This window comes from Juglans regia, chromosome 5 (assembly GCF_001411555.2).
Source record: "Juglans regia cultivar Chandler chromosome 5, Walnut 2.0, whole genome shotgun sequence".
Classification (NCBI taxonomy): Eukaryota; Viridiplantae; Streptophyta; class Magnoliopsida; order Fagales; family Juglandaceae; genus Juglans; species Juglans regia.
Window position 1 is genome coordinate 9,022,080 of NC_049905.1, and position 144,179 is coordinate 9,166,258.

The following is a 144,179-nucleotide window of genomic DNA, read 5'->3' on the forward strand; positions in this document are numbered from 1 at the left end:
TAGCTACCTCCTAAACCACGAGTCCCACATTTTGCATCAGACCAACTCCCTCCTCTCACCCACTTCGTTATCTGCCAACAATACAACCCGTCAACCACCTTCCCTTTCTAACTGTGGTCGAGGTTAATATTTCAGTGGTCGCCGTGGTCGTGGTCATCCCAAGGGTGGTACCTCTTCCTTTTCCCGTCCACCAAACTCTCGCCCCTCATGCCAAGTCTGCAATAAACCTAGTCACTCTACCTTGACCTGTTACTATCGATTCGATCAATCCTACCAAGCCCCACCACCTTCTTCCTTTTCGGCCCACCTTACCTTGATGAACTCACCACCTTCCTCCAACGCTTGGTTCCCTGATACAACAACTACGAACCACTACATCTGATTTCTCTAATCTTCATTTGGATGTTGCAGGTTATTAGGGTCCTGACTAGGTCAGCGTTGGCGATGGTTCCTCTCTCCCCATCTATCATACTGGTTCTGCCCATCTCTGCGCACCTTCTCAAAATTTCTTTCTTCACAAAATTTTTCATGTTCTTTCTATCACTCGTAACCTTCTCTCTATACGTCAATTTTGTATTGAAAATCCTGTTTATTTTGAATTTCATGCTGATGTGTTTTTTGTGAAGGATTCGCAAACCCAGGCAGTGCTCCTCCAGGGTCAAGTTGAAGATGGCCTTTACACTCTTCCACCTTATGTCACGGCTCATCCGCCATCCAATGCCAACTCCAGCTCTCCTCAACTCTGCCTTATTGAAAGAACTACACCAGCTATTTGGCACACTAGCCTTGGTCACCCGTCATCCCGCACTACCTCACTAACTATCAATCGATTTCAGCTCCATGTCAAACCATCAACAACTATGCCTACTCCTTGCTTCGCCTGTCCTCAAGCTAAGGCTCACGCACTTCCGCATCCCATTTCCATGTCTCGGTCTACTTCACCTTTTTCAATTTTATATTTGGATGTGTGGGGACCGGCGCCTGTGCCGTCCTTAACTTGTTGTAGATTTTATCTTAGTATTATCGATGATTTCTCAAAATATCTTTGGTGTTTTCCGTTACAATCTAAGTTTGATGTGTCTCCCATCTTCATTGCATTTCTTCAGTATGTTTCCAATTATTTTTCAGAGTTGAAGATGGCCTTTACACTCTTCCACCTTATGTCACGGCTCATCCGCCATCCAATGCCAACTCCAGCTCTCCTCAACTCTGCCTTATTGAAAGAACTACACCAGCTATTTGGCACACTAGCCTTGGTCACCCGTCATCCCGCACTACCTCACTAACTATCAATCGATTTCAGCTCCATGTCAAACCATCAACAACTATGCCTACTCCTTGCTTCGCCTGTCCTCAAGCTAAGGCTCACGCACTTCCGCATCCCATTTCCATGTCTCGGTCTACTTCACCTTTTTCAATTTTATATTTGGATGTGTGGGGACCGGCGCCTGTGCCGTCCTTAACTTGTTGTAGATTTTATCTTAGTATTATCGATGATTTCTCAAAATATCTTTGGTGTTTTCCGTTACAATCTAAGTTTGATGTGTCTCCCATCTTCATTGCATTTCTTCAGTATGTTTCCAATTATTTTTCCTCCAAAATCCGTGAGATACAAACAGATGGGGTGGGGAATTTCAACCACTGAAAAAATTATTTCAAACTCATGGTATAATCCATAGAGTGTCCTGCCCATATTCCCACGCTCAAAACAACACTATTGAAAGGCGTCACCGCCACATTGTTGAGACTGGACTGAGTCATTTCTCACTGCAGTCTATATAATCAATAGACTTCTTACACCTATTCTCAAAAATAAATCTCCATTTCAAGTTCTTTTTAAAAAATTACATGATTATAATTTTTTAAAAACTTTTGGATGTCTTTGTTGGCCCAATCTCCGGCCCTTTAATCGGCACAAAATGGATCTACGATCCAAACCTTGCATATTTATGGGTTATAGTCTCAATCATAAGGGCTATCTATGTCTTCATGTGCCAACGGGCCGGGTCTATGTCTCTCGAGATGTTCAATTTCATGAGACTTGTTTCCCTTTGCATCCATCTCGTCTTGGTCTTCATTCACTTTGCCCAACTCGGGTCCAATTCTCCCTTCACCATCCACGACTCAACTGCCACCCATTCCTCCAATATCAACTAGGCCCGAAATACCTCAGTCCATCCTCAATAACTCAGCCCACCCGATTGACTCAACTAATTCCTTGCCTGACCCGAGCCCACAACACAACTCTATCTCCCCTAGGGCTTCTCCTTCAAGCTCCCGTACCTCAATACTGCCTCCGTCTTCTCCTTCGACTTCCAGAACACCAACATCGCCTCTCTCTTCATCAATCACTTCTCCTTCTCTTCCACCATAGCCACAACATCCCATGCTCACCCGCTCACGAAACAACATACACTGCCCTCTCCATCGTTCTGACGGCACAGTCACATGGCCCCTCCTAAGCCCTCTCTCCATCATACATAAACCACTCCCTCTCTTGTTCTCGAAGAGCCGTCCTCGTTCACTGAGGCGTCTAAGCACCCTGAATGGAGTGCGGCTATGGCTCTTGAATTCCAAGCCCTTCTCTCCAATCACACGTGGGATCTAGTCCCATACTCCTTTGATGTAAATGTCCTCGGGTCTAAATGGGTCTTGAAAACCAAATGGCATGCCGATGGGACCCTTGAACGCCGCAAGGCCCGCCTTGTGGCCAAAGGGTTCCACCAACAGGCCAGTGTTGATTTTTCTGAACCATTTAGTCCGTTTGTTAAACCCGTAACCATTCGTCTTATCATTTCCATTGCAGTCTCCTCTTGATGGCCGTTACATCGGTTGGACATCCAAAATGTCTTCCTTCACGATAACTTGGAGGAAGTTGTCTATATGCAGCAATCGTCGGGCTTTGCAAATCCAGATTTTCCACATCACCTATGTAAGTTACAGTCTTAAACAAGCCCCTAGGGCTTGGTTTTCCAAACTCAGTCATAAACTTATGTCTTTAGGATTTGTTACCTCTAGATCTGACAAGTCCCTATTTTGCTACACAAATAAAATTGACTCTGTTTTTGTTCTCATATACGTAGACGATATTATTGTGACGGGCTCTAGCTCTGCACTCATCTCACAATTTATCTCTACCCTACATAACTCATTTCCAGTAAAGGACTTAGATGACTTACACTATTTTTTAGGGATCGAGATCAATCGATCCTTTGATGGTTTGTGTATGAATCAATCTAAGTATATTCATGATCTCTTGAAGAAAACAAATATGCATAATTCTAAGCCAGTTTCCATCCCATGTCATCTTCCATTAAGCTCACGGCTACTGATGGTCCATCGTATGAGGATCCTCAGCTGTACTGTAGCACAGTTGGAAGTCTCTAGTACCTTTGATTCACTCGTCCTGACATCTCTTTTGCAGTCAATAGGGTATGTCAGTTCATGCACTGTCCTCGCCTCTCTCATTGGCAAGCAGTCAAACGCATTTTGCGTTATTTGCGTTTAACATCTGATTTTGATCTTTATTTCTCTCATTAATTATCATTTAATTTATCTGCTTTTTCTGACGCTGACGCTGACTGGGCTTGATGCTCCGATGACCGCAAATCCACTGGCGGTTATTGTGTGTATTTTGGCTCACATTTGATCTCTTGGGGTTTAAAGAAGCAATCCACCAATGCCCACTCCTCCACTGAAGCTGAGTACAAAGCCGTTGCTAACACCACCTGTGAAATACTGTGGCTTCAGTCACTGCTCAATGAACTTCATATATTTCTTCCTGAGCCACCAATTTTGTGGTGTGACAACCTTGGTGCCACATATATATCTGTAAACCCTGGTCTACACTCCCGCACCAAGCATGTGGCTCTAGATTATCACTTTGTTCGGGAATGTGTTGCTGCCAAGTCCTTTCGGGTATCCTTTGTTTCCATTCCAACAAAGATCAGCTAACTGACATCTTCACCAAGCCATTATCCACTGTTCGGTTTGCACTTATGTGATCAAGCCTCAATGTTTTCCCTATGAAGCTTGCATCGAGGGGGGCTATTAAGGCAAACAAATACTCTGAACATAAAAGGTCGTTAGGCGACAACACTACAAGGAAGGAAGGCTCGGCAACATCATGCAGCACCTCACCTGCAGATAATATTTTGGTTATAACAGAATGATGATGTGGCTGTCTATTATTGGTTCATTGTTGTATCATTTCTTTCTCTCTCATAAATCACGAGTGTATATATATATATACACCATTGTAAAGCACTGAAAGTGTGGAAATAGAAACATAGCACCTTTTCAGAATCTCTCTTGTCTTTTAGTATTTTTATCAAATATTTGTGATGCAATCTTTAGGAGTAATTTTCTAAAGGCTTTTACTGGGGGGGGGGGGGGGTTGGCGTCAACAAAGAACAAAATTAATTTGTGCGAGATACACGTATCGAGACCATAGAAAACTTACCAATGTTAGAAAGAATGGCGATGGTGTGGCATGACGGCAGAAGGGAACCTTACGGTGGTTTGTTTTGTGCATTGGGCCCGTGTGTAACATGATTGAGAGGAAACGTAAATATGGGAGAGCAACGGAGAAAGGGAAAGGTGAGAACCTAAGAGATAAAATCAAAGAGATAGAGAGATGGAGAGCGAACAGAAGCTTACCGGTGTCGTACCAGGCGATGGAATTCGTCGGCTGTAAAACCCTAGACACAGAGGTTGTGGCGAGCAGTATCGCACCCAACCAATGCATGGATGAGAGGGATGTAGGTTATAGAACCATACGAAGGGGCTAGTGCTGCAATTGGCAAAAAAAAAGAAAGACAGAGGAACGAGAGAGATAAATCGGGAGAGAAAGAGAGAGAAGGAGCTCGAGAAACGCTTACCAGCTACATCTTGGGGGTTGGTTGATGGTAGTGGCGTTTCCATAATGGTGCCTAGCGGTTTGATACATCGGAGGGACAGAGAGAGAGAGAGAGAGAGAGAGAGAGAGAGAGAGAGAGCCAAGAGCCAAGAGCCAAGAGCATGAGAGAAATGGGGAGGAAAGGGTTTGTTGAGAGAGAGATCTAGAGTGTGGGTTAATGGGAAGAGAAAATAGGGGGAAAAAGGAGTGACGGGGAGAAGTAAGATTCTAGAGAGAAAGTGATGGGGAGGATGGAAAGAGGGAAAATAGGAGGATGGAAAGACTGAAAGGAAGAGAACAAGAGAAGAAGAAAACTTACCTGAACAACATCGTTCTGCAAGAGGGCTACCTTTTCACGGACCTGGGCCTGGGCCTGGGCGTTACACGTGCGATGGGTCACTCAATTCTCGCTCAACAGGCCGCTTGAGCGAATGTCGGACAAAGAGTTTGTTCAAGGCATGCTCGACACTCAACTCGAGCGAATAATCCAAAAATTACCGCCTTAGAATTTTTTTGTGCCATACATACATACATATATATATATATATATATATATATTGGTTAAAGCACAGAACCGTGGCTTGGGGAATAGAGAACAATGAAAGAGAAAAAACAGAAAGATAGGGCGAGAAATTGTATTGCTCCATAGTGTTCATACTTTATTCTGAATAAAATCCTTTACAGTTCCATGGACGTATACATATTGCCGAACCACATAAATTTTGTGTCATGTATAATTGATTGTTTATTTTTCTCATGTCTGTTACTTGTCTGCAGCATCGTTGGTAAGAACCTGGGGTGTTATTTCACAACACATTCGTCATATTTTCATGACCTACTGATTAAATGTTAAACAACTGACAAAAATTAACTATTTGTCAGTCATTTAGGGTTGTTTGGGAATAAAGATGGTATTATCTCACCTCATCTCAAAATTTCTCATCTCATTTTTTTTCCAAACATCATTCAAACACAAGCATTTTTCTATTTCAAATTTTTAATTTGTTCATCTAATCATTACAACTTTTCCAAACTTTCAAACAAAATACAAAAATAATTCAACTTTTTCAAATCTTAAAATAGAATTAATATTAAGAATTTATATTCTAATAATATTTTAACTTTATAATATTCTTATTCAAGTTTTTCTCTCTCATTTCTCAAAACTCAATAAAATATCTTAATTCAAATCATTTCACTACTATTTAAATATTTCTCATCTCATCTCATTTCTTAAGCATCCTCTTTATTCATTAATGAATGTTTGATTGAGAATGAGTTATACATTAATAAGCTCATGGAAAGTTCAAAATAGAATGAGAATATATAATTAAGAAGTTTTTAAAAATATAATACAAATAATTAAAATCTACATATTCCCATTAGTTTAGCCTTTTGGGAGAAGTTGTGGTTTTACATGGTATCAAAGCAAAGTTCTGCATTCAAACCTTGACCCTATACCTTATCTCATTTAATTAAATATTCCACGTATTGGACTCACTCATTGATCATGGGGAATCTGACCCACACATGAGGGAAAATGTTATGAATATAATACAAATTATTAAAATCTACCTATTTCCATTTGTTTAAGTTTTTGGGACAAGTGATGGTTTTACATGGTATCAAAGCAGAGGTCATGCATTCCAACCCTGACTCTACACTCTACCATATTTAATTAAATATTCCACATGTTGGGTCCACTCATTGATGAGGAGTCTGGCCCACATGTGAATTAGAGTGTTAAAAATATAATACAAATAATTAAAGCCTAAGTACATCTTCCCATGAGCTTAAGTTTTTGAGATAAATAGTGGTTTTACATGGTATCAAAGCAGATATCCTGCATTCAAACTCTGACTTTAAGCTCTACCTCATTTAATTAAATATTCAGCGTGTTGAGTCCACTCATTGAAGGTGAGTTTGGCCCATATGTGAGGGGAGATTTAATAATATAATACAAATAATTAAAATCTATCTCTTCTCATTGGCTTAAACTTTTGAGATAATTAGTGATTTTACATGGTATCAAAGTAAAAGTCTGCGTTTGAAACATGACTCTACACTTCACTCTATTTAGTTAAATATTTCATATGTTGGGTCCACTCGTTAAGAGGAAGTCTAGTACATGTGAGGATGAGTATTAATAATATAATACAAATAATTAAAATTTATTTCTTCCCCATGACTAGTTCAAGCTTTTAAGACATGTAGTGATTTCACATAATGAATGAATAATGGCCAGTGCATGCAATTCAAATGGATATCCATTTCTAAAATTTAATTATAACTGGTAAGCCATGGTGTATATATATATGTATATATATAAGTCAATCTACTCAGCATCCCTACACCACACTTGATTTTTTATTTTTTGCTTTTTATTTTTTTTTGTTTTTATTTATTTATTATTTTCCTTCCAAGTCTTCCACTAGCTAGCATATTTGGATCGATTTTGTTAGTAACATATATGCTACCATCGAGTTAACAATTATGAGTGAAGGCAACAAATCTCACATGGTTATTCATATTTATATTAAAGAGGTTTTATAACATTCAATTTTAGATTCAACAAAGAAGTTTATTTTTGTTTACTTAATTTTTATCCTTTACTTATGCTCTTATAATATATTTGTAGAACAATATTGACTTTTTATTATTTGATAGATTTTGAACAAGTACAATATTAATTTTTAACTTCAAGTTTTTAAACATATCTTTGTTAATGCATGCATACTCATATCGAGGGAGACTTCAAGAACTTACCTATTTTTATATTTATGTTGGTTTGACCCCTCAACAAAAAATTTCCTGGTTCCACCCCTGCTTGTACTACATGAAGCTTCTAGTTATTGGTTTCTATCTAGTTTTAAGCCATCTTCTGGTTCTATATATATGACATCCCTAAACTTTAAATTGTTCAATGTTGTAATAGGTATCTGCTGTAGTGGGATGTCCTTTGAATGCTTGTTGATATGTTATTTGTTGATGAGGCCTGCAGATTCATTTGTTTTTTCGTAGAGCTGCAGATGTGTTTGGAAAGAGTTCTTCTATAGACAATCAGCGTGTGTAACTGTCGTGCAATTGGCTAACGTGGCACAATTTCACGTCAGTTGATTTAAAGAAAAAAAAAAAAAAACACGAAAAGAAAGAGGCAGACAGAGCTTCACAGAGCTTCTCATAGACAAAGCTTCTCTTCTTCTTCGTACTGATTCATTTTGAGTTTCTCTTCATTATCGAGTTGAGTTTTGCGTTTGAGTTGGTTTCAAATCATGGGTTTTTCCACAGATAGGCAAAAAGGGCTATATGAGTTTATTGAAAATTTTTTGAAGGATTTGCACATCAATCCGTGCAAATCAATCTATTCACCGTTTGAGTTTTGCATTTGTGTTTGAGCTTCCCTTCATGGGTTCGTCCACAAATTGGCGAAATGGGCTTCATCTCAGCTTATTGAAATTTTTTGAAGGATTTGCACAGATCTGCTTAAATCGATCTGTTCACTTCCTATGTAAAAATTCTTTTGAAGTTGTTATGATTTTTCTTTATTTCGCCCAAGCAAATCAATTTGTTCCTTAATGTTGGTGTGTTGCTTCATTACTATGAATTTGGCCACTCACTGTTTTCAACCTCATGTGCTTTATATAATCTGTTAATTTTTATGTTGGTAAGTTTTGGCTTATATAATCTACTATGTTTATAGGGGTTTTGCTGTGGATTCAGCCAATCATTATTTTTTTTAGGTTTTGGCTAGGATGTTAAGGTGGTGTTGTGAGGTGATTGTTGGAATTCTCCATTGTTTTTGTTAAGTTTTGAAAATCTAATCTACTGAGTTCATAGGGATTCTATCGTGGACTCAGCTAGTCATTGTTTTTGTTAGGTTTTGGCTATGATGTCAAGGTGGTGTTGTGAGGTGCTTGCTAGAATTCTCTATTGTTTTTGTTAAGTTTTGAAAATTTAATCTTTTGTGTCTATAAGGGTTTTGCTGTGGATTGGCCCGTCATTGTTTTTATTAGGTTTTGGCTAGGATGTTAAGGTGGTGCTATGAGGTATTTGTTGGAATTCTCCATTGTTTTTGTTAAGTTTTGAAAATTTAATCTACTGTGTTCATAGGGGTTTTGCCGTGGATTCGACTAGTCATTGTTTTTGTTAGGTTTTGTCTATGATGTTAAGGTGGTGTTGTGAGGTGTTTGCTGGAATTCTCCATTGTTTCTGTTAAGTTTTGAAAATTTAAGTTTTGAGTTTTGAGCATAAAGAAGAATCCCCATTGTATCCTTGTTAAGTTTGAGATAGGAAGGCTGTATTTGAATCTATTGGATAACTCATGTTGGTGGTTGTTGTTATGTTTGTATATATAGTTCTTATTGGGATTGTCACCATGGGGAAATGGAAGGAACACACATCTCCCCTAACATCATCTAGCTTAAATTCACCAACCCAGGTATATTATATTGTTTAAAAATTATTTTGGAATGTGCTGAATTGATGTTTATTACCAGAATGCTGGAACCTTGGATTAATTACCATGATTGTTTATATGTTAGAACATACCAAGAACTTGTCCAAACTTCACAAATTACATGCACAGTTATTATGGACCAGTGCTTGCATGGTCATTGCATTTTGTGCCATGTCTAGATGGCAACCCATATCCAAGTCACATCTAGGTGATGCAAATTAGTTGCTTTTTTTCTGTTTTAGGTTTTAGCAATAGAATTATTTGAAAATTTAATTGCAATTTTTTTGTGATTTAAGCAGAATGTTGTTTACCCATTTCAATATGGAATGGGACTTCCGACTCCTCTCACCACTACAAGCTCTGCTACAAGCGCAAGAGTTGTTGAGGAAAGTAAAGAGGCTACACCCGATTATAGGGACATTGAAACACCATATACCTCCTCTAGAGTTGTTAAAGAAAGTAAAGAGGCTATAATCATCGATTCTAGGGAAATCGATGATGCCAGTGTCGAGACACCTCAGATATTGCAGATTGATGGGGGTGATATGATTGAGGAGCCAAAGTTGAGATGCAGTTTAATTCTCTTAAAGAATTAATGACTTATTATAAGCGATATGCTAAGCAATGTTGTTTTAGGGTGATGACACAAATGAGTGAGATGGGAGAGGATGAAAGTGTCAATTATATCACCATTGGTTGTGCTCGTGGTGGAAAGGACCATAATAGGACGTCGAATGTTGCAAAACCATGTCCGACAGGAAAGACGGACTGTAAGTAAATGCCTTAAAAATCGAGGGAATGTTGCAGTTGAAAACAGTTCATAACACCCATAATCATGGCCTAAGTCCATAGAAATCTTGATTCTTTTAATGTAATAGAAAAGTGAGTGAGTCCATAAAAAGCGTCTTAGATACAAATGACCTGGCTGGCATCTAAATAAATAAGAATTTTGACTCTCTTGTCATTGGAACGGGTGGATTCGGGAAGCTCCATTCTTGGAGAAAGATTGTCACAATTATATCGAAAAGGCACGACAACCTATGGCTTGGAAAATGTGGTGCTGGAGCGATCCGAGAGTATTTTTGTAGGATGCAGTACAAGAATAACGAATTTTTTTCACTGATGGATTTAGATGATTGACTTATATCGCACAAACTAACTCCCATCTACGACTCAAATGGGTTCTAATGTTGGTTGTACGATAGTTGGCACAACTACAGTATGGAGTTCAAAGCAAGTACTTAGTCCCCTTGTCGTGAGAAAGAAAGACAGACCCCAATCTCTGAAGAGAGCATCCAGGATGGAGAAAAGCATGCTAAACGTTAAATCCACAAAGAAAAAAGCTACTGCAAAGGAGAAACATAGATAGGTTCACATTTTTAATAATTGTTACTCATAGTATTAAATGTTTATATTTTAATTGGGAATTGTGAAAATGGTTTTTGTTTCTTAATTCTTAGCAAGTTGGAGGATATACACTAGTCCTGGACACGTGCAAGAATTTATTTGGCCCACCAGAAAAAGATATGTCTAAAGATGGACACGTGCAGATATATTAGCACTTACTCCCACAAGTTGTGTTATTATCATACTCATAATTTATTGATTATCATCAGATTGTGCCGGACAACTCAGTTTTGGACACTAGTGGAACCCAACTGGGACAACTAGTGATTGAGACTCAAGAAAGTATATTAAAACTTCCCTAATTGGATTGGGCCATTGATTCTTTACATATTTTAACATTAATATTATATCACATATAATATTTTGTATTATTCATTACAGATGCTACTTGAGTTGGATGTAATACAACCAGAGAGTGTGAACGGGACACAACCACATCGGGAAAGAAGTTCTTGAATTTTAATCTATTGGGTGTTCTTTTGTATATTTTTAGTACTATTTATTAATTGGAAGTGTAATATGACAATGTAAGATATGATCATCCACATACCTTGCAGTATGTTCACACTTGACCTGCAAGTTTAAGTTTTGGACTCCCTTGCTATATCTAATTATTTATGCAGCACCGAAGGATTTATGCTTTGTTTTTTGTCTCTATAACTTCCCTCCACAACCTATTAGAGGTTGTTTATACAAACACAATTAGTTTGTTATGGGGATAATGATAGCAGCAACTGAGGGATGGAATTACATGATGCAATGAAATAAAATTGTCTACAAATAAAATTGCTTAGTGATCAAATAGCAAAACTTCATTACTATTTAATACAGACATAGCTAAAGTATATATTTCAAACTAACATAACCTATAACACATCACCAAAATATATTACAAACTAACTATCAATTGTAAAGTATATATTACAGACGTGAACATACAATTTGAAATCACTTGGATCCTATCAAATAACATGAAACAACAATTGCAAAAGCCCTATACACCCGGAGTAGTGTGCATGAACGCCACACTTCAGCTTGTTGCTCAACAATCACCAACTCCTTCAGAATCTCATCATTTCTATTGGATAGCACAACTCTCTCTTCTCGATCTCATCCGCTCTATTTCAGAACTCAATCTCTCTCTCTCTCTTCGATCTCATTGAGTATCGTGTGGAGCTCTTCCTCCTTCCTCAACACTTCATTTTTTCTTTTTATAAGTTTTTGCTCTATATCTTGATTACTATCTGCCCACTTGAAATATTTGTAATATAGTAATTCCTGATCATTTTACACATACAAGAAAAATGCTAGATGTACATATTACATAATTTTAAGAATGAGATTATGAACACGCATATTACACGTTTTACAAAGGTTGTAGTCACCTCTGTGTTGTACTTTGGACACTTAAGAAGGGTTGTCTTGGATTTCTTGCAGTATTTGAGTATCATAGTGTAGCTTTAAAATCACATAAGCACATTGGTTGACTCAAAGTATGTTTAACGAACGATGAAGAAGACATTGATGATAATGACATTCTAACCAAAACCAGATTCGCAATGTAGTTGATAATTAAACAATAGAAAAAAAAATTCTTATTGGAACAAACTCAGCATAGCAAACAGAGATAGCATATTAACACATTGCAATATTTTACTCACATTCCAAGAATCTAAACATAAAATAAATAAATAAATAAAAGAAGAAGAACCAAATAGATATTTTACAAACCATCAAATGCACCCAGAAATTTAAACAGAACGTGGCACAATGTGAGCTCACAATAGTCCAAGAATATAAACAGATCAACAATCTAAATATGACGTTTACTCAAAATCCAAGAATCTAAACAGAATAAATAAAAAAGAACAATACTAAAAAAATCCATAATAATCCTCACAATCCATAAATTTAAATAGAACATGGCATAATGTGAGTCCATAACAATCCAAGAATGTAAACAGAATAATCTAAATGTGACGTTTACTCACAATCCAGGAATCTAAACAGAACAATACTAACAAATCCATAACAATCCTCATTATCCATAAATTTAAACTAAACATGGCACAATGTGAGTCCACAGCAATCCAAGAATATAAATAGAACAATCTAACCTAGGGAAGTAGCTAACTTCAATCAGAACATGCAAAAAATGGATGCAATCAAACATTAAATTAAAACACAAAACTCAACACCGGATCCATATATAATTTCAACCAAATTAAATTAAATTACAAAGTTCTATGCCACCTAGGGCCAAAGAAATGACATTAAGGTGACAATCCAAACTAGAAAGAACTACATTACTTCAAAGATCCAGCACACTCAAACCTATAAATGAAACAATAAATCATCAAATGCGAGGTGTGCAACTTTTAAGAGTGGTCATATAAACCATAGAGCTTACCAAACTTTTAGCTTCTCGGCCAGTCATTTGCCTAGTGCCCATTCGCAACAAAGGAGAAAGGCAAGGTCGAGAACGAGAATGAGACGATGTCGTTCAATGATGGTTAGGATTTCAGGATGAAGGAAAATGAAGGAGAATGGGCTAAGTTAGGGTTAGGGTTTCTGGATGAAGGGGTTAGGTTAGGGTTTCGGGATGAAGGAGAAGGGGCTAGGTGGTTAGAGTTTTGGGATGAAGGAGAGGGGCTAGGTTAGGGTTAGGGTTAGGGTTTCAGGATGAAGAAGAATGGGCCTTGGCAAGATGTAAAAGATTCGAAGGGGGAAAACGAAGGCTCGAATGCTGGAGAAAACACAGAAGGTCGGGATGAAGGAGAAGGGATCCTGGAGAGAGTGGGAAAACGAAGGGGAGAAGGAGATAGGGGAGAACGAAGGAGAGAAGGAGAATATTCGGAGAACGAATGGGAGAAGGAGATGGGAGAAAACAAAGGGGAGAATGACTTTGAAAACGCACGAAGATTTTGAAATGGTGCGTTTTGTTTAATTCTGAATGAAACAAACAGTTTCATTTTTTCCACGTGGACACCGTTTGCATGGCAGTTCGACTGTAAGAAGAATTTTTGGTTTGGAAATAGTACCCTAAACTATTGTAATATCTTGTAAATTGACAACTTCTATCACTCATGAAACTATTATCCCTTACCCCCAAGAGACACTCACACAATATTTGAGCAATCACTCTAGCAAGTAATAAGATTGAAGAGTAATGTTGGACACAGAATCAATATTTATAAGTTTTGTTTATACCTTTTGGAAAAAAGGGGCAAAGAAAAAAAAATTGCGAGTGGATCTCATTTTTTAAACGTGCTTGTACAAATCATTTTTCATAAATGAATTCAAAAACTTAAGTTGATAAATCATTTTTTATATATCATTTTTAAAAAACTTAAACTGATAAAAAAAATGTAATTTATTTTTTTTTTCAATTATATTTTAACATTCCCTCGTGCTTGTTCTAAACTCTAGGCTTCCCTTTAAGAAGTGGGCCGGCCAAGATGTAAATATTTTAATTATATGATATGAAATGTGAAGTCGCATATAGCTCAAACTCATTCTTTCATTCTATATTAACTCACTACTTATACTAAAGATTTTTAATAATGAGAATGTGTATTTAATTATTTATATTATATATATTTTATGAAAAATAGACTGCATTCATTCATGAAAGCGAAGTTACAGTTGTGACTGATACATAAAGGAAAAAAACCCATATTACAAGCTCACTACTCACGGTTGGGGCTCCACCAGTGCACAAATTCATTTGTGATTGATATGGTTTTAAATTCTAGAACTCTCTACAGACAAATCGTCTAAGAGACCACACTTTACCTAAAGCAAAGATTTCAAACCCCATCCTCCAGAGGAGGAGAGGACTTTCACTCTATAGACAAAATGTCTAAGAGACTATTTCTTTTTTATTATTAACCTAAAACAAAGGAAATAACAGAAAACATAAATGATATATGAGAAAATAGCGAAAAACAGCTTGAAAAGTTGTAGATCTGCATTTTCAACCTTAGAGGAAATAAAAAAAAACAAACACAAGGACTGTGGTGGCGTGTGAGGGACACGCGCCACCCTGGAAGTACAGCGAACAGTCGAGTCTAAAGAAATCGATGGCCCTAGTCCCAGAAATGTCTCGCATGGCAGCGGTATAGCTCCCCTTGTAGTAGCGTGAATGTCACGCGCACACTTTAGACTACACGTGTGGCTCAAAAGTCGCTTTGTTCGACAAGATTCTTATCTTGTCTGAAGGATTGGCGCATTGAGAATCTTGCGGTGAAGCGTGTGGTGTTCACCAAGCTCCGGAGAACAATATATTGACATTTCGTCCTCCTTCAAAAGAAAAATACACAAAACTAGAAAAAATAATTGAAAAAACTAGGGAGAAGAGGGAGGAGGGATGTGGGAGGGAGGAGCCGAAGCTCCAACCCTCCTCCTCCAGTCTGAATTTCTTGAGAGGGTTGCTCTAGAGAGAAAAATGAGTGAGAGAGAGCAAAACCGTTGTATTATTTATATTATATTTAATATTGACCAATACCGAATTACATTTTTTTTAGTGTTACATAAATGTACTGTAAATGTGGTAGTTTATTATTATTATTTTATGTTTAAATGAAAAAAACGATCGTTAAGAAACTGAAATAGGAACTTGTATCGAAAAGTGGTGCCTCGTTCATTTTCCTTCATGCTGAAGACAAGAGTAAGGTGAGTTCAGAATTCCTTTTACCTTTTAGTACAAAGCCCATAGTAATTAATTGCTAAATAAATGCCTTGTTTTTTTTTCTCAGACCCTATTTAATGCTTTTTGCCTTTTTTCTTGGAGAGGTTGTTTTATGTTAGCTTTGATGGCAAACCAATGAAATTCAAGTTATGCCAGTGCCATATATATAGATATTCATGTGAATTTATTAAAAAAAATTATATTCTTAATTCGATATTTGCGAATATTTAATAAATTATTTATATGACATAATTAAAAATAAAACTTAAATTTTAAATCTTACAAATTAAATTTGACCATTTAAATGATGTGATAGTGTGATCTATATACCGACAGTTTGAGAATATAATAACTCATTTAATAATATATAAATAATTATATTTGAAGAAACTAAAGTTTAAAGCAAAGAGCTAGAGAACAGATGAGTGCACCCCTATAAAACAGCAAAGAGATTTGAAATTGGGAATAAGCAATTTATAACTAATTAGAATAAATGAGAATTTCAGTTTTTAAAAAGAAAAATTGAAACGCATACAACTTTTTTTACAATTTAATTAGTTTTAAATGGGGAGTATTTTTATAAAATAACTTATAAATTAATAAAGTCGCTTTGCATAAATATCATCAATTTAAAATATGGTTATATAATTGACTGTAAAAAAAGATTTTATGGGTATCATTAATTTTCTAAAGATGATTACTCTTTTAAAAATGGGTTCATATCGTAGTGTGATCAATCTTAAAATAATTTTTTAAGATCTTTTTACACATGTCACTCAACTATTGATGTTGATTTGGTGTGACGTTTAACTTAACAAAATGATCAAATTGGTTCAAGTTAGAAAGCAGCAGGAGTAAAAGGTTAAAATTAGTGTATAGATCAGATCAATTTATCCCATCTCTTCCTCTTAAAATGCCAATAAAACTATGTATGTATGTGTGTGTGTATATATATATATATATATATATGAGTGTGTGTGTGTATAAATATTATATATATATATATAGAGAGAGAGAGAGAGAGAGAGAGAAACTAGAAGTTCTGTTTTGTGAAATATAAGGAGCTTGGAAATGAAATCTTCTCATGCATGTAGAGGTTATAATCCACATTTATTCACTAAGTTTTTGGGTGCATGTGTCCTTCGTAAATAAGCTTTAGCAGTTAGTCCGTATACTTCAGAGGAAATTGCGTCAATTGAGGTTCTCCAAAATTTCACCTATGATCTGTCCTCATGAAATATCTTAAAACTACTGCATACGTTTGCTTCTAAATCGACTGATGTGCATACTTAAACCCTTCTGTTTTGCTTTCCTACAAAGAATAACGGTTGAGAAAGTTACATTGGAACAATGTCATAATCCCATATATATATATATATATATATGTATGCATGCCTCTATATATTATTATTATTATTATTGCCTACATCAAACCATAAGTGATCAATTAGAGGTTAAAAAAAACTAAATTTGGTCGATTTAGAATCTTTGACTATATTATTTGGATACAGAGATGATCATCTCATCTTATCTAATTTCAACTAATAATCTCACTACTATTTACAAACTATCTCAACTCATCTCATCTCATCTCACTATCCAAATAAATGTTTTAACCCGATGATCTAGGAGATTGGATGCCTTTGCAAATATATACGATGAGTATTTCTACTTGCAAGTCATTGTGAAGGACATACGCTCCACATGCACCGTTGGCATGTCAGTCCTTTTTTTTTTTCTCTCTCTAAGCAAGCATATTATAATTAATAAAAGATACAATGTTTAAGGAGGATCATTTCCACTATTAATATACAAAAAACAACTAGGAATTTATCTAAGGGTAGGCTTCTAAAAACACGATTGGTAGCTCTCCATTTCGTCACTGAGTGCGCACATTGATTTTGAGATTAATGTATTTTAACAAATTTTTAGCCGTGATGATGTTTGGATATATGCTGAATGTCCTTAATAATAGTTGATATGTTCCAGAATGGCATTTCAATCCTTGATTTACCGATAAGTTTCAATTTTAAATTTTGATTAGTTTTTCCAATCTGATGTGTCAACAGTACAGAGAGGATATGTCCTTCATACTGACTTGAAAATAAAACTTTTAATTCATCAAGTAATATTCATTCATGTTTTTCACTGTGCTTGATATATCAAAGAGGGTGGTGCTCTTTCTATCCTTTCGTTTTCTTTATTAGTGTTTTTTTTCCCCTCCCAACCGTTGCTGCCAAAACATGGAAGTAGGTCAAAATCACTTCTGTTAAAGCTTAAGAACCATAACATCATACAAAGAAAAAGTTTTGACTTGAACAGAAAGGAGGTCAAAATTGTCTTTCACACCACTCCAAAGTTGTTCTAACTGGTCCTACTCCTTGATATGCATTAAAATATAGTCATAGAAGCTCTTCTGGTCATTTTCTCTTCTGTTCATATGAACCTTTCTCCAAGGTAACTTTTGTCACCCACTCAACCAATCTTCATATCCCTATATAAACACCTTTTGAAAGTCTCTTTTGAGGCATGCAGAGTCAAGTGTAAGGGAAAAAGAACAGTATACACTTGGGGGAGTTTCAGGTTAAAGACAGAAACTAAAATGGGTGTTTCTCTTGATCTTTCCTCACCAGCATTTTCAGGAGTCTTTCTGTTCACATTGATGACTTTTTGTCTCATTCCTGAGCTCACAATTGCAGGCATTACCAGACACTACAAGTTTGATGTATGTTTTTCATAACTCAGCAACTAAATAATTATGAATAGTAGTGTTATTTATCATCCTGTACAACTATCATCCTCCCATCATTATCTAGCGTCGTATCAAATGATTGAAAAAAAAAAGTTATTTTTTGTCTATCTATCAATCATTTTATACGACGTCTGAAAGATGATGATCGAATGATGGTTTAGCCATAAAGAATAGTACTTGTTAATTATGAAAGCAAATCTAGAAGTTTGTACTTTTCTTTCTTTCTGAAAAAGAAACAAAAATAGAAAATCTTTTTTTTTTTTTTTTTGTTTTGTTCCTTCTTTTAACACTTGTGTTAATTTAAAGGTCAAACTACAAAATGTAACACGACTGTGCCACACAAAAAGCATGGTAACAATAAATGGGCAGTTTCCTGGGCCTCGCATTGTGGCTAGAGAGGGTGACCAGCTTCTTATCAAAGTGGTTAACCATGTCCAGAACAACATCACCATCCATTGGTAATGTGAATGTACTCATATTTTATGCATCATTACAAAAATATGTAACTTTCATGCTTATTATTTCTAATTCCATTTTCTAATCTGCAATTATCACAAACTTATCTAAAACAGGCATGGGATTCGACAGCTTCAAACAGGGTGGGCCGATGGACCTGCATATGTGACTCAATGTCCCATACAAAATGGCCACAGCTATGTGTATAACTTCACCATTGTTGGCCAGAGAGGTACCCTTTTCTGGCATGCCCATATATCATGGCTAAGGTCAACTGTCTATGGCCCTCTCATCATTCTTCCCAAGCGTGGTGTTCCTTACCCATTTGCCCAACCCTACAAGGAAGTTCCCATTATCTTTGGTAAGCTAGACAACAAGTTTTAAGTCTCTTTTTTCACCATTGATGATAGAAAAAATCTATTTGCAGGCATTGTTTTTATGCACTCAATACATTACTGAAATAAGTCCCACAACGATGAAAAAGTATTTGATGTTTTAACTTTTTTATAACTATAGTGAGATGGAAATGCAAACTTTGACCCCAAAAAATTTTCAGGGGAGTGGTGGAATGCAGATCCTGAGGCAGTGATTAACCAAGCCATGCAAACAGGAGGTGGCCCAAATGTCTCTGACGCCTATACTATCAATGGACTTCCAGGGCCACTATATAACTGCTCTGCTAGAGGTATCAAATGTTAAAAATGGAACATTTTCAAATGTTCCACTTTCGAAACTGATATATGCATCAACTTAATTGGCAAGCATTTGACAGTTTTATGCATAAATGCATGGTTTTTGGCAGATGCATTCAAATTGAAGGTGAAGCCCGGAAAGACTTATCTTCTTCGGTTAATCAATGCGGCACTCAATGACGAGCTCTTTTTCAGCATTGCAAACCATACCCTCACAGTTGTTGAAGCTGATGCTGTTTATGTTAAACCTTTTGAGACAGACACACTTCTCATAGCCCCGGGACAGACCACAAATGTTCTTTTAAAGACCAAACCCCACTTCCCAAACGCCACATTCTTCATGACTGCTAGACCATATGTTACAGGTCTGGGAACCTTCGACAATTCCACTGTTGCTGGCATCTTACAATACGAATTTTCATCCAAAACTCTCTCAACCCCCTCAATTAAAAAGCTTCCACTCTTCAAACCAATTCTCCCTCCATTGAATGACACTTCCTTTGCTACCAATTTCACAAACAAACTCCGTAGCTTAGCAAGTGATCGGTTCCCAGCTAATGTCCCCCAAAAAGTAGATAAGCGTTTTTTCTTCACAATAGGACTTGGAACAACCCCTTGCCAGCAAAACCAGACTTGTCAGGGTCCTAATGGAACAAGGTTTGCAGCTTCTGTTAATAATGTATCTTTTGCACTCCCAACCACTGCCCTCCTCCAAGCCCACTTCTTCGGGCAGTCGAATGGAGTCTATCGTCCTGACTTTCCGAGCAGTCCCATTTTCCCATTCAACTATACCGGCAATCCACCTAACAACACCATGGTGAGCAATGGGACAAAGCTAGTAGTTCTGCCTTTTAACACTAGTGTGGAGCTTATCATGCAGGATACGAGTATTCTTGGTGCTGAAAGCCACCCTCTTCATCTCCATGGCTTTAATTTCTTTGTTGTTGGGCAAGGTTTTGGGAACTTTGATCTAAATAAGGACCCTGCAAACTTCAATCTTGTGGACCCTGTTGAAAGAAACACTGTAGGTGTGCCTTCAGGGGGTTGGGTTGCTATCCGGTTTCAGGCAGATAACCCAGGTGAGAAATCAAGACCAGCAAACTATATATAGCACAGTAGATTAAACCACCAATCCTACATATATGAAATGCTAAATTTAGACAAACAAATCTGAAGGATTCACAAAACCATTTTTTCCTCGTGAGAACAATTTAGTTTTGGATGTGTTCGGTAAATTGCAGAGTTTGATATGTTCAGATAAATTAAACATGTTTTTGACTTGTTCTGGTGATGATGACAATGTGGCAACAGGTGTATGGTTCATGCATTGCCACCTAGAGATCCACACGAGCTGGGGTTTGAAGATGGGTTGGTTAGTCTTGGATGGTAAACTCCCAAATCAGAAGCTGCTTCCTCCTCCGGCAGATCTTCCCAAGTGTTGACCTTCGGCTTACTTCTGGATTCACTGCAACTAGAAATTGCCCCCACTACTTTTTTCAACCCTTTTTAGATTTTTGACCCCTCCATCATTTCGATATTGGCAGATTGTTCTTCAATAATTATTTTGTTCGTCCATGTGGAGCTAAGGATAGAAACAGTGGCCATTTTTTTCTCTGTTTTTTTTTTTTTTTTTCCTTTTTGACATTTACATCTCAAATGTTAATGCGAGAAGCCTCAATAATATCATCAGCCATTGCTTTTCTTACCGTATAAATTTCTCGGATTCAGTTGATACTTGTTTGACATTTTGCTTTGGAATGTTAATCTTTTATTTGTTGAGAGCAAGCCGCAAGGTCAGCTGCTTGGAGCCATAGTATCTATAGTATTGAGTCTCATTTAGTTTCAAATGGCCAAAATATTCTTCTAAATAGGAGATATATTAATTTATCTTCCAAATTAAATAAATTATGACACATAGATAGTGTAAAGACCTTCAAAAAAAATTATTGGAAAAGAAAATTTCCCACAAATATATGGTATTGAGAGGCAATCCATCTTTGCCTCCAACTAGCAAGATTGTACGCTGAATTGATATTACTTCTTTGAGTTTTATGAGTTGACCATGAGAAATCATCAAGGACAGTGATAATGTATTTTGAATGGCAGTGATAAAATCAAGTGTCTCCTTAAAACGATGTTATTCATTCCATGGGCTCGAGCTTCTATGGTTAAAAAGTGGACCGCTTCCACTTTTTCAAACTTAGGCATTATTGTATTGTGTTCTAAAATGTGGCAAATGCATCTTCACATGCTTAGCAGAAAACATAACATCAGAGGGGAATTCCGAATCTGAGATGCGCAATGCAACACATGCCCATTAGTGTTTTGCTATGTAGTCCAATGTATGAGTCAGTTTCGGTCAGAATAACACTTAAGAGACTTGCTCCATATCAGTTCTGCTTTCAGGGGATGAAATTAATATACCAAAGCTGCATTTTCATACATAAAGATTAAAGATAGCAGAACGAGAGCCAATGTAAAATGGACTGAATTTTTCATTCTGAAAACGAATACCCAGTTTTCCCCATAATTCAATGCGAATCAGTACCAAGTAGCATGTGCCCATCACTACAGCCATGGAATCATGTACAACTTCAACAGTCAGCTGGTCATTAAGCAAGCAAGTCTTATCAAGATGACCAAAAACGACGATCCCACAAATGCAAATGACATAGGTGATCAGCATGTTTAAGTGCTAACATTTTACTCATGTTCCTTCCACCAATCAAGTTATGGCATCACTAGCCTCTTTGCAGTTTGCACATGCTTGCACCAAGCTCAGGGGCCTTTTTGTATGCTCATAATAGAGAAGTCCTGAATCCATAAAGTTCTCTTCCAGAAATAAAACATATGGAGGAGTTTAAAGATAAATATTTTCTTTTGATAGGTAGAAAAAGTTTTATTGGTAGAAATGATTTTTTTTTTTTTTTTAAAGAAAGAAATGAAAATAGGCATAGCCCAACCATGCAGGACATATACAAGAGAAAAAAAAAACACCTACGACTTCAAAGATAAATATAGTTGTTTATTAACAACAATATTATTATTGTCAACACTATCAAGACGGCCGTAGTTCTTCTCTTGATTAGTGAATTTGATTTTCATGTCTGGTTCTAATATATAACCAATTTCCTATGTGTAATTTTATAAAAAAAAAAAAAAAAAATCGACTACAGCATTCCCTATTCCATTTGATATGTTTCTACATATAGTTAAACTCCTGTTCAGAATTTGAAAAAACTGTAAAAGAGAGGTGCTCATTACCTGCAATTCCTTCTGGTTCCATTACTGCCGAGAGAAACTGATCAAAGCAAATGGACTCATCAACCCTCACTATGCTTCCCAAAGAGGCCTCAGGCTAACAAAACCAGTAACCTGGCTGCCTTCGCTTCAGTTCCTGATCATCCTCTAAGTAACTCAGTTCCAACTCTCTCTAGCCAATCTTACTCATTCACTGAGAATTAAGCAAGACAACTGAGACAAAAGACTGGAAAAAAGAAGCACCACAACCTAAATATTTTCATATACAGAATACTGTTATTATATTTGCTTTCAGATAAAAATGAGAGTTTGTCAATGTAGTCCTCTCCGTCCTGCATATCATTTGCCAAGTAATGATGCTTTAATGATTGATGGACAAGCAATGAAAAGGGCTCTATTTCTTTTTGCTTATGCTTTAACTCCAGATTGTACATCATTTGATAACTCGTGTACTTTTTCCTTTCTCTCTTCTTTTGTTTAGGCATGGAATGCATGCAGGCAAGGATGAGTCACTACACTTCGCAATTAAGATGTAAAATATGCCCATTTAAAGTTAAGTTTGCTCATATGTGTTCTGCCTTGGAATAAAACTGCACAGATTCAAGCACACAATCTTCCTATATGTACAGTGGGTTTGATTCAAAGAGGATCAACAGTGCTCATATATCTTCATTAGAATTTTTTGAATGAAATCACTTCATTTAACAAGGCAGAGAAGATTCCAAGGAAATGTAAAATATATCTATGATATAAGGAAAAACGATTAATTAAAGCGCCATATATAATTCTGTAACCATTTTCCTTCTCACTCAAAACAAAGAGACTTGACTCTGTAATATTTTCCTTTTCACTCAGTTTTTATGAACCAAGAGTCACAGAGTTGACAAATTCAGCAGCAAACTAGTTTTGCACCATGTTGCAGAGCATTGGATATCATCTCTACATCATAGCCTTGTAGTTTTGCATAATGTTGTGTATTAAGCACAATGTGTGGTTGGAAAGTTTTGCGATGTGCACAATGTGTGGTTGGAAAGTTTTGCAACAAACATCGTGATCGGTATATCCAAGCACAAAAACATCACAACGGTCAGTTAGAATGAATATGCACTAAGAATGAGAAAGACTGGATAGAGGCAGAAGCTGCAAATTAGAAACAACCAAAATATCCCAACTACACAATTATCCAAACTGGGAACGTTCTCTATAATAAAAAGACAAGTCAAGCAATTACATGCAGTAGCCATCACTTTCATCAGCATCCTAAAAGCAATATATGAGTTCCAAACAGTCACCAAGGTGCCCAAACCATAACTAAAACTGTCATAAACATAAGAAATGCACCTGAAAATCTTTCCATAGTCCCCGTTACATCAGCATCCAATGAAACTTATAGTTCAATAAACCAAGTGAAGAATCACTGCCACTACAGAGTATGTAGGGAAGGTGTCTTCCTAAGTTCACTAGGGTAATTAAATTAATATAGACACAGGCAGAAGCATTAGCAAAGGAGTGAAGCGCAATTTTCTAACAGAAAAAAAAAAAAAAAAAAACATACTCATATGCTGCCTTTGTTTTCAATGATCACTTCTTTCATCAACCATCTAATTGCACACTCGACATAAACATCTTTTTATGCTTTAACAGGTACAACACTAACCACAACATTTCAATCAATAGCTACCAAAAAAACGGCATTTCAATCAATAGCTACCAAAAAACGGCATTCCCTCACCATTGCATCAAAAAATTACGCGTTACAAAAAAAATACCCTCAATTCGACCAAGAGAAAAAACAAAATCTTCATCAGATCCCAAACGCAACACCAACAGCAATATAGCTAAACTGCCTAAAGTCAACTATTTCAATCAGTTTTCCTCCTCTTCTTCTTCTTACTCCACTGCTCCTCTGAATCATCCACCACCTTTTTCTCTTCAACCTCAATCTTCCTCTTCTTGCTCTCCTTCTTTACCTCTTCAATTCTCATTTTACTTCCATCATATTTGTCCTCAGCGCCAACCCCATTGTTATCAAACTTATCGCCGTCAATTTTAATCTTCTTCTTCTTTTTATTACTCTGCTGCTCCGCCGTCTCCGAATCATCTAAACCGATCTCTTTAATTTCTTCTTTAATCTCTTTAATCATTTTCTTCTTCCTGAACTTCCCTTTTGCCTCTTCGATCCCATCATTTTCAACATTTTCAACATAATCCCCATCTTTTTTCTTCTTCTTTCCGTCCCTCTTTCTCTGGTTCTCCGTCCCCACTACGCCATCATCTCCTTCACCCGTCTCTTGACCCCGATCATCTTCCGCCTCGATTTTCAAATTACTCCCAGTACCTCCATTATCCCTGAATTCACCAAACTCGCCCTTCTGCTTATTCTTCCCCCGTTTCTCTCTCTTTCCCTTCTCTCCCACGTTGTCTCCAACCCCATGACTCGTTTCCGGACCGGAAACAACACTCTGGGTCGGTTTATCATCCTTGCCAACGGGACTTCCGCTAATATTACTATCCAGTCGATGTCTTTTTTGCTTTTGACTGGGTGCCTTACTCACCTCGGCACTCCGAGTCGGGTTCACTGGTACTGCCTCCACCTCGCTAACGACCTCCTGTTTGGGCCTCTCGTGCTTCCGCTCGGAACGTCGAGTTCCGACCTCCTTCTCGTGATGTCTCAGCTCCTTAAACGAGGCCAGGGCGCGTCGGAGGTAGGCGCAGATTGCCGGAGACGCGCCGTTGTCGGCGGATGCGAAGGTGGAGAGAATCGAGGTTGCCTTCTTAAGAGAGATTGGCTTCGATGAGAGTACCTTACCGGAGACTGTCTTCATTTTTCAGAGAATGGGCTCCGGTTACCCTCCAGAGATTGAAAGGAGAAAAAAAAAAACTGGTGGCTTTCTAGGGTTTGAGATTTTTGGGGAAACCCTTTGCTGGTTTTACCTAGCTTGGTATAAATGGTCCGGTTAGACCATTAGCCAAATGTCATGCACTAAAAATTTTGACTTTAATAGTCAAAACATGAAGCTCTACGTATGAGCAACACAAAGTGGCCGGTTATACATCCATCTATACTCTCCACACATCATAGTTTCAATTTTTTTATTTTTTTTTAACTCAATGCACTAAGTGTGTTGAGGTTGATATAAATAGCAGGCTGATGTAAATAATTTTTCCAACACAAAATCTAAATATTCAAAAAAAAAAAAAAAACACCAAATCCAAACATTTCTCCATCTTTAGATTAGATACTGTCTATACTTAAAATAGATATTTTATTCCACAAAAATGATAATACAACTGCCTAATGCAACTGGTGCGCAACCGGCGTGTCCACGTCACCCATTTTATTTTTTTCCTTCATCTCCCTCTCCATTTCGTTCCCCCTCTCTCCTATTCAAAATTTCATTTCTCCCTCAATCCATCTCCATCTCCGTCGGACCACTCCCTCTCCCTTGAAGACGCCTAGTGCCCCATGCGCATCTGTCTCCCTCAGGAAACCAAACATGTATGACCCCCCTTTTTGAGCAAAGAAACCACCAAGGTCGCAAACCTTCAAGCTTTAGTGAAGCATCTCCACCTCGTAGCTGCCGTCACCACACGTGAATCCCTTCAAGCAAGGCAATTCCAACCATCTCACAAGGCACTGCTTCATGTCGGAGACTCCATGAAAATAGCCCAGCAAACCTCCCCATTGCCATTACTCCTCTGTTTTAAAGCACCAAAATAGAGCAATTTTGTGCTTTCAGCCTAGTTACCTCCCACGCATGACCACCCATTTAAAACGGACGCCAACTGCACCCAAGCCACCGTAAGCCTCTGTTTCCCACACCAAAACACAGATCTTCTCCTTTCTCTTCTAGCTAAATTTCCTCAGATCTTCTCCTTCGACGACCCTTACTCTTTCTGAAGCCCAGCGACCTCCTTCATCTCTGTATAATCCAAACCCTCAACCATTCATGGGTGAAATAGGCTAGTGCTAGAATTGCACACACCAAATCAAACCGACCGACCCTCCCCCAAGTTTAGTTCTTATTGTTTCTTTGGTCCGAGAAAGTGAGGGGTTCCCTCTCTCTCCTCTCTCTTGTTGTCTATACAAGTAAACTTTCTTTCTCAACCACACACAAACACTACCTTAACAACTTGTGATGAAAAGAAGCATAAGTGTTCCTCTTTCTCTTATTCCTGCAAAAACCCAACAACAGAGTTGTAAAATAAAATGAAAATAAAGAAAATTCATTGTTAGAAAGAGTATTCTCGTGTGGTTTGATTAAAAAGGAGTATAGAAGTAGATGCTAAGAGTTGCCTTTGTTAAAAGCAAAGAGAGACGTAAAGAAAAATACCTTGTGTTGAATTTATGTATAAAAAAAACTACGAGAGCTGCATACCAAAAGCTTGCAGAAACAAATGCAGCAAGAAATAGAAAGAGGCATAATTCTTCCGGAGTCTTCATTTTTTCTTTTTCTTTTCCAAAGTGAAATTAAAAACCGGCTCTGAAGCATGAGAATACCAATTACCCATGAAAGAAGGTCATCTTTTGGTTTTCCTTTGTTATTAGTCTCTTCTGGGTTTGGGATCTCGTCTTTTTCATTTAGATGGTCTTCTTCCCCTTTTTCAGAAAGAGAAACGATAGACCCACAACAAATTCTACAACATCCTACGTGGCATTACTTTTTCACTTTTTTTTTTCTTACACAAGGCCTTGGCGGGACTAAAGTCAGTGTTAGCGGGATGTTTAACAAAAAAAAAAAAAACCCAGAAATTTTTCTGAGAGTAACGCCGCACCTCGCATCATCTACCCAAATTTCAAACTCAAAATCCGACCACCACCATCCACTCCAGTAGCGAAGGTAAGTCTCTCTGTAAATCCGGCCACCACCGTCTGCATCGGTACTGCCGTAGGTAAGTCTATTTACTGACATTGTTCTCTTTTTCTTCCACAAAATCCTTGTTCCGGCCACCACTGTCCGCATCGGCATCATAGAGAGTTCTCTCTTTGAATAAGGCCTTCGTTGAGCTCCAATCCCACTCATCCATCTCTCTCTCATGGTTCGACTTGGAGTCGCTGGGTCCACGAGAATAAACTCTGTCCCATGCCACCAAGAACCCAACCAAACTCCACAACATATCCATCTTCTATACAAAAGTAAAAAAATAATTGCTTTATACGCACAAGGGTCCAAAAAAATTTCTTGCCATTTTCTGGGAAAGAATCATATTTACACTCACAATCACATACTCCTAACCCAACAAAATCATGGATTTACCCTATCGAACTAGATTCAAGCAGTGCTTGTCTCTAACGCATACCCTCTCTAGTGTTTTTTCCCTTTGATTTTAGAGAATTTATTTAGCATAATTTTTATTTTATAAGGACAATGGAGATGTTTAGTGTGAGCTCTATTGAGCACACCATGTGGTCATACTCTGTCATGGAAGCTTTGGCAATGAAAAATGTTTTTGTTGTTGGGAAGTCTTTCGTGCGGCCTTTCGGTATAGATTCATGTGTTAGCTTTTTTTCTTTTTCACCATGACTTGTTTCCACAAATTGTTTTTCTTTCCCTGATATATTGCTCTGTTTTTTCTTTAAAGTCAAAATATTTGTTGCTTTTGGCATCCAATGCATGAAACCTATTTAGTGGCCCAACAAATAGCTGTAAGGAGACTTTTTCTTTGAAGACAAGCAATAAAAAATATCATACTAGTTAGTTTAAAACAGTGGTGGCACATTGCTATCCCATTAAAAACTCAGAAGCTCCAATGTATTCAACAGTATCAAGCAAACATAAATACATATTGGTAATTTATTCGGGTCTAGTTGGTGGTGTAAAAATAGTTCTAAGATTTTATTAAGATTGTGCTTTTTCAAGTTTCATAAGCTATTGGCTTATCATGCTCTGTTATGAGAGAAGTTGTCAACATTCTTAAAATTCTCTCCTTTATTAACATTTTCTTCTATATTATGTGGATTGTAATCCAGTCATTCAGATTCTATAGAATGTAGAAATATGCTCTTATCTTTACAAACCAGTGCACGCACTTGCTTTCCAAGGATAACGAGCATGAATAACGGATGATTAGAGTTGGTGGCATTGACCATAAACAACAAATGCCAAATCCTATTCATACAACTTAGGTAATTTCTGAAGCAACTTTGATCATACAATCTGTCTAAGCATCACTATGCATCAAAACTATAATCTAAGTAATTTCTAAAACATATACACTAGATCAAGCAGCCCTCGTACACCATCCAACTTTATTGCCTAAAATCATAGTTATCTCATATCAGTTAACAGTATATACAAAACCTATGATTATGTTTCAGCTATGTAGCTTAGCAGTAGATATGTTGACGACCCAGGCAAGCTCATGGCTTTTAAAGTTCTTTTTTTTTTTTCCCTTTCATATTTTCGTATGATTTTGTGGGTACAAGAAGTTGTTCTAGTTTTCTTTCCGGGGTGAGTATGTAATATGCCTCAATCTTTAGTTTTGATTAACTTGTTCTGGCTATAATGGGACTACTTGAATTATTTATAATATGAAACCTAAACTTACTTAAGAGGGTGCTGGAGAATGGAGGTTTTGCGAATCTTTACATTCGTTTTTGGGTTATTTCCTAAACATTGGATGTATTTAATGTGTTAGCTATATACTTTTCTTCTTTTCTATAATTCTATAATACAATTCTGTATTTATATAATTCTAACCATATTGAACCATTCTAATTTCATAATGTGTGGTGATGGTTACAAAATTTCTGTTATTGCTAAATATGCCACAATGATTTTTATTTTTAGTTGGGTTAAGCATGGACAACCTTAGTTCCCCTACGCTAAATCCACAAATTGTGGCCCATGAAAATCATCGATCACCACCACAAGCCAACGGTGACCTCCACGCCCAACTCTCTTCCCCTTCCTATGTATCACTATGCAGCTCCACTCCCGACGTCGTACGCCACAAGTTGCTCTCCCGACATCGCCAAATGAAACAAATGTTGCACTACACCTCATCATCCACTACATGTCGGTAAATTTTATTTTTGCATGTATATATATATATTTCAAAACCACTTTTGGGAAGTATTTATTTATTGATTGTCGTGAACCTTTGACAGTTAATTATTGCATAACCTAATTAAAAAACAACTCAGCCATTTCTTTTAATATCACATATAGTTAGATGTGAAGTATTTTTTTAATATAAAGATTATTATTTTATTAATGTAGTAAATGGAGTCCGGTGTCTCACATGCGGATAATGAGGGTGATGCTATGGAAAGTGATAGTAGAAATAATGGGTATGAAATCGTGGAAGAACCGAAAGTTGGAATGTGTTTTGATTCAGAAGAAGAAGTGAGATCATACTATATGAAATATGCAAAACAGGTAGGGTTTGGGATGGTGAAGAGAAGTTCTAGGACTGGGAATGATGGAAAATTAAAATACTTCACTCTTGTATGTGTGCGGGAAGGGATATCAAGAAGCACATCTTCAAATATTATTAAACCTAGGCCAATGGAGAAATTTGGGTGCAAGGCTAGGATTAATGCGGCTCTATGTGCTGATGGAAGGTTTACTTTGTCATGCGTTGTGCTTGAACACACTCATTCTTTAAGTCCTAGTAAAGCAAGGTTTTTTCGATGCCACAAGAAGTTAGATTCTCACACAAAGAGGAAACTTGAAGTAAATGATATGGCCGGAATACGCGTGTGCAAAAACTTTAAATCTCTTGTTGTTGATGCAGGGGGTTATGAGAATCTGTCTTTCGGAGAAAGAGATTGTCGTAATTACCTTCGTGAGGCAAGGCTACTTCGGCTTGGGGAGGGAGATGCGGAAGCACTCCATAACTATTTTCGTAAAATGCAAAAAAAGAATGAGGGGTTTTATTATGTGATGGATGTTGATAATGAAAACCGGTTAAGAAATGTATTTTGGGCGGATGCTAGAAGTAGGGTTGCTTATGAATATTTTGGAGACGTAATAACATTCGATACTACATATTTGACCAATGCATACAAGATGCCATTTGCTCCTTTTGTGGGAGTAAATCATCACGGTCAGTCTATTTTACTCGGATGTGGGCTGATATCAAGCGAGGATACAGAGACTTTTGAATGGCTATTTGAAGCATGGTTAGATTGTATGAGTGGCCGATCTCCAAATGCAATAATCACTGACCAAGATAAGGCAATGCAAAATGCAATTGCAAGGGTCTTTCCGACATCCAAACATAGATTCTGTTTGTGGCATATTATGAAAAAATTGCCGGAAAAACTTGGGGCATGCTTTGAGTATGAAGCTATTAAGAGTTGTTTACAAAAGTGTGTATATGACTCTTTTAACTTGTGATGAATTCGAGGAGCAGTGGCAAGCACTACTCACGGCTTATGACCTCCATGATAATGCATGGTTGACTTGGCTATATTCTGAGAGGCATCTTTGGGTAGCAACCTATGTTAAAACCACTTTTTGGGCCGGTATGTCTACAACGCAGCGAAGTGAAAGTATGAATGCCTTTTTTGATGGATATGTAAATTCTAAAACAACTTTAAAACAATTTGTTGAGCAATATGATAATGCCTTGAGACGAAAGGTTGAGAATGAGACGGTTGTTGATTTTAGCTCCTTCAACACTCAGTTTCCATGTATTAGTCATTATTCCATTGAGAGGCAACTGCAAGAAGTGTACACCAACACAAAATTCAAAGAAGTTCAGGACGAGTTTCGAGGATTTTTATACTGTTGTGCTGATTTGATTAGCTTAGAAGATGGATTATATACCTATCAGGTGGTCGACGAGGTGAAGATCAGAGATGGATTCATAAAACATGCGAATTTTTGGGTTACATTTAATGAGGATGAGTTTGAATTAAAATGTACTTGTCTATTGTTTGAATTCAAAGGGATAGTATGTAGACATGCTTTGCGTGTCTTGACTTACTTAAACAAGGACAAATTGCCCTCAAAATATATCCTTGATCGTTGGAGGAAAGATTTGCGACGAAGATATACACTTGTGAAGAGCAATTACCATGAGCATTGTGAAAATCCTGAGGCACAACGATATCATAAATTGGTTCACAAGTTTTATGAAATAGCATCAGCCGCATCTTGTAGCGAGAAGGGTTATAATAAGTTGATGTGTCATTTAGAACATATAAGTGGAGAATATATACAGATGACCACAATTTATGATGACAGGACAACTTCTAATTATCTTCCTAGTGCTTCCATAGGGGGCAATAGTGATAAGGTGCTAAACCCAATCAAGGTGAAAAGTAAAGGGAGACCACCATCAAAGAGAAAACAGTCTACATTGGAAAAATCAAGAAAAAGACTAAAAACCCGAAAGAGTAAACAAAATAAGGTTACTCACCTGCTTTGGTGTGTTGGTTAAATCATATGTATACTATTGTTTTTACATTTGTCTAAAATATTTTCATCATGGGTTATCAGAAATCTGCTCAATTATCTGAACATGGGACCCTAACTCATATCTCGCTCGATGATTTTAGTGCTCCATCGATTGCATTATCAAGGATGACGGTATTATTTATTTTTTTTACAATATATTTTAGTGTTTCTTTTTTAATATGTGCGTATATAATTGTTTTTACATTTGCTTCTAACATTTATTCATCATGGGTTATCAGACATCTATTCAATTATCTGAACATGAGACCCAAACTGAGTTTAGTACTCCATTGACTGCACAATCAACAATAATGGTATGATTTATTTTTTTCCACATATATTTTAGTGTTTCTATTTTAACATGTTCTTTTTGTTTTGTGTTTTTATAGATACAACCTCACACAGCTCTGCTGGTGAATGAGGGCACTCATTTTCCTATCAGCCAAGATGTAGATATAGACACTCGTGAGCATTTTTAAATATATATATATATATATATTTTTTATTTTTTAGCCAAATAAAAATGAAGTTAACATGATGTTGATATCTAATTACATTTAATGCAGATTTGGGACTTTAATGATATTGTTATCCTCACTATGATTGAAGTAGAAGACTTTGTATTTTGTGGTCATTTTGAGACTTTGTTGTGGTTTAACAATGTGGGACTTGGAGTATATTAACTGAATTGTACATGGCTGTAATGGAGGGGAGGAGCTTGTATTTTGTGCAAGTTGTAAATATTGTGGAGTTGGTGTACCATGTTGGGAAAATATGTATTTTGTACAAGTTGTATTTTGTATTTTGTACATGTATTTTTTGGTTTCACTTGTAATGTTATTGAACGGTTGTAACCAGGTTGTAACCATGTTTAATGATTTTGGTGTTAATGATTTGTCAAGTTCTTTTTGACATGTTTTTGGCTCTACTGGTTTTTACAGCTCATTATTAAAAGTATTGAATGGTTGTCAGTAATTTTAATGGTTTTAAGCATCTTTCTAGTGTGTAAATAGAGTACTAGTGAGAAATGGATGTTGTGGTAGCCAAACACAACTCCTAACATGTGAAGATGGACAGTTGTTTCTTGTGGGGATAGATGTTTGTTACGTGGTTGATCATGGTTTACACACTAAGATGAATTTTCAAAAAGTTGGATGCAGCTGTATAGAGACCCGAAAAAAAAAAAAACCATTTTAACACAATTATGTCTCAGTTTAACACCTGGTTCAATTTCATTAGCATAATTCAGAAGTTAAAATCAAAATACTTTATAAGCAGATGTTGTTGGGACTTTATTCAACACAATTCAAGTAACTTACAATCAAAATACTTCTTACACTCACAACAACACATGTCGGTAATTGTGAACACAGCTCAAAATATAACCTACCCAATTTACAGCACACAATTCAAGATACGGGAAAAAAATCCATGACACACAAAGTGCTACTCTATATCCATTGCTTTTGGTCCTCTCTCTTTTAATTCTACTTCACATCGGATTGGTTCCATTTATATTGCCTACTTTTGCTTTTTTGCTTGCTGCTGTTGCTGCTGCTGAGGCTTCATGGAATGAGCTTCTGCAGGTCATTTTCTATTTGCAATCAGCTTCTCTAGCACCTCAATTCACTTTGCGAGTTGAATTTTACTTGGAAAAAGAATAAAAAAACAGTTTAGAACTAAAATGTAGGGCACAATACACTTTAGAAACCTCTAGATATCAAGTTTTATTCGTAAAATTGAAACAAACTTCATTTTATAAATTAAACTAAAAAAAGATGAGGAAGAAAGAAAATAAATTACTATGAAAATAACAATCAAGAATCTCAACAAAAATCACTTAAAGAGAATAACAAACAAGCTCAACAGATAAAACAAAATGCAGTAGAAGATTCAGCTAACTTAAAATCATGATAAATCTATAGCGACTCATTCAAGATCAACATAGATTCATCACTCTACAAGTGAAAGATGGCCCAATGAGACTTATATCTACGACCTACTTTTTCCTTGCCCAAAGTTAAATCTAGAGCTACATCATAGCTGAAATTAAATAACTGCCACACTTATAGTCACAATATGTGAAGCAACGTTAAAAGAAATATCATGGCTTAATCAGAGTGTTAGAACTTAGAAAGTTAACTAAAATACAAGTTCCATACATTCAGAATTTTTTTTTTATAAGTTGTTCCATATATTCAGAATTAGAATCAACTTCAATTATGTCACAGTTTAACAAAGGCTACAAAGCACAATCCATTTAAGAGATACTAGCAGCATTCATTCACTATATTGATCATAATAACTAATTGCATTCGATGTTTTTTGTATAGGGATTGTATTAAATATACGAGGGAATATTATATACTCATTATGCAGTGAGTCTTGAATAAAATTACTCAATAGAAGTATAAAAGATAAGGTTAACCCAAAGCTTTACTGAACTGACCTGCATACACCACCTATTTCCATATACTTTCAAATCCCACAAACCAGTTTTGCATAAAACTATAAACAAACAGATTGACAATCTTATTCTCTATCATTTTGCACTAATTTTTCGAGCTACCAAGCAAAAGGTAACCCCCAAATCAGAAAAAATCACAAACTCAACGATACTAGATCAAATTACTATCGACCCAATCCCTAAATCCAATCCTATCTAATCAAAACAACCAAAACCCATAAACCTCAAGGTCAGAAAAATTGTACAAATGATAATAAAAAATCCAGAAATTATAGAACACCCAGCACCAATAAACCAGATCAAATATAAAAACCAAATCTACTGCTAAGCTACATAGCTGAAACATAATCATAGGTTTTGTATATACTGTTAACTGATATGAGATAACTATGATTTTAGGCAATAAAGTTGGATGGTGTACTAGGGCTGCTTGATCTAGTGTATATGTTTTAGAAATTACTTAGATTATAGTTTTGATGCATAGTGATGCTTAGACAGATTGTATGATCAAAGTTGCTTCAGAAATTACCTAAGTTGTATGAATAGGATTTGGCATTTGTTGTTTATGGTCAATGCCACCAACTCTAATCATCCGTTATTCATGCTCGTTATCCTTGGAAAGCAAGTGCGTGCACTGGTTTGTAAAGATAAGAGCATATTTCTACATTCTATAGAATCTGAATGACTGGATTACAATCCACATAATATAGAAGAAAATGTTAATAAAGGAGAGAATTTTAAGAATGTTGACAGCTTCTCTCATAACAGAGCATGATAAGCCAATAGCTTATGAAACTTGAAAAAGCACAATCTTAATAAAATCTTAGAACTATTTTTACACCACCAACTAGACCCGAATAAATTACCAATATGTATTTATCTTTGCTTGATACTGTTGAATACATTGGAGCTTCTGAGTTTTTAATGGGATAGCAATGTGCCACCACTGTTTTAAACTAACTAGTATGATATTTTTTATTGCTTGTCTTCAAAGAAAAAGTCTCCTTACAGCTATTTGTTGGGCCACTAAATAGGTTTCATGCATTGGATGCCAAAAGCAGACAAATATTTTGACTTTAAAGAAAAAACAGAGCAATATATCAGGGAAAGAAAAACAATTTGTGGAAACAAGTCATGGTGAAAAAGAAAAAAAGCTAACACATGAAGCTATACCGAAAGGCCGCACGAAAGACTTCCCAACAACAAAAACATTTTTCATTGCCAAAGCTTCCATGACAGAGTATGACCACATGGTGTGCTCAATAGAGCTCACACTAAACATCTCCATTGTCCTTATAAAATAAAAATTATGCTAAATAAATTCTCTAAAATCAAAGGGAAAAAACACTAGAGAGGGTATGCGTTAGAGACAAGCACTGCTTGAATCTAGTTCGATAGGGTAAATCCATGATTTTGTTGGGTTAGGAGTATGTGATTGTGAGTGTAAATATGATTCTTTCCCAGAAAATGGCAAGAAATTTTTTTGGACCCTTGTGCGTATAAAGCAATTATTTTTTTACTTTTGTATAGAAGATGGATATGTTGTGGAGTTTGGTTGGGTTCTTGGTGGCATGGGACAGAGTTTATTCTCGTGGACCCAGCGACTCCAAGTCGAACCATGAGAGAGAGATGGATGAGTGGGATTGGAGCTCAACGAAGGCCTTATTCAAAGAGAGAACTCTCTATGATGCCGATGCGGACAGTGGTGGCCGGAACAAGGATTTTGTGGAAGAAAAAGAGAACAATGTCAGTAAATAGACTTACCTACGGCAGTACCGATGCAGACGGTGGTGGCCGGATTTACAGAGAGACTTACCTTCGCTACTGGAGTGGATGGGGGTGGTCGGATTTTGAGTTTGAAATTTGGGTAGATGATGCGAGGTGCGGCGTTACTCTCAGAAAAATTTCTGGGTTTTTTTTTTTTGTTAAACATCCCGCTAACACTGACTTTAGTCCCGCCAAGGCCTTGTGTAAGGAAAAAAAAAAGTGAAAAAGTAATGTCACATAGGATGTTGTAGAATTTGTTGTAGAACTTGTTGTGGGTCTATCGTTTCTCTTTCAGAAATGTTTTTTTTCTTGTTCTTCATTTTATTTTTTGTTTTGTTTTAATTTTTGTCAGATGCTGCTGCCATGTCATACACAATTACACAGCGGTTCCGCTAGGTGGTTGTACTTGTACCTAGCAAAATTGTTTATTCCAAAACATTGCTATCTCCAATTGTTAATTAACATTGTCAATAATAATATTAATTAACTGATTTGTGCATGGTTATTAATATTGTTATCTCTAATTATTAATTAACATATGGTTTGTATAGTTGCAAAATATGAAAAAAAAAAATTTAAAAATATTATTATTAAAAAATAATATTATATTAATATTTTGACTAATATATAGATAATCTCATGTGGAGTTATATGTTGAATGGTCTTGACTTTAGGCAAAACAAGTAGTTTTAGGCTAATTTTGGCTTTGTCTTTGGCTAAACAAATGTCAATGCTCTTAATAGTGGGAATCAAATGTAGGCATTGTTTGGAATTTTTTGAGATAAATTTAGGGTTGGTTTAGGCATTTAAAATATTTATGAATAATAATGAAATTGTTTATGAATAATAGTAAAATTATTTCAGTTAAAATTTTTTATTGAATTTTGAAAATGAAAGAGAAAAAAAAGAATAAAAATATTATGAAGTTAAAATATTATTTTTATTTTAAAATTTTTAGAAAGTTGTATTATTTTTTATGTTTTATTTGTAAGCTTAAAAAAGTTGTAACGATTAAATGAAAAAGTTAAATATTTAAAATTGAAAAATATTTTGTATTTGACTGATATTTATAAATGAAAAATTGGATAATATCTGAAAATACTTGTGTACACAAATAAGGCTTTAGACTTACTTTTTAGAGTTTGATTTTAAACTTTCAAGATATATTTGGAATAAAACAAAAAATAATTATAAGCATATATCGAATTTCAAATTGATTTATCCATCCAATGTTTATTAATTTTATGGTAGATACGATATCATAGAAATTATTTGTCATTTCAAAACTAATTATACAATGACGGTTGATATTTATAAAAATAAAATAAATATTAAAAAACTCCTTTATGAAAAATGTATGGTCTATACAAAATTGTTTGGTAAGTGGTTCGAAAATGTTTGTGCAGCCATTAATGTTTGATTGGTTCTAATACCTACTAATTGTGTCAAGATATAAGGCCAAGTTTGATTCAAAGATGAGAAATGGTAGGATGACAAAAATGTTTTGTAAGAAGATTAGCAAGTTAAAGAGAGGTCGGGACATGCCGAATATCTATAAGGCCAAGAGGTTTGGTAGTCAATCTCGATGTGCTTGCTCTAGAGATGAAAAATAACATTAACTGTCATGTAAAGAACACTCAAATTATAACAAAGTATGAGCAAAGAAGATGGTAGATGAACACCCAAATCACGAACTAAGAACGAGATCCAAGTAAACTCAACAGTAGTTTGAGCTATATCTTGTACTCAACTTCAGAGCTTGACCAAGAAATTGTATATTGCTTTTTGGAGAATAAGGATATGCAGTTGCTACCGAGAAAAACATTATATCCTGTTGTGGAACATTTGGTTAAAGAACATCCTATCCAATCTGCGTTCGACCATTTTATAATGCGATTTCGTGGGTGAATTCATAAATTGAGAAACAAAATTAATACAGTAGGGGAGGTCAAGTTGAGTAAGGGTAAGATATTAAATGGCACCAACTATGCTGCGATAGCGGGTTAGGTCAAGAAAATGAGTTTCAGAGGTAAGGCCTTTAGTCTTGGGCATCATGGGAGTACCCATGGGCTTACTATTGGTCATTTGAGCATGTTATAAGATATCAAGTGCATATTTAGTTTGGGACAAAGTAAGCCCATTAGGGATTGGAGTGATTTGAATACCAAGGAAATAGTGGAGGGGCCAAGGTCTTTCATAACAAATTGACTGCGAAAAGTAGAAATAAACTCATGAAGATAAGCGAAAGACGAACCAATTAATAAAATATTATCAACATACAATAATAGAATAAGCAAGCCATGAGAGGAATGACAAATATATAGAGATGAATCAGTAGTGCTACAAATAAATCCACAAGTAAGAAACTGTTAAACTTGTCAAACCAAGTGCGCAATGGTTGTTTTAGGCCATAAAAAGATTTAACTTAAAAACATCATATGAGTGAGTATGATGGATAAAACATGGAAGTTGTTCCACAAAGGCAAAAAGGTCGCCATGTAGAAAGGCATTATTGACGTCTAACTGACGAATATTTCAGCAGTTGATTAGAGCAAGGGTAATGACAATTTGAATCGTGCTCAGTTTGATAACCGAAGAAAATGTCTCGTGATAGTTGATGCCATCTACCTGATGAAAGACTTTAACAACTAAACAAGCTTTCAAGATGATCAAGAATGCCATTAGACAAGCCAAGATAAGTCGTGCATGTCATAAGCATATGTATGGATGATTAAGATTTTAATTCTCTCAATCATGATTTTTTTTTTTTTATGAAAAACACTATGCTTATTATATTTACATTATGATAAGTTTCTTATTGAGTTTTCGACCCATTTTAATTTTATATTATCATTATCATCATCATCATCATCATTATTATTATTATATTTGATGGAAATACTAGTTTATTGTTATTATAATAGTTTGCCACAGACTATGGCACCTGGCACTAGGACCTATCCAAACTTGAAAAATATCTTATGTTTTATAGGTAATATGGATCTATTGCCTAGCAAGATTATGGACATCAAAGATTTTAGGAAATTTTATGTAGCGTGGATATCTAGGATCTTATAGGAATTACGTGTGCTGTGAGTTACGTGTCAATATGCCAATATGATTATGAGAAGAATGCGTGAAGTCAATGTATTTTAAGGTGCGAAGATTTAGGGTTCACATGGAGAAGATGATTGATCTAGGTATGTATTTGTATTAGATATGTACATTATAGGTTTAATGATCAGGCAAGCACAACAGAGTGCTTACATATGCACATTTTGGAGTTTGATTGATGAAAAATTCTACTCATTATCCTTACACAACACACCTACTTTTGATTTCTTATCTTTTTATTTTTTTTCCTTAACAAATATGTAGTGTAGGGATGATAAATAGAAAAACTCAATTAGTTTTGTAGAAATAAAATTTTAAAAAAATTAAACAAGTTTGGTGTATGGTGTAAGCGACTGGGTAGCAAAGCCCTTGATTGATACTGGTATACGTATAATAGAGGTTCGTCTAATGGACTAGATATGGACTTTGGACAAGCACATTTAAAATAGCATAGTGGGGACATAGTAGTCTAGAACACAAGTCCAAAATTGTGATAATATCTCAATTTTAAGGATTTTCGAAACAAGAAGTATATTATAATTGTATTATAGACTATAGTGATATATCATAACATATAATATAGTGATATATTGTAGTATGTTATAATATATAGTGATATAATATTAGTATAACTATTAATACAATAGACTATAGTAATATAAGATTTTAAAATTTAATATTATATTAATTAGTAATTTATCACATAATACAAAACTATTTTATATATAATTATACATTAGACCTGATACCAACCAAATTACGTCTCTTTGAAATTATAATACTCTTATTTTCTTAATTTAATGCTTCTTTTGTTTCAAGCCACAAACTAGCTAGTTGCCATCATCCCAAAATCAGAACACGTTTTTTCATATACAATGTACACACAGACCATGGTACCCATCCCAAATTCCCAACAATTCATAATCTACTTTATTTTATTTTTGTATGACAGCTATACATCTTTATTATTACTTGTCACTTGATCAGTGGCTTGGCACATCATGCAGAAGTAAAATATTTTAGTGATCTTGACACTCAAAAGCCTCCAAACATATATAGTCAAAATTTATCTTTCTCCATCTTCGTGCCTCTGGTTCTTCAACTTCGGGCGAGCTCCATGGATGAGTTCAAGGCAATCTTCAACAAGTTCAACAAGAACAACGACGGGACAGGTTGCATGCAAGATTTCGGTCCAAAACATCTATTATGACTGAAATATCGAAATCCGGTTGAAATAAATCGGTATTAAATTTTATCCAAAACAAAAACTAAGCCATACCGGTTACTGTTTCGATACGACAAATACTAACCATTACGCTCGGTACAAAAAGGAAATGAAAACATTGCTTTTAATAGCCAAAAAGCTTTTTTAAACAAAAAATAGTATGTTTGGTAAAATTACACAAAAAATATTTGAAGTATCTAAAAAAAGTTGAAATCCACTTAAAAAAAATATATTGAAACTTTTGTGGAAAAGATTCTACATATAATGCTACAAAACTTGTAACTAACATAGAAAGTGTGTTAGGTGTATAAATGATGATTGCCAAAATCATGCAAAAGCCAAAACCAAGATTTAAGCTTACAATAATGCTATACAGGATATTCTAAAGTTAGTGTATATTGGTGTAACTACTGTATATTCATAGCCATGATTCTTGTGTATTTCCTTAATTAGTTTTGTAATACGTTTGCATATAACTTGCATCAACTACTGAATGAAAGTGTGGGAAAATTTCTATTCAACCTTACAGTAAAATTCTCTATATGGAAATCTCACTGAAACAGTTTATATGGTGCAACCACCTAGTTTCAAAGACATGTCCAAAACCCATCATGTGTGTCAGTTAAGGAAAGTAATTTACAGGTTAAAAGAAGCTCCTCGAGCTTGCTATACAGCTTTGAAAATGCACTTTTGGCACTCAACTTTTAGAACTCCAAAGCTGAATCCTCCCTGTTTATTTATAAACGTGGTTCCATCAATTGCTATTTTTTTTTTGTCTATGTTAACGATCTTGTGATTACAGGTAGTGACTCTAACTTTATGGACTCTATCATTAAGAAATTAGGTGACAATTTTTCAATCAAAGACATGGGGACTCTTCACTTCTTTTTAGGAGTGGAAGTTATTCCAACTCATACTGAAAATTTTTTATCACAACAAAAATATTGTGTGAACTGTTTGTCCAATACTAATATGCTTGTTGCAAGGATGTTTCCATGCCTCTATCCACAACTACTTCTCTTCAATTGGTTGATGGCACTGCATCTGTCGATAGCACGAAATTTCAATGTATCATTGGAAGCCTCCAATAACTCTCATTGACACGTCCTGACATCTCGTTTGGTGTCAACAAGTTATCACAATTTATGCACAAGCCCACAACCAATCATTGGACAGCAACAAAGAGACTATTTCGTTACTTGAAGCAAACAATATTTCTTGGTATTCAGCTTACAAAAAGTTTAAATTCTAGTTTAACAATTTACTCTGATGTAGATTGGGCAGGAAATATTGATGATCGTTCATCCACCTCTGCTTATATCAGCTTCTTCGGATCCAATCCTATTTCTTGGAGCTCCAAGAAACAACGAGTTGTTGCTTGCTCCTCCATAGAAACTAAATACCATGCACTTGCAAATGCGGCATCTGAAACAATATAGCTTCTTACTCTTCTTAATGAGCTTGGATATCCACTCAAGACATCACCATTGCTGCTGTGTGATAATCTTGGAGCTACTCATCTAAGTTTTAATCCAATGCAATATTTTAGGATGAAACACATTCAAACTGATCTGCACTTTGTGGGTGATCTAGTTCAACGTGGCACACTTCATGTTCGTCATGTACACACTCAAGATCAACTTGCTAATTTGCTAACTAAACATTTTGTCAAGGCAACAAACTGAATTTCTGCATACCAAGATTGGACTTGCCGATAGAAGCCTAATCTTACGGGGGCTTATAAAGGATGATTGCCAAAATAAGCAAAAGTCAAAATCAAGATTTAAGCCTTCAATTTTGCTATACAAAATATTCTGAAGTTATTTTATATTAGTGTAACTGCTGTATATTCATAGCCATGATTCTTGTGTATTTCCGTAATTGGTTTTGTAATAATTGCATCAACTGCTGAATGAAAGTGTGAGAAAATTTCTATTCAACCTTGCAGTGAAATTCTCTATATGAGAATCTCATTAAGACGGTTTATATGATGCAACCACCTAGTTTCAAAGACATGTCCAAGCCCCATCATGTGTGTCGGTTGAGAAAAGTAATTTACAAGCTAAAATAAGCTCCTTAAGCATGATATACAGCTTTAAATTTAGCACTAGGCTTTTAGAACTCCAAAGCTAAATCCTCCCTGCTTATTTATAAACGTGGTTCCATCAATTTCTATTTTTTTTTTTGTCTATGTTGACGATCTTATGATTACAAGTAATGACTTTAAGTTTGTGGACTCTATCATTAAGAAATTGGGTGATAGTTTTTCAATCAAAGACATGGGGACTCTTCACTTCTTTTTAGGAGTGGAAGTCATTCCAACTCATGCTGGGAATTTTTTATCACAACACAAATATGTGGGTGAACTGTTTGCCCAATACTAATATGCTTGGTGCAAGGATGTTTCCACGCCTCTATCCACAACTACTTCTCTTCAACTGGTTGATGGCAATGCATCTGTTGATAGCATGAAATTTCGATGTATCATTGGAAGCCTTCAATATCTCTCATTGACACGTCTTGACATCTCGTTTGGTGTCAACAAGTTATTACAATTCATGCACAAACCTACAACCAATCATTGGACATTAACAAAGAGGCTCATTCATTATTTGAAGCAAACAATATTTCTTGATATTCAGCTTACAAAAAGTTCAAATTCTGGTTTAACAATTTACTCTTATGTAGATTGGGCAGGAAATATTATGATCGTTAATCCACCTCGACTTATATTAGCTTATTTTGATCCAATCCTATTTTTTTAGAGCTCCAAGAAACAACGAGTTGTTGCTTGCTCCTCCATAAAAGCTAAATATCGTGTACTTGCAAATACAACATTTGAAACGATGTGACTTGCCCTTCTTAATGAGCTCGGATATCCACTCAAGACACCACCATTGCTGCTGTGTGATAATTTTAGAGCTACTCATCTAAGTTTTAATCGAGTGGAACACTCCAGGATGAAACACATTCAAATTGATCTGCACTTTGTGTGTGATCTGGTTCAACGTGGCACACTTCATGTTCGTCATGTACACACTCAAGATCAACTTGCTAATTTGTTAACTAAACCTTTGTCAAGACAACAAACTGAATTTCTGTGTATCAAAATTGGACTTGCTGATGGAAGTAATCTTTCGGGGGTGTATGAAGGATGATTGCCAAAATCAAACAAAAGTCAAAATCAAGATTTAAGCCTTCAATTTTGCTATACAAAATATTCTGAAGTTATTGTATATTCTTAGCCATGATTCTTGTGTATTTCCTTAATTAGTTTTTAATACGTTTGTATAGAACTTGCATCAACTATTGAATGAAAATGTGAGAAAATTTCTATTCAACATTGCAGTGAAATTTTCTATAAGGTGCATATTTACCAAATATTAAACAATTTTTGAATGTTTTAATAAAGTTCTACTATTAAAACCACTACTATAAAAAACTTTATTTTCTACCACAATCTCAAATAGGCACGACTTCACATTATTTAAAAGGTCCTGTTTATATAGTATGAAATGTTGTCGAACCTAGTTAGCCACATGTTATCGAACACACATGTTAATTACTATAAATTTTTAATGAGCACATTTTTCATAAACCATCTCATTATTTAATAATCAAGCAACTTTTGATAGAAAATATAAAATAAAATAGAAATTGAAATAAGAAAACGAAGGAGAGAGAATGAGAACATAAACTTTGAGCATTACATCTTTTGTATTCTCAATTGTAATAGAATATAAAGTATTGGTCCTTATTTATAAAAAAATTACATGGAGATGAAATAAGTTACATATCTTCGAAAATCAAATCTCTTGATTTGATACTTATGTAATTAAACCAAGATAATAATAAAATCAAATTATTGATTTGATATAATCTCTAACATCATTTTTTTTTTACAAACTCCAACATCTCCCTTAAATTCAAGGTAGAGAATTTTATAATTTAAGTGTTACCTTTATTTCGTTGGTTGATTGTTAATGAGATGATGAAAGTGGTATGGGTGGATTGGCAGTTAGAACATCAAATCTGGAGTTTTGGCCAACAATAAATTGATAATGGGTCAAAACAAATAAAAAACTAATGATAAACCAAAAGATTGACCTTACAATAGATTACAAATGGCCTTGGTCAACTATATGACCAAAATTAAAACGCAAAAAATGAGTTTTGGGCATCAAGCAATGTTAATAACATACCAAAATCCAATAAGAAAGGCTCACAACTAATAAAAACACTCAAAATGCATAGATTTAAGGTGAAACATGATTTAACCATGATGAAAATTTTGTGAGAGGTAAAGGTACCAGAGGAATTTTAAAAGAAGGAAAATGAAACTTTACAATTATTTTAAAACTATTTTACAACTCTAAGTAAAATGGAGGGTAGTTTTGTAATATTAAAAATTATTTTTAATGGAGTGACATGATTTCATTAGTTATTTAAAAATGAATTATAAATAATTGTAAAAGAGTTATAGATGCATCATCTTTTAAAGTCAATGTCTCTAGTACCATAATTGAAAATATAATATAATTGAAAAGAAGATAGGGGAGAGAGAATTTGAAAATTACATATTTATTATTTTCAATTATTATTAAATGTAAAATATATATTCATATTTATAAGAGAATCACGCAATGATAAATAAAGATAATCTAAATATTTTGGAGAATTAATCAAGATAATAATCAAATAAAAAAAATCCCAATGGTCTTACCGAGAGAGAAACCCTCCCGCGCATGATAAAATTATTAGTATCGCCTTACTGGCTAGAACCCCAGGCAGTAACCGCCATCCTTGTCGCCCTGCCTTCCCGCACGCCCACGCGGTATAATCGATTTTCAGAGTTCCCCTCTGAGGTTTTGAATCAAGCATGGCCGGGGCGCAAGCTGAAGACATAGCCTTCACCAAGCATCCCTATATCGAGGACGTGGGGCCTCGCAAAATGTCAGAATCTTAACCTGCCTCTATCAGTTTCATTCTTGGTCGAGCTAGTTTCATCTTCTAGTAGGCAAAGAAAAGCATAATAAGCTTTTGCTTGTTAGTTTTAATCTTTGATTATTGATGTCTGCAGAAAAAGCATGAAATTCAGCACGTTCTCCGAGTCCGAGATCAGCAAACTCGCGGAGGTTCAAGTATATAAGGGGCAATACTACGATGCAAAAAGAAATCCTATCGAAGGAGGCTTATTGGATCCCCGCATGGTACTCTCTACGCTCCTCCCTACTCACTTGCGTGTCTGTGTGTATATGAGAAATGGCCGATTCCTTGTAGCTTGCCGAATTAAGTTATTACCATATTGTCACAATATTTGGTATAGATTCAACTTTGACAGGTTTGAATATATCTTGATTTTGATTTTTTTTTTTTTTTTTGGGGGGGGGGGGGGGTTCGTGGATGATTAAGCATTGAATCCTCAATGGTTATGAAATTAAATAGAGAAGGCCAGACAAGATAACACTATTTGTGGACATGTTTTTAGTTCTTGTTACTAAAACTGCCCCATTTAGTCTCCTTCACCACAAAAAGGAGCCTAAGCGTGGATTTTTTGATTCTCTAAGCAGTCACAAATGTCAAACCAAAATCTAAGAAAATAGTAAAAAAAAAAAAAAACGAACTCAAAGATATTGGTTACGAACGAAAAACTTTTGAAGAACTCTTCGAAATGCTCAGCCACTTGTTATATATATATGTATATATATATTTTTTTTCTGATAAGTAATGGGAAGCTAAAAGAAACTCATGAAGATTCTCTCCACTCGATACTAGAACATTCGCCCAAAGATAGTTCGAAAGAAAAACTCTCTGAATTCTCCCAACAAATGTTCTCTATCATCAAAACACCAGCCATTCCTTTCCAGCCATAGGCACCACATCAAACATAAAGGAATCATCTTCCAAATAGCAACAATGCGATGACTACCCATAAACCCTTTCCAACAAGCCAATAGATCCACCACCCTCTTAGGCATCACCCAAGTAATACCCGACCTGCTGAAATTCTTGTCCAAAAATTGTTGGCCATCTCACATTGTAGAAACAAATGATCAACAGATTCACCATCTTTCTTACATAAGTAGCACCAATCTAAATAGATTATACCACGCTTTCTCAAATTATCCGCTGTCAAGATTTTCCCAAGAGACCAATTAGCAGAAAAAAAGCAACTTTACTAGGCACCTTGGATCTCCAAATGCACTTCCAAGAAAATTGGTTGACACAATGGCAAGTCAGAATTTTATAATAAGAGTTGACAGTAAAAATGGAATTTCCAGCATGTTTCCACAGCAAATTTTCCGCCCAATCACGAGCATCTCACGACCTACTAAATAAACTGAAACAGTGGGCAACTCCCAATCATGAGCATCTCTGATAAATCTCACATTCCATCGAGGGATATTATTAGAAAAAATTACAGAATCAGCCACAGTGGATTCTTGGTCCCTTGCAATCCTAAAGAGAGAAGGGAAAGCATTCTTAAGAGCCAAGCCTCACACCAAAGATCATGCCAAAACCGAAATCTCCTCCGCCCCACCTTAAACAAAACATTGTTGAGAAATTCCCCCCAACCATTCTGAATAGATTTCCACAAACCCACACCACATGCACTTCTTACTTCGTTAGAACACATCCCCCAAGCCCTCCCATATTGAACATCAATAATATTCCTTCATAATGCATCCCTCTCTAAATGATACCTCCACAAGCAACCGATGAACAAACTTTATCCCAACTTACCAAATGAAACTTTCTTTCTTCCCCAAGAGTGCCCCACAAAAAATCACGAAAGATTCTCTCAATTCTACTAGCCACCCCAACAGGCAAATGAAAAAGGGATAGAAAATATGTTGGAAGATTAGACAACGTACTTTTAATTAGTGCAATTCTTCACCCGTTAGACAAATAAATCCTTTTCCATCTAGTCAACTACCTCTTAATTTTCTCGATCACTCTATTCCAAATCGATGAAGATTTATAGGGAATTCCCAAGGGAAGGCCTAGATATCTCATAGGGAGGGATGAGATCTTGCAACCCAATAAGTGGGCCAGATCCATAGTGTTTGAAAAAGAAAGATATAACAATCAGTTTAAGATCTCACTATACCTTTATAGAATCAAACACTAGATTGTATGTAACGCCCCAATGGAAGGCCTAAACCACATGACCTATATTCCAAAAAGACTAGTTAATGATAAAATTGGAGCCCCATTAGAACCTTATAAAGAGCAAGAACTTCATTCCCAAGCAATGTGAGATCCCATACACCCCCTACCCTTATCCTCATATGGGGTATCACAATCTACCCCCCTTAAATTCCCGACGTCCTCGTCAGGCCTGTCCATTGGAGGTGGCACGGCTTAAGTCCCACATTTCTGGTTGGGATAGGCTCTGATACGGTTTGTAACGCCCCAATGGAAGGCTTAAACCACATGGCCTATACTCCAAAAAGATTAGTCAATGATACAATTGGAGCCCCATTAGAACCTTATAAAGAGCAAGAACTTCTCATTTCCAAGCAATGAGGGATCCCATACACCATCTATCCTTATCCGTATCATATGGGGTATCACATTGTAATATTTGCAAGGGACCCACTTGATCTCTGGCCACAACAGTTTCTGAACTTTGGAATTCTTCTATAGCTTCCCTCCACAAACGAACCTAGTCTGATCCACTTGAACTCCAGCAGTACCACTGATGAACTCACTAACACACTGTCGAATTCACTGGCCCTCCAAAAGTAAGAAAGAATAAAGATCAATAGGGTGATGTTTTGTGTATGGGGAGAAAACTAAGGCTTTAAGACTCAATGTCTGTGCATAATGTTTCCTCTCAAGGAAGGCAGTAAACATTTTCTTTCGTGGCCTTGCAAAACCCTACAAATAATGTATAATATTGATTATATGGGTTAGAGGTTTTGATCAACAGGGGCTCCGGAATCAGTTAGAACTGCATTTCTCGCAATTCCACTTGAGCCAGAGTTGAGTTTGCATTGAGCATGTTTTCAAACACGTTCTTGCTCCAGCCAAGCTTGTGCGAGGTTCTTGAAAAGAAGTTAGCCAGAGCCAACTTTCAATCTGGCCAAGTTTTGCACCATTTATAATCCTATATTGAACCAAACTTTATCCTAATTCAACTGTAATGAATTACAACTCAAATAAGTTTGTCATTAGAATACGATTATACATTATTTTTGCACTAACTCCATCAATGTACTCTGAGAAATTATATGGCAGAATAACTTGGCTATATTTATGGTTTATTTTCAATTTGTCTTGACTCTTGATGGTAGAACTGCTTATGATCTTTCCCATGTTTTTCCTTGTATCAAGAGGCTTACAAGGCTTCACTTTTTTATAATTTTTATTTTTTATTTTAGGGTCCAGCAAATAAGAATTGTATATGTGCAACATGCCATGGGAGTTTTGGGAATTGTCCTGGTCACTTCGGATACTTAAAACTTGCTGTCCCCGTTTACAATGTTGGATATATGAGTACCATTTTGGACATTTTGAAGTGCATTTGTAAGGTTAGAGAACTTTTTCCATCCTTTCCTGCTTATCTAATTTGTTGTAGTTTTGAATGTTGTATGCTTGGTTGAAAAAGGTTCTGTCGCCTGAAATGGTATTTGCATGCTGCAGTTTGTTGTGATTTTTTAATATAATATGTATGGTTGTGCAAAAATGCTCTAGTTCCCTTCTTTTTTTGTAGCTAGTTTGAAAGTCTTGGTTTAAGCAACATAAGTACTCGCTAAACATGCTGATAATTAGACCAGGTCAAGCTTGGTATCTTCTATATATTGTAATCTTTTGCTAGATCAAGCAATTCGACCTTACATTTCTTAGCATGGACTTGGTTCAGATATGAGGACTGCTTTTCTAGCTGAGTGCAGGTTGGTCTGGATTAACAATGTTGATCTGAAAAATATACCTCCACCTAGAAAATAGCAAAGTTAGCTCCTCATCATCACCACAGCTTTGACTTTTTGAGTTTTAGATGCTTTGTATATATTTAGCACACGTAAAACCACGTGGAATTGAGCTATTTGCTTGTATGGGATCTGTATTCAAGTGTAGGTCAAGACCTGGAGCCAAGGATACTGCATCTTGGCTCGTTAAAATGGTGAGATTACGTCCTTTACTTGCACAATGAACTTAAAAGGGCATTGCTGTTATGACTTCTGGTAATCATCTCTAGTTTGATTTGAATAGACATGATTAGGTCAACAGTCTTTGTTAAAACATTAAGGATTGCTGAAAACCTCTAAATTATGTATGTTGCACCCTTTTTTCCCTTCTTTGGGTATGCTTGGTAGGTCCTTTGCTGATTTCTCACGGGTGCTTTGGCTTTTAAAAAGTGAATGCTACCTTGTAGCTATTTGGTGACCAAATGGTGTTTAGTCTTTTTTTTTTTTTGTGAACAGGAGTGTTCATTTGCTCAAATTTGGCATGCTTTCATTCTCACCTTTAGTAATGTGGTTGTTACTAGCATTTCTTCTGGTTCCCACACAATCGGCTCTTTTTCTTGATATTTTCTTTTAGCAACTCCTATGTTCACAGCAAGATGTTGACTAGTTCTCCAATAGATTTCTTGCAACAGACTTACAGCTTCTCACAATTTGACCTTGGTGCCATGAGTAGGACTTCCGTTGTAACAACCTAGGAAAAACACTGGCCACATCTGCTCTATAGCCGAAAAAGACTAGTCAATTTGAACTTCTCTATAATCACTTATAAAGGCCAGTTTCACGTAATAAGAAGTCAATGTGGGATTAGTACCTATGATTGCCTTTATAACCTACCCACACCATGTGGGCTATTCATATTCCGAAATGTAGGACTCGGTTTTATAAACTCCCCCTCTTAAATTTCTTACCCATGACTTATCTTTTTTTTTGATAGGTAAACTCATTACTTATCTTTGTCTTCCCTTTGGGAGGATCCAAGCACTTAGAGGAGTTGTAACAAGATTTTTTTGTTGGGAGACATGGGGATGGGGCCTAAATTCCTTCTAAAGTTGTCCAAGGTGTGCTCATTGGTTACAAAAAGTGGCTTAGGGGTGAGAAATTTAATTCTTTCAACCAAGCTCTTTTGGGAATGTGACTATGGTGTTATTCTTATGAAAGATAGAGCCTTTGGTGGGTGATTGTGGACACAAAGTATGGGAGCTTGGAAGGAGGTTGGTGCAATAGCTGTAGTAAGACTGAATATAAAGGGCACACAGGTTGTTCTCATAAGGTTAATGGGTCTTTGAATGATATTGAAGCATGGGACATAGAATGATTATGTGGCGGATCATTGTTAACTCTCACATGATTCTATTCACTAGTGTGTTAAATTTGTCAAAGAGGCCAATCAATGAGAGGTGGATCACTTAACATCATTCTCTGACTGCTGGATTCAAGCAAGGTGGGATGAGGTGGTGAAGATAAACTAGTTTGGAGTCCATCTAAGAAAGGTGTTTGGAGTAAAATCATTTTACAACATATTATTTACTCATTACAGTTTCCCTGTAATATTTTTGTATTGATAGCACCTTACAAAAGATTTTACCTGGAGTAATTTTTTATCGATAAACAAAATCTTATTGAGCATAAAATAGACAAATGCCTTAGTATACGTGACATATACAAGATCTTTGCCTATGCATGCTAGTTTAGCGATAAAAGGAAGTCATGATAAGACATGCCATTAAAATCAATTACAATCGGCCAATGGAGTAAAGTATTGAAAAATAAACTTCTAAGTTCATCCATTGACCACTCTCAATCTTCAAAGCTTCTTGGATTTTTTTCTCCCTCCAAATACACCACCATAGACAAATTGAAACCATCTTTCACACTTTTGACATTTGAGGATTGCCCCGGATGCCTTGCCAAGAAGTTAGGAGGTTGATTATCCTTTTCGGCATCACCTAGGCTAGTCCCATCCGAACAAAGAAGTCATTCCACAAGGTTGTAGCAACCTCACAATGAAGTAATAGATAATCTACGAACTTTCTGCTCTTTTTGCATATACAACACCAATCCATGCCTATGATGTGGCTTTTTTGTTGTAAGGATCTTCTCTAATGAATGTGTCCATACAAAAAAAGTTGCCTTCAGGGGTGCTTTTGTCTTCCAAATACTCTTCCATGGAAATGTATTTGTATTATGTGTGATCATGACTTGATAGTAGGAGTGGACTGTGAACTTCATTTTCTTAGTAGGAGTGAAGTTTGGAGTCCCCCTAATATATCTCCACAAACCCACGCCATACCGCCCCCTCACTAAATTAGTGCACTAACCACCCCAAGCACCTCCGTGCCTAGAGTCAACAACTTCCTTCCACAATGCCTCACCCTCCAAATGATACCTACATAGCCATTTCCCCAATAACGCTTTGTTGAAAGTCCTTAGATTTCGCACACCTAAACCTCCACTCGATATTGGGGAACAAATTTTATTCCAATTAACAAGATGAAATTTGTTTTCCTCCCCCAAATCACCCCACAAGAAAGCCTGAAATAACTTCTCGATCCTATTCGCCACCCCAGTAGGCAACGGAAATAGAGATAGGAAATTAGGTCGGGAGATTAGATAAAGTGCTTGTGATTAGTGTAATCCGCCCTCCCTTCGATAGACACAACCGTTTCCACCAGCCAACCTTTTCTCCACTTTCTCAATAAGCCCTTCCCAAATAGCTCTTGCTTGAAAGTCGCCCCCAAGGGGTGATCCAAATATGTCATAGGTAGAGAAGACACTTTACACCCCAAGAGATCTGCTAGGCTACTGATTCGAGGCACCCCACCCATCGCCACCATCTTAGATTTGCCAAGGTTGACCTTAAGCCCCGACCTCAAAGCACAACAACAGTGCTCGTAGAGCTTGAATTTGGCCCAACTCCGCTTCACAAAAGAGGAGTGTATCATTTGCAAATAAAAGATGTGAGATCTTAATAGAGCCATTTGTACCATTACCCACCAAAAATCCAGTTAGAAAACCACCCTCAACAGCAGCTTTCACCATCTGGCCAAGTGCCTCCATGATAATAACAAAAAGGAATGGAGACAATGGTCCCCTTGTCTCTGTCTGCGAGAACTATTAAAGAAACTTGCAGGGGTACCATTAACTAACACTGAGAATCGGACAGTAGTAATACAATGACGAATCCTTGAAATCCACCTATCACCAAAACTGCACCTCCCAAGAGAGTAAAGGAGGAAATCCCAATTTACGTAGTCATATGCTTTCTCCATATCAAGCTTACATAGAATGCCTGGTGTGCCCTCCTTCAACCTGTGATCCAAGCATTCATTGGCAATAAGGACTGAATCAAGGATTTGCGGCCCCTGTACAAAGGCGTTTTGAGGTTTTGAAATAATTTGCCCCATCACCAAGCTTAACCGATTAGCAAGAACTTTCGAAATAATTTTGTAAACCCCCCACTCACCACGCTTATAGGATGGAAATCCTCCACTTCTATCGCCCTATGTTTCTTTGGTATGAGGGCTATGAATGTCGCATTAGGGCATTTCTCAAATTTTTTGAAGGCATGGAATTCGAGAGAAACCTGCATTACATCACATTTCACAATCTCCCAACAATGTTGGAAGAAACCCATTGAAAAACCATCCAGCCTGGGCGCTTTGTCTTTAGCCATACTGCTGATAACCTTCTACACCTCATCTTCTTCAAAAGATCTTTCCAGCCAATTCACCCTCTCTATGTCAATAGACTCAAAAGGAAAATCGAGCTTTGGCCTCCAACAAGTTGGTTACGTGAGCAAGTTCTCATAGTAATTCACAATATGATTCTAGTTTAGTAGGGGAAGAGAGAACTTGATTACCTGTCTTGATTGTCTCTATAGTGTTGTTGCGCTTATGTGAATTAGCCATTCTATGGAAGAACTTCGTACATTTTTATCTCCTTCTTTTAACCAGAAAGCCCTGGATTTTTGTCGCCACGAGGTCTCCTCCATCAACAACACGCTATCCAGTTCAGTCTCCACCACACTCTTCCTCAACAGTACCTCTTCGGAGGTGTCTCCCATCAATACCTGCCCCTCCAACTCCTGTAACTCCTCCATAAGAGTAGTCTTCTGGTTGTCAATACTGCTAAAGACTTCCATGTTCCACCTCTTTAAATCTTGCTTTAAAGCGTTAAGCTTATCTGCAAGAATGAAGCTAGGGGTACCCGTGAGCTAATAAGAAGACCACCAAGAAAGAACTTTCTCAGCAAACCCGTCCACTGTTAACCACATATTTTTAAACTTGAAATACTGGCGACCCCTATGAACACCACCACAATCTAACAAAATAGGAAAATGATCCGAGCAAACCCGGGCCAGCCACTTCTGCCTCAGATTGTTTTTATAGTACTATTTTTTTAAAATTCGGATATCATGTTTAATACCCAGATTTTCTTAAAAAAAAATATTTTTTAAATCTTTTTAACAATTCAAAAGGCTTTTTTTTATAGGCCTTTATGTTTTTATTTTTATTTTTTTATACAAAATAAATAATAATACATCAATACACGCAATACATGCATACTACTACATATTACATTGTTGTTTAACACTTGTATTCAACAAAGTTAGAAAGAAATGGGGGAGACCGTATGTTGTGGATTCACACGGGGAGAAAAAAGTTTAATGTTAAATCTTTTTACAATGCTTTGACAATATAACAACCCATCTTTTTCTCGTGGAAGAGTATTTGGAAAGCACAAGCCTCATCTAAAGTTGCGTTTTTTACTTGGACAGCTGCACTTGGAAAGATTTTGATGGTTGATAATTTAAGGAAGCGGGGTACGGTGGTCATGGAGTGGTGCTACATATGCAAAAGGAATGGAGAATCGATAGATCATTTGCTTTTACATTGTGAGGTGACTGGGGAATTATGGGCTGGTATTCTTGATAGAGCCTGATTGAGTTGGGTAATACCTAAGAGTGTGGTGGAACTACTAGCGTGTTGGAATAGGAGACATATCAGTGCACAATTAGCAGCAGCGTGGCGTATGATACCTTTATGCTTAATGTGGTATCTATGGTCAGAAAGGAATGAGAGGTGTTTTAATAACAAGGAGCGTGTAGTGGGGGAAATCTGGAAATTTTTTTGTATTCTCTCTTTTACCGTGGTTTTCTGCTATTGTATTGAAGGGTGGGAATGTCCATGAGTTTCTATCTTCTTTTCAGTTCACTAGAATGTAATTAGGTGTCTCACTTTGTATACTTCCTGTGTATTTGGGCATTGCCTAGTTTCATTCTATTCAATAAAACTACTTATTCACTTATCAAAAGAAAAAAAAAAAAATCAATTTACAAATAACAAAATAAATAATAATACATCACAACAATATCAAGATGTTATTAATGTTGATCTTCTCCATCCATTAATATTATTGTAGTACGTATGTACCATGCATGTATGATTTTTATATTAATGTTGATCTTGTCCCTTGCATTCCATGCACAATGAAAAAAGACATTTCTTTTTCTTTTTTGCTTTTGAATTCAAAGGAGAAGAAAAAATCTTAAAATAACTCCTAGTTTTGTAATTAGAATAATATAATTATGAAATGATATATTGTAACACCCCGAGTCCAAAAGTGTGATTTATTATTATTATTATTATTATTATTATTATTATTATTATTGTTATTGTTATTGTTATTATTTTATTAGATATGTTTTGAGGTAGTAATTTGTTTTGAATAGGATTTCTCTACTATACGCCTCTTTTATCTTTCTGTTTGGTCTGGGAGTTTTCTGAATTGAAATTATCTCTAATTCAAAACACTTCAAAACTCTAATATCCTCTCAAGTGTTCCTTTCCTTGTGGGAGTAGTTTCCAAAGTTTAGTCAAACTTAAACCCCTCCAGGTCACTCACGATAGCTTCCTTCCCCTCATCTATAAACCCACGAGACCCTTAGCAAAAACCATGAAACTCTCACACACTAGCCACCATAGTAGCTTCGGCAGACAGAGAAAACCACTTCCCAACAGCCACCCTAGCGCTACTCTTCATACCAAATCAACCACCTCGCCGAAAACTACCACAGAACACGCCGACGCCCTCCGTTGGCCACTAGAAGAGTCGGGTCACCTCACGACAGCCACAGAACCCGCCGACCAGGCACCTCCCTCCGCCTCGCACTCCCTTCCGAGGTCCCAATTGCGTCGCCCAGCCACTCGAGAGCCGTCGTCACCTCAGCCTTCTTCCCTCGGTGAGTTCCATGTTATCGCACGACACCTTCCCTCTCACAACTCCTCTCAGACTTATGTTTACTGCTTTTGATTTTAAGTGGGCCTTGGGCTCTGAGGCCCATTAGGCCTGGTTATTTACTCTTGTAAGGGCTGAACTATCATATGGGCTTTGTCCTGTACTAGGCGCAATCCTTATTCCTCTCAGCACCTTGTATTAGTAGGCCAAATTCCCTTACACAGAGCATTACGACACGTTTCGCTAGGAAATTAATAACGTTTAGAACCTCGTAAGGGTAATGCGCTACAAGTTGGAAATCAGGAAGCAGCGCTAAGAAGTAAATAGTATGATCATATAAATGTATGCGTATTGTGAATATTATTGTCATGTATGAAAATATGATGTGCTTATGATGGTTATCTACGCTACGCTAAGAGACAAGCCAATGTTAGATTCCTTTTATGATCTTGAGGGAATATGAGATTATGCTTGAATGAATGAATTTGTTTGATTAATTGAATGTTACTAAAAATCGTATGAAAGCAATGAGATATTCATTTAGTAATTCAAGTCAAGTATGCCATGTAATAGAATAGCCATATTATGCAAGCCATGTTCATGTAGTACTTAGATTATGTATGCCATGAAATGTCATAAAATATTCAGATCATATTATGTTATGCAATGTATAAGAAGGTACCATGTTATGTTATGCCATGTATAAGAAAGTGTCATGTTATGCTATGTCATGCTATCCCAAGTACAAGAATATGACATACTATGCTATGATATGTACAAGAATATGACATATTATGCCATGTTAGGCTATGCCATGTACAAGAATATGCCATGTTAGAAATATTCATGAAAACCTAATAAATTTTCATGCATTAAGAAAGTTAAGAAATATTACAGTGCCACGGACTCAAGCGTGGTTAACCATAAGTTAAGTGAAACACGGACCCAAGCGTGTTTCACTCCATGTTATGCAAGTTAAGTGAAACACGGACTCAAGCGTGTTTTACATCATGTTATCCAAGTTAAGTGAAACACGGACCCAAGTGTGTTTCACTCCATGTTATGCAAGTTAAGTGAAACACGGACCCAAGCGTGTTTCACTCATGTTATCCAAGTTAAGTGAAACAAGGACCCAAGCGTGTTTCACTTCATGTTATCCAAGTTAAGTGAAACACGGACCCAAGCGTGTTTCACTCCATGTTATGCCAGTTAGGTGAAACACGGACCCAAGCATGTTTCACTCCATGATAAGACAAGATAAACAAGATATTATGCATTCACGATTACATGTTTGCCACGATTATGTATGCTTCCGCTTTTGGTTAATGATTAAAACATATGCTATGTGAGTCTGTGACGATATACGTATGTAAAATCCTTCAGAAAGTCATGTTACGTGTTTGATTGTAATCTATGAAGTTGTAGGTATGTTTTGAAGAGTCTCATAGAAATTAATTGCATATTAGGCAAAAATTATATTTTACGGTATGATGTGCTACTTACTGAGTATTCGACTCATTTTGTTTGTTTGTCTTCTTGTTTTCTTCCATGTCTAATTCTCGTAGATGATGTCTATGATGATGCAGAGCTGGATGGCCAGGAATAGATCTAGTACAAAGACTTAGGAATGAATAAGTGATATTCAAACAAGGATTAGATTCCTTTTTATTTCATTCATAGGATTAGTTTATGTTCTTTTATTTCACGTTCTGTTGTTAAAACAATCATGTTCAATCCAGTTTTAACGTTTTGATGAATTTCAATAAATGAGGTATTTCAGGATATGAATCTCTTTACCGGGCACTATGTTATAAATGTTAATAACATCTCTATCCTACGGGAACGGGGTGTTGCATATATCAAAGCTTAAGTTCGATGATCCTTATGTGTTCCATACAAACCATAATAATCTCTTTAGAATATAATTTTTGTTTATTATTTTTATTTTGAAATTTGAAAAAATTAAATTTTTTTTTGTGTTTTTTTTTTTTTAAATAAGATCCGGTTACGGATAACCGGTTACATAACTGTCCGGATTCACCTGGATTTTCTGGTTCCGGACATGACCGGAAAAAAATCCGGCCCAGTTGCACACTCCTAATCTCACCCACCCTATATGATATAGAACACAACATCTGCCACTGCTCTTCCTCGACCCCAGCTGAATTGTACACGACCATGGCTTTATCTGGGATTTCATTTTCCTCTGTATTCCCCACTTCAAAAGCCCCACCCTCTGTTTGATCTTTCCCAAAGCTAAATAAATCGCCCATTTCCAAAGACGATGCTTTTTGTGGTGATACCATGGTGTTCTCCTCCATTTGAACTTCCTAGGAGACATTTTCTGCTTCAAAAAAAGGGTTGGTATCATTAGTTTTTGTCGTCGGCGTTGCCATTCTGTTAGCCAGGACACTAGGCACCGACTCGGGTCGCCTTCTTTCGTTGGTGGTTTCTGTGTAGTCCCAGCTGGTGTAACGTTGGCTCCGATGGTTGTTTTGCAATGTCAGAGGATGACTCAACTTCAAAGCTAGAGTGTCACACAATTTTAGCCCGCCAACTCTGGGTCGGATAGCCCTTAGAACTTTGGGCTTGTACCCTAAAGCCCACGAACTTCTTGCCAGCAGCCTCCCTCACTTTTCTTTCTTGACTCAAGCCCAAGCCCATATCCTATTTCCTGGTAAACCCGTTGTATTAAGCCACGTACCTTCTCTCTCAAGTCTATCAACTCTGTTTTGAGGTTGTGCAGAGTCATCCTTTCCATGTTGCACCCCTTTGTTAGAGAGTCACCATCCCTTCTTGCATAACCTCTGGTGGCTGTTGGCGCCTCAGACCTCCTATTTGTGCAAGTCTCACTAATGGTAACTTTTCCCTTCCACGAAATACCTATACTGCCTTCATACTTTGGTTTTGCATCCCTTCTCGTCTTGATTTCTCCTCGATTTTTATGGTGTTGCTGTTGGTGACTGGCACTGAGCATGAAACAACCTTTGCATATGTTTTAGACGTCACTCCCCCACGTGCTCTTGCTCATTTGCCTTTTGAACGTTTCCGCCCCTCCGTATCCCTTCACTTCATTTTTGCCTGCATTGCCACATAGGCCACACAGTTCCATAGCCATCTTCCTCCATTCTTTGCCTTCCACTTCGTCAAGGATGATGATATGGCTCTTTCTCCCACTACCTCTATACTCAACTATAGTCAAGTATCTAACAAATGCATTGGAGGATCTCTGTGCAAGAAAAGTGCTGCTGCCTAAATTGGATGTTCTGATGAACTCGCCGTAACCATCCGACCTGGAACATTGTTCAAAGGTTTGTGTGTGCGACCCATGATGCAGTTGGTCTACCTAGTAACAGTTCTTTAGTCACCTTCCTCTCTCTATAATGTGTAGATAGCAGCCACCTTCAACTGAAATCCCGAATATTTTTGTTTCAATGAGAACAACCTTCAAATAGCCCATCCTTCAAGAACTTGTACCTCTAATTAAGCTCTAAATAAATCTAGAACTGGTAGTTGTCACCGTGAGACTCATCGGGGGTGAGAAGCAAGAGATGTGAGCAGGTGTACGGAGAGAAAAAAGATGCACAGATTTGTTACCTTGAGTAATGTTAGGAAGAGTTGTCATGGTTGATTGGTGTTGCATAAGTAAGAAGAGCAGTTAAATTGTGGATAGTCTTCTTCTTCATTCCTAGCATGTTGGAAATGATACTTCAGTAGTAGTTGGTTCTCATTATTGTTGAAAATGATTGTCTTGTTTAACACGGAGTATTTGGAGAGAGATAGAAATGAGTGTAGTTTTGAAGATTGTGATTTTTTGTTGGTGGACCTCAAGTCATGCTTTCTTAACATCCTTGGTCATTGGATAGTAGTTGACAATGATTTTGCTTTTTCTATTTCTACTTTTCAGGGTTTTCTAAATGTATTTCCTTTTGCTAGTTAGGTTTGTCTCTCGTGTACTTCAGTAACACCCTTTTTTATTCAATAAAATCCGTCTTAGTTATTAGAAATTGTTTTAGCCCCGGACTTCTGATGATGCTGCCTTGTTAGCCATGAGAGCAGTGTCTCCACAGGGTACAATGGGCATAGGGTTATGCTACAGTTTTTTGTGTGGGTTCTCTCTCTCAGGAGTACTGTTTTTGGGAAAGGGGGGGTGGCGTAATTGTTGCATTTGTTTTAAAAGAACTTGGTCAATTTCTTTGCTTATTATTCTGGTATTCTCAGTCTTTAATGCCAAAAGTTTCTTGACAGTCTTGTGCTCATATACTTCTGGAGGAGAACTTGCGTAAAGAGTATTTGAAGAAAATGAGAAGTCCTAAGATAGAGCCTCTGAAGAAGACTGAGTTGATGAAAGTGATAGTTAAAAAGTGTAATAACTTGACAAGCGGCAATAAAGCAGTAAAGTGCTCAAGATGCGGATACGTAAATGGTTTGGCTTCTACTTCTGATGCTTTTATCATGAACAAACTGCAAACTGAAAGAGAAGCTTCTTGTTGCTATGCTGATAGCCATAATTTATTTTCCATTAACTCAACTTTGTTATTTCTTATCAGAACAAAAACTCTAACTTTGTTATTTGGATGCTTGCTTTGCCACTTTATATTAATATATCAACCCTGTGGAACTGAGGATTGATGCTGTGGTTTGTGTTTTGTTGTCCATCACTGTTTTAAAGCTTTTGAATGATGTCATCTTGTGGTGATTTCTGTGTTACATGATATATGACAGTTTCAGTGAAGAGGGCCATGTCTATGCCTGGCATTCTTCATGAGCGTCAAAAATGTAATGATGGGAGTGTGGAAGAATTCAGATCAGCCATTTCTCACACAAAAGAGTCAAAGTCGCCCTTCAACGTGGCTACTTATATTCTTAACCCTGTACAAGTTCTAGTTCTTTTTAAAAGGATGTTGGATGAGGTAGACTTCAATGCTCATTTGGATCTTATAAGTTCTGCATCTGCAATTTTTAAAATGAAGCATGCGATACTTTTGGTTGGATCAATTTTTTTTGTTGGATAATATTATATATATATATATAAATAAACAAATTACATCATTTCATTTTGATGCAGGATTGCGAGTTGCTTTATCTTTCTGATAGACCAGAGAAACTCATCATAACAAATATTGCAGTGCCTCCTATACCTATTCGTCCTTCTGTCATTATGGATGGATCTCAAAGGTCATTCACCATAAATTTAAGGGTTCAACTGTATAAATATTTCTAGCCATTTTGGCAGTTTTAGTCATCAACTATATTTTCTTATTTTGCAAGTGCTCTGATGATGCTAAAGTTTTAATTTCTGCTTCTGAGTTTTGTTTTTTCTTGTTACAGCAATGAAAATGACATTACTGAGAGGCTAAAGAAAATTATTCAGGCAAATGCTAGCCTTAGCCAGGAGTTATTAGAAGCGAGCTCTGCGTCCAAATGCCTGGTAGGGTAGAGGATTTTGTAACAATGCTGCAAGTGGCGGCTGTTACAAGTGTTGTAGGTTATGTTATTTGATTTTTCTTCTCTTATGTTGGGTTGTTTTGCCATTGCTTTGTGTATGTCAATGAATTTCCATATATATACTCCTGACTTTTGTCCACTAATATTACATATGGTCCCATAGTGTGATTACAATTCTTATTCTGAGAATTTTGGTTTAGGCTGGTTGGGATATTCTTCAACTTGAGGTTGCGCAATACATAAATAGTGACGTTCGTGTTCCATTCACAATGCAAGTTTCCAAGCCATTAGGTGGTTTTGTTCAGCGCCTCAAGGGGAAGCAGGGACGCTTTCGTGGGAACTTGTCTGGGAAGCGTGTTGAATATACTGGCAGGACCGTCATATCCCCTGACCCTAATTTGAAAATTACTGAGGTCAGGCATTGCACTGAAGCTTGACAAGTTTTCTTCTGTTTTTATGCGTGCAGTTAATTCGCTCTTTTAATGTGTTTAGTGTTTATTGGGTTTAGGTTGCAATTCCGATCCAAATGGCTCGAATCTTAACTTATCCTGAATGTGTTTCCCATCACAATATAGAGAAATTGAGACAATGTGTCTGTAATGGCCCAGATAAGTACCCAGGTGCAAGAATGCTCACACATACTGATGGTTCTATGAGGCAAGGCTGCAAGGGTGATAGTTGTCATCATTTCCTTAAAAGCAGAAATTTTCTTGTAATGATGTGGGATTTACTATTGGATGCTGCAGGTCCCTGTTTCCTAGTGTTAGGAGGAAACTTGCTGATGCACTGAAATATGGTGAAATAGTTCATCGTCATTTGGAAGATGGCGACATTGTTCTTTTTAACAGACAACCAAGCTTGCATCGGATGTCTATCATGTGTCATAGGGTGATAACCGTTACATATAGGTCTCCATATTGTATCACCTAAACTTATTTTATTATTGTCTGATTTGCACTTTTGTTCATTTTGTTTATGCAGGCAAGAATCATGCCTTGGAGAACATTGAGATTCAACGAATCAGTGTGCAACCCATATAATGCTGATTTTGATGGTGATGAGATGAATATGCATGTACCACAGACTGAGGAGGCTCGAACAGAAGCTGTTATGCTAATGGGGGTAAACTCGTATGATCCCTTCTCTATCATATGATGCAGGCTGTTGGTTCTTTTTTTTTTTTTTTTGATAACAAAGTAAGATGGTTCTTAATCTCTATTCATATGCATAATGTGGAAGGAGCCGTTTCTCATGTCTAAGTTTTTATACCATTAATAGTTGGTGCATTTGGTTATTTTGTAATATTTTGGATTTGTTTGTCAGGTGCAAAACAATTTATGCACACCAAAAAATGGAGAGATTTTGGTTGCTTCCACTCAAGATTTTCTAACGTCTTCGTTTCTCATTACAAGGAAGGACACATTTTATGACCGTGCTGCCTTTTCTCTTATGTGTTCTTATATGATGGATGGCATGGATTTTGTTGATTTGCCAACTCCTGCAATACTGAAGGTGAGTTCTGTATAATGCATAGATGCATGCATGTTTAAATAGACATGCCTATTACCAAGCCCATTACTTTTCCGGTTTCCTCATTCTCATCATTCCATTTGTGTCCGTTAGAATCTCATGTCCAGTCAAAAAGGTAGGTTTTTTTGCTTACGTATTCAGTTTTAAATATTCTTCTATCTCTTGTATCAATGCATGGAAATTATGTTTCATATGAAGATTTTTTGCTGTACACCCATTGCACTTCATGAGAGGATATTATATTCCTCAGTGTTGACTAAATTATGTCATAGTAGTGCTTCCGTGAAGTTTTTATGATTTGATGGTTATAATATTTTGACCCCAAATGAATATTTTTATACTTTTAGTTTAAGTTGATTTTACTGCTTGAAAAGAATAATAATTTTTGTCAAGTGTCTAGCTGGTGGTTAAGTAACTTGTTTAGTAGTTTGCCTAGTAACTTATTAGTTCATCCAAATAAGTGACAGGCTATTTTGCTTCATGATTGCACATGTCTCTTATCACCGCTGCAAATTCCTTTAATCTCTTTGATAATTATTCTCTTAGAATACTGAGAATGCTAAATCCGAAATTTTTAGTATGTGTTTTATTTTTAATGGTGTGTTTGTTTAAGTTTCACAAACCTTGCTCTCACAGCAAAGCTCTGTGTAGAGCAGTGAGTTTTTTGAATAACAAACTGAAGTGTGAAGCTTGGGTGGTCAGTCAGTGAGTAGTTAGGTCCAGTGGGATAACAAAACCAAAATGTAATTAACTTGATGATGAAGATTTGTTCAATTCAATCATTGATAGGTTGCGCTTTCTGGTTTATGGTGAACTAAATATGCCCTTTCATAGAAACTTTTGTGAAGAGCTTTTTATATTTGTAAAAAGAAACACGTTGTTGACCTAGCTCCAGATTGTCAGCCAAATTGAGGTCAGAAATGTAGTGAAGGATGGCTAGAAGTTGAAAATCTCCAATATTGGACTGCAATTTTGGGATTGACTGCAACTATATATATATAATTAATTAAAATGGAAATTATATTGAAACAAGTAAATAGGCATAGCCCAAGTACATAGGAAGTCTACAAAAGAGAACACCTAGTTACAAGTTAAGAGCTAGAAATGGATGCAATAACATCATGAAAGCTAGCCCCATTAAATACAATAGCAGAAGCGCATAGAATAAGGTATGGAAAAAGAAACATCTGATTTCATCTAAAGAATGTTCTTGGTCTTAAAAGCTCTGGTGTTCCTTTCAAGCCAAAGACACCAGATGAGACACAAAGGAATGATATTCCACACAGTAGTAATTTGAGGGTTTCCCTGAAGGCCTCTCCAGCAAGCAAGGAGGCCCACCACTCTGAGGCATCGCCCATGCAAGTCTAGTCCTACTAAGAATCTTATCCCATAGCACCTTTACCTCCAAATTTTGGTGAGTCTGTGGATCATTTATTACTTCATTTATTACTCTGAGACACAACTTCCCAATCCTAAGCAGCTCTTAGAAAACTAATATTCCATTACTTGTCCAAAAAAAGAAAACTAATACTCCATTAAAAAATGCCCCTAGAGTGTTTTGAGGGAAGGAAATGTGTAGCTGCCAGATGGAAAATGATTACTTTATGTTTAATGTGGTGTCTTTGGCTGGAAAGGAATGTGAGATGTTTTGAAGATAAAGCGTTCTTTGACTTCTTTCGGAGAACTTCGGAATTTTTTCTTTTCTACTTTGTGTTTGTGGGCAAAGATTTTTGTTAGGAATGATGATAATGTACTGAATCTGTATTAGTCTTTTTCCTGCTTACTAGAGTGTAGCAGGTGTTTCATTTGTATACTTCCTGTGTACTTGAGCTGTGTCTATTCATGGTAATAAAATCTCTTATTAATTATAAAAAAAATGCCTCTAGAAATGTCCAGAAAATCTGCCACCAATGCCTCCTGATCATGAGCAATCCAGGAAAGGGTAGGAAATGCGGTCTTGAGGGCAAATCACCACATCAATTATCATGCCAGAATCTGACCCTAGATCCCTCACCAACTGCAAACCTAAAGTGACTAATAAAGCCCTGCAAACCATTCCTAATATTTGTCCATAGCCCCATGACATGAACACCTCTCACTTCATTGGAGCACCATCATCCACGAGCACTCCCATATTTAGAATCAACAACAGCTCTCCACATTGATTCCCCTTCTTGATGATACCAATAACTACTTCCCAAGAAGAGCCTTAATTTTTTTTTTTTGATCGGTAAACAATATTTTTTTGATCAAAAGAATAGGCAAGAGCCCAAGTATACTGGACATATACAAGAGCAAAGCCTAGTAAAAATCCTCAAATTCCAAAACCCCAATCCTCCACAAGAGATTGGGAGCAAACCTTATCCCAGCGAGCAAACCTTATCCCAGCTAACCGGATGGAACTTGGCCTCCTTCCCAATTCCTCCCCATGAGAAAGTGTGAACAATCTTCTCAATTCGATTAACTACCCCTGTAGGTATTGGAAATAAGGATAGCCAATATGTAGGAAGATTAGAAAGAGTACTCTTCCTTTGTATACTTCCTATGTACTTGGGCTGTGCCTATTCTTGGTAATAAAATCTCTTATTAATTATCAAAAAAGAAAAAAAAAAGATTACTCTTAATTAATGTTTCCTCCTTTTGACAAGTAAATCCTCTTCCATCTTGCCAACATTCTCTCAATCTTCTTAATCACCGCATTTCCATATAGTCTTTGCATTGTAAGCAGCCCCCAAGGGGAGACCAAGGTATTTGAATGGTAAAGGAGATACCTTGCATCCCAAAATATTTGCCAAGGTTATAATGTTACTAACAAAACCCATTGGGAGTCTGGGACCATCTCAAACTTTGCAAGGTTCATCTTTAAGCTGAAAGCCGCTTCAAAATAAAGCAATAAAGCCCTCAGCAATTGAACTTGACCACGATCCATTCCACAGAAATATAATGTATCATATGCAAAAAGAAGATGAGAAAAATTGAAGACACCATTACATATCCACCTCATTGAAAAACCTGAGAGAAAACCATCCCCAACAGCAGCTTCCAACATCCGACTTAGAGCATCCCTAACAATGACAAAAAGGAAGGGAGACAATGGGTTCCCTTGTCTCAATCCCCAAGAGTTGTTAAAGAAACCTACTAGGGTGCCATTGACCAAAACCAAAAAACGAGTTGTGGATACACAATGCCTTATCCAATACACTACCTCACCCCAAAACCGCACCTCCCAAGCAAATAAAAAAGAAATTCCCAATTGACATGTTCATATGTCTTCTCATTATCCAACTTACATAGAATGTCTGGTACTCCCGCTTTGATTCTACCCTCTAAACATTCATTGGCGATTAGCACCGAATCCAGAATTTGTCTCCCTTGACAAAAGCATTTTGAGGCTTCGATATGATATTCTCCATAAGCTTGCTCATATGATTGACAAAGAACCTTGGATATGATTTTGTACACCCCATTGACAATGCCAATGGCACGAAAATCTTTCACATCTAAAGCCCTCTGCTAATTACATTACTGAATGTGAGGTTTGAAACAATGAGTTGCTGTTAATGGTTGTGGAACTTCTGATGCCTGTGTTATATGTTGTGCCCTTGTTAATGCTGTTCAATCCTCTGTCTTCCTCAAATTTAGACAGTAGATTCGCAAAATATTATTAATCTCTACCCGTTTTGGCATGGAATTTCTGGTTTTGTGCCTATTTATTATTACCTTTCAGAAAACTTTATGTTTCTTTTCTTGCAACTGCACACCTTTTATCTTGTTTAAGCTTCCCCCAACTAGAAGTCAAGTACTGTGTTGAATCTTGGCAAACAAATTTTGTTTTTTGCCTTTTTAAGAAAAAAGATGGATATCTTTTTTGAATAGTTCTTTCTTTTCTATCATTGATTTGAATGTAACTGTTCTGCAGCCGATAGAGCTTTGGACTGGTAAGCAATTATTCAGCGTTTTAGTTCGGCCACATACAAATGTGAGAGTTTTTGTAAATCTTACCCTAAAGGAGAAAAGCTACATGAAGCCTAAAGAAGAAGGAGAAAGAGAAATGGATGCTATGTGCCCTAATGATGGGTTTGTTTACTTCCGTAACAGTGAGCTATTATCTGGACAACTAGGGAAAGCTACTTTAGGTCAGTTATTAACATTAATTCTTTCTTGTTGATTTCTTGATCTCCCCTTCCTCTCAGATCGTGCCACTGTTTTTGTTCAAATTCATTTTCCAGATTTTTTTTCCTCTTTAAGTTAGTATTTTCAGTTTTGTGAAATACCTATTTTCTGGTTTGTGTGGATTATTTCATTTTTATTTACATCGTCTTAACTACTATTGCTCTGAAACTGGCCACGTTGACTAAGTGGGAAAAAAAAATGCTTGAATGAAAGAAAATTGTTTTTTTGGTAAGTACCACTAAGCAAGGGTACTCAATTCTGTTAGTCAGTTAAGTTTCATAATCTCGTTGCTGGGCAATAATTTGCTGAGTATTTCCCTCTCTGGATATCTGAGTCTGGCGTTTTGGCCTTTGTGGTTTATGAGCAACATCATTAAGTCTAATTATAAAATTTTTTTTAGCAAGGGTTATTTACTTTTGGGAATCAATGTATATTCTCTGATATACATAACTTCACTCCAGGAAATGGGAATAAGGATGGACTTTTCTCTATTCTTCTTAGAGACTATAAAGCACATGCTGCTGCTGCATGCATGAATCGTCTAGCCAAATTAAGGTAATTAACTGGTGCGTTTTCTTTTGCTTGTGAGATCCTTTTGTCCATCTTGGTTTCGTGCATTGTAATTTGATCCATATTTATTGTTTTTTAATGCATTTTAAGCCTGCATCTGGACCTTCACATTTCCTCATTGATTGACAAATGTGTTGATATATAAGTTTCTGCATTTTGGCTGGGTTCATTATGGTCTGGTTTCCTGGATTCTATTGATTTAATTTGATTTTCCTGTGACTTGTTCCGGCAGGGATTCTAAGTTGTCTGCACACGCACTTGATCCAATTGATTGACATGGCTGTTGCTTGGAATTATGTTGGATGAAGGACTGTGGTCGTTTTTTTAGTGTGATGTTTAGAGTTTTTCAAAAGCTGAAACATACTTTTGAAATGGTTTGCAGTTACTGTGATGTTTGGTTAATGTTCTCCTTTCTTTCCAAATGGTCCAAACCATGTGGAGTTCTGACTTTTTTATAAAACTATCATTTTATGCTCCCTTACTTCAACTGCATAAGTTCTGATGAAGTTAGTGGAAAGTTCACGTTTGTGGGACACTACTGAAACCTTGGAGGTCATGGGATGCCTTGCAAAAGAGATTTATGGAATTTGATAATGATAAGCGTGGTGAGTTTCCTTGCTGTGACTGCAATTGAGGTTTCAGATTGTAATTTAACTTTCAATTGGTGGCTGACGGATAGGAAGAATATGCAGGTTTAATTGTAAGAGGCAGAATGGATTTAGGGTTGATTATGTTTTGTGAAGAGTAAACTTGGAAGCTGTGAGCACTGATGTTCATGGTAAGAGGTTGTAGCTTTTGGTTGTTATGGTTGATTGTGTGATGAAGGACGGGTGGAATGGTAAAGTATGATTTTTTAGATCTAAGGGTGTCAAGGTCTGATTATGGTTTGAATAAGACAAATGTGGGGAGGGAGAGAGGGAGAGGGAGAGGGAGAGGGTGGGAGGGAGGGAAGTCTCGTAAATGCCTTTTTATGTATTTCATAAAATAAGGAAATTGAATAAAATATTTTGCCTCATTGAACTAGAGTAATGCTCATGAAGTGAAGAAATGTATTTTTGGGGTTTGTGATTGTAGATTTCTCATTGAAGGGAATATTTATAATGCTAAGACTTACTATCTTCTACAATTGAAATTATGGGCAATAAGAAGCTGCATGTCAACAGAATGATTGTAGTCAATGTGAGAATCAAGATTAGATAAGTGAAAATGCTAGCAAAGATAGAATTGAGAGATAGAGTTGTTTAAGGTGCAGGTGTCAACTATTATGGAAAAGATACCACCACCCTTTTTTTTTTATGGGGGGTTGCCAAAATGAGTCCATTTCACCTGGACATGCGTTCAATGGGTTATATAGCTTTACTTTTTTTTGGTCAATATTTAATTTAGGTGGGAGTGGAAAAGGTATGGGGGGAGGTCTAAAATAGTATGGGTAGAAGTGGCGAATGAGGATTTTATCAATAGGAGGTGATGCAGAATATTTTATCACAACACTAATTTGAAGAGAATAGTGCTGAAAGCTTCTAGAGGATGTGAATGACAGTTTTGGACCCACAACCCCTTCCCAGGAAGGCCATTCTTTACTCTGAAGTTGATTTATTGTCATTATAAGGGATGTTCAAGTTTCTTGGAAGTTTATTCTGTTTGTAAATATAGAATGTTCATAATATAAATATCTGTGTCATCTCACCATACTTGTAGGTTGATGTTTTTAGTTCTGATTGCCTATGTGGATATGCAATGCTATTTTTTTTTTTCTTTTGCTTTTAATGATAGCCAGTTATTATTGATATTAATGTTCCTGTCTCCATTTAAATATAGATTAAACGGTTTCATGTGAATAATTGTCAGTACCTGCATGGGTGCAGTGCTCGATGGATAGGTAATCACGGGTTCACAATTGGGATTGATGATGTCCAACCAAGTAAATATTTGAACGATAGGAGACAGGAAACAATCTCTAAAGGCTATCAAGGTTGTGATGAGAAAATAAAGTTGTACAACGAAGGAAATCTACCACCTGAAACTGGCTGTGATGCTGCCCAAACACTAGAGGCTGGGATAACTAGAATATTAAATAATATTCGAGACGAGACTGGCAAGGTACAATTCCATCTTTTTCTTAAGTTGGAAACATTTCCTCAATGTATTAGTTCTTTCTCTTGGGAATGTCGAGTCTGAATATTGACGCATAGGCTGTTGTTACAAGCTTTCCTGACAATGAGAGTTAGGAAATCTGTTGTTTGAAGTCTCTCCCTTTCCATCAATATTTGCAATTCATCAAGTTTTTTTTTTTTTCTTTTTAAATTCTATTATGAATTTTTTAGGAAAGGATTTTACAGGAGTAACTACATATGTTTTGTAATTCTATTTTCTTTGATAGGTCTGCATGAAAGAGTTACATTGGCGAAATAGTCCATTGATCATGTCCCAGTGTGGCTCCAAAGGATCTCCGATCAATATTAGCCAAATGATTGCTTGTGTTGGTCAGCAGTCTGTTGGCGGTCGTCGTGCTCCTAATGGTTTCATAGATCGGAGTCTTCCTCACTTCCCTAGAAAAGCGAAAACCCCTGCAGTAAGTTTCAGAGCTCTTTATCACTGGATGATTTAGTTATGCCATAACTTGTGTTGCTTTCTTATCCCAGTTTTGTTTTGGATCCTGTGAGTGCTCTCTTTAAGGTATGTATCCAAGGGTTGATAAACTCTTTTGCTTTTTCTAACATATTTCTTCTAATTCATAATATAAAGAAAACCTCTAAATACTTATGTAAGTATGGTAAAGTCTACTTGAAAGGGTGCTTCCTCCCCTGTAAGAATCGGGTAGAAGGTGAGGCCGTGGGTTCAAGGCTCACTGGGTGCATGTGTCACCTTACCTTTTACAGGGAAAAAATAAACTTCTATCTTTCATGGTTTCTTAATTGAATAGGTTGAAGTAGGATTCAACTTTTTTTCATTATGACTCCAGAGTGCATTAGCACATAATGACTTTATTTTTAATATCTAAAATATTATCCAAAAGAAAAACTGAATTACCTTTTCTTTTTTGGGCTAGTTGAACATTAGTTCATCGATATCATTTTGGGAAGACGAATAATGATTTTATTTTTTATGACTAAAATCTACTCGCTGGGTGCAATCAATTTCTTTAAATAGTTCATCAAACTAGCAAATCTGTGTGCTTCAAGCATTGAGATGCCTTTTTTTTATTCTTGTTGCAGGCCAAAGGGTTTGTTGCTAATTCTTTCTACAGTGGTTTGACTGCCACTGAGTTTTTCTTCCATACAATGGGAGGGCGAGAAGGCCTTGTGGATACGGCGGTATAACTACTCTATCATTGTTTCTAATTATTTAAACTGTGGATATTTAAGCTTATATGGAATATACTTGGATGAGAATATTACCAGCTTCCTTGATGAATGGATTCTTCTGGCGGTGCAAACAATTAACTGGAACGCAGCTAAATTGGGGTGGTCCATCAATATGTGAGATGTAGCCTAGCAGCATCTAAGTCTATCCTCTACTATTGTTGAGTTAGTTAATCGCACTTCCTGAAAAGTATAGGCTCTATTAGAAAAAGAAGATATATGTTTTTTTTACAGGTAAGAAAAGTTTTATTGAGACATGTAAAAAGGCATAGTCCAAGTGCATAGGAAGTATACAAATGCGGAAACCTAATTACAAGTCAGGAACGAGAAAAAGAAACAAGGAAATCATGGACACTAGTTCCATTAAATGCAATGGCCAAAGCCCAAAGAAATAAGGTGTTAAAAGAAAAAACATCCAAGTTCATCCACTGAGCGTTCCTAATCTTCAAAACACTGGCCATTCCTCTTGAGCCAGATACACCACACACAGACATAAAGGGATCATGTTCCTGACAGCAGCAATTTGAGAGTTACCCCTAAGACCACTTCAACAAGCGAAAAGTTCCACCACCCTCCTAGGCATCACCCGCGCCACTCCAATCCTATTAAAGACCTCTCCAACGAGTGAAAATATATTTTCTTATTTCAAAACTTGTTTTGGACCTTTCTGAGAGAAAAAAAATCAGAATTTACAAAAAGATTTTGTTATTCTTTTATTTAGAGTTCCTTGAGTTGCTAACTCCCATAAGTTTGATTACCTATAAAAAAAAAAAAAGAGTTGCTAACTCCCATAAGTGAGAGGAAGGGATTCTCTATCTGTGGCTAGTCCATTCTCCAATTTTTGACATGGGAGTGATGGGAAAGAAAAGAAAACAATTTGGGTCAACTACAGATATTTCTAGTTTGTGTTCAATTTCTTTTTGCTCCTTAGTTTGGCTTGCAACAAACTCTAAATCCTGATGTCTTTTAAAATTTGGTCCTGTTGTCAGCACCTTTGACTGCTATGGACTCAAAATAATACATAATGGTGGCGTGTGCAATAAATGCATGTCCTGTCCAGTGGCTAAACAGTCGCACATAATGTTATGTGTGCAGTTATAACAAAAAAGCTTTTGTTTTCTGCTTTTTCTTGTTGTTCCATATGCTCGATATGTTGTGGTGTTCTGATGTTGCTGTCTGTTTGCTTTGATTTTGTCCGTGCTGCTCTACTGTTGCTCTGTTTTATATACTGGTGTTGCTAGCTGCCTATTTTGGATTCGTGGCTATGCTGAATTGAAGGCAAATGTTTACCCTGGAAACTTTTGTTGCCGCACAGAGTTTCTGATTGTTGGTTGGTATAGCTTCTAGAGTTGGTATGGTGCTTTAGGATGTGTTGGTTAGGGTTTGTTTGAGTCAAGGCATGTTAGGAAGCTGTTGGTTGGATGTTATGCTGCTGCTGTGCTGATGTACCTAGTACAGCTCTATCTTGGGTTCAATACTATTGTTCACTTACTTAGATCCTCCCCCCCCCCAGCATGCAAAAACAAAAACAAAAGAAGAAAAGAGAGAGAGAGAAAAAAATAAAAGAGAAAAAGAAAGAAAGACATGAAGGTTATTGACTTCTACCTGGATTATATGTAGTCTTGCATTTTGTAGAATTGAATGAGGTTTTTCTTTCATAAGCTATGACACATATAACATCTTGTTGGATAAGAGATGCAATATTGTAAGTGTTATTACCATTCTTGCTTTCGATTATGTTTCCAATTAATCAATTTTTTGCATCATTCAACATTTAGTGCTATCTATCCAGATGTTGATTTGGGGAAGCCCCATAGCAAGTGGGGGCAGGCATGTTTTTTCAGATTATTATTATTATTATTATTATTATTTTTTTTTTTGGGGGGGGGGGTCAATTCTTATCATTAATCAAAAGACTGTGAACTTTTGGTTGGCTATACAGCACATTATCATTGGGTTCCTGTGACTGTTGCAGGTAAAAACAGCTGACACTGGCTATATGTCACGAAAGTTGATAAAAGCACTAGAGGACCTATCCATCCAATATGATAACACAGTACGGAATGCGAGTGGCTGTATAGTTCAATTTCGTTATGGGGATGATGGCATGGATCCTGCAAATATGGAAGCAAAAAGTGGATCTCCTTTAAATTTTGAACGATTGTTTCTGAAGGCCAAGGTTTGAAACCCTTCCTTCAACATGATTTTGAAATTCATTTGATCTTCTAGAATTCGAGTTGATTGTGTCCCTTCACAGGCCACATGTCCTTCTGGAGGAACTGAATATCTATCTCCATCTGAAGTGTCTGAAAGAGTAGAAAGCAGATTTTCAGAAATTGATATGACTCCTGAGGGTGGTTGCTCCGTGGCTTTTAAAAAATCTTTCAAGAGCTTCTTAGATGAATATGGAAAATCCTTGGAAAAAACAATGGACACATTTAAATCAGTTGAAAATCTTGCTGCAAAGGAGAATTCAGAAATTCAGGAAAAAATTGTCAAAAATATATCTGGCATTACTCCTAAACAGCTAGAGGTACTGAATGTTATCTTGTAAAAATGTTCTCATATCTTTATTATGTTATTATTTTTGTTATATTTTTGTTATTATTATTATTGTAAAGGGGGAAAATGAACAGTTCAAAATCTTCTTTATTGCCAATGGTTTACGCTTAGATTATCAAGTTCAAATATCATAACAGAAGCAGTATTCTCATGAGAATGATTCTCTTTACAAAACATAGTAGCTACGTGGTGAACGTCAAAGCTTATGAAAATTGTAAGAAAAATTAAACCAAAAACTATTCTGATATGTTGTCTGTTGATGTCACAGGTTTGAGTCTGTGAAATAGAAAAGGAACCATGTGATAAAAATAGAAGCCGACAATGTAGTCAGATACTCTCCAGTGTTAATTATGATTACATTTAGCTGCTATTCTTTTCCTCTTTCTTAAATATGTTCCAATTGATTTTTTTTCTCCCTCTTAGGCGTCCTACTCTATACTATATTCTATACATATTCTGTAATTTCTTATATAGATTTTCTATAACGCCTTCCCCCACCCTCCAAAAATAAAACAGATAGGGAAACAAACAAGTAGCTGCATCTAACACAATTTGCATCTTAACACATTATTTAGGTTTTCTTGAACACCTGTATCTCTCGTTATCATTTGAAAAAAATAGAAGCTGGAACTGCGATTGGAGCGATTGGAGCTCAAAGTATTGGAGAGCCGGGGACACAGATGACACTCAAAACCTTCCACTTTGCTGGAGTTGCTAGCATGAGTATCCTTGATTGATTAAGTTTCTGCTGGAATGTCCAAATATAATTTAACTACTGGTTTGTAAGGTTTTTGGCCATTAACTGGTTCGATTTCAGTGTGATCCTTTGACTCTTATCAGATGTTACTCTTGGAGTTCCTCGTATCAAAGAAATAATGAATGGGGCCAAAAAAATCAGTACGCCCATCATCACTGCAGCTCTCAACTGTGATGATAACGTGAATGCTGCAAGGATGGTACGAGGTCGCATTGAGAAAACAAATTTGGGACAGGTATGGGATTAATTCATTGGAGGTTATTTTTGTCTTTTATGTTCTGAATATTTTAAGTTAGTTTTGTATGTGATATTCTTCATTAGATGAAGTTTATAATAATTCAAGCTCTTGATTAATTCAAATTAATTGTTTTGCCAATATTAAGAAGTCTACCTCTCTGTACAAATTTCATTAAGTTAGCGGTATTGTTCTTTCCTTGGTTGGAAATTAGGTCATCCACTTACTAAATGTGAAAACCCCCGACTAGTGAGTGAATTCATATCTGAAGTAGTTATGCTAGTTTTCGTGAAGTCCATTACCCCCCCCCCATCATCTTTGTTTTTTCTCTAAATGTTTTTTTACCTAATTTCCTCTGTTCCTAATATTTTAATTTACTGTCTTCCACGTTTTTGTCTCTTTTGAATTTTGAAGGATTGCATAGTCTTGTATCCGCTTCAGCCCTCCATCAAGTATAATTTAAGCAATCTTATTTGATTACCCCTTCATGGTGCAGGTTGCTAAAAGTATAAAGCTGGTAATGACTTCGAGATCAGCATCACTAGTTGTCAAGCTTGACATGGAAAGAATTCGAGATGTTCAATTATGTATAGATGCTAATATTGTGAAAGAATCAATTATACAAACTCCAAAACTCAAACTGAAGCACGAGGTGAGAGTTTGTTTTATAGTAATTTTTCTACTACTCTTATGATTTATATGTTCGTAATATCTCAACACCATATTATTCTGCAGCATATCAAGGTTTTGGATGTTGGGAAGTTGGAAATTCTTTCTCCAGAAACTGATAAAAGTAAAATTCATTTTCATCTCCACTCTCTCAAAAATTTGCTTCCAATGGTTATAGTGAAGGTAAAAACTTCTATGGCTTTTGTTATTAATCATCTGCTAAAAAGACTATCCTGCACCTTTTTACCCTTCATTTGATTGGATAATTCACTTGTTTATGGATGACAGGGTATAAAAACTGTGGAACGTGCCATCATTAAGAAAGAACAAAATAAAAAAATGAAGACCATCAAGTACAGTTTGCTGGTAGAAGGGTTAGTGCACGTGACACTTGATCATGTTCATTCTGCTGTCACTGTATTTCAAGTAATCTTTAATGATAACTGCATATTATTATTTCTTCTAGTTAGAATTGTGGCTCCTTTTTTAGTTTTTCCTTCTGCAAATTAGGTATTAGTTTGTTTAGTTTGGCTGGGCTTGAGGTTTCTCAATGGCCATAGTAAAATATTATTATATAGCGGAAGTTTTTGTTGAACATAATTATGGGCACCGATTTTTTTTTTTTAAACACCCCCCTCCATCCTTTTTCCCTTGTGGTATTTCAAGTTTTAACTTGCATAAGACTATATGCATCTTGATTCCGTTTAATAGCTTCCAACATAAGATCCTTGTCAACAAGCAAAGTCTGAGTGCCCTAGCACGAAAGCCATTGCGTGTTAATGCTTTAGTTTTGTTGCTTATAAGTGATCCTTTTTTTTTTTTTTTTTTTTTCCAGTTGATATACATTTTTTTAAGTTCTGTCAAATCTCAAGTTTTTTATTTTTTAGGATCCTTTTAATTATAACAAAGCATTTTGAGAAACCTGATGCATTGGCATGCATCTTGATTTCTACTATTCTGTCTAATGTATTCTCCTAAATTTCACTGGCCACCCAAACAAATTTCATTTTGGTTGGGGAGCGTCTAAGGTATTGTCAATTGTTCAGAATATAATATAAATAATAAAATCTACCTCTTCCCAACAACTTAAACTTTTGGAACGAGTGGTGATTTCACATGGTATCAGAGCAATGGTCGTGAGTTTGAACCTTGACTCTACACGCTACCCTATTTAATTAAATATTCTACATCTTGGGTCACTTATTGAGAGAGTGTCTAGCCCACATGTGAGGGGAAGTGTTAAAAATATGATATAAATAATAAAATCTCTTCCCATCAGCTTAAACTTTTGGGACAAGTGGTGATTTCACATCAATAATCGATTTTATTTTATTTTTTATAAATAGATTGAGAATCACATAAGATTCCAAAACAAGATTTACCATTTCCAAGAAATGGCTCTGCATGCTTACCATTACCCTTTAGAACATTATACATTACATCCTGTCATATAGTTGAACTCCCGATTGTTATAAATTCAATGTTTGCAAGTCTTCAAACCTGTTCCAACTTATTGCACTCATTTTAAAGGATCATTACATTTCTTCATCGCATATTCCAACAAGCTCAATTGTAAGGCCCACCATATGGATTAGAAAGATCCTCAATCGAGTGATCACAGTGAGAAATAATAAAATAACATTTTGATTGGTAGTGTAGAAATATCCCTTTTCAAATGTATCATAAGGTAGGATTTTTTTTTTCTTTTTGTTTTTCAGTCAGTTGAGATACAGTTAATTTAGCCTTGCCTCAATTGAATTTGGCCATTTTCCATTCCAGATTGTCAGTCTTGTTGAATGTGAAATGTTTAGACAAAAAGGAAGGTAGAAAACGATAGTTTTGTCACTGCCATAACAGAGAAGAAGAAAACCAATAGGGTTATGCCATATTGCTTGTCATCTTGCACAATATCTAGATAGGCATAGATAATACTAAAATATAGTACTGTTCATCCGGACTGGGTTTACCCGGATTTTTCTATGCGGGTACCTGCCCGGTTTGTTTTGGGCCGGAACTCGGTTATCCAGGTTCTGGACCAGGCCGGGAAAAAACCCGGCCCGGATGAACAGGCCTACTCAAATAGTAGTCACGTTTTGTTTCTGCTATATGTTGCAAGTTATGCACCTCTTCACTTATAAAAAAGTTCCTTTTAGTGCTGGTCTTCAAGAAGTTATGGGTACGGAAGGAATTGATGGATGCAAAACAACAAGTAATCATGTTATTGAAGTGCAGCAGACACTTGGCATTGAAGCTGCCAGGAAGTGCATCATTGAGGAGATAAAATATACAATGGAAAGCCATGGAATGAACATAGACATTAGACATATGATGCTCTTAGCAGATTTGATGACATTCAGGGTGAGGCTTTTTCCCCCTTTCGTTACATTGTATTCCTACTTTCCCCTAATGAGTTTCTTGGTTGCGAATAACAATTTTTAACGAAGAGGAATATTTTCCCAACATGCCCTAGTTTATTTTGAAGTTTACAAATGGCTTTATTAATACTGCCTAAACAATAAAATATATTGACATGCAGGGGAATTAGGAATAAGAAATCTATCATAAAATCAAAGAAAAGTCAAACTCAACTGTTGGAATAATGGTTAAAAAAGAAAGAAAGAAGAAAAAGACATTGTTGAATTAGGAAGATGTAGAAGTAAATAACTTGTCTTTTCCAAAATGAACGCTCAATTTGGGATGGAGAGAGTATTATATTTTTTTATTACCTCAAACTTAAAGCAAAACAGCTGGTTCAAATTATGCTCTTGTTCGTTGGACATATAGTCATGGTTTGGATATATGTTCATACATGGATGATTATTGCAATAGGGTGAAGTGCTTGGAATCACAAGATTTGGCATTCAAAAAATGGACAAAAGTATATTGATGCTGGCTTCGTTTGAGAAGACGGCAGATCATCTTTTCAACGCTTCCATAAATGGTAGGGATGACAGGATTGAAGGAGTAAGTGAATCCATAATCATGGGTATACCGATGCAGATAGGCACTGGAATGCTCAAAGTTAGACAAAGGTAAGAAGACTGTTTATTATACCATCTTTGAGAAGCTAGGCTTTTATGCAGCTTTAGACCTCCCATTTGTTACACATTTATGATCCACATGCATATATGAACAAAACGTCTATATAAAAAAAACAATTATATGTCAAAATTGAATGCATATAGCTAGCAATAAACTTCATCCTCTGTGACCCTCATTAAGGTGCATATTAGCTAAATTATCAGAATCCAAAAATTGTAACTTACAAGAATACAAACACCTAACCCTTTATTGCACGAGTCTTGTTGAACATATGTCCTGAGGGACATTTATTAAGTGTGATTTAATTGAATAGAAATGTCAATAAAACTGAAATATGTTTCAGAAAAAATAAATGCTTTCATATTTATTTTAACCTCTGCCTTGAAGTACCCTTAACAGAGTTATAAATTTCTCTAGTGTTTTTATCATTAACTAACTCCGAGATGGATTCCAATCAAGGCATGCTCGGCGGGTCAAATCCACAGGGTAAGGCCTGGCATAACGTTGATAAGAGATCAGTTGCATTTTTTCAGAATTGAAATCTCTGTAATTTAAAACTATAGAGTAACAAACATCATAAAAGACTGGCAAAATTTGAAATAAAAGCACGACAGTAATGGTCAACTCATAGTAAAATCAAAATTCAGAAACGTATGGATTAATCAGCCCTTTTCATACTATCAAGGTGCAGTAATTACACCTTAAGTATTGCCATTAAGGAACCCAATAATAAAACCTTTGCTAGATAATCTCCTTGAAGTTCACCTTTATGCAGTTGTCAGGCTAATTAGTTCTTAGAAATGTACAGAAATCAGGTTGGAACATTGATTAGTGAATCAATTGACTTAACCTATGTAGAACTCTATGAGGTTGACTAGGAAGGTGAAAGAGTTCTCACCGTCACATGTTTCTTTGTTTCTGTACACTGATTTGCGTTTCCCAAACCATTGACTTACTGTAATTGTTTTATGAGCAGAGTTAGTCTACCTTCAGAGCTACATTGTGGGCCAGATCCAATTCTATCTTGACATCAAAAAGTTGCTGCAAACTTTGTGGATCATTTTTGGGCAGTGTAGTGGATTTGGATTTTATTAGAATGCTCCAGTTAATCAAAGGTTGAGAAAATGTGTATATAAAGGTGAAGTGAGTACTTACTTTATTTAATGATATATCTGTTAGCTGAACATCTATTTTAAAGGTGATAAATCTTACTTTGTAAGCTTAAATTTATATTGATTCTTTAACTTATAGATTTTACCTCAATCTTCTTTCTCCTCAATTATACATTAGTTTGAGTGAAGAAATTATAATATTTGTAGAAAGGAAAATTACTTATCCTTCCCTAGTTCCCTGCTATCCTATATGCATGTAGTCAATCTGAGCTGTAAATTCCCTGTCAGAGAAGAATAAATATAAGAAAAATTCTTTTCATCAGTTACTATTCACCATCCCACACCCGACATCCTATGAAAAATATTTTCACATTCTATAAAAAAGTTATAGGTGTGAGGTGTGAGTGAATAATAGTTGATGCATAATAAATTTTAAATATATATATCGGTTTGTCGTTGGCAACATGCGTCGCAATAAATAGTAGGTTATATAGAAGACTTGTAAATTACATTACTAGGAATTCTATCTCAAAGCTCCTGAGATGTAATTGATCCTTCAAGCACAATAATATAGTGAAAATTCTTATGCGAATAATGTTACTTACAGTCGTAAAGTGTATAAATATTATATAGTCGTTTTAAAAAAGAAGTTAGATCTATTATTAAAAAATTAATTTATTTTTTATATAAATTTTATATTTATTTTTTTAAATAACTGTACGGTATTTGCAAAATGCATGTATAAGAAGTCCACACCGAACAAAGAAAAAGAATAAGGAGACGTTTGGATTCGAAAGAGATCTCATCTCATCTCAACTCATCTCACTACTATTTATTACTATTCAGCAACTTTAATTTATAAATTTTACTATTATTCACAACTCATCTTATTATTATTTATAATTTATCTCAATTCATCTCAAGTTATCTCAAATCATTTTAACTCATCTTTCGAATTCAACCGTCTCGTATGCCACATAGCAGACTCGAACAAAGAAAAAGAATAAAACATGCCACGTGTCAGACTCCAAACCAAACAGTCAAACACATTCTCGGATGAAATTCACGATGTTCCAACTTCCAAATCCCAAAACGAACAGCACACGTGTACACTTCGCACGCATAGGAATATGACTTCACCTAATCACCCCAATTCTTATCTATTTGCTATTTTGTCTTCCACAGATGTCACGAACGAGAATATGCGTAAATTTGCGTGTTTTTTTTTTTTTTTCTAAATAGATATATTTGTGATTATGAAAAAATTAATATATTTTATTTTCTTTATTATAATTATATTTTTTTAAAAAAATGCTAGTTAAAATATTAAGGTTGGCCGTGGGTAAATTATGCATATTTTCTTTTTTGAAAAACAGCAGAATTCATTATTAAAACATACGTGAATTATAGATTAATCATTTATATAAAATAAAATAAGTAAAAGTTTAAGGTTGTGTTTGAATGTTGAAGAGAGTTGAATTGAGTTGAGTTAAATTGAGTTGAGATGATAAAATATTATTAGAATATTATTTTTTAATATTATTATTATTTTAAAATTTGAAAAAGTTAAATTATTTATAATATTTTATGTTAAAATTTAAAAAAATTATAATGATGAATTGAAATGAATTAAAAAAAATTAAGTAACCAAACGAAGTTTAAGCATTTTAAAATTATACTAATTACTTTTTTTTTTTGTACTTAATATTATTATTCTATAAAAAGGGGAGAACTAAAGAGAGAGCACAGAAAGTAAGATAGGAACAGATGGGCGTGGTGGTGATTGACGGATCGACGGTGAGAGACTTCGTGAACGACGAGACCCAGTTCAAGAAGAGCGTGGACGAGAGTTTCGCGGCTCTGGACCTTAACAAGGACGGTGTCCTCTCTCGCGCGGAACTCCGCAAGGCGTTCGAGACCATCAGGCTGATCGAGGCCCACTTCGGCATCGACGTGGCCACGACGCCGGAGCAGCTCACCAAGCTCTATGATTCCATCTTCGAGAAGTTCGACTGCGATGGGAGCGGGACAGTGGATCTGGACGAGTTCAGGGCGGAGATGAAGAAGATCATGCTTGCTATTGCCGATGGGCTGGGGTCGTCCCCTATTCAGATGGCTCTCGAGGACGACGATAATCAGAGTTTGCTTAAAAAGGCTGCGGATCTCGAGGCTTCTAAGCTATCATCCTCCTGAAGAATCGTCATGGTTCTATGTATGTTTATATATATTGCTTCTTCTGGATTAGTACTTATGAATAACTACGGTTCTATGTATGTATTGCTCTGCTCCGGTGCTGAAACTCTCTTGAGCGACTAAGTTGGATAGGGCTGGTTTAAGTAGTTTTTGACATTATCTTTTGACATTATGTTTTGTATGCCAATATTTTTGTGGTTTAAGCAATCAGCTCCGATGATCTTGCATCAGTACAAATCTTGTATTTCTATAGGAAGGGGAAAAAAATATTTGGTGTGGTGTCATGGCATGGAAAATAAGAAAAATGATGAATGGTAGGAGATGAACGCCGTGACGGTGCGGAATATGGATGCCGTAGCGCAACACCTCTGCATCGCAAATTTACAAGTAACCATTTTCGCCGAGAAAATGAACCTCTCTCTCTCTCTCTCTCTCTCTTGTGCATATCCCAGTTTCATGAGAGCTCTAGGCATGGTCAGTGCAATAGGAAGCGGCCACACTTCCACACTCAGATTGGTAAGTTCATCTAAGGTAATCATGTTTCACCTCGATAAAATTAGTCTATGTACTTATTAAGAGTTTTACTCATCCTTTAAACTCTAGGAACTATTAACACTAGAATACATCTCTTTGGAATTGGGGTATAAAAGGATAATTTCCTTTTAAACAATTATCTAGTATTAGATAATCATCACTCTATCGACTTTTTGATACCCATTGAACCTTGCATATATTTCAAACCTAAGGTTGAGTTCCCATTGCAGGCGACTTAATTTATAGAGTTCAACCCCATTCCCTTTGATGTCTTATAGATAGTATCCTTTGGTAAGCCTTTTGTTAACGGATCTGCCAAATTCTGAATATATTTAATATATTCAATAGTAATCACTCAATTATTGAGTAATTGACACACATAATTGTGCCTCAAACTAATATGTCTTGATTCATTGTTATACGCTTGCTTGTAGCTACTCGCAAGGTTGTCTCACTATCACAATAAATCGTTATTGCAAGAAATGGTTTAGTCCAAATTGGTAGGTCTACCAATAAATTCCTAAGTCATTCTGCTTCTTTACATGCAGTTGCTAAGCAATAAACTCATATTCCATTGTAGATGAGTTATACAAGTTTGATTCTTTATTCCCCATGAGATTGCAGCTCCTCCTAATGTAAAGACCACCCATTTGTAGACTTAAAATTTGATTTTACATCATTCCAACTAGTATCATTATATCCTTCTAATACAACGGGTCCTCTTTGATGGTGTAACCCACTTATTGTCTCATTCAGGAGTTTTAGAACTTGAGAAATAACATTCCAATGTTGTGTACCTGAATTGCTAGTAAATTTAATCAGCATCCCAATAGAAAGTGCAATATCAAATCTAGTGCAATGCACAACATACATTAGACTTACTATCACACTAGTATATTCTAATTGGGATCTACATCTTCCTGTGTTTTCTCTCAATTAAGACAAAGATCATTTGGAGTTGAGATTGATTTTTGGTCTTCATGACTATACTTCTAGATCACTTTCTCAATATAATGAGACTGTCAAGGATAGACCATTGATTATCCTCACAATCTTAATTCCAAGAATCACATCAGCCTCTTCCATATCTTTCATGTCCAATATTGAGGAAAGAAACTTCTACGCATTAAAGATCACTTTCAAATATTAATACGTCATCAGTGTACAAACATATGATTACACAATCATTATTATCTACTTTATAATAAACACATTTATCAAATAATTCACTCTAAATTTATACGATACAACTATTTTATCAAATTTTTCATGTCATTGTTTAGGAGCTTGTTTTAAACCATAAAATGATTTAATCAATTTACAAACTTTCTTTTCATGACCAACTAATTACGCCCAAACTACTACACAGTGTTATAGTATAGTTCAGGGTATCGATCCACAGGGAGACAGAAGAAACATTACAAGACGCAAGTTTAAAGGAAAATATCAAATGACAAGATGACAAGAATTTGAAAAGTATTTTGAATTCGATCTAAAACACGTAATTAAAATGAGATTAGGGTACGGATAAACAAGCAAGTAAAGCTTTAGGTTTCCATCAACCGGATTCAATACTTTGACTTTTCCAATCCAAACTATACACATAATTAAGTATAATATCAAATTCCTAATTGGAAGATATGACAATATACTCATCTAATTTCACAAATTTAACTCTAGAATCTACTTCCCTTTACAAACCACAGTTTTCATGTATAAAAAAGAATATCAGATCTAAAGACGACATTATGTTCACAAATAATTGTGTAGCAAAAAATAACATAAATGACATGAAAAATCTGTTTAAGTCACAATCATATATTCAGAATCTTATAGTTCAATAAAATCAAACTATAGCAAGCTTTAATATAATTGTTTCAAACTTATGATATCCAAAACAAATAGAGAATTTAATCTTAGAATCTTAAATAATAAAGCTTAATCTGTGAATTGAAATATAATCAAAGCATTTTCACTAATCAATTTCTACCCAAGGCTTTACCTAAACTTTAGTTTTCCATGGGAGTACCAAAAAAAAAATATTTTTTTCTCCTCCATAACTGTACATCCTCCCTTCAAAACTATCTTATCTTATTTGAAAAGTTGCCTATTTAACTTGGTTGAAAATCTACTTATTGAAAAGTCTATCTGTTGATTTGAAAAGCTTCCTCACCATTTGCAGTTAAAGAGTCCTAATTCAGTAAAATTCTCTCCCATTTATCTACCATCCAACCTTAAAAACTAATTAGTCCACATTGAAAATAATGATCACCTACCAACCCATCAAATTTGTAAAGTCTCTTGTACGTCCCCACCAACCAATCTACTCATATCTCTATACTTACAAAGTTATTTTTTATCTAATATCTTCCAAAAAAAACTATCACCCATACAATCCTCCTCTGCCACCTTATTTGAAGTTATCATTTATTTAGATTTTTGGAAAGTTATCTCAACGTTGAAGTCTTCTCATGTTGAAACATCCTTACTTTGCTGAAAGTCTACACATCTATCCACATTGAAAGTCAACCCATGTTGAAAATGAAGAGTCTTTATTTTTTGAAAGTCTTGCTCAATTCAAAAGTCATGCTTCATTGACAACTCTTGAGAATTTTTCCAATTCAAAAATTCATTTGAATTTGACTGGGTTTTAGCTCTCTCTTTTATGGATTTTGAAATTGAATATAAAAATGTACTTAGAAATATCTAAAATAAATAGAACCTAAGTTCAAAAATACAAATTAATTCTATGATTTTTATTCATATTTTAGCATTTTAGTCTAATAATAGTGTATTTACAGTGCAATTTTGTATACTCATCATACCTCCTGACTTGCTTACTGCTATTCACTAACAATTTCTATGCAAAAGAGATTAAAGAGACTAAATCATTAAAATAGGCTACCAATTCACACTTTCCTAATTGACATATCAAACAATTTAAGGAATCCAATAACACATCAAGATCAATCCCTCTATAGCAATTCACAGAGTGTGTGTGTTTTTCAAGCCATAATCATCTTACCACTAACCATGACAAATGCAACATCAAGAATGTCTCAAGCAAAAGGTTCAACTCCATAACTCACGGGTATAATAGCGTTTCGTGTAAAGGCTTTCTCTATGGAGTTGACAAGTGGTGTACACACAATCACATAGAGATTTAGGTAATTATGAATCAGCAACAAGCAAGCATTAATCTTATGATAGAAACACTAACAAATGAGAATTTAATCATTCTTTTCACATGTTTACTCGGGATCAGATCTATCAAAAGAAAATGTTGCAATGTGGCTGAGGTTAGGCTATATGAAAAAGGAGGAAGAAAGAAAATGATTCAAAAATTTCCAAGTACATACCTAAGGAATCTTATTAAACATATTAATAAACCACATTCCTCACTTGATATACTCTTTAGCCTTTCAAATTACCGAATAATGTTTTTTTTTTTTAACAATTTGGTGAACAAGTATGTCACCTTGGTATTCTACTATTTCTACCTAGCCTTGGTATTTTTGCTTTTGAAGCTAACTCACTTGAACACCTAGTAATTCGTATTCTTCCCATTTTTTCTATTTTTTTATTGTTCATAAAAAAAAAAATTTCACATCTAATATTTACTTGAAAATAACAAGGGTGGGAAAAATCATTGGACTAAAGACTCCAATGTGGAAATGTATGGATAATGTAGGTATATGAAGAAGAAAAAAAAGACTATATATGTTTCTTAGCTCAAAGTTGGCTACTAGGGGTCTATAATTGAAGAGAAATGATACTTGCAGTCGTGAGTGTGCAAGAGTCATGCAATTACTTTAAAAAATTGAATAAATACGGGATCCACATGAAAAAAATTTAATTTTTTAATAGTGGACTCCACACTTTTTCAAAACGTCTGCACGGCGCTTGCGCATTCCACGACTGCATGTAACATTACTCATAATTGAAATGGTTGGCTTGAAAGACTCAAACATTAATTCTAAGTTGACTTTCATCATATCCCAAGTATATCCACTATCACACCACCAATCATGCAATGATATTTTCAAAAGAAATGTTTAATTCAAAAAAAAAAAATCAATAAATACTTATCACAATTTTCAGCATTTGTTTGCAGAAATCCTCTCCAAAACTCACACATAAAGACTTAAGCAAAAAAGTTCTAAGATACATGTGTCAAACTACCATTTTACCACAAAACATGGATGAGTGCATTAGATATCCTATGAATACCTTAGCATAATGATCAAGATGAGTTTGTTGAATTCACTAAGATGACTATGTATGAAAATGAGCACACATGTGAAAAGATGTACATGTGATGCTAATTAAAAAAAAATTATGTCACGTGTAAAAGTGCCACAGAGTTCCAATAAGTATTTATAAATGCATAATTTGCACCACCCCCAACTTAAACGATACATTGTCCTCGATGTTTAAGAATCAAAACTAAATAGATAGTAACTGAAGAAAGTAGAATACACTTGATGTGTGACATGAGCAACCCATTTACCATAAGAGATGGCAAAGTGAAATGGCAAAATGACACTATCCTACAAATAGAAAATAAAGAAAACAACAACAAACAAAATGAAAGAAAAGAAAAAAACAAAACAAAAAAAGACCTGCATGGTGGTTTCAAGGTTGATAAATTGGGTTTCCAAGTGGAATGTCTTCCACTTCAGAAATTTGTCAATCAATAAGTATTTTTAGGTGTTCATCATTTACTTTAAAGACCCAATTATCCCTAGGATCCTCTATTTCTACCGCCTCATTTTTAAAAATATGTTTCACTACAAAGAAGTCCACCTAGGCTGAAGTTTTTCCGGGTGTTTGTGAAGTCTAGAATCATATAAGTATACTCAGTCATTAGGCTTAAACGTCTTCTTAAGAATATTTTTATCATGAAACACTTTCATTTTAGTTTTATAGATTTTAGAGTTCTCATAAGCATCATTTCTCAACTCTTCTAACTCGGCCAACTGAAATTTTCTAAACTTACCCGGCTCTCCTAGGTCAAAATTAAAATGCATGATGGTCCAATAAGCTCGATACTTGAGCTCTACAAGTAGGTGGCTGATAAAGTGTTGGAAATGTATAATTAAGTTATTTAAGCGAATATTATGTTTCATCAAATAAGAGTTACGCAACTTAATTACACATCAAATTTTAGTATCAGACTCCAAGTCAATTGATGCCAATATTTTTCACCAAAAGTTTCACATTTGCGTCTAAAATAATTAAACACTCGTATCATAATTATATGTGCAGAGCATTTATGGAAAGGGTGAGAGCAGAGGGCATTATTGGAAGATGAAGTGTGCTAAGTCATGAAAGAGGGATAGTAAGGCACAAAAAGCAGCTGGGACGTGCAAGGAGAGAGGGGAATCACGCGGAACGGATGAGGCCAGTTGCTAGCGGGTGCAGGGGCGACGTTGCACGTAAGGACCGGATGCCCAGTTTTCCTTGGAGGCGGAGATTGTTTTGGTCTGGAGCAGTTTTATTTTTTTCGCATCATTTTTTTTTCGCTCTCGGCAGTTTTGCGTCTTCTTGAATTTAGCGTCTTTAGCATTTTTTACTGCAACATTTTTTTTTGTATTCAACATTTCCGTTTAGAGTAGTAACTAGAGATGTTGGGATTTAATCTTTTTGGGCATTTTGCTAATCTAGAGATGATAGACTAGATTTTCAACTTGAGATTCAAGGAGTAACCCATGATTGCTTGGGGTTGGATTTTCTTTGATATTTTGTGATTTTGATAATTAACTTGTTGGATTACTTTTCAATTTGCATTTAGAAATGATTGAAGTTCTTTGTTCTTAGTTTAGCTCAGTTGTAGACGTAAAGGCACAATTGATACTTGAACAAGTAACAAGATTTTGATGGTTTTCTTTCACTGGTTTACAGTTGTGAGATAATCTATCGAGTAGTTTTATTATACTAAAAAAGTTGTGATTCATTACTATATTATCCAACCATGATTTTTAGGAATGAGAGAATAGTTGAGAGAAGATGAAAAGAAAAGTAAATCCATCACCAAATCAGTGGGTGAAAATTGCATCCCAAGTATTTGTTTTATTGTTTCTTACAAGTTTAAGTCAATTTCTATACATTTTTTTCTAAACCTCTTGATTCTTAGCAATTTTAGAAACATAGATTCACATTTATCTTTAGCTTTACTCATGCTTGAACTTCCAAAACAGCCAACAATTTCACTCTTAATTCAGTCCACACTCCCTTAGTAAATAGCTCCAATTTTGGTGTCGATATAGTTAGTGGTCAACCTTTGAAATTTATTTCTTATTTGTTATTTTTTTTGTTCTTTGCTAGATGTTTTAGTTTAATGTTTTCTTATCCTTTTGAAATTTCTTGTCACCATAAACGGTAATATGTTGTCTTTTGAATATGAAACGTTTGCTTAATTTCCATTGTCCCTGTGAATTAGATTTTGAGATTTACCCTTGTATTACTTTGACAGCTTCTACGCTTGGAAATCGAAATTAAAAGCTGATCAGTGGTAAGGCTTTCCAAAAACAAGCCTATAAGGTGACGTACCTAAGGGAATTTTGAAAGCTGTACGGTAGGTCCAAAGTGCATCAACTAGTTTTAAAGACCAATCTTTGCGATCATGGTTTATTATTTTATCTAAGATTTGCTTAATTTTCATATTGGCAAGTTCTACTTATCCACTTGTCTGAGGATGGTAGACAGCAGAAATTTTATTAAAACTCCCATATTTTCTCATCAAAGCCTCAAATAAACAGTTGTAAAAATGTTTGTCCTGGTTACTAATGATAGCATGTGGTGTACCAAACCGAGACAACACATTTTCTTTAAAAAATTTTATTACCATCTTATTATCATTGCTCCTACAAGCTCTTGCCTTTACCTATTTTGACATATAATCTACTGTCATAATAATATATTGGTATCCAAAAGAAGGAGGGAACGGTCCCATGAAAAAAAATACCCCAGAAATTAAAAATTTCAATCACTAAGATCGGATTTAAGGGCATCATATTACGACGAAACAAAATTCCTAACTTTTGACATATTTCACATGAGCGACAATAGATGTTTGCATTCTTAAATAAGGTGGGCTAATAAAATTCACATTGCAGAATTTTTGTCGTAGTTTTTTTCATTGAAAAATGGTCTCCACAAGCTTGAGTATGACAAGATTCTAAAACACTAGTAATCTTCTCATCAGGGATGTAACACCTTATAATTTGGCCAGGGCAATATTTGGAAAGAAAATGTTCATTTGAATAGAAATTGCATACCTCAGCCATGGACTTCCTCTTGTCTTGCGCACTCCAAAGTGCCTGTATCTCGTCTGTAGTCAAATAATTCACAATATGAGCAAAATCGTTATTGATAGAAACGATGCCCTTACTTGCAACAAACAAAACAATGATATTTTTTCTTATTGTTTTGATATTTGGGGTTAGGCTTATTTTCTTTAACTTTGTTATCCTTTTTTGCATGGAACTTATTCTTCTACTTGTTTTTGTTAACGTCAACGATGTTAATCTTTGTTTTCGTTTCAAAAGAATCATCCTTTTTGTCTTTATTCATAGAATCTTCTTCAATGCGTAAATGATGTTGAAGGGATTCTAAAGAATGTTTTTTTATCATCATGCTCAAGCTTCCTCTTGTAATCATTCCATGTTGAGGGCAATTTTTTAACAATTTCTCCCACTAAGAAATTTTCAGCAATATCAATTCCCATCAATTTAAGATTACCAACGATAAGCAATAATTCATATACTTGGCATAAAATTGGCTTATCATTTTCTCGTCTTAAAATCTATAAAATTTGAAATAATAAGAATTTCGATACCTACTTCCTTAATTTTATATTTTGTTTCCAAAATTTTCCATAAATCTGTTTCTAAATGAGCAGACCAACATACATCATAGATCGAATTGGACAACGCATTGAGGATGTGGCCTTTGCATAAAAAATAGTCCTCTTTCTGCTTCCTTCACTTCTCCTTCAACTTGACACTTTCTTTTAGAGTAGGATTGAGAATCGCCTCCAAGTCATCTTCCAAAATTTATGCGAGTTTCAAAGTGGTGAGGAAGAACAACATCTTTTACTGCCAGTGAATGAAGTTCTGACCATCGAAATGATCAAGATGAACGAAATCTTGGTTCATCACTTGAATGGATTGCATCGCCTCATAATAGAAATTATGTTCTAAAACTATTAGAAAACTATCATGGAAATAATGGAATCATGAAGGTAGAAAATAAAGATTTGGACTCCAAGACTTGATCGTAACGATGATTTTTTTAGAACATATTTTATTCCCTTTTAACGTGCTATAGAATATTGACAAAATTGTTCCTAAGATACATTGAACCTCTCTCTCTTCTCATTGTTCTACAATAACACTTTCATAGAACATCTCAAAAACACCATTTTTTTAGAATTACAAATGGAGAGATATACTTGAGAGGGAGAACTTTAGTTTTTATTTTCTATTCTAAAATCTGATCAGATCAATTATTTTATAACCACTGCATTCCAATGGCTAGAAAGCAACTAGTTTTCTTGTTACGTAACAAATGCCGTCTAATGGCTAGAAAACGACTAGTTTTCATGTTACGTAACAAATGATGTATAACAGATAAAAAAGGGCTAATTTTCTATTTTTGTAACAAATATTGTCTAATATTTCATTATTCATATATTTTAATAAGTTGATGTTCTCCATCAAGATTTTATTTACATATAAGGAAAATGAGATATTACATTATTATTTAAAATACCCAAAAATAATTTTAGCATTTTAATAAAATCTAACACAAGCAAAACCCTGTGAATAGGTCGATTTATACCATCTTTTAGTTGAAAGTTCAAACCAATTGGGATTTAGATTAAACCATACACACATTATATAGGAGATAATAGAACCTTAATTTCCTTTTACCGGTAGCTACTGGATTTTGCTGTTGATGAAAATGCAAGGGAGAAACACAACCCAAGCCGATTAAAATCTGATTCCTCAACACATCAAGGATCTCTCAGAGCCTGTATAGTCTTTGTTTACTGGAGGAGATATGATTCAAATTCTCAAATCATTAATAGGACCGACCGAAAATGAAGACACATTTATCATAGCTACTAGAAAACACTTGTCTGAAGATCCTGCAATCCAGGATCCACAACTTTGGATTCCTTCTCAGCTTCAGTTGTCCCAAAGACAATAGCATCAAGCTTAGGAGGTTTCTGGAAACGTGCACCGTGTCAGAAATTAAATGTAGTATTTCATTCATTAGCTCCAATTCATGCATTTAAGGTTTTAAATTTACCATGTTTCGAATTAGCGCCCAATTGACACCCCAGAAGAAAGGGTGACTCTTAATTTCATTTGTCCCTTCCCGAGAACCCAATCGGTTTTTGGGATCCCTGTTCAACAGACGATACATCAACTGCTTCGCTTGGAGACTAACCTGGAATGGAAGACATTAGCTCTTTTTCAACACCACAGCATGTTTGGTTTATACTCATTGTGGTTATATGTGATTAGGGTAGTTTCCAAACTCATACATAACTTCCTCTTTAAAAGAACAAAAACAAAAGAACTCATGTATAAGGTATGTATGTAGGTGGGAATGTAAGTTTGAACCTTTGGTAAAAATAGCTCCATGCAGTATTTAAGTGAAATGTGCTTCAGTTTTAAGTAAAAGAATCATATTTCTTAAGTTTGCTAGTTTTGGTTTCAGTTGCAAAATCATTCCATGATGAAATTCGCCCGGGGGTGGGGGGCTGTCTTCGTGTCGTTTCAGTTTCACTGTTACTTTTCCAAATGCTGACCTATGGGAATTTCTTGCCAACTGCTTTGTTTTTTTTTTTTTTGCCCCCAAGGGAAGAGCACAATAGATCCATAAATGATGAGTTAAATAAAGCTCGGGATGTTTTTTAAGAAATCATGCCAGTTTTATTAGGCAGTAAACGTGACAAATAGTTTAGGACCAAGATATATCTCACCAGTATTCTTCTTGAAAACTTAAGATCCTTTTGCAGAATATTGGAAAATGTCTTTTGCCTAGTCTTTCCCCTAAATGGTGTATATCCATAGAACATCTCGTACATAATAATACCTGAGAAATGGAGCAGTCAATCAGCAAGGTAGTGTAAGCTATACAGTTCTCAAGAATGGTAACAATAAATGCAATAGTATAGCGTGCTCCGCATGTCACTGATAATATTGGTGTACAAGTAATGCAAATCAAGTATGATTTGTTATGGTTTACATGCTTCAAGAATGAGAAGACCAATGCATATCTTATCATTTCTTATGGACAACTTGTGCATTTGATTTTATAACAATATTTAAATTTTGAAATTTTCTTATCTAATGGATGATCAAGATCAAATAGTGATGATTTGCCTGCAAGTGTTTTAGATTATGTTAGGAAAACCAATATCAATCTCTTCCATTTGAATCAGGAAATTGGAAGAAGCTCTCCTTCCAGAAATACAATTAAATAGAATCATATCATACTCTGACATGATGGTGGAAACTTGCTCATGAAAAAGATAACAGAATTTGAAATACCTAAGAAACAATAAGCTTGGCTTATGCTAGTGTTAGAAAGTGTTTTTAATCTTTTGCATATTGTTCATTGATTTTCTTAAAGCTTAATCTCAGAGTTGTTATTGGTTCTCCACTTCCCACAAAGGATTAAGCATTTCAGATTGCTAGTTTCCCAAGACTAAAGAGCTTTCTTTCTTTTAGTAAATAAATTTACATATTTGTAATTTCCAATTTTTTTGTTTTGTTAAAACATTTATAAAGGGTTGCATTAGTATCCAACTGTAAAGCTTTTACATTTACATTTGGATGGTTTCATGTTTCTAATTTGTATTTCAAGTTTTCCCCCTACCAAGCCAAAGTTTTTAAAAGAAAATCAAAGCCTGGTTTAAGTTAATATATGCACTTCGGATGCCTTATTTTATGAATAAGATAAAAATCTACCGAGAGCCCACCAGTCCACCGCACTAGTATGGCCTGCCCCAGTTATGATTTCCTGCAAAGAATTGAAAGTAATTGGACATTCACATAAAATTCTGAAAATGACAACAGATGAGTCAAAATTAAATCTTATAGATGCATTGGATCTAAAAAAAGTTGTCTTAACAGGTGAAGATACAATTTCTAGGTAGAAACTACACAAGGTGACAGGTTTGCTGAACTAAAAAAGAAAAAGCAGTGAATGAGGGTAAGTCATATCTCTTCTCACCATATAAAACATGTCTATTTAAAGCCTATCTATACATCATATAATTTTTAAACTCCTCTGAAACTACATCATCAACTATCCCACTATATTATTACTAGATGACAATTAGCACTATAAAGTCACATTATCCTCTCCCCATTTTGTATTATAATTATCACTATTATTTTTTGTTTGATTGGTAATTATCACTATTATTATTATTATTATTCTCATTAAGTTAAGTTTATAAAATTAAAAAACAATATATCAAATCAAATTAGTATTTTTTTTTATAATTAGCAGTCTTTTAGTTTTCTATTTTCTGTTTTCTCAACTTATTCCCTTTTCTATGACACACTATATCAAAATGGTTTTTGGTCCATCTCTTCACTAAAGTAAAGTTTGTGAGGTTTATCTTCAACAAAGGAGAGTAAGGGAATAGAAGATCAAATAGCTCAACCAAAATTTTAGATATCAAAATGCTAACGTTTACGCTCTTTTAAAGGTTCTAGTTATGGTATAATGCCTCAAAGTGTGACAACTTAGTTAAATAGAATATTTTTCGTTTCCTCAATTTAGTTATTTCCTCAAAATGAAACACTACATGAAGATGAATTTTTTCTGAGACAATTAGTGAAATTCTTCTAAGATAGACATGTTAAGATCCAGTAACTGTAACGATATTCAATTTTGACATACCGGAGCTATGTACTCCTCAGTGCCAACAAAAGAATTTGATGCTCGCACAGGTTCAGCCATGAAGATAGGATTCTGATGACCTTTGTGTTGCGGTTTCTTTTCAGTTGTACCTGGAATCAAAAGCTGCAAAGAGCACAGCCAAAACCATCATATTTATTCCAAAGTCTCAAAAAATGATTGGATGTATGCCAAGATTTTTTCTTTATTTTTGCTGAAAATATTTATGCAATAGAAGATTTGATAACTAGAATACCTGAGGTTTGCAGGATGTCAAACATAACAAATCAAAATCTGTTATGGACACGTGCCCATTGCGCTGGAGTAAAACGTTTTCAGGTTTCAAATCCCAACTACAAACATTTTCATTTGTACCTGGAATCAAAAGCTGCAAAGAGCACAGCCAAACCATCATATTTATTCCAAAGTCTCAAAATATGATTGGATGTATGCCAAGATTTTTTCTTTGTTTTTGCTGAAAATATTTATGCAATGGAAGGTTTGATAACTAGAATACCTGAGGTTTGCAGGATGTCAAACATGACAAATCAAAATCTGTTAAGGACAAGTGCCCATCGCTCTGGAGTAAAACGTTTTCAGGTTTCAAATCCCTGTAAATTATCCCTGTAAGGAAATCAGCAGGATATTCATTAAAACTATGAAGATGCAAGAATGCAAGGATTTATCTAATTAGTCCATTGTCTAATCCACTATACCCACATCAAGCTGTGGTGACAAACTGCATCAATATATAATGTCAAGCTTTAAGTAGCAGAAAATTTCAGCATTTACACACTGCTTAGGTATCTTAAATATCATTATGCAGGTACAAGGAACACACTTCAGGACGCAAGACAGAAAGGTTCACACAACAATCAGTAGGGCCATCTTGACACAAAAACAAAATACTGTGATAGCATCAGATGTGGAAACAGCTGGGAAAATACTAGCTTGTCAAGCTTGTTCAGATAGACTTCCTTCAGTTACTCGCTGACTATTTTTTTGAATTACCATTTACCAAAACCATCACTCATTACATATATGCTGTATACTGTTTAATAGAAAGACGCATACATAATGCACAGTAGCCTACCCTGACAGTGAAGGTACTCCAATGCAATTATTAGCTCCGCAGCATAAAATCTATAGTTATCAACGACTGCAAGTCAGTTCCAATAAAACTTAGCAACATTAGCAATCACAGAAATAATACGGCTTTGATTGATAGACCAAAAAATTTTCATAATTGCCCAAAGGATTGAAATTAAATGTGTGCAAAACTTGGCTAAAAGCTTTTGTAACTTGTCCAATAATGTAGAGGAAAAACTACCATAAATTTATATTTGCTTAGACAAACAATTCCTTTAGCACTCAGTAAAAGGTCATTTATCAGAACGATTAGCTGCAACTTGGTACCCAAAGAAAAACTTTCCGAACACTGTCTAGGTATCATTTCCTCATTTGAACATCGTGGTGAAGATCAGAACAAAACGAAGTAACTATTAGTATCATGAATACCAAAACAAATGAAAAAGGGTGAATCCATGCGAGCATTAGATTTATTATTCATACAGCAAGGGGCTCATCTGTTTGCAACTTCGGGGATGCCAATCAGAAAAACGTGACGCAAAAAACTAGCTTTTAAGCTGATCAAATTAGAGTGGCCTAAGAAAAGTATGAGTATAATTGGGATTGAAGTTACCATTTTTTTTTTTGTATTGTTCCATTAAAAATGACTCCTATCACCGGTGACTAAGAATACCCCTCTAATTCATGAAACTGTAGAAAAGGGATCAAATGTCTCAAATTCTTCTCGCAAAAGTATAACTGCAAATGGATCACTTTGAATACAGAAAGAAAAAATAAAATAGAATCAGCTTTCAGACTATTTTTTTATAAGTAGCTTCCACACTATGTATAAGCTACAGGATAAGCTTGGATAAATTTTTGTCCAACTACAAAAGCAATATCTTTAAATCATTATTCTATGCTCATGTTATCTTAGCTAACTCTCAAACTCGTTACAAAATGATTTTCCTTATTTATTTTATTTGATTGGAACAGTTTGCTTTTATCTGTTAAACATTTACCTCACTGCATCTTCCTTCAGGACCTTTGTAGGTTGTCTCTCCAAAAGCAGGAAGAGTTCTCCACCAGGGCAGTAATCAGTTATTAGACAAACATGTGTTTTGGTCTACAAAGGAAATACCTTGATTGTATCAGATTCTTGTTAAGTAGTCGAAGAATCAATTTAACTCCTGCAGCTCATAGTTTTTTCTTCATTGAAAACCATCTCCTTTATTACTGAAATTTATAGAGATATTTCTAACCTGAAATGATGCATACAGTGTGGGAAGAAAAGGATGATCTAACATGTCAAGGATTTGTCTCTCTGCACAAGCTCTATGCACCTGTGGAACATGAAGAAAGGAGCTACATGTATAGATGTGGAAGAGTAACAAGAGGACATGATTAATGAACTACTTACAAAAAATTTACTCAACGTGTAGAGAAATAGGAGGAAACAAATTATAAAACTTAATATCCGAGTTGTACATATTTACTTGTCCCTTGAAGTTGAAGCAATAAAACTAAAAAAAAGGCCCTAAATTGGCCCAGTAAGATGGTAGTATCTTCCAGCTACATCGTGCCATAGAGTTTATTTAATGTAGTGATAAAAGAATGGATGAGATTCCTTGTCTATTCAAAGGTTCATTTTATTATTTGCCTCAGTTTAGACGGTAGTAACACAATGTAGTAACACATAACTTAAAAGTTATAATTACATTCAATCAAGCAGCAAGAATAAACTTGGATCTCTAAAGCGAAGATAGCCTAGCTAAAATATTACATAAATGTAAAACAGAATCCAATAAGAAGTGATAGGTATGCTTGACTTCCCGCTAAAAAAGAAAACATAAAGGTAAATAAGATGTGTATAACCAATTTCAATACCTTGTTACGGTTGAGCATAACACTTTTATCCATAGCCTTCATGGCAAAATTCAGACCACTTCCGCACAATTCCACCAAATGCACACTGCGATACCAGTCATGAGTCATACAAATTATCCAAAACACATACAAGATTAAATCAAGATTTAAGATAAAAAGGGGGTATCAAATATAGACCATAATAAAGTCAACAAGCTCTTGTGAAGATTTCCAAGCAAAAGTTCAGCTTCCATTTGCATCTTACTAATATCTTTAGGTAGCAGATACTAGGCTAGAACAACTTTGATTTTGTTATCGAAATCAGCCATTTCTACTTCTAACTGATAGAATATAGTTAACACTACTTATTAACATCAATTGAGTAACCCTAAGTTGTTATACGGGCTTTGCAGTTGAGGTCAAAATACTAACAGTACTTCCAAAGGTATTGGTGTAAGAGATGGTCTCATTCTAAATAGCAGAGTATGTGCAAGTCATATTTATGTAAATAAGGTATCATAATTTCTAAAAACAACATTATGGGTTTTAAAAAAAACAACATTATGGGTTTCAACCGAGACGTCAAGTATTGGCAACAGCTTGAGTCACTCAGCTGTTTAATAATGACAACCCAAGAAGTCAAGAAATTAATGTTGGATTCATGGGGACTGCATATTATACTATTCTAGGTCTTGTTGCAACTTGTAAAATTCCAGCCAAACAAACTTAAGTTTCCATGGCATTAAGTCTGACTCCACTCTATATACTACAGTTATTATTGCCGCAAAACTGATGGGAAAAATGGAAAAGAGCATCATACGTCCCAGTATCACCAGATCCCAAAGGTTTTATTGGCCTGAAATGTTTCAAGCCTATCTGTTCTCCACTATCTAGAATCTGCAAACGGGTTACATGAGCAAATTAGAGAGATAAAGGGGAGTAAAATTCAAGAAAAGATAGGAAAGAAAATCCAAATACTTGAAGAGGCAATGAGGAATGTTGAAAAATATAGCATAAATCTTAAGAAAAAGACAAATATCTTCAATAACCATATTTTAAGATTAATACCTTTTGGATAGCTCTCCAAGAGGGGCTGTCTTTCCTGTGAGGTTTTGGGCGAACTACCTTGGAATGGTTAATCCATAAATCTTCTGGTTTCTGTGGTTGGAAAAAAAAATACTTGTAGTAATTGTTTACGTCCAAAAGCTTTTCAGAAAATGTGTTTCAAGGGGACATTACCAAATTAGCATCAGGAAGCTCTCTCACTGCATCATCAACATTTTCTGCAGTTTCTTTGACCTAAGAGCAGATGTCAAGTCAAGATGTTTAAGAAACCCACCAATGTTTTGTAGCTGTAAGCTGTAAACAAGTTGAGATTTTCACTCCCCCTTTCCTCTATCCCACCCAAATTAAAAATAAAAAATAAAGAGAAAGAAATCATGTTAAGAAACTAATACGCAGTGACCTCTGAATTGATATTTGTAATTTTGCACACCGTTATACCCCAAACAAATCCAAAAGCAGATTATGAAAGAAATAAAGCAAGCATTTGAAAAAGGTGTAGACCAGTTTTTCACTCTCTTTTGCAGTGTCTTCTGGAATGCAGTTGTGAAGTGGCTCAATGTGTTGACTACCATCTAATTGTACCCCAATAAAATACTGTACTTCACCCTGTTGAACAAGTAATATTCTGATTAACTCTCTTGTTAAGATCACATTATGTACTTGTGAAGATTATTTGCACTGTGCATACTTTTTGATCACGCATGGGTTGCAAATGAAACAGGTTCCAGAACTTTTTACCTGAAATGAGTGTAAAAGCTATTTATTAAGGAGGGGATAAAAAGTACTTTGTTAAGTAGCATTTCATTTATTTATTTTACATAGAGTAGAAATTGTATAGAGAAAGCACACCACTCTTCGTGTAGTTAATGAGCTGGACCGTGACTTCTGTCTGGTTGTCAACTGCCTCTCTAATTTTCCTCACAGTTGCAGGATCAGTTTCGGGTCCTTGCAGAAACCTATAACATCCAAACAAAATAGATATCTTTGTTGAATCTTATAGGAATAAGAAAATGCACTGAACCTTGGCTAAAATGCATTCCCTTTATTACTGGATGGAGATACATTCCATTTTGCATCATTTTCATACTTCAAAACATCAAACAATTTTGAGGCACACCTGCAATTTCTTCCCAGGATTTCTTCACGACTATACTCCGTAAGTTCTAAGAAGCTATCGGATGCAAAAATCTGAAGATTCGAATAATAAGAAACATTATAGAAATATTCATCAATGTGCTTAGTGAAATCCAAATAACATAGTTAGAGCAAAACAGATAGTTCCAAGTAGAAATCTTACAATAGGATTATCAGGGAGCCTTGGATCTGTAATGACAAAATTTTTCTCGATGCGCTCAAGTGTAGTAGCAAGATCAATACCCTTTCTCATTTCCTTCTTCCTTACTCTGTCATCAACATGGTCAAGCCACTCATCATCATTACTTCCATCATCATCCATAGCAGTTTCAAAGTCAAGACTTCCCTTAATGTTGGATTGACTTTTCCTAATAATCCTGATCACAGGTAGAAGAGCCATATGAGAAAGGAGCTTACATTATATACAAAGACAGTGATAAAAAAGTGAAGTCAAATATAAAAACTGCATTTGAAAGTATGCTTATCATTCCAGACAGGATGCTATACCCCATAAAAGAACGCCTACTAGATTTTCTCTGTTTCTTTTTAGGTAACTCACTGAGGCCCTGCATTGAGCTTCTAGTGCTTGCAAGTGAGTTCCTCCTAGGTGGAACAAAACTCTCTGAGTTTCTCCTTGCTAGTGATTCAATCCTCTCCTCTTCCTTGCCACCTCCTGATTTTCTGAAGGGGCGATTTATTGATTCGCTGAGTGCACGAGGTCTCTTCACTGCCTGCACAACCTCAGAAACAGAACTGGTAGCCATCTCTTCCTGGCGAGCTGCAATAGACAGTGTATTCAATTAAGCCTAAAATTGTTTGTTTTTTTAGAAGTACATCTTGAACACTAAATCATATTTTAAATCAAAATCGTTTTTTCTAATTTGCAAAATACGTCTTACCACTAACAAATTATGATACCTTGGGAATTTTCATGACTATAAACCCATTATCCAGTATTCCTGTTGGGTTTTTCCTTTCCTGATCGTCTCAGTGCCATACTGGAATTCTTAGAATGCTGGTGGTTTCTGATATTCTGGGGAAATTGCTAGTGTCTAATTTGATTGAAATAACTAATGCAAAAACATAGAATGTTCAGTTTCTTTGCAGTCTGTTTATCTCCACAATAAAATAACGCTTCAGTTCTTGGGTTAATGCTGGCTTACATACTTTTGCCATGTTTGCAGTAAACAGATAAAATCAGTACATTCCAGAATGGTTGAAGTTAGCTTCTGCTTACATTTTGGAGTAATGCTTGTGTTACATCTATCATATTCACAACAAATAATCTACAACACCTCAACGAATGCCTCCAGTTCCTGTAATCCATTTCTTACTAGAAACAAATGGGGCCTTAGACATTATGAGTAATCTCAAGGTTCCTAAGATAGAGGTTTCTTTAGGATTATCAGGATGGCATTTCCAACTATACTTGAAATTCCTGTAAAAAGTTACAAATAGTTAATTGGAAGGACTTGCCTCTGTTAGAATGAGTGTCCAAGCCCAGTGTGTGTTCCTCATTGTTGAGTTATGGCAGTTGTACATATAATTTATCATTTATATCGCAGTTTAATCAAGTTTGTTTTGGGGGAAACTTTCTATTGTTCCAGTCTTTAGTCTTTAGTTTACACTAATTCTTGAGCCATGCAAGAATTGTATAACTATCCTTGATCTTTTTCTCTCATAGTTTATAAGAAAACGATTATAGAATCCTTTTTTTCATCATCCAACTCCATGGAACTCAACTAAATTCAAATAGAACCCAAATTTCATTAGAGGCTCTTTTTTCCCCAATAACAAATAATGAGCCCCAACCGAATATGAAAGAAAGAGAGAGGATGTGGCGCAATATATACCATCATATCGAATCAAGGACTCTGGCAATCCATTGGGACGCACCATTTTATCCCTGGACCCCTCTGTATGCTTGCTAACCTCCATTTGCATCCTGCCAAATCACCAAAGCAACAACAAAGATAAGGAAAGCATTCCATTATTGCCAAATTAATAAATTCCCAGCTCCCTGTCTTTCCATCACCATCCATCAACGATTGGACGGTAAGAAGTTCATCACCCATGCCCATGCTCATAGCTTAAAAGGCCGGACCACATTCCATATCACAATCAAAGAATTGAATCCAGCAAGGGACAGTGTTGTGGGGGCAACACAGTTGGCCGAAAAGTTGGTTCTTTAATACGGAGACATCCTACATGCTTGATCATGATCATGCTAGGAAGAAGAGGTAGTCCCGGTGTTTCTATTTTTTTTTTTCCCCAACATTTCACATCCCCATTTATCAATCACTTGATTCTGGTAACATCGTTGGCCAAAAAAATTTAGGTTGATGAATACAAAAAGGATAGAACTTTTCAAAAACATTTCAACTCATTTATAAAATTGACTTGTGTTTTTTCAACGTATGAGAAGCAAATGTTTCTTTAATAAGTGATATATATCAGTTTTTTAAGTTTTACTTTTTAAAAAAGTAACCACTCTTCTCACTTATTATATATTTACAAAAAAATCAATATGAAATCATTTTTACGTATTCTTTTAGAATGTTATGTATAATAAATATGTAAAAATAAATGTATATAATATAATTTTTTTTTTCAACTTCCTCCAATCGAAAATTGTTACGTGTCCTTAAGCATGTGATAAGTAATTTTTAAATATATGAAGTAATTTTTAAAAAAATATTATTATAGAGTTTATTCACAAGAAAAGTAGAAAAAAAAAATTATAGAGTTAATTTTATTTTATATGAAAATTTTTGTCCAAATAGAACTAACCCAATAAATTTAATGATTTTTCCAGTGTCGTCCTTAATGGGTGTAACAGTGAGTAAATTCCAAAACGGCGTGCCATCTTTCTTGTAATTGAGCAACCTCCCACAGAAGCTCGACCCTGCCTCTAATGTCTCTCTTATCTTCGCTACGTCTTCTGGGTCTGTATCCTTACCCTGTAAAAACCGACTGAGACAGGCAGTCCCCACCACGCCAAATGTCATTAACAACCTTCACATGATCACATGCATATATGACAGTTATTACAGTTGAAACTGAGGGGAAATGCACAATATTATTACCAGTTCCGACCGACCACCTCTTTGGATGTGTACCCTGTCATCCTGAAGAATCCTGCACTGGCGTACATTATCGGACAATCCGGTTTGGTCGCGTCGGAGACCACAAACGTTTGTTGGAACGTTGATAAGGCGTCCCTTAGGTCCTCTGATATTCTCGGAATCCCACTCTCTTTCCCTCCTCCGTCTTCCGATAAGTCGCCGGAGCTTCTCATAGAGTTGTTCGAGTCTCTTTTTGGGTTTCCAGGCTGGTTGTTCGAGTCATTGACTTCGCTTCCACACGAGCTTCGCACAGAGTTGTTCGAGTCTCTTCTGTGGGGTCCGCTGCCACCCGAAGTCCTGACGGAAACCCCTTGCGGCTTGCCCGTCTCTGTGTCGGTTTTTAGCACCAAACCCCACTCGGCCGCACGTTGTGCCGCAGCACCGACTTCTCCCGACCATGATTGCCTCTTGGACATCGGTTCCTCGTGATCATCGTGCTCATTTAAGATCGCCAAGAAGGTCTTCTGGGGGATTGCTGCTGGTGATGCCATCGGTGGTGGGGTGGAGTCCTTGAGGGCCATCCATGAGGTGGCGATGTCCACATTCCGACCAGACTTGGAAGAGCGCTTGGGAAACTGGTCCCGTCGGTTGCTTACGCGTGTATCTAGCAAGCTCCGCCATTTGGGTTGTGAAAGGATGGCCTGGTTGGTTGGCCTAATAGAGTAGTTGGTGGGATTGAATACTTCGAGCGACCGTCTGGGTGGTGATGGTGTACTGAGAGACGATTGCTTGTTTGATTGGTCCATCTCTGCAGCAATGAAAATGACAACAAGTGAATGTTTATACATACATACATACATACATAAAATGAATATGCACGAGATATATAGCTGTACAGAAACTGGAAATCTTGTAAGTGATTGAAATCCGGGTTTAGATGGACCTCGGCTACACAACTATTTTGGGCATGTTTAACCAGGATTTTTGCTGTCATCTGAGAATGCGGAAGCAAGTTGCAGAACGGTGCTATGAACTGCGATTTTGCAGTTTTCTGATTGGGAGTGAGAGAGATCACTATTAAATATTGGTGTAGTTTGGGTTGGAGTTTGGATTCCAAACATTAAATACCTCCACATCTTATACCCATCTCTCCTAATAGTCAATTTGCATGCTTTCCTACATGGAAATTATGGTGAATGTTTTTTCATCATCGAAAGAAACTCTACGCGTCTCATACTTTTTTAGTGTAGTTTTATTCCTATGATCATCAGGTTAAGGGACCCAATAAAAAAAGGGATAGACATTAGAAAGAGCAAAGATCTGAAGTTGTATCCAAGCAAAGACAGATTTCTAGGTAGTTTGATAATGAATTGAAGTGTGCAACTCAGTAGTTTGCTGCGGGTGAGAGTCGGAGAGAACAGAACTAAACATAACAAAAAGAAAAAGAAACACCAACTCTGCAACTCATCAAAGCTAGGAAAGATGAAACACTGAATGGATAAAACAAAATCAGAACGCAAAAGCAATATGAGATTTGTACGGCTATCATCTGGGGAAAAAAGGAGGAAAAAAAAAAATGTAAAACCATGGCTTTTGGTGCTTAAGATCAGATGGCATCTCCTCGCCGGCCTGTAATAGAGAGGGCAGATGCATTCTGAAAAATAACCCTTTCCGGAAGAACTTTAAGAATTGATTAACCAATGATCAGTTGCATGAAACTTCTGAGTAGGAAGAACATAGAAATTGCAGATATATAATTCATGACAAGAAATTATACCCCATGAAAGATCGGCGACTAGATTTTCTCTGCACTGAGCTTGAGTTCCTTCTAGATTGGAGCAACACTCTGAGTTTCTCCTTGCTACTGATTCAGTCCTCTCCTCTTCCTAAATGTCGCGCGCCACCTCCCGAATTTATAAAGGGACGATTTATTGATTCGCTGAGTGCACACGAGGTCTCTTTTCACTGCCTGCCCAAGATCTTGGCACAATTGATAGAAGTACTGTGCTAGCTAGCCCATGAATATATGGGTGTTCTTCAGTACTGTTCAGTCATGGCAGCTGTGCATATAATTTATCCTAATTTGATGGATAAAATATAAATGCTAAGGCCGCGTTTGTACGTTTAGACGATTTCAAATAATTTGAGTTGATCTATAAATAATAATATTTTGTACATCATATTGAGATGTGTTTAAATATAAATAGATTTAGGGCTCATTTGTTTTTGGAGATGAGATTAAAGTTAAAAAGTTGAATAAAATATTATTAGAATATATTTTTTAATATTATTTTTGTTTTGAGATTTGAAAAAGTTGAATTGTTTATTTTATTTTGTATTGAAAGTTTGAAAAAATGTAATGATTAGACGAGATGAGATGAAATATTTTCTCAAAACAAACAAGGCTTAGATATGTGTTTATTGACTCAAATAATTTTAATAGTATTTATAAATTACTTAACTATGATTATAGAATTCTAAGATATTAAGTAGAAGTATCAATATGTGACACGATCCGTAAATTTAACATGAACACGAGCCTAAGTGACCTCATTTAATTCATTATCAAGTGTTTTTTTTTTTTTGGAAAATTTTATGTTGTTCCAATCTTTATAGTCATTAGTTTACACATACTAATTCTTGAGCCATGATAACATAAGAGATAATTTAAGTAAGAGCTTTGTTACACAATCTCTATCATATTTTATATTCTATATTTTTTAAAATTTTTAAAATTTTTAAAATTTTTAATTTTTTTTTTTTTGAGTTTATTCTTTTTAAATTATTTAAATTTTCTATTTATTATTTATATAATAAATATTTGATAAAAAAAATAATAAAAATTAAAAATAATGTAGAGTATTAAGAAGTTGTAAATATTTTTTTGTAAAATATATTGAGGCTGGGCCACGTTTCATATCACAATCAAAGAATTGAATGGAATCCGGCAAGTGACAGCATTGTGGGGGCGACACAGTTGGCCGAAAAGTTGGTTATTTATTGAGGTCTTGACATCCAACATCCTACGAAGAAGATGCAGTCCCGGTACTGTTTCTTGCTTTTCCGTTCTGTATTGGCCTGTCAGATTAATAAAACATGGGTATGTTCTGAGAGAAATTGGACCAAATTAGTAGGATGCAGTCCCGGTACTGTCAAATCTGCATATGCAGCAATAATAGCTCAGCTTAGTGGTCCTAGTTCCTTACATCCCTCTCTAATTTAGACAAAGTTATGGTCCTTAAAAATCCAAGTCCAAGATCGTCTTTAAACTTTTCAAAGTTAAATATCCGAATCGAATTAAGCACAATTTTTTTTATTATTTATTTATTTACTTTTTTGTTCATTTTATTTTAATTTTATTTTTCTTCACACATTAATTTTATTTTTCCCGCATGTTTATTTTTTTTCTTCTTTCCGTCTATATTTCTTATTCACCCGTAAGTCTTCCTCTCGTCCACTCCATGCACACACGACACAGCCTTTCATCCGCGCACACGTCTCTCTCATATCTTTAAGATTTTCGCATCATATTTATACGCACACATTAGCCATGCTTAGAGAAACTGCTCTGTTACGTTCGTTGCTGCAACCTTATTTGTTTCCTTAGCCTCCTGTCGCACGAATCAGCCTCTCCTAGTCCGACGCCCATCCCTCCACCAAGTTCCAGCCCCTGCTACCCTCTTCAACCATCACTCCACTGCCGCAAACGAGATAGCCAAGACGCATCTTGGCATCATTTTTCGTGGTGTTGCTGCATCAAAAAAGCCATCGCTGTGTGCACTCAGCCGAACGAAAGCCACCCAGTGCGAGTCTTTCCCCTGCACGGCGGAAGCCACCAGTCATTACCCAGCCCCTAGTGAAACCGTAAGCCACCGTACCTGCACCATACACACGATGCCAACCACTGGCAGCCACGAGAAGTCATCCCCTGTTTTTGATCATCAAAACAGAGCCATTATCTCCACTGCGTAAGGCTCTTCTATGGGCTGCCCAATCATTAGGAGGGTTGTTGCGTGCAACCGTCGCCACCTCTGCCCCGGGCCATTATCACCCGCTGGAAATCAGTCCTCCACTGCCTAGTGATGTCCAGCGCTACCGTCCGAAGCCTCCATGCACGCCACATGGTGCGTAATCTCTCTCTGTCTCTCGCTCATCCCTCTCTCAGCCGCAGCTCATGCCCCCCCCCCAAACCCACCCACGCACGGTGAGCCTCCATCACACGACTTGGGTCTTCCTTGCAAACAAAGAAATAGTGTGTTGCCCTGTACGTAAGGTTAGGGATGGTTTCCGAACAAAGATATTACCATTTTACCCTTGAGTTATACGCCTAAGCATGTCTTTATATTTTTTTTTGGGACGTGAATTCACTAAATTTTATCCGTGGGTCTCAACGTTTTTAGAAAATTTGTAATTATATTTTTTTAAACTGAATCTAGTTTTTCTTTATATAGATACAAAATAGTTTTTTTTTACAGAAATTTGTATAAGTGATTTAGATTGTTTCTTTCAAAGGTAAGTAAACAATAATGTTGTATTATTTTTATTATGATCTAGTTTATTAAATTTTTTATGTATAATTTAAAAGATTTTGTTATAATTATATTATTTAGAGCTAAATTTTATAATTTGATTTTGATAATAAATAGATTAGATTTTATATCATAGTCGGAGTTAAATTAAGTGGATATTGATGAATTTAGAAAATGTGCCAATATTTTAGGATTACGTGAAGTTAGTTTTTTTGAAGAATTGAAATAAGTTATTTTAGCATCTTAGGCTTAAATATTGAAATATGTGCTCGATTGAAAATTTATGAGAATTACGTGGTTATTTTTATAGGTTACGATTGTTAATTGTTCGACATTTTGAGGAAAATTCTGAAAAGCTAAGAAGTTCAGGTAAGCGGGGTTCATATACTATTTTTGCATAAAAAAAATGAAATGAGGTTGACTTTGAAAATAAGCATGTTTGTTTTTTAAAAGAAATTTGAAAACGACCTCAAATATTTATTCTGCATATGTATAAATTCCATATAAGAGAAAGTATTTTTTTGTTATGACTGGTGTAGATATGAGCTAATTTTGTACACTTTATTTCTAAACTATGCAAAAAGAGCGAATATGAATATTTAAAAGTTTTGCTATGAATAAATGAAGATGTTTTGGATTATGTTTATTTTGAACATGTGAAATGATCTGAGGCGATTCAGTATTTTTTTTGATATGATGTGTCATCTGAAAACCTTGGCATGAAGTTCTGATTCTGTATATGAATGTGATTTGATTCCGATGATGTTCCGTTCTATTTCTGTTAAGGCCCAGCCACGGGTATAATGGTGGTTTATAACCCTACCACGGGGGTGAAACATGGTATACAGCCCAGCCACGGGTATAATGGTGGTTTATAACCCTACCACGGGGGTGAAACATGGTATACAACCCAGCCACGGGTATAATGGTGATTTATAACCTTACCACGGGAGTGAAACATGGTATACGGCCCAGCCACGGATATAATGTTGGTTTATAACCCTACCACGGGGGTTAAACATGGTATATGGCCCAGCCACGGGTATAATAGTGGCTTTTAACCCTACTACGGGAGTTAAACATGGTATTTGTCCCGATGTGATGCTATGAGATGATATGAATATGATGTTTCAATTTGAATATGCCAATGAATTTTCTTTTTGGGAATAAGTTGTCTTTCTGGAAATTTCGCTCTGATATTTTGTACTAAGTTTTGTTTATGCATTCTGAAAGTAAATGTTTTGTTCTGCATACTGAACTTTATAAATGCTCGTGTTTACATGCTAGTATATGCTCTTTGCTTACTAAGTTATTGATAACTCACCCCTAATCTCCATATATTTTTCAGATGATTTTGAATAGTCCAGCTAAGGATCAGGATAATGGAGCATCGATGAGATGATTATTTAAGCATAGTGGATTACTCATAGAAGATTTCTGAGAAGTGGCAGATTTTATTAAGAGATTTTGTAGTATTCTGATGACGTTATATTTTGGAGTCTATAAATATATTGATGAATTGTGAGTTTTAAGTTATAGGGAGTAACTTTTCGATCCCTTCAGGACCGGGGTGTTACAATAAGTACTTAACACCTACAAGATCCCTTCTAAGAATCTGTATCTCACTAAATGAGGACCAAGTTCTTTGTCTCATTTGTCAAATGGAAGAGGAAACAACCTCTCCCTTAATTCTGAAACGTTCTTACTCCAGATCCTTTGGAGACAATCACCATGGCCCTAAGATATGTTTTGTAGCACGTCAAGACATTACTAGCTGGATTTTGGTAATCCTTAACCCTGCTAACAACTTGAATACTATAGCCAAGGACATACATAAATTCCAATTATTTGTTGTGCTAGCTATAGATAACCATTGGTTTTATAGAAACTAGATCATTCATGATCCTATAATGTAGCCATTAATCAATTTATCTCCATAGTCCTCAAGTTGTATTGCGATCATTATAATGCATGGGACTGGAAACTTCTTAATAGCATCCCCAGTTGGTTCCCCCTTCCTCCAGAGCATTTATCAATCACATTTGATGTAGTAGTGAGACCTACTGACAGTACTTCAGCTGCAATTTGTACAACACGTGATGGATCAATTGAATTTGTAGTAATTGAGTACTCAAGCAGTATCAACCCAAACCAAGGTGAAGCCATGACAACATTTATAGGAGTACAGGAAGCACACTCAAAACATTTCAAGGAGATTATCATAGAAGGGGATTCCCAAGTAGTCATCACATCCTTAATGCAAACAAGCCTCAGATTGGATAATAGAAGGAACAATTAGAGACACGAAATTCTCACTTCAAATTTTTGAGAGCTAGCGGGCAGCGAAAATACATTATTTTCAGAGTCGATGTGTGCATTCTACTGTGTAATGGGTAGCCTCCAACAATATGTATGGAAGCATACCCTTGATCAAAATCCCACAACGTCTACTGAAATTTCATAGTGGAAAGGACCCACCTATTTAGTTTCTGCATATATATTTTAGCCTATATGTATCAAGGACTTTTTATTAATCAAGCTTACAATTTGCTGAGAAAAAAGAAAAGAAAAAGAAAGAAGTTGGTAAAAGTAGATCAAGATGTATCAAGGACTCTCTGGAATGCCGTAAGGCTCACCTTGTGGCTAAGGGATTTCATCAGCAACCTGGCCTGGATTACTCGGAAACGTTCAACCCTATAGTGAAACCAGCCACAATAGACTTCTCCTCTCCCTTGCTGTCAGTTCCAATTGGCCTCTCCATCAGTTGGACATCCAGAATGCCTTTCTCCATGGGGATCTCGATGAAGACGTGTTCATGTAGCAACCACCAGGGTTCGTTAATCCAGATCAGCCTTCCCATGTCTGTAAGCTTCGAAAGTCCATTTACGGTTTAAAACAGGCCCCTAGGTCCTGGTTTGCTAAACTAAGCGACAGACTAATGTCACTTGGTTTTCATGGGTCTCGGTCAGACTCATCTCTGTTCATTTTTCAAAACTCTACAGATTGCACATATATACTTGTTTATGTTGATGATTTGATTGTTACTGGGTCTAGTAGTTTGCTTATTGCTGAATTTATTAAATCTCTGAGTCTCCATTTTCCTGTTAAAGACTTAGGTAATTTACATTTTTTTCTTGGTATTGAGGTTGTCGTGACTCGTCGGGTCTTTTTTTGTCTCAATCAAAGTATATGCATGATCTTCTTGTCAAAACTAATATGCATAAGTCTAAGTCCGTCTCTACTCCAATGTCCACTTCTGTCAAACTTACGGCCTTGGATGGTTGTTCCTTTGAGGATCCATCTCTATATCGGAGTGTGGTTGGGAGTTTACAATATCTGGCGTTTACACGTCCAGACATTTCCTATGCTGTCAATTGCGTCTGTCAATACATGCACAGCCCACGCCTGCCTCACTGGCAAGCTGTTAAAAGAATCTTGAGATATCTTCATCATACTAAGTCCCTTGGCTTGCATTTTACCTCATCATCACAGCATACTTTATCTGCTTTTTATGATGCGGATTGGGTTGGATGCCCTGATGACCGTCGATCCATAAGTGGTTTTTGTGTTTACTTTGGGTCTCATCTCATATCGTGGGGTTCCAAGAAGCAACCAACCATAGCCCGATCCTCTACCGAGGCTGAGTATAAATCGGTTGCTAATGCAACATGTGAAATCTTATGGCTGCAATCCTTACTCAAGGAACTTGGAATCTTCCAAAAAAATCCTCCCACCCCATGGTGTGACAACCTAGGAGCTACTTACCTTTCGGTCAATCCTGTGCTTCACTCTATAACTAAGCATGTTGATCTTGATTATCACTTTGTAAGGGAATGGGTGGATGCCAAAACACTTCAGGTCTCATTCATCTCAAGCAATGATCAAATAGCTGATATCCTAACCAAACCACTTTCAGCAGTCAGATTTCAGCAACTACGGTCAAGCCTCACCATTACATCAGTGCCGCTTGACTCGTGGGAGGGTATTAAGGGCTATACAACTAGCTGCTCATGATAATGAAAGGAGTGCAACTCAGCAGAACAGCTACATTGCTAGCTATTCCTCAGATGATAGTGGAAAGGAGCGCAACTCAGAATAAACAGCTACACTGCCAAGCCACTCTATAACGTTCAGTGCACTGCTTTGTAACAACTTATGGACATGTGTCATATGCTTATTAGGAGGAATATTCTGAGTTGTCAGTACTTGTAGTATAAAGTGATACTCTGGTTGTATATGACTCATGTGTGAAAACAAGAAGAATTTTTCGCAGCAAAGTGTTGCACTCTGTTTCATGTAGAAAACTTTTCACAAACACGTAAGAGTGCCTTTTATGTTTTAACAGCCTTAGTTTTTATCCGACCTTTAATGTTGCGAGAGAGAGAGATTTGTAAAGTTGATATTAAGATACTTAATATTGAGCATTTGGTTTAAGAAATGTTCAAAAAATCCAAATCGATACTAGTAAATGCTATAAGATTTACTTTATTTGTTTCTCTCCCTTAGAATCTCTAACGAAAATCTAAGGGAATTTTTTCAGATCAGAACTAACTCAATAGATTTAATGACTTCTCCAATGTCATCGGTCATGCAATGGTGAGTAAATTCCAAAACGGCCGATTGCCAGTCTTGTAATTCTTTAGCAACTGCCACAGTTGCTCGTCCCTGCCAATATTGTCTCCCTAATCTTTACTATGTCCTCTGTCTAGACCTTATACTTGATCTGGTTTGTTCGAGGAAACCAACCTTCCAAGATCATGAAATTACTTTATTTCTGAATGCCAATACAAGAAACCAACTCACTTTTGATTACATTTCTCTTAACTGACTAAAATCAATCAGTTAAGCCCAACCCAGTATCATGGTTCAATGTAATGGGCTAGTTAAAGGAACCCAAAAGGAAATCATATACTACCAACACTTCTGACTATTGAGTACAATTTCCATTCAACAAGATTATGACATTACTCACTCCATCAAAAGACCTTGCCCACAAGGTCGGGAAACTGAAGACACGGACTCTCAGTAGGAACCCAAGTTGCCTCTTCGTCAGGAGTACCCCTCCATTTCCATTTGATCAAGAGTTCCACCACAAGTTTGTGATGTACCTTAATCAAACTACATTGCAGCACCTTCTCTGGTTCAAAATAAAAATCACCATGTTGATCCAAAGGAGGAAGATGAGAAGTAGCTTGTATAGAAGACCCAAGTGTTTCTTGAGGCAAGAGACACGAAAAAAAGGATGGGTAGATGAATCAACAGGAAACTCTCATCGATATGCCACTTTGCCTATTTTCTCCATAACAAGTAAAGGTCCATAATAGCGGGGAGAAAGTTTATAACTCTTGCACCTGGACAAACTCTGTAGTCGATATTTTTGTGGTTTAAGATAGACCAAATCACCAATCTCAAACTCTTTTTTAGTATGCTTCTTATCATACTAATTTTCATGGATTATTGTGCAGATAACAAATGCTTCCTTAACAGGCTCAAAAGTTGGTCATGCGACTTGAGCTAGACATCCACAGCTCCATTTTGAGTAGTACCGGACACATACTGAGCCAGAGTAGGAGGCGAAACTCCATATAAAGCCTTAAAAAATGTAAGGTGAGTAGAAGAATGGTAGTTAGTGTTATACTACCATTTAGCCCAAGGTAACCAACCATAAGGCCCATTCTTTAGGTCTATCACTAGTGCAACAACGTAAGTATTGGACACACATTTTTGGAATTTCAGTTTGACCATCAGATTGAGGATAGTAAGTGGATTTGTAATGTAAGTAGGTCCCTTGCAAAAGAAAAAGTTCCTTCCAAAAGGAGCTTGTGAAAGTTGAGTATCGAACTAAAAATAGTCACTACAAGAAATAGGGCATTTTCCGGCACGAAAATTCGCCGCAAATAACCATATAAATCGCTGCAAAAAGGTTTTTTGCAGCGATTTATGCAGCGCCGGACTTTCATCGCAATTTTTGAGACATTTAAAAGTTTAGCCAGCGAAATTCAAAAATCATTGCGAAAAATGTTTATTTGCAACGATTTTTTTCGTTGCAAATATTGTAAATTACGCTACAAATAACGTCTATATTTCAGCTCTTTATCACTGCAAAAAAGTATTGCAGCATTTTATATCGTCACTAATACAAAAAAAATCGCTGGAAATACCTTCATATTATTTGTAGCGTGTTAAAAAATCGCCTTGTATAATATTTTTTGCAGTTGCAAAAAAGATTTTCTCTTTTGCGGAGAGTAATTGTTGCTGTAAAAAGCTATTTTCGGTGATATTTAGTCGCCACAAATAGTCTTCTTTGACAAAAAAAACTATTTTGCGGCGAAATGTACTCCCCGAAAATGGTGTTTCAAAAAAAAAAAAATCCACGCCAAAAATGTAAGGTAAAATTCTTTTGACATTCTCTGGAAAGATCCCTGCCCCCAATATGACCATATTATGATCTTCTTAACTCAAATGAAAGGACTATAATATATGCTTAAGAATATAAAAACTCAAACCAAAAAATAGTAAATAAACCAAGCTTGAGAATGAAACTCACCCTCTACACAAAAAATGAATGCATAAAGTACAACCATGACTTCTTTGGTTCTTACACCCAACAACTGGATTAAATATTCCTTTAGTCTTGTTTTGTTTTCTAGATCCGTTGTAGTGATTTGGCATACATCTGAAAAAAATATATATAATAGGAAGAAGATGAAGATGAAGAAAAGGGGCAGACTACCAAAAAAGCAACACAATAAATTTAGACGTGGAGAGATAAAAAAGCAATACATTCAATAAGGAATGCCAACTACTAGTTCAGAATATAGACTGACAATGCGAGGATTATAAAGTTGAAGTTGGAATGCAAGTATGACAAACTCTATATGTATAACTAATCAAATTCGCACGAAATTCTCGTGTGATTAGTAACTTGATATATATTTACTTAATGAAGGAAACACATTAACAAAACCATAATCAGCATAGATTGTGTTCGCCTTGAAGGCAAAATGAGTTCACCCATCAGCAGTTACATAAAATTTACTTAGTAGATGTAGTAATGAATATCCTAGTTATCCTAACAAAAGCTCTGTTTTCCACGTATGTTAATCTCCACAATATGATCCGAGCCTAACTCAATAACTGAAATATTAAGCAATAAACAATAAACCATTTCTCAATAGTAAATGGAGATGATATTCTTTCAAGAAGAACAATCATTTCATTTACTCTATACCCAAGTGTCAATTCAATACCAAGATTTTGCAGGTTCATCAAGAATTAATAGCTGAAACTGAAACTTTATCATAAAATAAGAAGCTAAAAAATGGAAAAAAAAAAAAACACATACCAAGCTCTTCATATACCAAGCTCTGCATGTCCAGATACATATAATTCACAAGATTTATACATATCCTAAGCAACTCCATCATCTACTTGAGAAACCATTATCATGCAACCAACAACTCTGTTTTCATCATCCAGCAACCAGCAACCAGCAACCAAGCAGCAACCAGCAACTCCACCAGCAACTCCTCCAGCAACACAGCAAGTCCAAAATCAAGGACCCAATGCTACTCCAGAAAATTCTAACAAATGACCCATTCAAACAGCCAATTAAAAATAGCAACACAGCATGTTAGAATAAGAAAAGAAAGAAAAAATAAGAAGGAAAGAGCAGAGAGAGAGCTAATGAAATCATACTATTTCATTCAAATATCTCGTGTTTTCTATTACAAGGTAGTGCTGCCTTTATACTAAAAATAGTAAAGGAATCCTAACAAACTAAAGGACAATCGAATACTGCAAATTCTGCACAACTATGTAACAGATTCTAAATTTACATAAATGTACAATACAACTCAGCTAAAGCAAGGACTTTCTAGTAAATGAATTACAAAAGATATCAAGTAGCAGCAAGTCCATTTGATGATGTGTGACTTCATATCAGAACCATCTATGATGCCCATATCAAAACCATCTGTGATGCAACGAGTATTAGCCAGCTGTAGCTTTATGATCTTGTAGTTGTAAGGTTGCTGATTCCATGTTGATCATGATGCTCTAATATCCCCCCGCAAGATGGAGAATAGATGTTCACTATTCCCATCTTGGAGAGATGAGAATGAAGAAGATAAGAGGGAAGGGACTTAGTGAAGATATCAGCAAGCTGTGAATTTGTTGAGACATGAGCAGTTTGAATACTGCCTTCTAGGATTTTATCTCTGATTAAGTGGCAATCCACTTCAATGTGTTTTGTCCTTTCATGAAAGACTGGGTTAGCTGCTATATGTAAAGCAGCTTGGTTGTCACAAAACAATTCAGCAGCTTGTGGATGAGGAATAGATAGATCAGTAAATAAGTGCCTCAGCCAAGTGAATTCTGTGGTAATGGAGGCCATGGCACGATATTCTGCCTCAGCAGATGATCTTGAGACAGTTGTTTGTTTCTTGGATCTCCAAGAAATGAGAGATTGACCCAAGAAAATACAGTAGCCAGTAATGGACTTTCGGGTATCAGGGCAGGTTGCCCAATCTGAATCACAGTAGCCCCTGAGCTGAATTGAAGATGAAGAGGACAGTAATATCCCTTGACCAGGTGCATTTTTGAGGTATCTCAATACCTTGTGAGCAGCAGCAAGATGAGAGGTGGAAGGATGATCCATAAATTGGCTGAGAACTTGAGTGGAATAGCTTATATCTGGTCTGGTTATGGTGAGGTAAAGTAAATGTCCAATGAGTTGTCTATATGGAGTGGGATCAGTTAAAAAAGTCCCTGTGGACTTGCTTAATTTATGGTTTTGATCCATTGGAATCTTTAAGGGCTTAGAGGCCAAATGTCCCGAATCAGCAAGGATATCTAAAGTGTATTTTCTTTGACAAAGGTGAATACCAGTGGGTGATCTAGCAACCTCAATGCCAAGAAAATATCTCAAAGGTCCAAGGTCTTTTAATTCTGAATTGGTTGTTCAAAAAGGTTTTGAGAGCTGAAATTGAATCAAGGGAGCTACTAGCAACTACTATGTCATCTACATAGACTAGTAATGCTGTAAATGAGGTATTAGTGATGCAAGTGAAGAGGCTATAATCAGCCTTGGACTGTGTGAAACCAAATTGAATTAAAGAGGTAGAGAACTTGTCATACCATTGGCGTGAGGCCTGTTTGAGTCCATAAAGGCTTCTGAGCAGCTTGCATACTTGACCAGGTTTACCCTTACAATAGCCAGGTGGCTTTTTCATATATATTTCCTCTTTGAGCTCCCCATTGAGGAAGGCATTGTTAACATCAAATTGTTGTAGATGCCATCCCTAAATTGCAGCCAAGGCCAATATAGTTTTGACAGTGACTATCTTCACAACTGGTGAGAAAGTCTCATGGTAGTCCACCCCTTCCTGCTGAGTGAAGCCTTTAGCCACTAATCTTGCTTTCTTTCTCTCAACAGTACCATTGGAATGATACTTGGTTTTGTAAACATATTTGCAATCAATAGGGAGTTTTCCAGGAGGCAAATCAGTAAGGATCCATGTGTTATTGAGTTCTAGAGCCTCGAGTTCAGTGTCTATTGCTTGGCACCAATCTGGGTCCTTGACAGCTTGTTTGTAAGTGTGTGGGTCAGTGTGTGAGGAGATAGTGGCAGAAAAGAAAGAGAAGGCAGGTGATAAATGGTCATAAGAAATGGAAGAAGATAAAGGAAATGATATACCTGGTGTATGAGAAGTCTTGACCAATGATTGAGTGGGTGAGATTGAAGTAGCTTGCTGACAATGAAAGTCTCTGAGATATTGAGGGGCTTTCCTTGTTCTAGTGGTTTTCCTAAGAGAGGAATTGAATGCAGGTTTTGTATTTTGTGGAAGAACAGATTGTGAGGCAGGTTCTTCATTTATTTCAAGAGGAAGAATGAAGGAAGGGACAATTGGAGCAGGGGAAATGGGTGGTGGAATTTGATTTTCTGGAGGTATGGGCAGAGTAGTTGTAGGGGAGGGTGAAGAATTTAAAAAATGAGGAGAGGAAAGAGGATGATGGAGTGATGATTGTGGGAGTTGTGAAAGAGGAGATTGCTGATGGAAGGGGAAAACAGTTTCATGAAATGTAACATCCCTAGAGATGAAAACTGCTTTGGTATTGAGATCAAGTAACTTGTAACCCTTTACCCCAAATGGATAACCAAGGAAAACACAATGCTTACCTCGGGGATCCAATTTCTTTCTGTTTTGAGATAAAGTAGAGGCAAAGCATAAACATCCAAAAACTTTCATGTGAGAATATGCGGGGGGAGTTTGAAAAAGAAGCTCAAAAGGGGTTTTATTGGAAAGTAGAGGGGTGGGAATCCGATTGACAATATAGGCTGCAGTGAGGATGCAGTCATTCCAATAAAGGTGAGGAAGGTTGGATTGAATTTTGAGGGCTCTAGCCATATTTAAGAGATGTTGGTGCTTTCTTTCAGCTATCCCATTTTGTTGTGGGGTTTCCACACAAGTTCTATGGTGAATAATGCCTTTTTTATTGAAAAAATCTCTCATTTGGAATTCAAGACCATTGTCACTTCTAAGAATTTGTACTTGGGTGTGAAATTGAGTTTCTACTAAATTGCAGAAAGATTCAATACAAGATCTTGTATTAGATTTGGCTTTGAGCAAATAGATCCAAGTGCTCCTAGAAAAATCATCTACAATAGTCAGAAAATATTTGCTACCATCATAGGCTTCAATTGAATTGGGTCCCCATATATCACAATGAATAATTTCAAAGATGTTTTTGCTTTTATGAGTGCTGTCTAGAAATGGGAGCCTTTTATGCTTTGCAATTGGACAGACATGACAAGGATTTGAATCAGAAATTGTGAAAATGTGATTCTTAATAGATGGATCTGTGATTACATTTAATTTTGAGATGGGTGTATGACCCATTCTACAATGCCAAAGATCTGAAATGACATCAATGCCTTTAAAAATTGCTGAAACAGAAATGTTTTTATGTAAAAAAATTGAAAAATGGTCAAATAAAGCTGTGGAAGAGACTGGTTCTGCAAGTAAATGGTATAGACCATTCTTCATCTCACCCATGCCAATCGTGGTCCATGACAAAAGGTCCTGGATAAAGCAAATTTGTGAAAGGAAAATAAAACAGCAAGAAAGTGAACTAGTTAGCTGTTTTGCTGAGATTAAATTGAAATGAAATGAAGGCACACATAACACATTGTGTAAAATTAATGTGTTAGTGATATGGACAGTGCCAATATGAGTAACAGGTGCTGTTTGTCCATTTGGAAGTTTAACAACAAAGGAAACAGATGATGTTATTGATGAAAAAAAGGAGGTGTTGCAGATCATATGATCTGTAGCACCAGTGTCAATGATCCATGGTGAGTGTGTGTCTGTTTTATGTGTTTGAATGATGGTATTGAAGCAAAGAGGAATACCATTCATAGTGGAGGAATGAGAACAATCTGTCTGGACATTATTGATTGAATGATTTGCAATGGAGACTTCTTTGGGCTGCAATAGAGATAAAAGTTGCTGATACTGATCCTTGGTAAGGTTGAACTTAGTATCTGATGGATCTTCTGGCTCGAGTGAGGTCATGTTGACAGAAGAGAATCCAGATGGCTTGATCTTACCATATAACTTGTGACCAGGTGGATAGCCATGTAATTTGTAGCACTTGTCTGCTATGTGACCAGTTATATGACAGTGAGTGCAAACTGGTGCTTGTGCATTCCCTACCTTGAAGCAGTTTTCTAGAGAATGACCCTGAATCTTACAGTGAGTACAAAATGGTCTGTCACGCTTGAGTTGTTGATTTGGTTTGGAAAAGGTTTTATATGTAGTATATGGCTGTTTAACAGCAAGAGCCATAGAATCTGGTGAAGGAATGACAGAAAGCATGGTATGTTGCATTTCCTGCTGCTGGATCATGGAAAAATTTTTGTTAATGGGAGGCAATGGATCCAGTAGCATGATTTGGTCACGACTGATACTGTAAGAATCATTTAAGCCCATGAGGAATTGTATAACACAATCCCTCTGGTACCTATCAAGTAACATAGAAAGTTTTCCGCATTTACAGTCGGGCATTGGGTCATATATAAGAAGTTCATCCCATAGAGTTTTAAGTTTGCCAAAATAAACACTGACTGAGTCATGTTCTTGTTGCAAACTTGTTAGGGACTTCTTGAGCTGAAAGATTCGATGCCCATTTTGTTGAGTGAATTGATCTTTGAGCTCTTCCCAGATTTGCTTAGCATCATCCACTAAAGCAATGCTGGATTTGAGAGTTGGATTGATTGAGTTGTGAAGCCATGATACAACTAAATCATTACATCTTTCCCAGGCTTCATGAAGAGGGTCAGATGTCTTTTTGGGTTTGGACAAAGTGCCATTGATAAAACCCAGCTTGTTTTTGGCACGAAGAGCTCTGCACATAGCTCTTGACCATGTGGTATAGTTCTCTGTGGTAAGAAGATCAAGAACCAAGGAAAAAGAAGGGTTATCCCCATTATCAAGTCGATAGGGGTTAGTAAGATTGGTGAAATCCAGAAAGAAATCGTTTGAAGGCATTGTGGAAAAAAAAAATCTTACTCTGTGGCTCGTGATACCATGTTAGAATAAGAAAAGAAAGAAAGAATAAGAAGGAAAGAGCAGAGAGAGAGCTGATGAAATCATACTATTTCATTCAAATATCTCGTGTTTTCTATTACAAGGTAGTGCTGCCTTTATACTAAAAATAGTAAAGGAATCCTAACAAACTAAAGGACAATCGAATACTGCAAATTCTGCACAACTATGTAACAGATTCTAAATTTACATAAATGTACAATACAACTCAGCTAAAGCAAGGACTTTCTAGTAAATGAATTATAAAAGATATCAAGTAGCAGCAAGTCCATTTGATGATGTGTGACTTCATATCAGAACCATCTATGATGCCCATATCAGAACCATCTGTGATGCAACGAGTATTAGCCAGCTGTAGCTTCATGATCTTGTAGTTGTAAGGTTGCTGATTCCATGTTGATCATGATGCTCTAATACAGCAAGTCCAAGCCAATTAAAACTATCAATTAAACTCCAAGCAAGTTCACCAATTACAAATAGCAAATTACAACAACCAGTTAAAAATAATCCATAAATCTGAGAGATAGAAGGTTTAGAAAAAAAAAGTAAATAGGATCCATCCAATCATCACTTTTATACCGTCTAATAATACCGTCTTACAAGGTTTGAAGTGCTGACCAATTCCCTATGAAGTTAGGTATCCGACCAGTGAGTTCATTGTTTGATCCCAGCCTGTGACAAACAGAATATTTTTTCAAGAAGGAAACATACTCAGATTTTACATGTTTTTCAACAGGTTTAATAATCTTACATTATAAACAGATTCTGTAGATTAGCAAATGTTCACGGAATCTCAGGGGGCAAGCGGTGCTTAAAGGATAAAAGTAGGTATTTCACTAATATCAGAAGGATTTGGATATGCTTGCCCCTGAGCCTGACAACACACTTTACTGCAATGCACCCATATGAACACAGCAACACAACACAATGTTTTCTATAAAAGGGGTTAAAAAGAAATTACCTGATTAAATGGTTCGAGAGAGAATTTTCAACCTTCTGAGATCAAAATTACCTGAATAAAGAAATAGAGATCCTTTGCACATTGTTCATACTCTTTACGACCAACAAGACCTATGATGGCAGCCGGAGCATTGTCTAGATTCCCAAAAAAAAAAAAAAAAAGAAGATAAAGCTATCGAATTTCTAGGATAAGTGACGGGTATTTGTATGTGGTGTTAAAATAGAAACTAATAGGGAACATGCTATACGGATGATCTTACCAATCATTAGCTCATAAACAAACTTTGCACGCCGAACTGCCTCCTGTTGTTGCTCATAAGTGAGTATAGGTGGAGATACCCCTGAACGTTGTCGGTCAAGAGTTATATTCTGGGATGGGTTAACAGGTGGTGCTGGTCGATGCTTGGTTATGAATATTCCATCGGGCCAGAGAATCTATTTGATATTATGGAAGCCCACATCAGTCATAGACCTTCTACTAATCTAAATCAACGCAGATACTTAAATTCAAACTTGTATCTAATTGTCCATCACCAACAGATCAAATTACAGATTGCAAAAATACACTTCACACCGCTTAAGCCTAGAATCCAAACTAGATACTTTAACGGCATCAAAGGTTACCTTCTCAACCTACCTGATCCCTGAAGCAATAACAGATCCCTTACGCAGAAGCTGGATTTTCTCTATTAACCAATCATCAAAGGCATCACCCATTCCTAGTTGTAGTATCTGTTTGGCCACCCAAAATGCCTTTCGCCTGTTATTAACACAAACACAATATAATAAGTGTTCAGCAGAAGTTATTCAACTGATCAAATCAAGATGGGATTTTGTTAACCTTAACAAGCAAAAACAATACAATAATTCACAACAAAGATATTACTTACAGCTCTAAAAAAAATAATCCAATCAATGATCAATCTGAATCTCAACAATAAAATTATTGTTGATTTGAAAAAAATAGTAAATCAAAACTCATATAAGCATCCCTAAAATCATCCCTGAAATCAAACCTTCTAGATTAAGCAAAACCATAGGAAAAAGTTTACAAAAATCAGAGGACCCATTAAAAATAGAAAATCAAAACCTTAAAATCATCCTTGAAATCAAAATCCTAATCTAGATTAAGCAAATCTACAAAATGCATACCAAGCTCTTGGGTTGTGAACAGAGCAAGGGAGAGAGGGAGGGCCTCGGGCTGCTGGACTAGCGATGACATCGACGTGTGGGTGGTGGCGAACGGCGCCCATAGTGGCGGCGATATAGAGAAATCCGAGAGAGAGAGAGAGAGGTGAGGCCAGATTCGAGGAAGAAAGAGATCGGCGGGGGCTGGGGGAGAAGGAGGGGGTTGCCGTCGAGCTAAGGTGGCGGTGGCGTGGTGGGGTCGCTGGCACCGAACTGTGCTTACTGGCGTGGGTTGTGCTCGAGAAAGGATGAGTTGGGGAGAGAGAAGGGGAGGGAAGGGGGGTGGGGGAACGGCTGGAGGGAAATTAATGGAGAACGAGCGGGCAATTTAATTTTATTACCTTTTTGCAGCGTCTTAATCTGGCCGCAAATACCTAAAACCTCGCCGGGAAAAAATTCATGTAATGGTATATTAATGGTATACATTCGAAATTGAAATTCGCTGCAAATAAGTATTGTTTGCAGCCATTACTTTTGTGACGATTTTAAAATTGCTAGAAATACTCTTTTTTGGCGATTGTTAAACAAAAACAATTGCTGCAACTGACCAATTTTGTAATTGCAGCGATTAACTAACCATCGCAAAAAATAATATTACTTTTTCCGGTGAATGTTTCGTCGCAAAAATTGATAATTCGCTGCAAAAGACCAATTTAGTATTCATAGCGAATTTATTCGTTGGAAAAAGTATAAAAATCGCCGCAAAAGACTATTTTCCTACTTGATGTAAAAAATTAGCAACGATGTAAAAAATCACTGAATTTAAAGGTTATTGCAGCGATTTTATTTTCAACAAACAAAAAAAGGCCGCAAAAGCCTTATTTCTTGTAGTGAGTCAAAGGCATCCCATAAAGCTTGAAAACATGATGAATAAAAACTTGAGCAACCTTAGCTGCCTTATAGGGATGAGCTAGGGTAATAAAGTGGGCATACTTACTGAGTCGATCAACCACAACATAAATCACATAGAAGCCATGGGAAATAGGTAAAGCTTCAACAAAATCCATGGAAATGTCTGCCTAACATTTGATAAGAATAGGGAGATGTTGTAATAGGTCAGCTGGGTGCACATTTCCACCCTTACATTGCTGACAAACAACACATTCCTTAACATAGTTCTTCGAATCCTTCTTCATCCCAGGCCAATAAAAATATTTCTTAGCTCTATGAAGAGCTTTATGGTAGCCTAACTGCTCCCAACTAGGACTACTATAAAATCTAAGGTTTAAAAATTGATTTTTTTTAAAGATAGATACGACCATTCTTAAGCAAAACTTCATTCACCAATTGAAACCCTTGTCCTTCCAACTGATTTTGTTGTAACTTCTGACAAAGTCGTTAAATTAGGATTTTTCAAATATTTTTTTTGCAATTTAGAGATTCACAAAAGCAAAAAATAAAGATTGAATATAAGGAAGGAATCTGATCTTCCTCATGATTCCTAGATAAGGTATCTGCAACCTTATTTTCTCTACCCTTTAATTTTTATGGTAAAATCATAACCAATCAACTTACTGACCCACTTCTAGGAATGAGTGCCTATCATCTACTCTAACAAGAACTTAAGGCTCTGTCGATAAGTTCTTATGATAAATTTCTCCCGAGGTGATAAGGCCTCCACTTTTTCACTGCAAACACCAATGAAAACAGTTCTTTCTCATAGGTTGAAAGACCTAAAGCTTTTGCCTTTAAACATGACTAAGGTAGGCTAAGGGTATTAACACAGCTCTAATGCCGAACCCAGAAGCATCACACTTTATGAACAATGGTGTTGTAAATCTAGCAAAGCTAACAGTGGAGTTGTAAATCATCACCAAGCTTGCTTTCTAAATATTTTTGGGTTAAGCATATGAAAAGCCCAGTTGAATTTTTCAAGTACTATTTTACGAGCCCAAATTGGTTTTTAATGGATATCAAATTTTCTAATGGACTCTCCATTGTAGCTAAATTCTTGGAATATTTTTTTGGATTGGTTAAAAATATTTTTATGGGCCGATAAATTTGTGTGTAAAAAACTAGATTATTTTAGAGGTTGAATCGAATGCCAAAAACTCAATCAAAAACCCTACGCCACACACGACTCCCATTTCCCCTAGGATTATTATTTTAGAGTTCTATCTCCACTAAGATCCCTAACCCATACCAACTACTATACCCACAACTCCACTCCCATGCTCATGCATGTCTCCATTCCTCTAGGGTTTTCTTTTGGTTCTCAATCACCTATATATAATACGTTCATCCCCTGCATGAAAAGAAAACTCCAAGTCGCACTGCTTTGAAGCCTTCCCTTCCATGCACGCTACCCTCACATGACCTTCCACCAGTAAATCAAACCATGCACCGCTGCCTTTCACGATCTCGGCCACCCAAACTCCACAAATTAATGACGCCCAACACTACTGCACGAGAATCCTTTCAAGCACGGCAACACCACCACAAGCTGTAAACCCAACTCCCGTTGACCCATACTCCTCGGCCATTCATCACGGAGACGCTGCTTAACCATCATTGAGAGCCAAGAACAAATCGAAACTACGCCGTAACCTACCACGAAGTTGCACCCTCACAACCTCCCCGTAGCCCGCAGCCCACAACCTCTGTTACGTCCAGCACCCTCGCCACCCTGAAGCCAAGCCAACCACGTCGCTACTCCTCCCTCAGATCACCACCGTGCCCAGCCCACACGAAGCCGCAAGCACCTATGTATTGGCTCTAAAAAACAGAGCATTTCGTCTCAAATACTCACTGCCCATGCTGGTTGCTACAGCCACAAAAGACACCGCTGACAACAGAAGACGCTGGAGGACAAGCCTCCACCTTCGGATGTTGCCCTGGGTGACCCCAGTCTGTAGCTCCCCATTGTACTCAGTGCTTAAGTCCTCCCTCTCGCCGTGGTCTCCCTCTCTCTTTTCACATTGACTCTCTCTCTCTCTCTCTCTCTCTCACACGCACACACACACACACAGAGTACTCTACCGTAGGCTCACCACTTTCAACCTTAGCCCAACCACCCTTTCGCCGCCCTCCCGTGTTCCTCGGTGAGTCCTCCATCACACAGCCTCTGTTTTCCAATTACAAACCCAAAGAGTTGGTTTCTACGTAAGTTACACATTCATGCCTTTAAGTTATAAATGAAACAAATGTCCTTAGTTACGTTTATTAACATTAGTGTTAATTCATGGCAAAGGTCATATTTTTGGACTAACAAAGTTTATCCTCTGCCGTGGTTTTGGACTTGATTTAATAGACTTGGTTGCACCTTGTACCAGAAAATATTTAAGGTTTTAAATTGTATTAGTTGGTATCAAATTTTAAAGAATTTGGAGTTTATATCTTAGTCAGAGAAATTAAGTGGTTATCAACAAATGTGAGAATGATGATGATTGAGGGTTATGCGAATATTAGATTTTTAGGAAAATCATAGGTTAATTGAGTATTTCAAGTTGGAATATCGAAGTATGTGTTTGATTAAAAATTTACGAAAGTTACGTGACTATCTTATAGGTGACGATTGATTTTCGTTTGGAACTGTTGTGAGAAAATTCAAAGAAGTTAAAAGGTCCAGATAAGCAGGGTTCCTATGCTAGACTTTGCATAAAAATAAAATGGGCTGAGGTTAATTTTTGGAAAATATGCATGTTTTTTTATGAAAAAAAATTGAAACGACTTCAGTTATTTGTTCTGCATTATTTATGAGATTTTATATAAAAATAAAGTATTTTTTGGCATGACTAGTGTAGACATGAACTTATTTTTGACATTATGTTTCTGAACTATGCAAAAGATAGCGAATATAAAAATTTTGTGCAAAAATTATGTTTTTGTAATCTGATTCTGCTATGTTCTGATTTTGTTCAGTATTTTGTTTTGATAAGATATGGCATCTGAAAAACATTTGGCATGACTATTTGGTTCTGTATCTGATTCTGTTTCTCCTCTGTTCAGTTAGTGACCCTACCATAGGGGTTTTACATGACTTCTGTTCTGATATGATATGGCCCGACCACGAGAAAGAATAGTGGTATTCTGTTTAAATTCTGATATGCATCTGCTTGGCTATCTGCAGATGCACAACCCTACCACGTGGGTTAAACATGACCTTTATTATAATATGATGCTCTAACATGATGATGATAATGAATCAAATATGTTATGCCAAAGTACTTTGGAATATTCACATTCTGTTTCTGCTCGGTTGGCCGCCGGGGTTTGGACAACCCTACCATGGAGGTTAAATATGGTCTTTGTTCTGATATGATAAGATAAAATGAAGATGTTCAGTTATACTATGCCAAAGAGATTTTGAATAAGAATATTTTTGAACTTTCGCTATGATATTTTTTATAACATGTTCTGACTCTGCATTTTGAAAATAAAAAGTGTTCTGTTCTGCATTCTAAACTCTGTAAATGATCATGTTTGCATACTAATATATGTTTTCTGCTTACTGAGTTGTTGATAACTCACCCTTTATCTCCACTATATTTTTCAGATAATTTTAATGGTTCAATTAGAGAACATGAGTAAACAGTTTTTAGTAAGGTGTGATGATCGTAGAAGAATAAGTGTCATTTGGTACAAGTATTTATTGGGTCATTTTTAGTAAAGCTATTGTTTTTGGTTATTTTGGTATATGTTAAGTTATAGATATTTTTTAATCTTTGGTGAGTTTTTAATTTATTTTATTAAGAATTTTCATTAGTGTCCCTAAGGAGGAACATGGATATTTGTATGGAGTTTCTAGATTATATAAAATTGTGCAATTGGAGAGGATATTCAGTATTTAGAGCTAACTCTCCGGACCATCGGGATCAGAGCGTTACAAGAAACTGCCAACTTGAGCTTCTCGAGCAATTGTAGCTTCCTCTGTACTGGAAATAATTCTTCCTTAAAAGCAAGGTTAAAGGAGCAACAATACAACCATAATGTCTTATATATTTCCTATAATATCCCGTTAATCCAAGGAACCTCCTCAAGGACTTCAAGGTTTTAGGTGTAGGCCAATCAAGCATTCATTTGATCTTGGATGGGGTTAGCTCTAAGTTTTTTGGCAAAAACCAAATGACCCAAATAAAACAACCAAATTGACACTTGGACTTCTTAGCAAATAGTTGGTGTTTGCAAAGTGTATCCAAAACCACAGCTAAGTGCTTAAGCATTGTTTTGCTATAAGCCAAGATGTCAATGAAAAAGACAATGACCAATTTCCTGAAAAAAGGTTTAAAAACTTCATTTATTAATCCTTAGAATGCGGCTGGGGCATTGGTTAAACCAAAAAGCATAACCAAGAATTCATAATACCTTGATGTGTATGAAAGGCTGTTTTTGAAATTTCTCCTTCCTTTACTCTAATCTAGTGATAACTAGATATTAGGTCCGATTTTGAGAAAAAAAAAAAAAATGTAGCTCTAAAGAGTTCATCCAGCAAACTCGTCAATTATAGGAATGAGAAATTTGTCTTTAACAATCTCTTTATTCAATGCCCTATAATCTATACAAATCCTCCAAGTCCCATCCACATTTCGTACAAGTAATGCAAGTGAAGAGAATGGAGATTGGCTTGGTCTAACTACCCTAGAATCCAAAAGTTCTTGCACTATTTTTTTCAATTTCTAATTTATGATAATAAGGATACCTGTAAAGCCTTATTGAGATTGGTTGGGTTCCTTCCATGAGAATGATCTAGTGGTCATTTGATCTATTTGGAATCAATCCTTTTAGTTCCTCAAATACTACATTGAACTGCTGTTGTAGGGCATTGATTGCAGGATTCAACTCTTCTGGGATGGTGTCATTGGTTATTAGAGGAATTTGGAGTAAAAACCACTTTTTCTCCATTTTGGGCAACTGCAGTAACTCCTTACCTTACACCCATTCAGATTTAATAGGGGTTAAACCCTTCAAGATAATTGCTTTCTGATTGAGGGTGAAAGACATAAAAAGCAATGAGAAATCCCAAAGGACTTGTCCCAAAGTACTTAGCCATTGAATGCCCAATACTACATCGCATCCCCCAGATCTAGCAAGAAAAAGTCAGTGCTAAATTGATTTCCTTGTACTAATAATTAGACCTTTTTAGCATTGCCCATACTTCTAATCTTTTCCCCATTCGCTTTCACCTCAATTCTGCAAGAAGCTTGCACCAACAGCTTAGTCCTGGCAGCAATGGTAGGGTCTAAGAAGTTGTGTGCTACCAGTATCTATCAACATCACTAATTTATGAATTTTGATCTATCCCACCACTCTCATACTACGAGCATTAAGGGACCCATTATAGCATGCAAAGAAATCTTCGGGTCTTCAACATCTAAATTGAAATCCTCTAACAATTCCACCTCATTTTCTCTGCCACACTTCTCATCTCCTTCTAAACTTCTAGAATGTGATAATTCCATACCCACCATGATATACAACCTAGCCTTCTTATATTTGTGACTTGGATTCCACTTTTCATCACAAAAATAACATAGGCCCTTCTCCCTACGATCCTTCTTCATCTACAGTTGGGCTAACCTTCATCACTAGTAATGTATATTTTTCAATAACTCCCTTCTCATTGATGTTAGTACCTTTATTGGAACCATAAGAAAATACTCTTGAACTCCCAACATTGTGAAATGAAAAAGAAGCTACTGAATTATAACAACTAATAGGTCTAACACTCCTTTTAGAATGATTCACATACTCTTCTTGTGTCTTTGCTAAACCAAAGGCTAAGTGTAGTGAAGTGGGATTTAGCATTCTAATAGGCAATCGAATATCATCTCTAAGACCACTAAGAATGCAACTTAGTTTATAATACTCAAACAACCCTTTTAGACGAGTAGAAAGTACATCAAATAGTGGCTTGTAAACGGGCACCGTAGAATTCTTTCTTAGCTTCGTAATAGCCTTCATAAGATCATCATAAGCAGAACCACCAAATTGGACTTATAGAGCCTGCACAAAAGAGTTCCATGTAAAACAACACCCAGTTTCTTTCATATCTTGTAACCAAATTAATGCTTCCCCTTCCATGTAAAAATAAGACATGATAATCTTCTAATAATCTGGCACAAGATAGAGAGCACAATAATGATTCACCTTATATAACCAACCCAAAGGATTCACCCCATCAAACCTGGGAAAATAAAGTTTAATAGAGTGAAAAAGCATTCCACTATTTCCACCCACAACCTCAGTCGCTCAAGAATTCTCAGGTTCTTTGCTATGCACCTCCATGATTGCTGGTGCTAGATTATTCTTGAATCTTCAAGAAGTATATCCATCTTTTTTGACATCTTGTCCAGACTTCTGGTGTTATTCTGCTCTCATCTCTTGGAAGTCTTGATTCTACTTCATGCCATCCATGGTGTTCAATTCTTTTAATCTCGTTCCTTTCGCCATTGCCCGAGAATCACAACTCTAATGCCAATTGTCAAGACTTCCCTTCTACGAAACTAATTTCACTACAACAAATATGAGTTTTTCCCACGATTTGTTTTTCCACGATAAACGATCGTGGAAAATAGTAGGTTGATGACACGAAAACTATTCGTGGGAAAAAATACAAGCCTTTTGCCATGAGATCACATTGGCAAGTAAAACTTCGTGGGAAAACAATTTTTTGTCATGAAATAAACTCTTTTTGCGGTGATTAAAAGTTGCCGCAAATAAAATTACCAAAAATATGTTTCTTTCGTGGGTTATTAGTTTTTGCCACAAGGTTATTAGTTTTTTGCGGTGACATTTTCTCTCCGCAAATAGTCTTACAGAATTATTATCCCTCTCGTGGATTGTTAGGTTTTGCGACAAGATTATTATATTTTGCGGCAACGTTTTTCCGCCACAAATATGAGTTCTTCTCACGAATTCTTTTTTCAAGATATACGATCGTGGCAAATAGTAGGTTGATGACACAAAAATTGTTCGTGGGAAAAAAATATAGGCCTTTTTCCACGAGATCACATTGACCAGTAAAACTTTGTTGGAAAACAATTTCTTGCCACGAAATAAACGCTTTTTGCGGTGATTAAAAGTCGCCGCAAATAAACTTACAGAAATATGCTATCGTGGAAAATTATTGATGACACGAAAAATATTCGTGGGAAAAAAATAAGTCTTTCGCCACGAAGTCAAGTTCGGGGAGCAATATTTTGTGGGAAACAATTTTTTGCAGCGACAAAAATGCCTTTTTGCAACAATAAAAGACTTGGCATATAAACACTTAAGTTCTTCTCGTTATTAGTTTTGCGGCGAAGAAATATTAAATTTTATGGCGATAATTAATTGCCGCAAAGAATTTGAGATGAAAATTTTAAAAACCATTCCCCCCCCCAGATTCCTTTCTTCCCCCACCCGAAGCTCTTCTCCATTGCGTTGTCCCCCCAAGTCGAAAATCCATAGCCTACCTCCCAACCAAGCCACACCGCCGCTGTCAACGTAAAAGGACCTCGCACTCATCCTGCTCGAACTGTCCATTGGTGCCTCACACTCATCCCGCTGACTGTGTCTAGCCAATGAGTCTCTGCCCCATAGTCACACCACCACCGTATGGTAAGCTCTCTCCCTCCCTCCCTCCATTTCTCTCACTCTCCCTCTCTCAATTTCATCTTTCATGCCTTAAAACTTAAATTTCTTGTGGTGGGTTGAGATTTGGAGTTTGATTTAACATATGGTTCAGATTTTGTATTTGAAATTTTGGGTAGTTAAAAATTAGGGTTTATGGGTTCTATTACAAGAAGAGGATTGGAGGTGAGTCGACTCGGTTTTTCTTAGAAAGCATCATAAAATAAAGCATATAAACACAAATGACTAGCAGGGAGAGATAGAGAGACCAAGCAATAGAGGAAAAAGCAAACACAACCTTTAGCCAACCAAATCAAAGGTAGACCTTTATTTGTGATCAATGTGAGCTTTCAAGCTTTGGGACAACTAAGAAAAAAGATCCTCATATACAGAGAAATGGGAGAGAGATAGGGTATATTGAAGACTTTTTCAAAAGGGCCAAGCTTACAGCAAAATGCATATTATTATAGAAAACTTGTAGCAAAAGGCAATGGACCAACATAGTCTTTTTGCTAGAAATATTGAATTTATTCTTAAAAGTTTACATAAAACTTCCTTCATGGAATCGATGTTTGGCGTCCATTTCACCCCCAGAGCAGTTGCCTTTGCTCAAGCCCTTATTCTGATTAGGAAGCTATAGTTACTCTTCTATGTAGTATATCTATTGTTATTGTTGCTTCTAATCTCTTTTATGTAGTATCTCCTAAAAAGTTTGTTGGTGACGGGGATAGGTGAGCCACTTTTAAAACTTTGAACTTTGATATTATATACCTGCAGTGGTACTACAATCTTTTTGTGTATGGTTTTGTATTATTGCTATATAAATTATGTCTTTTGTCAAACTCTTCTTGTTTTCACTTTCCTTGCTTGATAGATGGTTATAATTACAATCATAAACTACTATTGCAGTTTATGTCAAGACCTTTTTAAGGACGTTGAAAAATGGTTATAACATTAGTAGCGATTGCAAATACACCTAAAACACCCTTCACTCATTATGCTAGAACTCTTGAGGCCTCATCTTGAAGTCTGTTTGGACACCCACTGGAAAACCATGGCCTGTATTAAACCTTCTCAGACTGGTTATTTGGGTCATATGTAATTGATCTATATTCCCTTACACTTGGGTTGCTTATCTTTTCACACTTCTGAAATTATCTTTATCCATATGCTAAAACAGATTGATCATAGTTGTCACTTGGGGAGCTTTGGGTTGGAATTGGCCTTTATGTGACTTGGATGTACTCATGTCTATCCTACTCATCTTAAATAATATGTAACTTTTGTATAGTTATGACTTGATGTTTTGTTACACTATTAATGTATTGGTTTGGAATCTATAGGTGTTTGTTATTTTTGCTTTACATATCTCCATTGAGTTGAGTAATGTCACTCCTTCTATTTTCATTCATGTTTATTCTCATTAAATTACTTAACTACTTCTATCATTAAACTTGTTATTTTGTATCAGAGTATTAGAACAAACTCAACCATCCATCTATGGCCCAGTGCACTGTGCACTTCCAAACCCAACCATCCATCTATGGTAAGCTGATCTCTTTGTCTGTCTCTAGCTTTGTCTCTATCAAGCCACGGTTGTCTTTGATGTTTGATTTATTGATTTTTAGAGTTGTTTGGTTCATTATTTTGTGAGATAAACAAAATAGCTGCTTTTTAGTTGATTTATACTAGGGAGAGACAGAGTTTTGGAGTTATGCTTGAATCTCAGTTGGTCTGTTAAAGGTTTTTGAACTAACTAACTACTATTGTATTTATTTGTGCCATCTTAATTGGGTTAGCCTCGAATGTTTTTGAAATTTTTATTTTTAAGTGTTGACAGATGTGGTTTTATTTTGGTGCCTTCTTATTTGGTTGCAGGAAAGGGTAGTAGAAGCCATGAATTGTATCTACTACATGCACTTGTAAGAGTTTTTAGCTTGACTAGGTTTCACTAGTTCATTTCTCTTTAAGTTGCTTACAAGAAGACCAAGTTGTAGTGAGTTTGTAAAGAATGATGATGATGTTGGTTTAATGGACAAATCTGTGTATATTAAATGTATTAGGTATGGATGAAGATTGTAAAAACAAATTAGTGTTTTGAATGGATTGTATGTTGATCTTATAAAACTTGAATGGATTGTATGGTTGTGGTTTTGTGGTGCTATGAATTGTAACTTATAAAGTTTTGTGGTTGTGTGGTGTATGTGTATAAGATCAACAAGGCAGTTTCCTCTCGTTGGTTCTCATTAGAAGTTTTTCTAGTGGATGTTAGCACATTTATATATTTTTTGTTTAAATTATTATAAGCGTGAATTTGGATCTCCAAGGTTTGGATATATTTATTTTAGCCTATATTAGACTATTTTTTGCTCAGTCTCATTTTTTTTTTTTTACATTTTTTTTTTCTGAATTCACCTATCATTTGCCGCGAATTCAACTCGTGGCAAATACTTTTTTTGGCCATAAGTGATTATTTCCAGCGAGAAGCTTTCTTCATAAATAAGTATTATCGACGAAATATTTTGTAAAAAATATATATTTCTCACGAAAGTATTTTATCGGAAATACCAAAGATAACTTTTTCTACGAAGATATGTCATGGGTAAACACTTTTTGCCACAACCTATTCTCATGGAGAATGATGTTAATTCCCAGCACATTATACCAGATGATACCTTATTTGCCACGGAGAAAAAATATTTTAACCGCCACGGATGTCGGTGGAAAATAAAGATTTTTCCCATGAACTTGTGGTTTGGTGGAAAAAGATTATTTCTCTACCAATTATATGCCACGAGTCTCCCACGGAACAAATTGGTGGCAAAAAAATTTTTCCCATTAAAGATATACTTTTTTCCACTACAGGCACTCTCGGCAAAAACCCATATTTGTAACTCCCTATAATATCCGTAACTCAAGAATGAAAATAACTCATACACACTTACACTTCAAGTTTGTTTGAGGAAACCAACCTCCCAAGATCAAGAAATGACTTTATTTCCCAATGCCAATGCAATAAGCTAACTCACTTTTTATTACATTTATCTTAACTAACTAAAATCAATCAGTTAAGCCCAACCTAATATAACTGTCCAATGTAATGGGGCAGCTAAAGGAACCCAAAAGAAATCATATATATACTACTAATTACAATTCTGAGTATATATTGAGCTCATTTCCCATTCAACAAGATTATTACATCCCCACTCACAATGTGTTACGCTGAAGAGCTAGCCAACTTCACTCAATTTTAATTGCCTTACGGTAACTGATTTGTAGTGATCATCATGCTCTTTCAAGATCGCCAAGATGGCCTTCTACAAGAGTGCTTCTGGTGATGGTGTCTGTGGGGATATAAGGGGTCCTTCTTGAGGGGTATCAAAGAGGCATGGATATCCTTGTTCCGACCAAACTTCAATGAGCACTTGGGGGGGACTGAACCATTAAGGGCTCCCACGTGACTTTAGTTTGCTTTACCACATGGGTTGTGAACGGAAGGCCGAGTTGGTTGGCATGGTGGAGTAGGTAGTTGGATTGAATACTTCGAGCAAGCTACAAGATCACTGTATAGGCTATGATGGTGTGAGAGACGTTTGATGTTTGATCAATAATCCATCTTTACATGAAACTGACAACAAATGAATGTGTAGACTTATATATAAAACAAACATTCACGAGGTACATATATAGCTCTATAAAAACTGGTGAATCTAAAAGTGATTGAAATTTGGGTCTATATTAACTAGACTTGCGAACAAAGAGCTTGTACGAGACTTGCGGTCTAAGCCTGAACAAATGATTTTCCATAATATGATATATAATACAATGGAAAGTTAGATGATATTGTTGTATTTCTATTTGAGTAAATCAAAATTGTGATGTTTCTTTTTATTTTTTTCTCAATTCATTGATGGATGCTTTTAAAAGTTTTATATATCTTTCTTGATGAAAACTTCTTCTTTCCCAAAGTTATATGAACCTTGATGGCTATTTTATTATGGAGCCTAAAATTTATTTTATTTGTTGACTTTAGAAAGTCAAAGTTTCCCTTCAATAAATTTATGAATTTGTTGTTGTACATAAAACAAGTATCATACAACATTTTAACAATTTATGTAAATGATTTTCAAGATTTAAAAGAATATAGTGTTCCATTTTGATAGTCAATTGAGTTAAAAATGGCATACATTAAGAAAAAAGTTGCTTTGATCTCAAATGTGGAAACAAATGAATGTTTAGACGTTTACATAAAGCTGCGAACATACATGATCATGAGGTATATACATATATAGTTGTACCTCTATGTAGATTTAGCACTTCTCATAAAATAAGTGTTTAGCCAAACAAAGATGATATGTGGATAGTTTGTGTTTCGTGATCTTTCTTCAGTTTAATGAGTTGCAGAGTCAGGGTTTCTTTTTTTTTTTTTTTTTTTTTTTTTGTCCACTCTACTAAATCAAGCTTAGTTTTTGACCTAGAATGGAGACTTTTGTTATAATATTCTCTCTTCCTCAATTCATGAAAGAAAATCCTTTCAGAGATCAGGGAGAACATGGAGCTCCATTTTGATAGTTAACTAAGTTGAAAAATTAAATAAATGAAGAAGCTAATTGTATTTTTTTATTTTTTATTTCTATTTGTAGTCATTTCACACTAGATGGATATATTTATATTTTTAATAAGTTTTCACCTACATGTTTCAGCCCTTCTCAAAAATAAGTTCTAGCTTCATCCTTGCTCGTAGGCCAATGCTCCTTGTCTCTTCATGTCCAACAAAAATTGCTTATTTGTGACAAATTATTTATTATTAAAATAATTATTTTATGTCAAAATAAGTCTATTATAATCACAAATAACTCATCATAAATATTCATTTTTCTTGTAGCGTACTAAAGGTGTCAGTTAAGGATAAATTCAAACTGGACCGATCAAATAAGGAAAACATTTGATTTTGCATTGGATCACAAAAGGTAAAGAGTAGCTAGATGGTACAAAATATTGCTCATATCGTAGTTTGTAGAAAATCATGGTCGCTTAATAGCCGAAGCTATGTGAAGACCTTATTGACCTTCTTGTTTAGGATGTCTAAATAAGTCTCATAGCATTTGTGTGTAAGAGTGTAATCGGTCCAGTTTTGTACATTTTTTAAAATCGAACTGGTATATACCGATTTTAAAAATTTAAGAACTAATACTGAACCAATTTACTATCGAAATCAGACCTTCCGATTTTTTAGATTTCAGTCCGGTCCGGTTTTACAGATTATCTATATTAGTAATAATATGATATTTACATATACTAAACTATTAGTCTATTTATATTGATAAATGATTTATATACTAAATAGATAAGCTCATACAAGCCCTTGTAAAAAAGTAGATCTTACCTAAAAAAAGTGTAAAAGAAACTATTCTTTACTAGTGAGACCCATTTTTTTACAAAGAGTTTGTATGAGACTTGTTTATTTGAGACTTGTACCTAACATTACTCTTTTATATTATAAGATTGAAATTTATATGTTTATCAAATGTTATATTAAAAAATTATAAAATCAAGTTTATATTATATTAATTTTATGTTATAACATTAATAGACTTGAATAATAATATTAGAATTTCATGTTATATTAATTAGCAATTTAACATATAATACATATAATATGATATAAAAAATTATAAATATATATATATACAGGTCAGATTCGGTTTAAATAAGTTTTTAAAATATGAAAACTAGTACCACACTAGTTTGGGACCAGTTTTGGTTCTTTATGAATCGGTATCGCACTGGACCACTTGCAAACCCCAGCACTTCAGTTCGGTCCAGTTCAACCAGTTTTTTGGTTTCTTTTTACACTCATATCTGTGTGGATGTCAACATCGGATCACCATCAATGAGTTGATATCATTATTAATTATTTTGACGTCATAAGTTACGTGTCATGAACACTTTAAAATGTTCAATACATTAGAAGATGCAATGCGAAATCATTTCTAAGAATTGCAAATTTTTCTCAAACCTGGAGTTTGAAGTGATTACATTTTTTAAATACTTTGAATTGTTTAAATAATAATGATTCATTAACAATCATGTCTATATAAATTTCTTTATGTAGCATTTGAGTTCTATCAATACTGCACGCTAAGAGATCACTAACTAGATGAGGGTAAGATAACAAAAAGTTTAGAATCTATTTTCTTAGCAGTTAGAGATAGAGACGCGTTTACAATAATAGCAAAAGGATTGAGGAAATGATATAGCATCTAAAGTACAAGAACAAATCCAAATAGAGATGATAGCTCGAATAGAGTATGTAATGTCACTGCAAAATGACTGTACTACTCAAAGGAAAAATAAATTATGTATGATTTCGTTTTTAATTCTCTCGATTTTGAAAATAATTATTATTTTCATGTTTCTAATTTTATGGCACAACTTGAGGGTAATTTAGACTATTTATTCTTTTATTTTCCACTAATAAGAAAAATATTTACATTGTCGTTCAAATGTAAATTGAGTCTTACATTTGTATAATTAAGCATAATCACTATAAGGGGAATGACCTTTACCAGCAATTCATTTTCGCTGGTAAAACCCCCAAAATTACCACCTATAATATTTGTCAGCGATTTATAAATCGCTGTAAGTTCGTCGATATTAAAGCCTCACTTTAGATCTACTTCAACGGAAGTCAAAAATCGCCAGCAAAGGTTTTTTTTTAGCGGCGAATTTTGTTCGCCACATATAGCAAATTTAATCGCCGCAATTACAAGATACAATTCAGTTCTTAATCATTGGGAAATATTATTTCCAACGATTCATTCCAGCAATAAAAGTTCGCCGGCATTGAGTAATACTCAATTGCAGCGATTATAACATCGATGGAAATAACTCAATAAAGGCGATTCTAAAATCGCCATGAATTAGTGTTTCGTTACAAAATTGATTGGTGGCAATTTTGAACTCGCTGGTATTGATGTTTTACCAGCGACTTTAACATCGCTGCAATTGAGTTGTTGGTTAGACCAACTCTATTGCAGCGCTCATAAAATCGCCGTTAATAAGTCAATCACGGTGATTATAAAATCGCCGTTAATAAGTCAATCACGGCAATTATAAAATCGCCGTTAATTAGCGTTTCATTGGAAACTTATATAGCGGCAATTGTTAAATCGCCGCCACTGAATAATTACCAGCGATTTTCACATTGCTGCAACTGACTTGTTGCTTTTGGGAACTCAGTTGCAGCGATCATAAAGTCGCCGTATAAAACGTTTCGTTTGTAAATTAACTAGTGGCGATTTATAAATCGCTGGTATTGATTTAGGGCAGCGATTTTAACATCACTGGTAATGACTCATCACGTTTTTAACTTATATACCGGCGAAAAATTATCACCACTAAAGACCGTAAAATCGCCGATAAAACTGAATTCAGGTAAAACTTTTTGAGCCAATTTTTTTACTAGGCCTGGTTTTTGGTTGTTCCTAAATGCAATATTCAACCAACAGAAAGCTTCATTCATTCAAGTTGAACATCGAAAACACATGAAGCAAATAAAATCTATCAACTCATCCAAACTCATATGTATTTATACATTGGGGTGGTGTATTATATTCTCATATCAAGTACAAACTGAGCTACAACTGGAATAATAAATAATCATCACGGTCATAACAAATTGTTTAACTCTACTATCCATTGAAATGACCACAACTCTATTTAAGTGGCACCCTTCATCGGCATTAGCACCCACAGTTCTGTATATCGTCTTCGATCGAAAAAAGGTAGCCTACATGAAGACATACTTCTCACGTTACTTCTCATACTCTTCATCCGTGTATTTGACAATATCAACAAACTGCACAACATTAAGGAAAACTAAAAAATTTAGTTATGATATTAATCAAGATAGGCTTGATGACATTATGACTAGAAGAAAAACCAATGAACCCCAAATTGAAAAATATCATTTGTGAAATTGGGTCTTTGAAATAGTATAGTGTTGTGAGAATCACACAGCTTGTTATTGTGCTACAATTGCATTGATTTGCAATAACTTTCTCTCTCTAGGAAAAAAAATACTAACAACATCCATCTGGGAATTTAATGACATAATATATATCACCTAGATCACTAATCAAATCAATAACCAAAAACTAATCACCAAGAGTTAAAAATTGGAACCATAACGGACATGGTCTAATATGTTGCCAACTACTGCAAGCCAAATATCCAGCTGCTGGGTCCCAGCTCAGAAAGAGTATTGAGCTTAGCTTGAGTATCCCACAAATGAAGCCAAGCTTAAGCAGCTGGATAATACTTATTTTAAAAAAAATGAACGAGATTTGCATACTCTAAAATTATATCTAACATTAGCTTTTAAAGAAAATGAAACCTTTAAATAAATAGATATTGACATCCATAATAAACTATCATGTAATAAAACCAATCATCACATACATTGTTTTAGTCGTTTGATCTATGGGACTTGATCTCCTTCTATATAAGCCATAATGGAAGAATTAAGGAAGAGATGGGAGGAGGATGTGAAAAATGTGGTTGGAATTAATTTAGAAACCCATGATAAATTATTATAGTCTGACCCACGTAGTACAATCATCTTGTTATAATCATGATCACACACATGATACCCCAATCATTTTCATGCATCAACACCATATTTACTCTCAAAATTGCGTTCAACATCTGGGCTCAGTGACATGCATTAATTGTTTGTGGTGCACGCCACATCCGTTTTGGAAATATTGTTTGAATATATAGATGTTTAGATTCCTAGGCATGCAAAAACCAAGTAGAAATTGGGTATTATGTATTCCTAGGTATCAAACAGCAAGATCCCATTTCTTGCTATCTATATATGTGTGTGTTAATGGACAGTACTACTGTCACATGTATAAAATAGGGTGATGTCTTTGTTTTTTTATTTTCTATTTTTTGAAAGCGAAACTAATAGGACATGAAACAAGGAAAATGGTATTTTTCAAAGGATGAAGTGACATGGGAGTGAGGAAGATGATAAGGACAAAGGATGGGTCAATCATGCAAGGCCTTGAATAAGGAAAGGCAAAATGTGGATATGAACAAAATAAAGACACCCAATTTGCATATATATAAATATATATATATATCATGGTCAGCCGGCTGCCTACGGTACCTCATATATATGGCATAAATAGCAAGGTATAAGATCCTTGTAACAATGATAGAGGAAATATCGGTTACTATTTTTCAAAATAAGTGTACATGTGCTTGCACCTTGAGAACTTGCACCTAAAATTACTCTTACTTAAAAAAGTATGACCTCTTAACTTCTAAAAGAAAAACACCAAACAAAGCAATAACACGTATAGACCTATTATATGCCTCTCATCTAAGTAGTCAAATAGCTTGGTAGGTTCATGAGATAAAATTTGACAGCAAATTGTATTCACCTTCTATTATATGCAATGCTTGTTCTCGTAGATAGGAACATTAATGTATGGATGTTTGTGGAGCAAAGATCCACGTTTTTCAAAGGCTTTCGCCAAAATTTATTGAACAATAGGTTCTTAACTATCAAAAAAATCTCTTACCCATAATAAAAACATGGCCAAAGTAAAAAAGCAACCAACCAAAAACTTTAAACATGACAAATAGTCATTCACATTGCCAGTCAAGAACACTGATCATTTACTAACAGTAAAATCAACTCTATGCAAGCCCCAACTTTAAATGAAAAAATCCTGCACATCATTTATAATTGGTGGCCTCTAATTGAGACAGACACTACGTATTAAGGATCGATGCTCCTTAATTGTGGGAACTGTTTTCACCATCCTCTCTCTCTCTCTCTCTCTCTCTCTCTCTCTCACACACACACACACTTTATAATATAATATATTCATCCATGCATTTTCCATGCACCTCCAATATCCCTTCTTAATTAGCACCCAACAAAAAAGAAAAAATGCATTTATGATGTTATTGGTTTTAATGGGTTTTATATTTAACAATTACTAATCAATGTTTCTCAAAGCTTCAACATAATAGAATTTGATCATCACAAAGGGTATACTTTTAAGAGCATAAAATCAATTCCACCGTGAGAAAAACATTGATTCCAAATCTATAAATGAAAACTAAGAAAAAATGGATTGAATGCCAAGCTAGCGTGCTATGTGTGTGTCTTTTACATTATTAGTGTGAATGAGATACCCTGAGGATGTGATATGTGTCAAGCACATAGTTTTTCGCCGACGATTTTTACTGTCATTATAAGATAAATTAGAGAGATCTTTCTTATGTTTTAAAAATCGACTTAATTGAATAAAAAACATTGACACCTTAAATTCAGGTTTAAGTGATAAACCTAAATTGTGCTTTTAATAATTGGTTTATTAAGACTAGAGTCACCCTTCTATTTTCACAAAACATGATAATTATAGAACTTGAACAAAAACACCATTATTTAGTAAAAGAAGTAAGAAGATAATTAAGTTTAAGTAATTAGCATGGTAAGATTAGATATGTTTTCAGTCAAAAACTAACCACTAGGCATTAGAGTTAATTATTTTCAATTCAAATGTTCTTATTACTATTAGCTAGGTAGAAAGAATCATGGTGTATTCACAGATTTTTTTTTTTCCTCTTTTGAAATATATATATTATTCATGGGGTTTTATGAAGAAGTGTCGAATACCAAACTTTAAGCAATTGAGAACCACATCAGAGACACATAAGGCAGGCAGGCATACAACATGAAATTTGTTGTGGGGTATAGGGGGATGATATATGTACATTCCAGATGCTATGATGTCGATGGGTGATTGATAAAGTAGGGATTTAATGCAAAAAATGTAAACTATGTGGTGTGCAAATTAAAAAATTCAAACATAGTTTATCAACATCTAATACCCACATTAACACATGTTCAAAATGTAGATACACATGCAAAAATTGTGCAAAAAAGGAGATGATATCACAACTGCACAACTAGTGATTATGAGGTCAAACGGAAAACAACTGCCTACTCAAAGACAACTATAATTGGAATTGTACATTGAAAGAGAGATAGAAACAGAAGCAGCAAAAACAACAACAACACTCGATTTGTATTGATAGCTCTAACAATATGATTTTAATTAAATCAATGCAGGTTTTAAAATAGAAGTTATTTGTTCTTTAGATCGAGGAAACTAATGGAATATAACCATATGGAGCCTGGTTAGGTAGCTCAAGAAGTTGTCCGGAGAAACTTAAAGGCCTCATACAATGCATATAATTCTGTCTAAGTGCCCACTATATATAAGATTTTCATGCTTGCATGATCTGTAGTCTATTTTTAATCCTTTAAATCAAGTGGCCACATCATTTTCAAAGAAGGCATTTATTCATTATGGATGCAATTGAAAGAGTTAACCTATAGTTAATTAATGATCAGCAAAAAAATTCCTACAAAAAATAATTTTATATGCACATTCAAACAAAGCAACATTCTTCACAAAAATCAGTTAACTACATATTAGAATGTACCAAAAGGGGTCATAAACACTACAAGAAAAAGACTGTTTTTTATTGAATATCACCCACGAATTTTGCCAACTGCTAATATCCACAGCTTAGACCACCACATACAGAAAAGACAGATATACAAAAATTAAACCTAAAAGAAGAACATGGGAATGAGATTGACTGTGTAAAAAAATTACTGTACAAGCAAAAATAAAACCTCAAGGAAGAACATGGGAATGAAGCCCAAAAAGTTATGCATGAAGCTACAATGTAATAGAAAAATTAGACAAGAAAATATACCTGAAAGGGAATATATTCCCTGAAAATCAGACTTGGTTGACAGGAAAATGAAATCCAAAAACTTAGCTCCAAGCCGAATATGGAGGCATTGTGCGGCGACTTTCTAGGGGCAGGAAATGACTCGAAAATGAAGTGATGCCGCCATCAAATGAAAGTCGCGAAAAAAGTGGGGATCTACGAGGAATGTGGATTTGCAGGTGGGCTATCCATGGAGAAACACGAACTAGGGGGAGAAAGGTGTGGGAAAAAGGAACTCTGAAGGTGAACGGCGTAGTTACCGCAGTGAAGCCTTCAAGTCGCCTTCCGTCCATCAAAAAATGCGGTGACCATCGGCAATGGCTAGTGGAGAAATGGGTTTTCTGTTTTTGGTCTGGGTTTCATCGAAGTGGAGAAGAACAAGCATGGTGGGGGAAAAAAAATTGGGGGGAAATAAAGATCTTTTGTGTTTTGGCGCCCACAATTAGTGTTGCGACGTAAATTACATTGTCGCAACAGAATAAAACCTATACCAACGAACAATATTGCCGCTAATACATATATAATCGCTGCAAAAACTGGAATAAGTGAAGTCAGGGCCAAAATTCAGCATATGGTGTTAAAAATATGCGGCAATTCCCAAATCGCTGCAAATAAGTACCATTCGCAATGATTTTTTTTGTAGCGATTATAAAATCGCTGGGAAAGAAGACTTTTCTTGTAGTGAATGTTATGTCTGAACATGCAATAACATGCTTGAGCATGTTCTTAAATATGTTAAAATGGTTAAACATTTAAACATATAAAAAATTATGTTCGAATATGTGTCACAGTACATATGAACAACCGTGTATATGTTACAATAAAATTATATTTACATTATAATTCTATCAATATTTATGTGCGAATGTAAACAACACTAGCAATCTAACATCTAGGGATGGGCAGTGGGGCCCCGCACCCTACTTCCCGACCCTCATCCACTCCACCCCTGGTTGGGCAGGGCAGACCCTCGTCTACTAGATGGGGGGGCGAGTGGCCCCATCCGCATCTGGCGCCCCCAACGAGGGCGAGGTTGACAAAACGACACTATTTTATATATATTCATATTATATATAAAAAGAAATCTCATATATCTAAACGACACCTTCTTGGGATAGACAAAACAGCGTCGTTTTGATAAGTGAAGTTAACCCCCCCCCCCCCCATATATCAAACCATATCGTTTTCTATAGTTTTGGTATAGACAAAACAACGTCATTTTGATAAGTGAACCCCCCCCCCCCACGCGAACCCTACCCTCAGTTCTCTTCTGTCTCTCATCTCTCCTCTGTGAAACACTGAAACCCTAGCCGCTCTCTCTCTTGCTTCGTTTGCCGTATGCCGTCAAGCCCGTCGCCGTTCATCCCTATCTCCTTCTCACGGCTAGTCCATCACCGTTTTGGTATGTTTCCTTTCTCTGTCATAGTCCCGAGTTTTTTGTTTAAATGTTTTCATTTTTGTAATTTTTATTTTTATTTTTGTTGAGTTATGGAGGATGGGATTAAATTGAGGAGTTGGAGGATGGGATCATGAATTGTGTGATGTGGAGTGTGGAAAATGTGCATGTGTATTGATTGTTGTGTAAAACAAATTGTGCATGTGAAATTGTGACTTTAGGATTTTGAATTGAAACCATAAATTAGTTTAGGATATCAATCTGAAACCCTTAATTATCTTGAAAACCCTAAATTAATTTTGAGAAACCTTGAATTAAGACAGGGGTATTGATAACTTAATTTAAGGGTTTCGATTCGAAACCCCAATCTGTTTTGGGGTTTCAATAATATCGAAACCACTTCTGTTTTGGGGTTTCGTTATCGAAATCACATTCAATTTTGGGGTTTCATGTCGAAATCCCGACCTATTTTAGGGTTTCAATATCAAAACCCTGGAAGAATGGGTGTCCACCCCTACACCACGTCATCTGGACGGGGTATCCTACCCCCCATGTGCGGGGCGAGTGCTGGGAGGAAAATTCCCACCTATGCGGAGGCGGGGGGCGGGAAGGGGGCTACCCAGGGTGTGAGTAGCACCCTTACTAACATATACTTTTAACGCCCAAGCATATGAATGTTGGTGTGATCTTGTTTGAATTAAAATATATTGAATGTATTATGATGAATTAGACCCTGTCCCGTAGCTACTAGCATCAAGCAAGTGTATAGAGCACAACATCCACATCAATTAAATAATATGATTTGATTTATAAGATTCAAATTTTAAAATTTATCTTCCATCAAAATATATATGTTACGTAAGTACTTTACGTGTGTTATCTACATCAACCTATAAATAGAATTTTTTATTATGATTCGTTCGGACGTATAATGTACAAGCGTTTACTTCCAAACATTGATATGCTACAAAAGGCTTCTCACGTTCGAACATAGATT

General features: G+C 35.8%; 5 protein-coding genes, 1 long non-coding RNA gene and 1 pseudogene across 15 annotated transcripts; 4 read left to right on the forward strand and 3 right to left on the reverse strand.

Annotated features, from left to right (window-relative positions):
• Nucleotides 1–17,994: 17,994 nt before the first annotated feature.
• On the forward strand, nucleotides 17,995–21,046 carry LOC108979069 (laccase-17-like). Its single transcript, XM_018949655.2, has 6 exons — nucleotides 17,995–18,175; nucleotides 18,509–18,660; nucleotides 18,775–19,019; nucleotides 19,215–19,343; nucleotides 19,461–20,429; nucleotides 20,662–21,046. Exons 1-6 carry the CDS (start codon nucleotides 18,053–18,055, stop codon nucleotides 20,790–20,792), a joined length of 1,749 nt encoding a protein of 582 aa, XP_018805200.1. The 5' UTR covers nucleotides 17,995–18,052; the 3' UTR covers nucleotides 20,793–21,046.
• A 781-nt stretch (nucleotides 21,047–21,827) lies between these two features.
• On the reverse strand, nucleotides 21,828–25,564 carry LOC108979078 (putative pre-mRNA-splicing factor ATP-dependent RNA helicase DHX16). Of its 4 annotated transcripts, XM_035690230.1 has the most exons (3): nucleotides 22,615–25,564; nucleotides 22,051–22,164; nucleotides 21,828–21,955 (listed from the first exon to the last, which is right to left on the reverse strand). In XM_035690230.1, the coding sequence occupies exon 1, from the start codon at nucleotides 25,434–25,436 to the stop codon at nucleotides 24,474–24,476; it is 963 nt and encodes a 320-aa protein (XP_035546123.1). In that variant the 5' UTR covers nucleotides 25,437–25,564; the 3' UTR covers nucleotides 21,828–21,955; nucleotides 22,051–22,164; nucleotides 22,615–24,473. The 4 variants fall into 4 exon arrangements, with proteins under 4 accessions (XP_035546123.1, XP_035546124.1, XP_018805208.1 ...); XM_035690231.1 differs by lacking the exon at nucleotides 22,051–22,164; XM_018949663.2 differs by having other exon boundaries at nucleotides 21,828–22,164.
• A 4,273-nt stretch (nucleotides 25,565–29,837) lies between these two features.
• Nucleotides 29,838–32,704, forward strand: LOC109021871 (annotated as a pseudogene).
• Nucleotides 32,705–45,322: 12,618 nt separating this feature from the next.
• On the forward strand, nucleotides 45,323–79,415 carry LOC108979063 (DNA-directed RNA polymerase III subunit 1). Its single transcript, XM_018949643.2, has 27 exons — nucleotides 45,323–45,547; nucleotides 45,675–45,804; nucleotides 48,982–49,131; nucleotides 60,055–60,232; nucleotides 60,532–60,719; nucleotides 60,875–60,984; nucleotides 61,138–61,237; nucleotides 61,455–61,667; nucleotides 61,763–61,911; nucleotides 62,001–62,142; nucleotides 62,236–62,376; nucleotides 62,578–62,766; nucleotides 66,704–66,920; nucleotides 67,419–67,512; nucleotides 69,393–69,627; nucleotides 69,908–70,099; nucleotides 70,743–70,841; nucleotides 72,865–73,068; nucleotides 73,147–73,422; nucleotides 74,027–74,174; nucleotides 74,292–74,443; nucleotides 74,940–75,095; nucleotides 75,179–75,295; nucleotides 75,401–75,486; nucleotides 77,266–77,470; nucleotides 77,942–78,144; nucleotides 79,131–79,415. The coding sequence occupies exons 1-27, from the start codon at nucleotides 45,474–45,476 to the stop codon at nucleotides 79,180–79,182; spliced, it is 4,200 nt and encodes a 1,399-aa protein (XP_018805188.1). The 5' UTR covers nucleotides 45,323–45,473; the 3' UTR covers nucleotides 79,183–79,415.
• Nucleotides 79,416–80,981: 1,566 nt separating this feature from the next.
• Nucleotides 80,982–81,696, forward strand: LOC108979055. The gene has a single exon (XM_018949634.2). The coding sequence runs from the start codon at nucleotides 81,034–81,036 to the stop codon at nucleotides 81,457–81,459; it is 426 nt and encodes a 141-aa protein (XP_018805179.1). The 5' UTR covers nucleotides 80,982–81,033; the 3' UTR covers nucleotides 81,460–81,696.
• A 9,118-nt stretch (nucleotides 81,697–90,814) lies between these two features.
• On the reverse strand, nucleotides 90,815–104,164 carry LOC108979031 (phototropin-1-like). Of its 6 annotated transcripts, none has more exons than XM_018949602.2 (24): nucleotides 103,897–104,164; nucleotides 102,141–102,927; nucleotides 101,845–102,027; nucleotides 100,908–100,999; nucleotides 99,562–99,832; nucleotides 99,218–99,431; nucleotides 99,038–99,108; nucleotides 98,770–98,876; nucleotides 98,609–98,658; nucleotides 98,422–98,526; nucleotides 98,095–98,154; nucleotides 97,924–98,013; nucleotides 97,676–97,752; nucleotides 96,877–96,961; nucleotides 96,252–96,332; nucleotides 96,012–96,115; nucleotides 95,015–95,064; nucleotides 94,439–94,545; nucleotides 94,178–94,309; nucleotides 93,925–94,047; nucleotides 92,982–93,033; nucleotides 91,991–92,103; nucleotides 91,312–91,452; nucleotides 90,816–91,228 (listed from the first exon to the last, which is right to left on the reverse strand). In XM_018949602.2, the coding sequence occupies exons 2-24, from the start codon at nucleotides 102,923–102,925 to the stop codon at nucleotides 91,124–91,126; spliced, it is 3,198 nt and encodes a 1,065-aa protein (XP_018805147.1). In that variant the 5' UTR covers nucleotides 102,926–102,927; nucleotides 103,897–104,164; the 3' UTR covers nucleotides 90,816–91,123. The 6 variants fall into 6 exon arrangements, 3 of the variants coding, with proteins under 3 accessions (XP_018805150.1, XP_018805147.1, XP_018805160.1); XR_001994154.2 differs by having other exon boundaries at nucleotides 91,116–91,228; nucleotides 91,312–91,447; XM_018949605.2 differs by lacking the exon at nucleotides 94,178–94,309 and having other exon boundaries at nucleotides 90,815–91,228.
• A 15,164-nt stretch (nucleotides 104,165–119,328) lies between these two features.
• Nucleotides 119,329–120,640, reverse strand: LOC109021852. 2 transcript variants are annotated; one of them, XR_004801593.1, is made up of 4 exons: nucleotides 120,477–120,640; nucleotides 120,269–120,351; nucleotides 119,857–119,928; nucleotides 119,329–119,666 (listed from the first exon to the last, which is right to left on the reverse strand). It is a non-coding gene; the product is annotated as an uncharacterized LOC109021852 (long non-coding RNA). The 2 variants fall into 2 exon arrangements; XR_004801592.1 differs by having other exon boundaries at nucleotides 119,857–120,351.
• Nucleotides 120,641–144,179: the final 23,539 nt, after the last annotated feature.

Excerpts from the sequence above, each read along its gene's own strand:
- LOC108979063 (XM_018949643.2), top strand. The coding sequence starts at position 45,474 with ATGGCCGGGGCGCAAGCTGAAGACATAGCCTTCACCAAGCATCCCTAT. Across the intron at positions 49,132-60,054 it reads TTTTGAAGTGCATTTGTAAG|TCTTGTGCTCATATACTTCT; the intron begins GTTAGAGAACTT and ends GTTTCTTGACAG. Across the intron at positions 73,423-74,026 it reads TTACTCCTAAACAGCTAGAG|GTTTTCTTGAACACCTGTAT; the intron begins GTACTGAATGTT and ends CACATTATTTAG.
- LOC108979078 (XM_035690231.1), bottom strand. The coding sequence starts at position 25,436 with ATGAAGACAGTCTCCGGTAAGGTACTCTCATCGAAGCCAATCTCTCTT.
- LOC108979055 (XM_018949634.2), top strand. The coding sequence starts at position 81,034 with ATGGGCGTGGTGGTGATTGACGGATCGACGGTGAGAGACTTCGTGAAC.
- LOC108979069 (XM_018949655.2), top strand. The coding sequence starts at position 18,053 with ATGGGTGTTTCTCTTGATCTTTCCTCACCAGCATTTTCAGGAGTCTTT. Across the intron at positions 19,344-19,460 it reads ATATAACTGCTCTGCTAGAG|ATGCATTCAAATTGAAGGTG; the intron begins GTATCAAATGTT and ends GGTTTTTGGCAG. Across the intron at positions 20,430-20,661 it reads GTTTCAGGCAGATAACCCAG|GTGTATGGTTCATGCATTGC; the intron begins GTGAGAAATCAA and ends ATGTGGCAACAG.
- LOC108979031 (XM_018949602.2), bottom strand. The coding sequence starts at position 102,925 with ATGGACCAATCAAACAAGCAATCGTCTCTCAGTACACCATCACCACCC. Across the intron at positions 96,962-97,675 it reads GGATCTGGTGATACTGGGAC|TGTGCATTTGGTGGAATTGT; the intron begins GTATGATGCTCT and ends CTGGTATCGCAG. Across the intron at positions 94,310-94,438 it reads TGACATCCTGCAAACCTCAG|CTTTTGATTCCAGGTACAAA; the intron begins GTATTCTAGTTA and ends TGCTCTTTGCAG.